Source organism: Prionailurus viverrinus, chromosome D1 (genome assembly GCF_022837055.1).
Source record: "Prionailurus viverrinus isolate Anna chromosome D1, UM_Priviv_1.0, whole genome shotgun sequence".
NCBI lineage: Eukaryota > Metazoa > Chordata > Mammalia > Carnivora > Felidae > Prionailurus > Prionailurus viverrinus.
The window spans coordinates 6,415,570-6,521,870 of NC_062570.1; the positions used below are offsets into that span (position 1 = coordinate 6,415,570).

A 106,301-nucleotide genomic window follows, 5' to 3' on the forward strand; every position below is an offset into this window, starting at 1 on the left:
GTCTAGCTGACACCACTCCTTCCCTCGGGGGTCAGGTAGATCCCCCCTCGACTCATCCACTTTTACATCGTTAATTCAGTTTTCCCCAGGGAAGCGACCAACTGTTGGAAGGCTTCCACCGTTCTGTCTTCCATTATAGCCCCCGGGGTGGAGCGCGGCACGTGGAGAGTGCTGACACGTGTTTGTAGATGTACTCTGCTCGCTGGTGGAGAGGCAGCGAGGTCCATCAGAGAACGCGGTACGGGGGTCACGAGTGCGGGGCATTTCATTCCAGCAGGTCTGGGGGTCTTTCCGCACCTCACCTACATCTCTGTAAAATGGGGCCGTGAGACCAAACTCCTGGTTTTTACGTTGCGTTTCTCGGAGCCTCAGCGTGTCCTAGTGATACCACAGGCGGTCACCAAGCACGGAGGGGAGGGACACTGGCCTGCGCCCGCTTCATCGACAGCACATCCGCCTTTGTCAGTTTTACGTTTGGGGGTTCACCGTAGAAGGCCATTCATATGGCTTCGGTGGCTAAAAGTTTTAAAAATTACCTGACTCAAATGTTTCCAAAGTCCCTTTCGCTGTAGCATGACATGATTTTGCAATGTCACCGACACGTACCTGTGACGAGGGCCTTACCAGCAGGTGGTGGTCCAGCCCAGCCTAAGGACTGGGCCTCCCTCTCCCTCCCTGGCCGCCGCTGCCCCTGCAGCTTCTCATGAGCCTAATCGTGTCCAGACAGCAGGGAAAGGCACCAGGGACAGCCGTCCCTCCACTCCCTCGGATACATCCCCGCCTCTTTCGGCTTCTCCCCTCCACAGGACTCTTACCGGTGCCTCCTTTGCCCGGTCTACGCTTGCCTTTCTTCTCGCACTCTGCCTGTTTCATACCAGAGGGTTCTGGAGAACGCTAAGAATTTCTGCAGGTGAAGTCTCTAGACTAATAGCCTGAGCAGTGGAAAAGGAGGAGCGGTGGGGCAAGGAGGAAGGGGGAAGACAAAGGAGAGAAGGCAACTGAGGAGAGCAGCTGGGGGAGGTGTGCATGGTCCCAGCAAATGGCGACAAACCCACGTCCTCCCCGGCTTCCAAAATACGCCCCAGGCTGCCACTATGCATGGGGCTGCTTCTAACAATCAGTAAAAAAAAAAAAAAAACCCACAACAGAATAAAACTCGCACTCATCATCCCTTCTACCAAACTGCGGTCAACTACATGACTTTGAGAGACAATATCCCCTGTTCGTTCCAACATGCAGGCAGACCGTCTGGAATCTTGCCAGCTTTGTGACCTTGACCTCACCTTGCCTCCAGTTCCTCATTTGAAGGTGAGCATCACAGAAGAACTCACCTTTATGGTTGTTACAATGACGGAACGGCCCGATGCCAGCAAAGAGTTCTGAATGAGGCCTGGCACAAAGTAAGGCCCTATGAACAAGGGACATTCTTCTAGAGAAATATTTTGTTTTAAGACTCTTCCCCCAGACCCGTCCTCTACCTCGTGCTCCTCTGTAAACGAACTGGCCCAGTCTCTCGTGGCCTTACCAGGCCTACCACAGCCTAATAAGTGTTCCTGGTAAATGATGGCAAACATTGCTTCCCTCTCTGGAGTGCCCATTAAATGCCCTCACTGTCGTGCTAGTTAATATAGTTCCACTTAGGCAGAAAAAAAAGGGGGGGGATAACCACCTCCTATTCTATTCACAATAGGCTTGTTTCGAAGGATTTAAATTAGTGAACAGATTTTAAAAGCGTCACCAAAACTTAAAACATACACATCTTATTATTTTATTGTAAGAATATAATAAGATAGGAACCAAAGGAACTGCCGTTTATGCTTTTGCAGAACTTGGCTGATCTTCTAGGCACGTGGTTCTTAATCAGCTGTGTGTATTAGAGTCACCTGAGAGAGTTTTCCAACACGTACAGACCTGGGGCCCACACCCCAAGGATTCTGATTCCCTAGGCCTAGGTGATGTTCTAGCATGTTTATTTGGGAAGTGTTTACCCAAGCGATATTCTGATGCAAAACGCCTGCTCCAAGTATTCCCGGCCCCTTCCCTCCTATTCAACAAAACTCAGTTTCAGCTAGAATGAAAACATTACCCACAGTTTTGATGGCACTCTCCATATAACGAGGCGTACTAGGAATCTCTTAGCCAATTCTCCAATCACAGAAGAAAACGCCTGCAGTTCAAGTCCATCACATAACCGTGGAATTATGTTCCATTAGGACGGAGCAACCACTAACTCTTCTAGTGGGTTCCTCCTCCATTTTTTTTTTTCAACGTTTTTTTTTTTTTTTTAATTTATTTTTGGGACAGAGAGACACAGAGCATGAACGGGGGAGGGGCAGAGAGAGAGGGAGACACAGAATCGGAAACAGGCTCCAGGCTCTGAGCCATCAGCCCAGAGCCCGATGCGGGGCTCGAACTCCCGGACCGCGAGATCGTGACCTGGCTGAAGTCGGACGCCTAACCGACTGCGCCACCCAGGCGCCCCTCCTCCTCCATTTTAATGAGAGCAACAACAGAAAGAAAAAAAAAAAGCCTTTGTGGGTAATTTTGTGCCTTACTTCCTTCACCTGAAGCCGATGTTGAAAACATAACGGCATGGCTGTTGCGATTTTTATTTTTCTCTTGGGTGCCTCTGCCCCTAGTTTCTTAATTTATGATACTTGTTTACATCTACTTATGAGGCACCCCAGTTACTTAGAACTTTGATGTAGAAACAAGAGCACAACAGGGAATAGGAAAAATATAATGAATTCTACTTGATTTAAGTAAAGCATGTGTTTGACTTTCATGAAAGGAGAGATGTTATAAATAAAAAAGACATATTGGTTCACCTACTTGTAGCTCCTCGGCATCAAAAGTTCTCCTTATTACCATTGGCTGCTTCTCTGCCTCCAAAAATTGTTGATAATCTGGCCATCTGTAGCAGCTCCTTCCATACTGGCACTAAGCAAACACTGGCTAAAGTGATCCGGCAAACTAAACAGGGATTTTACAAGAGGACAGTATTTCCCAGCACATCCAAACACAAATTTCTCATCCCCTTTATCCCCAAATCCACAGAAATCAGTTAAATCCGGGGCACGAGAGCCCCCATGTCAATTGGGTTCATACAGAAAGTGCTTGCAGCGGCCCCTGCTACCTTGTGGGAGTGGTGTGGCGATGTCAGCTATTTTTATTATTTTTTTATTATGTTCAGGCATTATCATCATCCCAGGGCTACAACTACTTTCTAGGGCCTAACTACGCAGCATCTCCCTAGAAATGTGTCTCATTTATAGCAGGCCCTCAAGGAACACTCTGTCATCTTAGCCACGGAAGTTAATTGTGAATGGATACATAATATTTTTGAATTCCAGAGCTGCTTCACAGAAGAAACGCCCTTCCTACGATCACAAAAGAGCAGGTACTCTCAGCCCGGCTGTTATGCGGAATTTCAAGGGCTGGAAAGTCAAACTTTGAGATGCACATCACTGCAGGCGGCTCCCTAGTGTGACTAACACACTTAAAAACCACCAGCTGCATACCCACACCGCACGAGTCACAGGGTGCTGTCCCGACATGCCCCTGAGCTCCAAGGAGACATGCTCTGTGATGGAAAAGCTTTGCTGTGTGTATGGAATTCCCGGACATACTAAAGACACACAGACTCAGGCACTCCCTCTGGTGGGCTCCCCTCAGGCACCTGTCCATCTCTCCAGTCCACCTCTTAAATTTATCTGTTTCCGTGACTCTTTTTTGCTACTAGACTGCTACTATTTTTGAGGCTGGTCTCCACATTATTTTTACCTTCACATCCCCACTATCCACCAGAACCTAGCACATAGCCCTCAATAAATCCAGCACGAAGACAGGATGTCATGGTAATCTTTTTTTTTTTCTAGTTTGCATATTAAATTAGTAAGAGAAATATCTCCACGTATATGGTAACACATCTTCCGAACCAAAAATTGAGATTCATCATCTGAAACGGAATCTGACAATGAGACAAAATATTTTTTTAATGTTTGTTTAGTTTTGAGAGAGACACAGAGAGAGACAGAGCAGGAGCAGGAGCGGGGGAGGGGCAGAGTGAGAGGAAGACAGAATCTGTAGCAGGTTCCAGGCTCTGACCTATCAGTGCAGAGCCCAACATAGGGCTTAAACCCACGAACCTGTGGGTTCGTGAGATCATGACCTGAGCCGAAGTTGGACGCTTAACTGACTGAGCCACCCAGGCGCCCGAGAGAAAAATATTTGAAAATCTGGTGAGTCTCAGAAAATTCTGGACAGATAAATGCCTTGTCCATGTCCCATCCTTCCCTCCTCCCTCCATTTATCTGCCCATCCATCCACTTATCTATCCATCCGTCCCTTATTTATTCAAAATACATTACCTACTCATACTTCCAAAATGGGGGGTGGGGAGGGGCTCTGTTCCTTTTGACAGGAAATAAATACATAGTCACAAAAATTACTTTTTTTTGCTTCTCAGTACAGAATTTTTTGCCAATAGGCCACATAATATAGGATTTAAATTAGTGAACAGATTTTAAAGGCATCCCCAATACTTAAAACTTAACTCAAATTCTTCTCTACCACATAAATAACTATTACAGAAAAAGCCACATTTTATTATATTTTTCCCTCTTTCAGCAACAAGCTGGTAGATTCTGAAGAAAAAATAAATTTAAAGCACCAACAACTATAACTTGATCTTCAGGGTTGTCTCACCTGAAGATGAATCAATTACATTGATTTTGAGAAGAATCAGAATTATTCAGTTACAAAATAAAAGTGAAAACTTCTGCTCTACAGACATTAAAAAAAAAAGCCGTTAGGTTTGATGTTGATTGTGACGTAAATAGTATATTCAAGGCTAAGGCAAGTGGTACAGTACACATGTCAGGTAAACATATGGAACTTTTATTGGAAAATAGTTTGGAATAGAAGAACCCCATAAATTTGCAGTCTGTGGTGAAATGAGAGACTTGCAACGACATTATGTTGTGTAATATTTGTTATCATGTCTCCACTGTAGCTTTTCAATAGTTTTGGCATGACCAAGCCATCTGTTCTAAATGCAATATTGCCAGAGATTTTTTTTATCTCTTTTAATTATTATCCTAGACTATGCGTCCAACAGAATTCTTTTAACTAAACTAGGTCCTAATGCAAAAATTTTCACTGCATCCACATAGACTGCTCACAAAAGTCGCCAAAATGCTGTCCACTGGTAGTTTTTTTCTTTTTTAATGTTTATTTATTTTTGAGACAGAGAGAGACAGAGCATGAGCATGGGAGGGGCAGAGAGAGAGGGAGACAGAGTCCGAAGCAGGCTCCAGGCTCTGAGCTGTTAGCACAGAGCCTGATGCGGGGTTCGAACTCACAAGCCGTGAGATCATGACCTGAGCCGAAGTCGGACGCTAAACCGACTGAGCCACCCAGGCGCCCCTGTCCACTGGTAGTTTTACCGTGTAAAGAGCATAACATGACAAAATTATTTTAATGAAAACTATATGTGAAATTAATGATTGAGAAAAGTACAAATTTAAGATTCTCCATATGCCTCCCAACCCTCACTCAGTTTTGTTTTGTGTTTTTTTAATGGAAAACTATTTTTCCTTCTAGTGATGAGAACTGTCCCTTTCTCTAGGAATGGAGACTTCAATCCCCCATGAATTAGAAACCAGGAGCCAGGGGCACCTGGGTGGCTCAGTCAGTTGAGCGTCCGACTCTTGATTTCGGCTTAGGTCATGATCCCAGGGTCGTGGGATTGAGCCTATTGGGCTCTGCCCTGAGCATGGAGTCTGCTTGAGATTCTCTCTCTCTCTCTCTCTCTCTCTCTCTCTCTCTCTCTCTCTCTCCCTCCCTTTGCCCCTCACCTCTCTCTCTCTCTCTCAAATTAAAAAAAAAAGAAGGGTGCCTGGGGGGTTCAGTCAGTTAAGCATCTGACTCTTGGTTTCAGCTCAGGTCATGATCTCAAAGTTCATGAGATTGAGCCCCACATCGGGCTCTGTGCTGGCAGTGCAGAGCCTGCTTGGGATTCTCTTCCCCTCTCTCTGCCCCTCTTCACTCGTGCTCTATCTCTCTCTCTCAAAATAGATAAAGAAAAATAAAAAAAAAAAAGAAAGAAAGAAAAAAACAAACAAGGAGCCATTTCTTTGCCATTCTAGCCACATCCTTTTTTTTTTTTTAATGTAAAATGTATTGTCATGTTAGCTAACATACAGTGTATACAATGTGCTCTTGGCTTTGGGAGTAGATTCCCATGATTCATCACTTACATGTAACACCCAGTGCCCATCCCAACAAGCGCCCTCCTCAATGCCCATCACCCATTTTCCCCACCCCCCTACTACCCCCCCACTCCCTTCCCCCCTCAGTTTCTTCTCTGTATTTAAATTTTTTTAATGTTTATTTTATTTTTTGAGAGAGAGACAGAGACAGACCATGAGCAGAGGAGGGCAGAGAGAGAGGGAAACACAGAATATGCAGCAGGCTCCAGGCTCTGAGCTGTCAGCACAGAGCCCGATGTGGGGCTCAAACTCAAGAACCGCAAGATCATGACCTGAGCCAAAGTCAGACGCTCGACTCAGCCACATAGGGGACCCTCTTCTCTGTATTTAAAAGTCTCTTACGGTGTATATATATACACGCACATATATATATATATATACTTTTTTCCCCTTCCCCTCCCCCATGGTCTTCTGTTAAGTTTCTCAAGTCCCACATATGAGTGAAAACATGATATCCATCTTTCTCTGCCTGAATTATTTCACTTAGCACAGTTCCATCCATGCTGTTGCAAATGGCCAGACTTCATTCTTTCTCATTGCCAAGTAGTATTCCATTGTATATATAAACCACATCTTTATCCATCCATCAGTTGATGGACATTTGAGCTCTTTCCATAATTTGGCTATTGTTTAAAGCGTTGCTATAAACATTGGGGTACATGTGTGCCTATGCATCAGCACTCCTGTATCCTTTGGGTGAAGTCTGGTCACATCCCTCTTGGCTGTGTCCCCCAAGTCAACACCAGAAGCAACAGAGAGTTGGGCACTGCTGTATCTATCCTGAGATCCCTGAACACGAATTCCTTCAAGTCCGATCACCTGAGCCATGAGTTCTGGTTCTCAGCGGTCTTTGAAGATGCCGTAAACAATACAGCTAATTTCACTGTCCCACCTAAAACAATGTGGAGCAGGGTTCCAACCCCAGGATCAGCAACGAGCAATTTAAAATTTAATACACATGAAACTCCTTTACACCACTACTGAGATCCAAGAAGTTGGCTAGGCTTTGACCGGTAAGGGAAATGATGCCATATATAGAGCCGTGTCTAGCCCAGCACCATCCACAAAGCCAAGGACATTCCCACTTACTTTTATGTATTTTAGGTCATGTCATTTTCAATAAATGCCTTTTCTTATTTGTTGTCCATGGGAAAATACGTGTTTTTGCAGGTGTCTTGAATTGTCCTTGAAGTTTATCTTGGCATCCAACCAGGTAACTTATCTTTTCAGAGTTTTACCAAAGGATTTCACTGCAACCTAGGCAGCATCAATTTTCAGGAAGAAATGACACAACTTCTTAATTCGAATCACAGCTTGATTTTCAAAGACTAATAGAAGCCTACATTTTCTCCCATCCACTAAACTTGACTGTCCTCCAAAACAAAAACAAAAACAAAAACAAACAACAAACAACAAAAAAACCCTTCAAAAATGTTAGTTTGCTTCTTAAATATATTCTAGTCTAGAAGCTGCCACATATTAAACATCAATGCCCCAGCTCAAGGCTGCCCACCAGGAAAGGCCATTGTAGGTTGGGCCCACCAAAATTTCCACGTACGAGCATCAGACAGTGTCAGTCACAAAATATTCCAACGTGTGCCCTGTTATCTGACATCAGTTTCTTGCTCTTGGATTCCTGCAGGGTCAGCCACCTTTTGGAGATTAATTGAACTCCCTTGGACTTGGTTGATAAGACTGAGCACCAGGACTCACAGCTATTTGGGGCCTGCATTGTCATGGGGCAGTGACATCTTAAACAAAAACCAGGCCCAAAGGAGTCTGACAGGGTGATTGAAAGGGGAACAGAAGGAGGTTTAGTAGAGATTTAATCCTATGTTAGAGAAAACCTGGAGAAAAAGCCCACATTGTGTGTGTGTGTGTGTGTGTGTGTACACACATGTTTATACCTCTCTTTGGATAGGAGTTCCTCAAGATCATAGATGGTGTGTTATCCATCTTTGTCCCCCCAGTTATCTAACACAATACATTATATACACTAGGTGCTCAATAAATGATCAGTAAACGTGTTGCATTTTGGACCAGTGTTTAGGCCCCCAGAAAGCCCTCGCTATCCCATATTTTGAGAACTACTAACATGGCAGGCAACGTGTCTAAGAGCCTTATTGTACTTGGTTTCGAGAATTCTCTGGCATGATGACTAACACTCACATAATCCCAGGCACAATTTTATCAACATAGATATTAACAGGCATACCAGGTCCAGCTGCCACTTCCGTTTTGTACCCAGAACTCCAACAGGCTTATAAAATCCATGCTGTTGGAAGACAGAACGGCCTTAAATTGATTTCTAAACTTGACACAACAATTAGGCAAAAGGGGACAAGGCCCAATACTTTTGAAGCCCAGAGGTTGCCTTTCTGGTTTCATTATGATGCCAATATACACAACACACACATCTTCTACCAGCAGTTCTTCAAGTCAAAAAACCAAAGACCGGAGCTAGATTAAAAATAAATACATGAGCCCCGACTTCCACCCCACCCACAAAATGATCCAGGCAGGAAACTCCCACTTGCCCATTGCTCAACAGAACCCTTGCCAAAGATAGAAACCTCTGGGTGGGGAGGCTTTTATTCAAATACATTCCTAAGGATGATGTTCAGTGAGAGATCTCCTGAGCAGGGCGGCATACCCACCTGCCTGGAAAGACCCAGACTCTGCGTCACCTGTAATGAGCTGATGTGGAATCCCGTAGATGATGGAGCACAGCATTCCCCTCCTCCTCAGCTCCACTGCTGTAATTAGGGCAGGCTTTGGTGGCACAATTTCCTCCTCTGTAGATCGTCTCCACTCATTATGTCTAAATGCTACATCGGACGATCTCGGTTCCTTCAACTACCACGTCCATTGATCTCACAGTAATCTGTTAAATACGATTTTGATCCAAAAACAATGCAGCTAGACTCATGGCTAACGTCTATTGAGCACAATGGGCTAGCCACAAAGCTAAGCACCTTACAAATCATTCATTTAATCCCGCCAGCAACACTCTGAGGCAGACGTTCTTCTCGTCATCCTCACTTTAGGGAGAAAACTGAAAACAATGAAGCCTACATCCCTGACTTTCCAGGCTGGCGCTTTCACTTTATGTAACGTTGCTGTAGCAAATGTCACCAAACACTTGGCTTCCTTCATTCCAACAATTAATTGCTTCCAAGCCACTTGGGCAAGAACCCTCACCAGTTTGGAAGCCCGGGAGGACTTTCTGGATGAATCCAAAGATGCAGCAGTCTGCAACAGGCTGTTACCTGAAACTCTACACGCCTCTCTGTATGTCACCCTACTACACTGTCTATCCGTTGAGTGTTCCAATGTTGATTAACTGACGAGAAATGCTTTATTTGCCTGTGACAAAGCTGCACGTCAGAGGAGTTTTCCTTGAACGGCACCTAGCTGGTACTCTACTAACAGATAAAAGATGTCTGATGATGGAGATATTTAGAAAAGCTTTTTCAGTTAGCAGGCCATGAGGTCACACATCTTTGTGTACTTACAAACTTGGCAGTTGTAACTGTAGCCATGATGAGGCACAAAAGAAATGCCTGGAGACGGGAAAGAGCGAATGAGTTTTCTTTAAAGAACCCCTAAGAGCATTATACTAGACCGTCATTTTTAGACATCTTAAAAGGGCAATGGTGTCAAATCAGGTCTCCTAACAAACTCTGAGTATGTTTATCAGAAGACAGAAGGTGGTTGAGAGAGATAAGAGAGAGAAAGTTGGTGATAGCCAAAAGGGAGGAACCAAAGATGGAAGAAAATAGTCTATTGGACTGGACTAGCACGTGAGAATAAGGATAATACCTACTCTGCTGAGAAAGAAGAGGAAGAGGAAAGAGGGGATGGAGGACATATTTATAATAATGAGCTGATGACCCTTGATGGTCTCTCTTCGCTGCTGCAGTGGGGAGAGCCAGAGGTTCATTGTTCAAAACGTGGTGGGTGGGTGGGAGTTGGAAAAGAGACCCAATTTTAAAGATAGTTGCTGTGGATTGGAGGAAGCAAGAGTGATACTGTTTGATATATAATAGGTCGTGGCTTTAGTTAAAACACACAAATTTGTAACAAATTATGGCTAAGGCTCTCTCTAGAATGCTCTGTGGACCCTAAGTGCAGAACTCTGTGCATTTGTGGCAGGAGGGAAATCGTGGAGTGGAAAAGGATGAAATGGAGCCAAACCCTAGCCTTAGTAGGAAGAATAGTTAGAAAAGAACTATAGTCTGAGGAGGCAAGAAGAGTTGAGAACCTGGATACATTCATTTATTCATTCCACAATCTTATCTTGAGGATCTATTGTATAATGATCACCAGCTAGTGTGGCCATCTAAGGATGAATGAGATCCTGCCCTACAGGGTGTCACGTGACAAGGGTGTCATCAATGCCATGGAACACATGTATACGCATCCGCTTCAGGAAAGTTGGTTCTTCGTGGCTCCAAGTCTGTCTCACACTCAGATACTAAGAGAATCAGAGAGAAAAGCTTGAGTCATTCAGATCGTGGGTAGATCCAAACAGTCAAATGATGTACGACAGAGAAGAACTATTCACATACACAGAGGCCAAAGGTCGTGAGAGGGTGAGGGACTGGGAGTGGTGTATGATCCTGGGAGAGATGATTGGGATTCCGGAGATATGGGCATTCAAGCTAAATCTAGCCATTGGAGAGGAGATTCCTTGAAGTCAGAGAAAGGCTATAACTTGGTGTGGGGATTAAACTCTCTGGCCTATCCCTCACCATCTTCCATTCATCATATGGGATTGCAGGTACCTACCTAGAATCGTTTGGGATTAGGACAGTTTTAGCTGAGGGAGTCAAAAGAGAGGTGTAAAAATCAGTGGTTCAACAGCAAGTAGGTCAGCAGCCAGGTCCATGTAATCTGGTGGGCCTAGGGCCAGTATTAATATTTTTATTGATACTTCTGGAAGGACGAATCAGGACCGCATACATTAATTTGATGAATAACACAAACACAAAAATAGTCTTGACCTGTTCCTCGGTGATCATTTATTGTTTGGGTGCTTACCACCTACCTTCCCCACAACAGACTATAATTTCCTTTCATACAGGCATCCCTCGCTTTCTGCAATAGTTGTGAAACACGGACCACAGCGGAATGCAGGCCAATTAAACTACTCTTAGAAGAGGATAGAGTGCAGTTCTTCTGTAGGTAATCCTGCCCAAAGCGCGTCCCACCTATACACGGCCTTGGTCTAGCTTTTCCCTAGAGGTTTCTCCAAGGAAGTACAAAGAAACTGGAGAGTTGAACCACGAGGTAATAGTGGCTAATGTTTTGTAACAAAAAGTTGGAAAGATCCAAGTTTCAGGTTATTCAATTCAAGGCAACAGCACAAATGCTCACCATTTAAAGATTAGCACTAACCCCCACCCCCCCCTTTCATGAAAACGGAAGAGTGGAGGCGGGACCCGCAGGGACTCTTGTTCAGTGCACATCTACCTCGTACCAAGTGCTTCGTTTGACCGCATTGCCTCACTTAATCCTCACAACAGTCCGGAGAGATCGGGACCACCACCCTCCAGGTCACAGAGGCGCCCAATGGCTAGGGAGCCAGGGTAGGAAATGACACTGAAAATCAAGGCCGACCTCGAAGCGCATCCTCTTTCCCTGACCTATGCTGCCTCTAACGTGAGCAGCTTTTTGCTTAAGTAGGGAGGAAACGTTCTTCATTGAACACCGAGCACCATCGCAAAGCAAGGCACGGGCTTCGGAGCAGTCCTGGGCCACCGCTATTGCGCAATGAAGCAATGCTCCCCAAAGAGTCCCAGACCACGAGGTGGACCATCCCTCCAGAATAATTAACCCCGGGGTGAGGCTAGTGTTTCCGAAGCCCTGGTTGAAATGCAGATATGTGACCCGGGAGGACGGACTCGATCTCTCCATTACACCTAATGAAAGAGCTGGCCCTGGGAGAACTTGACCCGACCGGTCCAGGAGTTGGGAAAGGCGACGCTGCCCTCCCCGCTCCCCCCCCCCCCCGCCCCCAGGCACAGGAAGGCAGGTGGGGTGGGCGTCTGGACTGCTGGAATCCCTGGGAGAGGCCGTGGGGCCGCAGCTGAACTGACAGCAAACTTTGACTTCTGGACAATTCTCTGGGAAGGGAGCGGGGAGCGCATCTCGCTCCGACAGGTCCCCGGGTCCGCGCGCCTCCCGCGGATGGGCCCCGTGCCACTGACCTGGGCCTGCGCGGCCGCCCTGCTCCCCCGCCCCCCAGCGCCGCCCCCCTCCCTCCGCTCCCCGCCGCGCCCCTACCGCGCCCCCGCCACGCCCCCGCCCCGCGCCCGCGCCCCCGCCCGGGGACTGGGCATGCTCAGTCGCCGTCCGCGTCGCGATCCCCGGGAAACCTCCGCGCGCCCTCCGCGGGCGGCTCTCGGTCGCCTCCCCGCCGCCGGCCGCCCGGGCGCCTCCCGGCGGGCTCCGCTCCCCGCGACCCAGATTCCGGGCCCGCCCCCGCCCCGCCCGCGCCCGCCCGCAGCCAGTGCGGCAGCCGCGGCCTCCCGGTGCAGCCGCGGCGCGGGGGGACGGACGGAGCGCGTGGAGCGCCGCCGCCGAGGGCGGGGATGGAGACCCGGCCGCCGCGCGCTCGGACCTGCTGAGCGTCCCGCAGCCGCCGCCGCCGCCGCCGCCGCCGGGAGCCCGGTGAGTCGCCGCGCCGGGGGCCGACCCCGGAGAGGCAGGGGCGCGAGGGGCGAACGCCCTTGGGGAGGAGGGACGTGGTGACGGGGACGCGGCACCGTGCGGGGCGCAGCGGCGAGGTAGGCTCGTGGCCAGAGAGGGGCTGGGAAGGGAAGCACGCCCGGCCTCGGTGCGGGGGCTTCGGGACCGAGATCCTTCCCCGCAACCTGCCCCCCGCAGAGCCAGCACCCGGGGGGGCGGGGCGCGGGGCCGCGCGGGAGGCCGTTTGCGTTTCGGCCCAGGCGCGGGTCACCTAGCGACCGAGCGAGGGCTCTGGAGGAAGCATCCCCGGCGGAGGCCGGAATGGGGGGGGGGGGGACGCCGAGGGCGGCCTGGGCCCCGCGAGCGGCAGACACGGGGTCCTGGGGCTCCCCCGGGGCCGTGCGGGGGCCGCGGGCAGCGGGTCGGCCTCGCCCCCGTCCCGGAGGGGCCGCCGGAGGGGCCGGCGCGCCGCACCTCCTGCAACTGCCGGGAAAGTCCTTAGGAGAGCATCGCTCCTTCCCAGGCAGGTGGAACCGGGGAGCGTGGCGGCGGCGTGTGCGGTCGTGAGTGCCTTTCTCCCAAGTGCGGGTACGGGTGCGGGCTGCGCCTGCCCCACCTCCGAGCGGAGGTCGGGTAACACGCCTTATGAATATTTCAGGGGCGACCTCGCAGGCTCGCCTGCTTCAGATCAAGTTTAATGAATGTGGTGCTGAGCCTCGCCGCTCTCTGCACGGGCAGGTGGGCGCCCCGTGCCCCTGCGCTTTCCCAACAATCCCATCCCCTTTCTCGCACCAACCAGGAGAATGACGCCACTAACCCCCGGTGAGCTTTGGAATGGGACCACAAATCGCGTGTGTCATCTGGAGACTAGTTTTGGGCAGGCATCCAGGCATTGTTCTGCATGCCTGCAGTGTGTGCGTGTGGTGCCGGTGGCTTGACAACCGTCCTTAACCGGAGCGGCCAATATGGTGGAAAGCAGGTGCTGAGCTTGTGTCGGGATAGACGTCTTAATTCATTACCGTCTTGTGACACCCGGTGGCCACGGCGGACTTGGTCACTCTCTCCCTCCGAGTTGAATCCGAGAACAGTCTAGATGAAATTTTGAGGCTGGCACACTCCGTATCCGTCCGCTTAGGGAGCTGTTCATCCCTAATGCTTTCTTTCATGGGAATAAGGAGTCAGTGTCTTAAGTAACGAGCAATCTCTGTCAAGAACGCTCAAACAGGAACACATTAACGTAGGAAACTTTCAGGACTGGAACAAGCTGTTCGTTTAACTTCCATTGCACCATCACCTTGGGTCAACGGCACACAGGGCAGTCGGTCCTCTAAAATGGTACTCACTCCTTTGCAGAAGAAACCTGCTTTTCCCTTCCTTAGAGAGACAGGTATGTCTTTTAAAACGACCTGCGAGGCATTCTGCTAACCAAGATTTCAAGCCTCCAAGATTTACAGGATGCTGAAAGAGGCGACTCTTTTCGCATTCCAGCCCGTTCACACGGAAGCCCAAGCGCCTGGGTTTACAGATGCTTCCCAATTGGGGAAGGCTTTTCCAGCAAAGACACACACACACACTGCGGTTAGATCACGGGCTCCACCCCCGCCTGCCAGGCTGCTTCTCCCCAGCCTGTTAGTGAGGACAGTCTGTCTTCGGGTGTCTGATTCATGAACAACAGAAACCCCAAGATGACTTAGGTATCTTCAATATTGTCTTTTGCTGGTTTAACTGAAAATATGAAATATTTAAAAACTGTTATTAATACATGTAGCTAGGACTTGACTCAGGCATAGTGATAATACGAATATCAGCTTCGTAAGAGATTTGGAGGAGTACCACCGTATTCTTAATAGATATTAGAAAGGAATCATTCATAGATATTAGAAAGGAATCATTAATAGATATTAGAAAGGAATTCTATAAATTGGCAAAAGAAATGAACACTTTATATAATAAACAGCACTTGCTAAAGTATGTTGCTGAGATGTCCAGAAAGAAACCCAGCTGCATTAACAGACACAGAATCTGCCCAGTTGAGAAGTTTGCAGAGTTGGAACACAAATCTCCAAGCGCTCTAAAGCATTCCTTGAGTCCTCTGAGAATTTTTAAGGAGTCACTGGTAGAGCGGTCAGACTTAGCAAATAAAAATACAGGCTGCCCAGTTAAATTTGAATTTCAGATAAACAATGAATAATTGTTTTTAGTATAACTATGCCCCCTGTGACATACTTATACTTAAGATCCATATTGTTTACTTGAAAATCAGTTTTGACGGAGCAGCTTGCATTTTATCTGGCAACTTTAGTCACTAGAAATTTCTCACTCCTCATTTTTGGGTCATGTATGGGTTGAAAAAATAAAGTGGAGCAGGAATCATATGCTGTTCTGCAGACAATCTGGGACAGGCTCAGTTCTGGTTCAAGCTATTGAAAATAACTCATGCTGAAAAGTTAGTAGTTTCAGTTCAACACATATCTGTCGAGTCCCCCTGCCTGAGCTGCTTGTGAGAGGTGCCAGCTACAGAGTGGGGGAAGTGTGTGTGAGGGGGCGTCCACATAGAGACCTGAGGCTTGCTAGGGCCTGTGTGTGTAGCAGCCTGGGAGCCACACGGAATTCTGCTGGGCAGCTCCAGGCAGGGAGTGAGAAGACTAGCACGTTGGACGGGTCTGGCCTTGAATCAGAGAGTGAGATCTTATCCTTATCCTGGGAGGAAAAACACCCCTGGGCTTACACCTTGTGGAGGGGAGCTGGGCCGGAAGTTGAAGGACTTTACTTGATGGCCTCAGCTGGAGGACGGAGCGGCCTGCTGACAATGAGGAAAGTAAGAGACGAGAAGGGGATTCTAAAAGAAAGACTTTAAATAGTTGGGGAGTTGGGGACTGGAGGGAGCAGTGGGGACAAATGCAGGGATCCGGAAATGGTACCTGGACGAATGCATTTTGCTGCATTTAACAAAGCAGTTGGTCTGCCCTTTGATTAATACCCAAAGTGCTCCTTCACTGTTCCACCACCATCCTGGTTTCTTCGGGTAAAAAGTCATTGTCGAGTAATACTGGAGTATACTATTTATGTAGTGTTTTGTATACAAGTAGATCTTAAAGTGTAATATTTGAGATGTTGATCGATATTCACTTGCTTCTGGCACAAATTCCTGACACAGGATTAGCAGGTGTTTTAGCTTTAACAAATCTATCGCCTCAAGAAGGAAAAGATACTAAAGGGCAATGACTGCGTGATGTGGTCCAGCTATCTTTAAGGAAGCAGATTCTGATGGTGGAAAGAATGTAGGTTTTACAGAAATAGATTCTGATGGTGGAAAGAATGTAGATTTTACAGAAATAGCACTATGTGAAAATGACCAGATGCTTGTAGTACCAGAGAGTTCCCGCTCAGAACATTCCAAATGCAATTAATTCCGAAAAAATAGGACACCACTTAACATTCGCGTCTTCGAAAACCCAGCGGGCACTTTCACTATTGATCATCAGCACAGGAAGTTTCCAGAGAAGTTGAAGATCAGACCAGCACAGGCCACGTAGAGAAGTGTTACTCATATCTTGAAGGTTCCAATGTGCCAGTCTCAAGGAAATGACACCAGAGTGCCATTCGAGATTGCGCTTGTCAACAAATCTGGTTTGTCAACCATCTTCAGAAGAAGCTCCTATGCTTGAGTGTCCTCCATATGGTTACGTTTCCACTTCGTATTTTATAATAAGTTCTTGAAAATCACAAAAATCACTCTATGCTGAAATGTATAATGAAGTAGTTAATTAGGATCTTTCTTATCAAAGGATTATTCTTTAAAATAGAGCCAAAAAAATCCTATTTCAGGTATTTGTACCGTTCCTCTTTGTAATGTCTACCAAACACATCTTGCCTTATCATTCTTTTTATTTTTATTTTTTAATGTTTGTTTATTTTTGAGAAAGAGAGAGACAGAGCGTGAGCAGGGGAGGGACAGAGAGAGGGAGACACAGAATCCGAAGCAGGCACCAGGCTCTGAGCTGTCAGCACAGAGCGCCACGCGGGGCTCGAACTCATAAACCGCGAGATCATGACCTGAGCCAAAGTCAGACACTCAACCGACTGAGCCACCCAGGCGCCCCGTCTTGCCTTATAATTCTGATAGATGAGAAAAAAAAGTGATCTAGCACATACTAAGCTTGCTAAAATTTCCAGGCAGTTAGACCACAGGTTGTTTTTTTCAGCAAGATTTCACATGGATATGGCTTATTAAAGAACGGCTTACTGCAGTGGTCTCTAATGACAAGCTTATGTGCACGATCACCCCAAGAGAGCTTTAACTGAAATTGTGTGCTCAGTTCACAGTCTAAGTCCTCAGTAAATACTCTGAATTTAAAGAATCTGAAGACAGTGTGTTCTTGCATCCCAAGAGCTTTTAACCCTCCAGCGCACTTCTGCTGACCACAAGCAAGTCTTATTTTACCTCATTTCTGTGCCGTGAAATGGAAGATATGCACATTTAGAAAAAGAAAATCGTGCCAGCTCCAATCCTCTATGTCTATAAAATAGATGCTAACTGTGACTACTGTTCTGAGGGATAAATAATTTCATTTTCAGGATAATTAGACAATCTGTGTATTGTCTGTGTACCCTCCGATGTTTTAGACACCATCAAGATAATTCACAATTTGCTGTTTCATTTTTTGCTTTTTTGGTACAAAGCAAGATGATTGTGGTAAATGCTTAAGAAGGACTCATTAAACCCCTTTAAAAAAATCAGTCTCAAACAAGCTAATAACTGCAGAATTCAAAGGTCTTTATATAGCTTTTAAATGTTGTTTCCCTCTTAATTACTGGTATTAGGACTTGGTTAATTAGAAGTCTTGGTATAAGAGCTTACTTCAGCTGCTAGAACTCTCCCCCCTATTTCCCTCGTACAAGTAGATGGCAAAAGGCTGCCATGTGTTTTGAAGGTTTCATTCATGATGAAACGAATAATTTATTTATCCCACAGCTGTTTTTTGGCTTAGCTTATATCAGTGACATCATAAACTCTGTTTCCTATTTTTTTTATATCACCACTTGGCATTATAAATATTTTAAGTGTGAATCCATCTCTGCAATGAATTTGCTGCACAAGTACCTTTCTTCCTTTTTCCGTTAGAAGAAGAGTAAGAATGTTCTCCCCTTCAGAATTTAGAAGACAGGTTTTCTGAAGATTCTACATTCCAGTAGAACACTTAAAAAGTTTATTTATCTTGAAAGAGAGTGAGAGTACGCAGGGAGAGGGGCAGAGAGGGAAGGAGAGAGAATCCCAAGCAGGCTCTGAACTGTCAGCGCGGAGCCTGACGCAGGGCTCCAACTCACAAGCCGCAAGATCGTGACCTGAGCCTAAATCAAGAGTCAGACGCTTAACAGACTGAGCCACCCAGGTGCCCCTCCAGTAGAACATTTCAATTTTAATTAGATTTTCTTTGGCCTTAGAATCCATTTAAGTTAGCAAAAACTTTTAAAAAAATTGTTTTTACTTAAGAAGTTAAATCATACATTCTCTTAAAATGGTAAGCATTTGTCAAAGTTGTTTTAATTAAAATGTGTATTATGCACATCGCTAGTCATAATTTTTAAAGCCTGTATTAAAATGCCTAACATAGAATTTTGACTTTCATATTGACTCATGTGTGATGTGTATGCAGCCCAACAGTAAACCCAGTATATAAAAATCAAGACTTAAAAAAGGATTGGGGTTACAGTTTTTGCTTCACTGAAGAGTTCTTTGTTGTATCAGAAATTTCTCCTACTACTTTAAACTGTGGATAACGTAGTGTGTTTAAAATAGAGCTAGACCATCAGATTTTTATATCTACAACATCCTTCTGGAAAACATCTGTAAATGGGGCTGTGGAGTCATCTTTGAGGGGGAGAGGCAGAAATAAGGTCTAGGATGTGGTCTAATAGCTGGGTTGACCAGCTGTACCCAAAGAATGTTCACAGGCGTGGAAGCCAACATGGTTTCTGTTGGCCTCAGACACCGACATGTCAACGTTTTATCAATGACTCAGGTATACTTGACCATATGCACATTAGGTTTGCTGATGTTGCAAAGCTCAAAGCACTAGTGTGTTTGAATGACAATCTTTTTTTTTTTTTTTTTGAATTTTTGAAAGAGAAAGAGAGAGAGAGCATGAGCAGGGGGAGGGGCAGAGAGAGAGGGAGACACAGAATCCGAAGCAGGCTCCGGGCTCTGAGCCGTCAGAGCCTGATGTGGGGCTCCAACTCACACACCACAAGATCATGACCTGAGCTGAAGTCGGACGCTTAATGGACTGAGCCACCTGGGTGCCCCTGAATGACAATCACTATTAAATCTGATATCCCTGAGCCCAGAGCAAGGGCTGAAACTAAGACTGTACTTAAGAAGAAATGATGTTGTCAGAGACTCTTAAACATGGAGAACAAACAGAGGGTTGCTGGAGGGGTTGTTGGGGGGGGGGGGGGTTATGGGCTAAATGGGTAAGGGGGCATTAGGGAATCTACTCCTGAAATCATTGTTGCACTACATGCTAACGAACTAGGATGTAAAGTATTTTTAAAAAAGAAGAAAAACAGATGTTGGCTTCATTTAGGATGTAAAATCAGTTGCCCAAGGATATGGGAGTGGCAGTCCTAGTTAACAACAGTTTGGGTTGTAAAAAGTAGTTTTAGTTCACTTGAGTATTAACCAACAATACAAAAGAAATCAACGCTATCTTTGGTTAGACTCAGAGATGAATAGAGTCTGTATCAGAAACACACAATATAACACACTATTCTCAAAATGATGCATGGCGAGGGGCGCCTGGGTGGCTCAGTCGGTTAAGTGTCCGACTTCAGCTCAGGTCACGATCTCGCAGTCCGTGGGTTCGAGCCCCGCATCGGGCTCTGGGCTGATGGCTCAGAGCCTGGAGCCTGCTTCCGATTCTGTGTCTCCCTCTCTCTCTGCCCCTCCCCCGTTCATGCTCTGTCTCTCTCTGTCTCAAAAATAAATAAACGTTAAAAAAAAAAATGATGCATGGTGAGCTACCTGTCAGGGATGTAATAAGAGGGACTCTCTCTGTTGGGCTGGACGCTGGCACCCATGACCTCAAAAGCACCTCCTAAATCTGATTATGCACTTTACACTGAGCTCCCAGGCACTTCTACGTGAATCTGCCAATGTCTAATTCAGCCTGGTACTATTTATGTAATATGTAACTATTATACATCCTTTTGTTGATTTATAATATCTATTCTTATTCTTTCTACTTAATGATGATTCCCTAGGTAATTAATCAATCATCACTTAAAGTAAGTGCCTCCATTCTGTGACCACCTCGGGTTCAATTTAAAAGGCTACTTACAGGTATTCTTTCATTACCTAAGATCAGAATTGAAATTCTTAGTTCAAAAAGGTATGTATACTGAAGAGCCATACAATGGGCATGTGTCCAGGCTCTAAAATAAAATCGCACAGCACACCTAATCAACTCAGAGACGGAAGGCGAGCATGTGCCCCCCCTGTTCTCTCTGTGTACTCACTACTCCGCACTGTGTTTTGGCTTTCAAAGGTATTTGTTTATAGTGTAGGGCGGACACTTTTCATTCCTTTTGAACACTGCCTTCTGAACCCCCTTCCTGTGTTGGGGGCTGTCCTACATTATAAGGCAGAGCCCACCCCCCCACCATAGGAGCTAAAATGCTGATACATCATCCTTGCATTCTGGGCCCATGACCCAGACCGTGCCCTGGGGGCGGCTGTTCCAGACAGCAACACCCCTTGGCCAATGCTGGGGGACAGCAGTGTCTGCTCCAGAGTCTCGACACAGTGGCATCAGAAGTATCTTTACTGGACCAGCTCCGTGTCATCATTTCAAGAGTTATTTTTGGCTATCTAACCTCTAAACCTAGTTCTCTACCCCTCCTGGAGATTCGGTGGGTTACCGTCGGAATAAGTTCCTTTTCTGCTTAAACAGACAGAGCTAGTTTCTGTCCCTTGTGATAATAAGCCCTGACTGTCAGAGGGTGCAAGTCCGTGCTTATGCTGGCGTATCAGTCGGTCACTAGGACCTGCTGAACGCGATGCACTCTGAAAAACACTAATGGAAATGTGTGTTCATTTTCCGAGTACTTCTGGAATAAGGCACCTTGCTTGGCACTGGAGAGGAGAGGCACACGAAGCTGGTATTTTCAAATCAGTGCTATGGGGACAAGCAGGAGGAGACAGGGACACCACTGTCAGAGAAGATGGAGGCAGGTATCATTTTGAGGGTTTACTGATTCTAAAGATTGATTTAGCATGGGGCCAAAGGGTTGGGATAAGAAAGGATGCTTGGGGGTGGGCACCTGGGTGGCTCAATCGGTCATGATCTCATGAGTTTGAGCCCTGCATTGGGCTCTGTGCTGACAGCTCAGAGCTTGGAACCTGCTTTGGATTCTGTCTCCCTCCCTCTCTGTCCCTCCACCCACTCACGCTCTGTCTGTCTGTCTGTCTCTCTCTCTCTCTCTCTCTCTCTCTCTCCCTCTCTCTCTCTCACACACACACACAAATAAACACAATTTAAAAAAGAGAGAAAGAAAGGATTCTTGGGAAAATTCCAAAAGGCAATTTTTTTTCACCTTAACATTTATGAAATTAGGAAACACTGCTAGAATGTGTCATATTTTAATTGCCACTTTTTCTCCTAAACCCATCTACCATATTTCACAAATACAAGATGTCATTGGTATACACTGTTTTTAACCACTAACAAACAAGCTCGGTAAATATTTTTAAATGGCAATGCCTAACACCATACAGAGGCTCTACAGTCGAGGGTGTAAAGTCTCTACAAGAACTAAGTCAGTCATGGAAATGGGTTAGATGCCAAATTCCTGTTTATTTTTGTTGTACTCTCCCAAGGCTGTTGAAGAGTCATAGATTTACCTCTAACTTCTGATATGAACAAAGTCAGGTGTTAATCATCACTGCTTGGCTAGAAAAATGCCTAATATGCTTACAGTGATTCTCAGTTTTGTTGATGGTGCCTTTTTTTTTCTTTTTTTGGTAAGTTTCTATTTGGAAAATGTCAAATACATACAGAAGTAGACAGAATAGTATAATGGATCCTAATACTCATGACCAGTACTGTTTGATTTCTAACCTATTGTCTTTCCACCCCATTTTCTTTTGAAGCATATCCTAGACACCTATCATACCATTTGTAAATATTTGTGTATGTATCTGTAAAATACAATGACTCTTCAAAAACACATAATCACAATAACATTATATTCTGGAAAAATATAGCTATAATTTGTGGCATCTTTTCTTAACAGATTTTGTGTTCATTAATTAGGTTTTAAGCTGTTTTTATCTTTGGAGGTTTTTAAAAAGAAAAACAAATTAAGTCCACTTTAGTGTCCACTGATTTCTTTTTAAGAAATTAATATGATGCTGGTAGGTTATACTGCAGCTCTGAATAGTGTTGATCTCGATTTTTCCATTCTGTAGCTTTTATATGAATGTGTTCTCTAGTTGAGAACTAGAACTGCTGTTCTTGCCATTTCCGAAGCAATCTTCAGAAAAGTCCTATCTACGCCTTTTGTGTTTTCGTCCCTAAAAGGAGGATCCAGAATCACTGTCCAAGTGGCTCGGACATGCTGTTAGATGATTGGCACACCCACACTGAACCCTGCCAGCATTTGTTAACACAAACTCCGTGACTTTCCTGTTGAATGTTTTCAGTGCGTCTTCATCCGTGTCACATCCAGCACTCAAGCTGCAACTTATGGCCTAGTCGGATACTGTTCTAGAAAGAGAATGGGCTTTTTGAATCCCCCCACCTATTGCAGGCAGCTCTCTGGTTCCTTAGTTTCTGGTTCCTTAGTTCCTCTGAAGTCTTAGTTTCTTTTTCTTTTCTTCCTTTTCTTTCTCTCTTTCTCTCTTTTTCTCTATCTCCCTCCCATCTTTCTTTCTTTCTGTATGGATTCACAGAGATTAAGGGCACTGGACCTCAGGAGGCTAGGAGTACCATCTAGTGTATGTCATCTTTAAATTTAAGTTTCTGTTTTTAGCAAAGTAATACCTGTCCCTTAAAAACATCACATAAATATCTGTCAAGTAATGTGTCAGTTCATTTTTCATGGAGACAGCCTTTGTTAAGCCCCCATTCACCATCATTGTGAGAATTCTTTTCCCCTTTCTCAAATATAGGATCTGATTGCTGGGTCCAATGTCTTTCTCATTCTCTACCTTCATTTCGGTAGAATGTTTCCTTTAGAAACTCCTTAAAAGGCATACTTGGGAGGTACATGGAAGGCCTGTGTGTCTGAAATTGACTCCATTCTTTTCTCATCCCTAATATTTTGGCTGGATATAGAAATCTGAACTGGAAAGAGTTTTTTTCTCAGAATTTTTATTCTTGCTTCCATGTTCCCACTGACAAACTGGACACTGATTCTTAGCTCTTTGTGTGTGAACTGTTTGTTTTTATTCCCCCACTGGATACATTTATGTTGTAAAAGTGCATATTGATATGCTTTGGTGAGCATCTTTTGTTGTTTAAGGAGCTGGGTATCCTCTGGGCCCTTTTGATTGAAGATTCAGTTCCTCAGTTCTTGGAATTTCTTGTATTATTTCTTCAATAATTTTTTCACATACTTTTTCACTTTTATTTCTCTCTGGAATATCTGTTGTTTGAATACTGAATCTTTTTATCCCATTTTTCATCTTTTTTGTCAATTTCTTCTCAGCAGATTTCCTCAAATCTGGGAGATTTCCTCAACTTCCATCTCTGTTGCTTAAAAAAAAAAATGCTAAGAACATTTTCTTATTCTCTTAATGTGAATTTTTATTGTTTCTTGTGTCTCTTTCCTGAGTGTAATATCTTTCTAATATCTATGAAAATTAATTATGATGTATTGATTATTTTCTTCTCTTTGCATTGTTTGTTTCTTCCAAATTCCCCCTTTTTTCACTTTTCTTTGAGCCTCTATAATTCAATCAAGTTAGAAACGTTCCCTAATTCTTTGATAATCCCTGGCTGTCCATTCATATTTAAGACTGAGGCTCTAAAATGCTGACTGGAAGCTTTCCATGGGGCTTGTTGGCCATATCGTGTCACAGCAGTCCAGTGAGGGGCTGGTGCTTCACTGGGGGAGATCCATCTGTGTGTTGGGTAATTTCCTGAGGGATAAATCCCCAGTAGCCTGGGGAGAAGCATTATAGCTGCCTCTGACCAGGGAGTTGAGCGGAAGAAGAAGCCTGGATAAATCTCACATTTATCATGCAGACTTTTATTTAGCTCCTTCTATTCAGGATGACCGTTCAATCTCATTTTCTTGTGTCCAGAAGTTCAGAGCCTCTCTAGCTCAACCTCTTCAAGAATAAATCTCACCTCTTCTGACAGAATGGAGCGTGGTTATACTTGCTTTCCAAGAATGGGGAAGGAGCTCTACCTACTCCTTATGAAAAATGCCCACCAAGCCTCCTGTGTTGGCTTCATTCTACACTACCGCTTTTAGAGGAACTGGGCATCACTAACTCCTGAATATGACCAAGAGTCCATATTCTCAATGGTACTGCCTTTGGATCAGTTCCCTGACTGCAGGCTTAATCAGTTAGGCTAAGTAAATTACCATTTGTTCATCCTTTCAGCCTCTAGAAATCTGCTGATATCTCAAGTACGCTCCTACTGCCCTTAGCCTTATGGATTTACACCTTTTGGATATCTTTATTCTCATGTCAGTGGGATTTTGTGGGGGGGGGTGCCATGTTTATTTGTTTACTTACTAAATTTTTTTTTGAGAGAGAGAGTGTGTGTGAGTGGGGGACAGGGGGAGGGAGGGGAAGAGAGAGAGAATATGAATCTCAAGCAGGCTCCACAGTCAGCTTTGAGCCCAATGCAGGGCTCATTCCCATAACTCTGGGATCATGACCTGAGCTGAAATCAGGAGTTGGACACACAGCCGACTGAGCCACTCAGGTGCCCCTTTTTCTGCCATGTTTAAATGGAAGTCCATGACAGAAGCTTTAAGTTAAAAGGGATTATAGATGTAAAATACTGTTAACTACAGCAGCAATAATTGCAGTGAGACAATTCCTACTTAGTAAGGACCTCATGCTGCCTGTGTGAACTTCCATAACGACCATTCTTGTTTGTTGCTCCTCTGAGCCTCTAACCCACAGTAAATCTTAATGCTCTCTTAACCTTCTCATACCACTTTCTTAGCAAAGTATTCCACCTCACACACACTACTATAAATAACATGTACTCCCCCCTAAAAAAGAGAATTTCATATCATTGATCAGAATTTTGCGTCACATCCACAAAAAATCCATAACAATGACATACTGGTCAGGAACCCTTGCCTAAGAGGACAGTCCAGTTTAGTCTGACGTGGCTGAAATGTATTTTCATTTGAGACAGCTCAGAGCTTCTTTTTTTTATGTTTATTTATTTTGACACAGAGAGAGAGAGAAAGAGTGGGAAGAGGGGCAGAGAGAGAGGGAGACACAGAATCCCAAGCAGGCTCCATGCTATCAGTTCAGATCCTGATGTGGGGCTCGATCCCATGAGCTATGAGATCGTGACCTGAGCTGGAATCAAGAGTCGAAGGCTCAACCAACAGAGTTGCCCTGGTGCCCCTGAGACAGTTCAGATCTTCTACACTGACTTCAGAAAGGCCCTAGACTCCATGTGTGAAATCTGCTAGATTTCCTACGCCTGGAGGACAAAGGCTGTATCCTGTTCATTTTGTGTCTCTGGTGCCTAGAAAGAACTGAACATGATAAGTGAACACGTTTGTTGACTAGCAGTTAGAGCCGAGGTCTTTTCCTACCAACTGTGGCTGTCTGGCCTTGGACAAGTGACTTGTTGGATTTGACTGAGGTCCCAAAAGACAAGGTCACCTTGTAGAGGTGAAGAGGAAGGAAGGGGTCAAGAATGGAATACTAGGGAACACTTACACTTAAAAGGCAGAAGAATGTGAAACGGGTGGAACCAGGAGAAGGGGTGATCATGGAAGGCAAAAACAGGCCGCAGCATCACATGAAAGCATATCAACTATGGTAAAGTCAAGGAAACGGAGCTTGGACTAGACAGTGCTCTGCCTTCAATGAAGCATTTCCGTACTCACTCCTTCACTCTTGCTGTAGATGAGGTGTGCTCACGTGTGTGAACGGTGTGTGCTGTGTGTATCGTGGAGGGGCTGTGATAGGCGAAGGGAACCAGAGCCCAGAGCCTATGCAGTAACCAGCTGGAAGCATCTCTGGTGGGTTAAGAAGGATGCGAGTTGCTCCTATGTAATCAACCTCTAACAGATCTTGGAATTACTTAGCCTGGTTTAAGCTGAATAAAAACGTTTGAGTTGGGGAATAAGAATCCTCTGGTGTGATTTGCTGCAGGCCATTCCACCAACCGATGGAATCTTCTGCAGAAACATCATGGCCTGGAATTTGGAAATAAGTAGGTGACTTCCGTCTGACTATTATTTCACCTATCCTGAGACTTTTTTCCCCACTAAGCCACTGAAATCGGGCTGCAGCAAATTAGCAGCATTTTATCCTTCCTTAAGGACACATGACATAATGGCGCATCTTATCCTTTATGGCACTGATGAGATACCACCGGGAAGAATAAAATAATATGTACTCAGCAAACGTTTATCGTCATGCATATTAAGTCATAGCTCTAAAATAAGTTTAAAACTACTTTTTTTCTTAATTTGTTTTACAGTACGAATAGTTGCTGCAGCCCAACCTAATAAGTGACTGGGGTCAGTGACTGCCTTAGGGGCGCAATACCTGTTTGCCTCCAGGCCCCTGGAAATGCCCTAATTCGCTTGGATTTTCCTGTCAAGTGTTTCTAACATATGTCCTCATTGTATTATCATTATATGAAAGAGAAAATTTAATAAAGAGTATCAGTCTAGATTGGCAAAATCATATACATTTAATTTTTACGTAGTCATAAGGTTACCATTCTTTTATTGTGGTTTTATAGAAATTTGACTTTTAGGGGCACCTGGGTGGCTCAGTATGTTGGGCATCCAATTCCTGATTTCAGCTCAGGTCATGATCCCACAGTTCATGGGTTTGAGCCCCGTGTCAGGCTCTGTGCTGACAGCGTGGAGCCTGCTTGGGATCTCTCTCTGCCCCTCCCCTGCTTGCATTCTCTCTCTCCCTCTCTCTCCCTCTCTCTCTGCCCCTCCCTGACTCACACTCACTCTTTCAAGATAAATAAAACTTAAAAAAATTTTTTTTTAATTTAACTTTTAAAACTCAAATAAAGAATTGAGAATGTACAAAATCCACACAAGTATTTTTGTGGAAAAATGAATTAATACCTAGAAGGTATGATTTTGAAATGCCCTTATTCTTTTAAAGATGAAAGACAAGTTTTATCAGTTCTGCTTTCCCAGCCCTTTGCTCCCTCCATGAAAACAGTGCAGACACGCTGGCAACCACAGGGAAAGCCAGAAAATCACTGTACCTTTAAAGCAGATCATCAATATATTTGCAGGCAGCCGTGGATCCTGTGGCTGGCAGGGGCCTCCATTGCTATAAATCACGAAAATAAACCCTGGATGAGTGTTTTATTCCTGAAGAAGTGGAAAGAAAACCTTCCTAGTTGTCATTTTCATGAGTGTCAGCAGAGCACTTTTCAAGCTAAGCAATAGAGGAAGAAAGTTCTGGAATGTGGCCTCAGGGAGAATGTTATGCATGAGCGTTATACCTCTAACGTGGCATGCTGGACAGCATGTGTGAAATGTAATCTGAAAGATTTGTCACTTTTCCAGGGTGGTGAATTTTCATATTGCTTGCTCTCTCTCATCTGCATACCTGTAATAAAGTAAAAAACTGCACGTTATACATGTTTCAAATGCTCAAAAATAGCCTTAGAAATTTTTCTTTCCTTTCTCTTCCCTCCCCTGCCAATCCTCGCGCCCCCTCCCCCACCTCCCTTCCCATTCCACATGGTGACTATGTTCTATCCTCTGAAGACTGACTCCCTCATCTGTCTAGGGCTCCCTCGCACTGACACAGTGCTTCTCAGGACTTGACAAGTAGGAAGCGTGATGGAAACTTAGCCACTACCTGAACTTGCTAATTCAGACCTATTTATTCACCTCATTTGGGTGTGATACTTGGCCCACCAGATTTAAGAAGACTGACCTCCACGTCCTTGTGTTTTGTGGGTGGGCTCAGCCAGAGCCCAGCCCCACAAACGGCAGGTGGCTTAGCAGCCACTCCTTATCCCCAGCCCTCACTGCCCTTGCCTGTGATCCCACAGAGACGTGCCTGTTCGGGAGCAATTCTGAAGTGGTTATATCTTAAAACCAGCTGAGCTTCAAACCCTTCTCCTCCGCTTACCTTCCCCACCTAGACATACAGGTCTTCCGCCAAAGCGGAAGAAAGGGTGGAAAAGAGGGGCCCGTATCTCTTTCTGCCAGAGTCCCAAATCTCTCCTTGACTGATGGAGGGATGTCACCACCGTGATTTCATTGGACTTCAGCAGAGCACAAGTAGCACACTCTGAGACCATTCAAGAGGGAAATGGAAATTTCCCCATAGGTTAAGATCATTTACTTGGAGTTTATTATTGTCATCAGGAAAATTTTCTCAACTACTTTTAGAAAATATGTAAAGTGACATAATATAATAAGGACACAGAATAAATGGAATTGAACCAAATTAACCTTAGGCTTTCTTCTGATACCCAAAGTGGCTTTTGATCAATCGTATTTTTAGGGGAGAAAACTATAAAACTTAGTATTTCTGGACCTTACCGTCCAATGTGCCATTGTTTTCTTCTCTCATCTGAAATGAGAAGAAAAGCTCAAAGTGAGGAAATGAAATCAGTGGCAAATGATTTCCATACCGCTGACCTTGAACTTATCATCTGCAGGGTTCAAGTGGGGGATATCCCCCCTCCCTCCAATGCTAAATGGACTTTTTTTTCACTACTGATAAAAAGAAACTTTGTCTTTTAAATCCACTCTGGGTTGGGGGGAAGGGTAGCGGAATGTGTCTTCATCTCCTGATTATAATGACATATTTTGAGATTGACCCGTTTGATTGATTTTTTTTCTCCTTAGTTGTGTTGTAGCGTGAAAAGAAAACAACAAGAAGCAGTTAGGGAACTCTAAAGGGGAATGGAACTTATTTTGTTTTTCAGTGACATCAAGAAAACTCGTTTAAGTTAGTATATACCTCCTGGGTAGATTTGGAATATTTTACCAACCATTACACAGATTTTTATGTGCAGCAAAAAACAAACAGTAAACAAATATTTTCATCTTTAAGGTGGAAACTAAAACATACAGAGGTAGACCGAAAGCAAACCAAGAGAAAATGCTGATTTGAGGACCGTGTCTCACTGATCAATAACTCAAAGAATAATTTGGGGAGAGTGAAATCACCACAGCAATGGCAGTCTGGCCCGAGCTTGCATTTCGTTGGATTTTCCCCAAGGGAGCACTAGGTTGACTTTGAGGGGAAGGGTACTTTTACTGCTAGTTACTTCAGAATTATACTACCAAGGATTCAGATGTCCTTGGAAATGTGGTCTCAGGAAAGACTATAAAACCCACCCTTTGGGGCTCTGTTGTGTAACTTCCCATAAAAGGTTCTCATTGGGAAACTTTCAGATCTGCAGTGTATTTGCCTCAGGAAAGGAAACAGGGTGGTTTTTAGTGCAGGAGTGACCCTTATATTCAAGAGTCCCCTAGCTCACTCCCAGAGGAACACTAAGTTTTCATGTGCAAATGGACATCCAGGCCTTGATTATCCCCAGCTCTGCACTTTAGCTGGAATTGAATGTGCTGTTCATTTCTTTCAATCTTAAGTCAGTCCAGAATTTTCCCTCCGTGGTTTCCAGAGGCAGCGCAGGGGAGTGATTAATAGCGTCTCAGGAGCCACGCTGCGGGGTTGGGAATCCCAGCTCTGCCAGTAAGTAGTAGCTGTGTGACCACGGAAAGCTGCTTCACCTCTGTGTGCCTCCACTTTCCCAACTGTAAAATGGAGACACTATTATTCACTGCATAGAGTGACTGTGAGGTAAGCTGATACAAACAAAGCTCCTCGAATACTGCCTGGTGCACGGTAAGCACTTGGTAAATGTGAGCCAGCCACAAGACTTTACGCTGACATTACATTTTTAAATTAAATTTTATTTCTTAAATGTGTTCCATACAACATTTAAAAAAAACAAACTAGGATGACCCCAAATTAGGGAAATTATTGAGAGTGGAGCACTGTTTACTTTGTGGATTGTCTTTTATTTACACATAAATATGAGTCCATAAGCATTTTGGGTTGTTATAGGGGATTCAGTCAGTTAGAATTTGAAGGCTACATATGTCGTTTTTTTTTGTCTCATGTAGGGATTATGACTTTAAAGAAAGTGTTTCTGTTCCCTCTAGTTGAGTGTCTAATTCAGTCCCTGTGATACTCAATAGAGAGGTCGGTTTCTAAGAGGCAGGGTCACCCCGAGGTACTCTACAAAGAGCCCAGGAGGTTTTTCCGCTCAAAGGGCCCGCAGCAGGTTCTTTGATACCAGAAGAGACGATGAGTTTTCAAAGCTGCAGACCACGCCTGCCGTCCCTTTCTTTCCAGCTGGAAAATAAAAGTACAGAGGAACCTAAGCCCACACACAGCACTGAAGTGTCACCTGATCTCTGGAGGTGTTTGATGCACGGGGCACAGTCATCCGATCCCGATCCCTCCCTGCGGAGCGGGTCAGGGCAGTGTCCTCACACTCGTGGAGACGAATCACTGCACGTAAACGGAAGATTAGGAGACTCAGGATTATGGTCATATTGTTTATTTTGGTTTAAAAAAAAATCTAAGGGGTTTTCTTTTTCTTCCAGTGGGGACATTTTTCGTTTATGAGTGCTGTTATGGAATAGTGCTGTTAAAGACATGCATTTCTCTAGAAGGGTGCAGGGTTCATCCCAACAAATCCATACTGAGCCTCCAGTGTGCCAGGCACTGTATCAGGCCTTGGGGCTTCCCTGGGGCCCGAGAGGGGCATGTAGTCCAGAGGGGAAAGAAACACGGAGCACATCACCTCATTACAGGAGGAGAGATTTAAATACAGCAGGTAATTCTGGTGTCCACCTGGTTACACGCCCCTCTCGAGAGGCAGTTTCAGGGAAGAGACGGCACACAGAGCAGTCCCCACACTGTCCTTGCACTCGGGGAAACAGGTGGCATTGGAGCTCACATGTGACCAAAACAGGGCAAACGTTACATAAGTAATACCTGAATAAATCTGAATTAAACAGAAGAGTGAATATCAGTGTTTTTCAATTAGTGAGACGGATACAAACAAGACAAGCGCCTTCATTAATTGAGTGAAGGTCGACAGGCATGTGTGTAAAATACTTGGGAAGTCTCTCCGAGCTGCTGTTTTGTTAGAACGCTGTGCACATCAGAAGCAGCCTCCAAGTCTCCCTGACCTCTCTGGCCCTGTCCAGCGCTCGAAAAAAATGCTGCTTTGGCTACAAAGGAATCGGTTAACTCAGAACCACTCAGGGAAAAGCAACTCAAAAGACATTTTCTTAAATCGCAGTGGCTCAGAGTATCATACTTTGCACGCCAAACTATCTGTTGCACGCTCCTACCATTCGCACAGATTGTCTAGTTAACCGCACATAGGCCATTGGCAAGTGTGCCTCCTTTAAAACAAAGCTGGATTTAAAAAAATAACCAGTAATTTTTTAGATGAAACATTTAACGAGGTTATTGAATGAATACACAGCAAGCAGTGAGTTAAACAGCATTTACATAAGCTTTCCACTCAAAGCCATTTTTGGTGTTTCCTTTTTGGGGGACACATAATTAGAACTAATCGTTGTCTTTGTTTCCTGTTTGGGGGACAGATAATTGGAACTAATTGTTATTTTTCCATCCCTTCACTTTTCCCATCCAACCAGTAAGTCCAGTTGATTCTACCTTCTGAATATTTCCCACTTCTGTGCACTTCTCTCTGCCGCCACTGTCGGTGGCCCAGTTCAGGTCACAACTTGCCAGGATTTATCTAAACAGTCCCTTCAACGTGAATAGACACTTCTCTAAAGAAGACATCCAGATGGCCAACAGACACATGAAAAGATGCTCAACATCGCTCCTCATCAGGGAAATACAAATCAAAACCACACTGAGATACCACCTCATGCCAGTCAGAGTGGCTAAAATGAACAAATCAGGAGACTATAGATGCTGGAAGGATGTGGAGAAACGGGAACCCTCTTGCACTGTTGGTGGGAATGCAAATTGGTGCAGCCGCTCTGGAAAACAGTGTGGAGGTTCCTCAAAAAATTAAAAATAGACCTACCCTATGACCCAGCAATAGCACTGCTAGGAATTTACCCCAGGGATACAGGAGTGCTGATGCATAGGGGCACTTGTACCCCAATGTTTATAGCCCCACTTTCAACAGTAGCCAAATTATGGAAAGAGCCTAAATGTCAATCAACTGATGAATGGATAAAGAAGATGTGTTTTATATATACAATGGAATACTACTTGGCAGTGAGGAAGAATGAAATCTGGCCATTTGCAGCAACATGGATGGAACTGGAAGGTATTATGCTAAGTGAAATAAGTCAGGCAGAGAAAGACAGATACCATACGTTCTCACTCATACGTGGATCCTGAGAAACTTAACAGAAGACCGTGGGGGAGGGGAAGGGGGAAAAAAGTTAAAGAGAGGGAGGGAGGCAAACCATAAGAGACTCTTAAATACTGAGAACAAACTGAGGGTTGATGGGAGGTGAGGGAGAGGGAAAAGTGGGTGATGGGCATTGAGGAGGACACCTGTTGGGATGAGCAGTGGGTGTTGTATGGAAACCAATTTGATAATTATATTTGATATAAAAAATAAATAAAATTTAAAAAGTCCCTTCAGTGATTCTTCACTTGACAAAATGACCTTTTATTTTAGAAGATAATTTAATAAATATTTAATTTATTAGTATTTAATAGAATTTGATAAATAATAAGTAAAATATTAATAGTAATGAGTACCAACTCGTTGAGTGCATGTTATATACCTGTCACTGTGCTAAGCACCTTACATGCTTTGGTTCATTCAATCCTTAGTACAACCATACAAGGTAGTTATTAATTTCTTGCCCCACTTAAGAGGGTGAAAACTAAACCCTGGAGAGGTTAAACAAATCGTCTAAAGTCACTTAGTTAGTGGTAGATCCCAGAGATGAACTCTGTCTCCAAAACTTGTGCTCTTAACCAGCATGCGCATGCTGCCATATTTGCGAATTTTCCCTTATGTGGTAAATCTCCCTTGTAGCATTAAACTATATTGTATTAACCCAGCATGATGCTAGCACATAAAAATTCAAAAGGGTTTTTTTTTTAAATGGATAAATTCAGGAAGACTTATGTAGAGAACAGGAAGCTGAATTATTACAATATTTCACTTATCCCACATCCTTATGACATTTTTTAGATAAACCAGTTTTCTAGGTAACTGAAATTAAACCATTTAAGGATATATTTTTATTTTCACAAAATCTTTCTGAAGTGTATTTCATTCTTTATTTCTTTAGTAGTATGACCATCCTAATATATTACCTTAATGACAAAGAACTATTATTATAAGATACAGATGTTGTATATAGTATTTATTTACTATTTCCTTTTGGGTTGTGGTTGTAATTACCATCTATATGCTGAGGAAGCCCAAATCTTTGTCTCCAACCAGGATTTCTCTCTTGACTTTCAGATCCACATATATCCACACTACCACTTGACCCTGCAAGTTCAAAATGCCCCAAAGACCCCTAAATACACCCAGACCCTCAGATCTGCATCTCCAGAATTCTTCTCTTAGTGAGTCTACTCTCTACGCATAGAGATAGGCATAATGTTTGATGACTCCTTTTCTTTCACTAATATTCCCTAATCAGTACATTAACAAAAGTCCTCTTGATTTTACCTCCTAAATATCGCTCAAATATCATCACATTTCTGTCTCTGTCCATTGCCTTATCCTACCATTATTATCTTTAATGTTAACAACCCTCTAAATGGTGCCCCTATCTATAATTCTACCACAATCTAATTTATTCTCCATACTATTTTTTTTTTAACTAGAAGTCTGATTGTGTCACATCTCAGTTTGAAAACTTTCAATAGTTCACCACTGCTCATGGGATAAGGTTTGAATGTCTTCAATATTGCTTACAAAGCCTTCGATGATTTGAGACTTTCTTGCCTTTCTGTATCTTGTCATCCCTTTTTACCTGTCCCTCTCACCGAGCACAACCAGGTCATATAGAACATTCCCATCTACACATTGTGTATTCTCTTGCTTCTGGGACTTTGCATGTGTTGTCTGGAGAACCCCTGACCCCTCCATCTAAGGTAGATATCTCTCATACTCACGAACACAGCACCTATTTCTGCTTGTAATATTGTGGTTAAGTGCCTATTTGTTTCTCTATATTGTCTTCTCTTCTGCCTCCCTCAAGGCCATTGGGGCTGGAAGATGGAACCCATGCCCCACATGTTCACCTATATCCCTAGTACCTAACTCTGTGTCTAGAGCGGAGTTGGCACTAATATTGTTTAAGTTTTAGTGTAGTATTAGATTTATAGAAAAGTTACGAGGATAGTACAGAGTTCCCTTATACTGGCACCCAGTATTCCCTATTGTTAACATCTTACATTAGTATGATCCATTTGTCACAACTAATGAACCAGTATTAATACCTAATTATTAACTAAAGCCATGCTATTCAGATTTCCTTAGTTTTTTTTTTTTTAAGTTTATTCATTTTTTTTTTTTTTAAAGGCAAGGGGACAGATTCTCTCCTAGAGCTTCCAGAAGAGAACATAGCCTTCTTAATGCCTTGGGGTTTTTTTAGGTTATTTATTTGTTTTGAAAGAGAGGGAGTGCAAGTGGGGAAGGGGCAGAGAGAGAGAGAGAGAGAGAGAGGGTGAGAGAGAATCCCAAGCAGGCTCACACCACCAGTGCAGAGCCCGACGCAGGGCTCAAACTCACTGACTCACAAACCAATGAGACCACGACCTCAGCCAAAGTCAGAGCGTAACTGACTGGGCCAGCTAGGAGCCCCTATGTTTATTCACTTTTTAGTAATCTCTACACCCAACATGGGGATCAACCTCACAACCCTGAGATGGAGAATAACACGCTTTTCTGTCTGAGCCAGCCAGGTGCCCCCACTTTCTTTAGTTTTTAACCTAATGTCCTTTTTCTGTTTCAAGATTCTGTCCAGGATACCACATTACACTTAGCCATGCCTCCTTCGGCACCCCTTGGCCATGACAGTCTCTCAGACTTTCCTTCTTTTTGGTGATCTTGGGGGTTATGATGAGTATTAGTTGGGTATTTTGTGGAGTATCCCTCAGTAAGAATTTGATGTTTCTAGCATGATTAGACCAGGTTGTAAGTTTGGAGGAGGAAGACCACAGAGGTCTTTTTCGTTGCCATTTTCGTTGCATCATATTCAGGGTACATACTATCAACATGACTTGTCACCATGATGTTAACCTTGCCCACCTAGCTGAGGTAGTGTTTGTCAGGTTTCTCTAGTGCAAAGTTACTGGTTTCCTCCCACCCCTACCCCCCAACTTTCCATTTTGTACTCAAGGAGTCACTGTGGCCTGCCTACATTTAAGGGGTTGACAGGCTCCACCTCCTTGAGGGCAGAGTATCTACACAAACTATTTGGAATCCGTTGGTGCAAGAGATCTATATATTCTCCCCAACTTATTTATTCAGTCATTTATTTATATCAGTGTGCAATCATGGGTATTTATTTTATACTTTGGGCAATAATCCAGTATTTTGTTACTTAAGTGGTTCCAGCTTTGGCCATTGGGAGCTTTTCAGTTGGCTCCTGTGTTTATTTGATATATCCTCTATTTCTTTTGAGCACTCCCTTACTTCCTGGCACAAGACATTTCAGGCTCATCTTGAATATTCCTTACCCCAGCCCTAGAATCAGCCATTTCTCCAAGGAGCCCTGGTTCCCTTTATTGTAAACAATATGCACACCCATGATCTGGGCTCTGGGTAAGTACTAACAATTTTTCAGAAAAACTGGATCCATTTTTAGAAACCACAAAAAGCACAAAGACTAATGTATCTTCCCACCACCCAAAATAAGCAAATGTTTTTCTGCTTTGTTTTACCTCAGATCTATGTTAAGAAATAAAACACTTGAAGTTGAAGGTCATTTTCCCCCAGTGGCCTTTTCCCCAGTCCTAAACCCTGCCCTCCCCTCCCAGAAGCAACCACAATCTTAAGCTGATGTGCAGACACTTTTTTTTCAAGCATTCATGGAACAGCTACAGAAGCATATGTATTAAAGAAAAACCTGGCTCTTCTTCGGTCTGAGCTGCCCACATTCCCAGACTGTCCTGGCCGGTCGTTGTGTCTCTGCCCTCAGCCACCATCTGTACACTCAGCTCCTTGCCTGCCTGGCCGGGGCAGCTGGGGCTCCGCTTGTCTCTTCTCTCTGTGGCTTCCAGCCACTCTCTTATCTGGTCTGTACCTTTCTGTCTCATCCTGACTTGAAACTGTGCTTCCTCCTTGTGGGGGGAAGAAAACCAATACTCTGCAGACTTTGTGAAAGGAAACTGGAAACTTGAAATGGCTAGACAAATAGAAAATCTCACGGTTTCGTTCACAGTGCAAAAAAAAAAAAAAAAGCAAAACAGGGCCGGGGACATAGGATTGATTTATTTGGAGGGCTTGGCTCTTTAACATCTGATTTTTAGCTTAAAGACATTACCAGTTGCTTCTAATTATTTTCAAGTTGTACTTCTGGAAGGCTGACATTGCCAGATTTAAGATTACCAAATATCTGGAAATTAGGATAATTATGGATAATATGATTCTAAAAAAATTAGGATAATTAGGAAAAGATTCTTCATTTCTATTTTTCTTACAAATACTGTTCTTCAGAATATAGGAACAGGGACACCTGGCTGGCTCAGTCAGTAGAGCACCCAACTCAGGGTTGTGAGCTCAAGTCCCACACTGGGCGTGGAGCCTACTTAAAAAAAAGTAAAAATAAGATAAATTTTTAAAATACAGGAACAATACCCAAAATAGAGAAAAATCTTACTATTGAAGAGATTGTTTATGAAACTAATTATTTCCCCATCAAGGGACTTACAATGAAAGGCTAATTATGTCATTACAAAGTAAAAGTCTTTGGCCATGATCTCCATCCACCAAACTGGATTGCTATGTGAGCAGTTCAGTTGATAACGTTCTGGGTGCTTTCTGTCTGCTTACTATGGTAAGCAGAAATCTCAGGTTTGGGATTTCTAGCTCCATTAATAGTAAATATATTAAATTTGTTCCCACAGCTGACACTTACGCTGACAAAGGCAAATTCGGAAGCAGCTCCTTGAGGACAGTGTGGATAACACCTAATCAAAACCGGCACAATGAAGCACTTCCTGCGGTAAGTATTTATGGTTCCCTGGTTGAGCTCTCTAAAATGGAGAAACTTCCTTCCCAATTAGGATAATATTCCTGTTCACCATTTGGGATCCTATATCCAGGTCTCTTAGGATTGCATCAAACAGTATTGTATTTTGGCTAAGAATAATTTGGTCACAGGTTCCTCGGCTACCCCGTCTGCAAACCGATACGACGGAGCACTTAGCAGCAGGACGTGACACAAGACTGTAAGCCAGCACAGGCGTCAAAGCCTGGGGCAGGTGTGCTTTGGACGACCTGGATGCCATGTATCTCTAAAGCATTTAGGATGACTTTTGAGGGATTAATAGCCAAGTAGTCAATATAATTTGTATAGAAATATTTTCCTGAGAAAAAGTAATTTTGAATATCCCTTAATTTAAATTTTGGTTGGCTGGCCATCCATGCGGGCAGTTTCAAATGTTCCTTTTTGGTTATAAAAAAAAATATTCTAAGCTTTTGTTCCTCCTGACTCCTGATGCCTCTGAAATCTACATTAACCATTGGTTCCCTCAAGATTGTGGTGTATAGAGTAACATTTATGCTGGTGCGTTGTGAGGTGATACTGTTTTGTTTTGAAAGCCATTTGGCTGGACCTATGATTATAATTATTTTTACGAGTATTTAACTGCCATTCACAATCTAATGAAATTCCCAGAGAAATTTTACGTCTTATTAAAATATGACAAAATAGTCTCCAAAGTTATTCTGGCCCCCAAAGTTAGAAAGCAGTACACACTTCCCAGAAGATTGAGTTTCTTTTCCCCAAAATGGGCTACCTCTATTACACTTTCTGGGCCCTGGTGGGCTTAATTCTTTGAGAAAATGGTTTCTTCCAGTGGCTGCCATTTACGATTTTCTTTTCCTCACTGATTTTGGTTGCATCACTGTGTCTGGAACACCTACATCACTTTGTGTGCAACTCACTGTTTTGGTGGGGTCTTAGAAGTATGTAAGCTCTCAGGAGGTCACTATTAAACCGTTTACAGGCATTAGGTTTCGACTGACTGTACAGAATAGTCCTCAGCCTGTGTATCTCAGCTGTGCAAAAGGACAGTACTTGAAAAAGCACTAGGACATTGGCCAGCAGAGCACTGACCTGACATGGTTTTGGTTGCCATGGGAATTAACCCACCTGTTTACACATTCACAAAAAATTGGTATTTAGGAATCCCTCCCGAATGTAAACAAGGTGTCTTTTTGTTGTAGAAAGCTTTCGTGTTACACGGAGCTGAGAGGTCAGGAGCTCCTTTTGAAAAGGGGGAGATGATAGTGATGACGCCTGTGGCAAGACTTACAGTACTAGTAGGATTTCCTCTTCAGGCTCTTACTTTAGAAAAACTTGAGCAACCTCAAAACCAGCCATTTCGGGAGAAATGGTAGCACTTGTTTCTGTTAGTTTTAAGCTGAATAGCTGCAACACTGGGTTTAGAAGAGACTGGAGTATTTTACAATTAGTGTTTGAGATTGAGATGTGGCGTGGTAAGAATCTGCTGTAACTTCACACAGGCCCAAGAATAACAGAACTGGCACGTCCCAGTCACTTAGGTGTTCTGATATAAATTCTTCTCTTTTAACAGGACACATATTTTATACATATTACTTGATATCAATTATTTATATGACACTGAAGCTAGGGTAACAGATTACGTATCAAGAAAGAAACTTGAGGATTTCCATTGACCTTTGGTTTTGAAGTCATAAAAGGAAACTCGATCACTGCCGTCCTTAGTTGATCGTTGCTTTTGACCTTCGTTTGTGTTTTTAATGCTTCTTAGTAAGTTATAATGTGTGTGTATTCATTATACGTTGGTGTTTATGGAATCTGGAAGGGCAACAGGGCAAGGAGTAATAACCCTGAATTGCAAACCCTACCGGGTCATTTAGATTGCCTTTTCTCCCCACTGTAGTCCCCTCCCACAGATGTGGTGCAATTTTGACAATCTTTTCACTTGAACCAAAGAGGTTATGTAAGCATAGCCTGAACAAATTAGGCATTTATTCCTGAGCTCAGCAATACATTATGCAGAATAAGGAACTGATTCTGAGAAGAATTCAGCATTATTTAAAAGCCCACAGAGTGGTTAATCTGTCAACCTCTGAGTTGTTCTAGAATGAAACACTTCAGCTATAGCTCCAGAAGAAACGAGGTTAATCTTAAACCGAGCTGTGGAAAAAATGGATTTTAATCCACATATAAGTTACACGGTACCCAACTCCGCTCTTTCTAGCTCACTGCTGCAATCGGATCTATTAATGGTGTACCACTTAGAGCAATACAGAGTGGAGAAAATATTTGATTAAAAAAATACTATATATTAGAAATAAATGCTCCAGGATTAGTATAGCAAGCTGAAGGGTGTATTTTAAATTAAAGTAAGAGTAGATATGGGATAATGGATAAGTAGCCCGTGGTCACTCAGTGACTTTTAGCCATGGTCTGCATTAAAAAAATACGAGGATAAAATGGAAAAGAAAGTGTGTTTATGTGTGATCAGAAAAAGAGGGGGCACTTTTTGAGCCCCAAACAGAACTGAGGCTTAGGGTTTAGTTTACATATTTTATTAACAGGGATGGCTTACTGAAATTATGTTTTTTACAGTAATCAGAACAGTATTAATTTTGAAATTTTCTAATAAAGGGAATCTTTTAAGTTTATTTATTTTGAGGGGAGGAGGGGCAGAGAGAGAGAGGAAGAGAGAGAATCCCAAGCAGGCTCCATGCTGCCAGCACAGAGCCCAATGTGGTGCTCAATCTCAGCAACCGTGGGATCATGACCTAAGCCGAAATCAAGAGTCAGATGCTAAGCCACCCAGGCGCCCCAAGGGAATCTTTTAAGTCACCCATATAAATGATTGCTAACAACTATCCCAGCCTCAGGGTCTCACTTTCTTGGCTGTGGACTTCACTGCGTACCTTCCTTCCTTGGGCAGAAGACAGGGAATGTATTCGTCACGCTCCCACCTTCTTGGGAGAACTTTTTTTTTTTTTAATTTTCTTTTTTTGAGCGTTTATTTATTTTTGGGACAGAGAGAGACAGAGCATGAATGGGGGAGGGGCAGAGAGAGAGGGAGACAGAGAATCGGAAACAGGCTCCAGGCTCTGAGCCATCAGCCCAGAGCCTGACGCGGGGCTCGAACTCACAGACCGTGAGATCGTGACCTGGCTGAAGTCGGACGCTTAACCGACTGCACCACCCAGGCGCCCCAGGAGAACTTTTGAGAAATAAAACAAAGTTACACCCAAGTCCTGACTGTAAAGCAACTGAGGGGAACAAAGAGTATTTTGCTGCCGTCATTAGGTAAATAAAGGCTCCCAATTAGCAAAAAATACTGTAAATTGGTTTAAGTCATTCACATTTGATTAGTATCTCCGTCCACTGATTCATTTAGTGAGCACATACTGCTAATAATTCCAGTACTGTAACACATTTTTAATTCTTACTTTCTCTTTATTACAATTGTAATAAAGTACGAATCGCTATCCCATAGTACAGAGCAGGGCAAGAAGGCTTCGCAAGGTGAAGTACCTCATCCAGGGGCACACAGGTATTTGAACGAGGCCCGCCTGACCTCAAAGCTGTTTCTCATCGTTTCTGCAGAGTCCTCATGTTTGCCTGTGGTGAGGCATTGTGGGGGATATGACAGAAAACACGAGGTGGCCTCTGCTCTAAAGGAACCTACCACTTGCTAGGGAGAATGTGCTAGGCCCATGGACACAGAAGTCACAAGTAAGGAGGACTGTGATCGCCGACACGCATGCATGTTACTGTATACATATGTACATAAATATGCACGCACGCATATGACGTGCACACACAAGCACACACACATGTGCACCTACACATACACATATTTTAAATTATTTTGTTCCCTGTGCTAAAACAAAACAGCAACAACAAACTGTTTCCACACCCTTGTTGAAATATGTTAGCCTGAAAGGTGTTCTAGAAAGTTTCCTGTGGGTGAGATTTTCAAGGCCACCCCTTGGGCCACTTCACTTTCATGAAGCTTGTCATCCAGAGCATGAGGCCAGGGACACTCAGTGTCAGTTTGAATTTCACTTCCTTAACTCTTGTATGTTTGTCTTTTGTTCCGAAGTGGGGGGGGGGTGGGGGGTGGGGGGGCGCCCTCATGTTCCCCGTTGTTTTTGCCTCCTTATTAGGATGATCAGGTCAGCAGGGGTGGGCTTTCCCCATCCAGTCTCAGAGGAAGGTACTTTCTCTCCTTTGCCTCTCTAACTAACACTCTGGGCGATTTCTTGGAGAGGACTGTCACACTGTTCTTGTTTTTATGGTCATTTTCCTTACCAGACTGGAAGTTCTTTGTGGACAGGGATGGCATGTGATTTGCAGTGAAACTAAGCTCTTGACTCACATTCCCTTCTTCCCCCTGCCACGCCCTGTCCTGTCCTTCACAGCCGGTCTTCTCATTTTGTATCTGGAAACTACCTTTCAGTGACCATCTGTCATTTTTCCCCCCACCGATTCATTTCCAATCTCTTTCCTGCAACTACTCTAGGTCTTTAACTCAACAGAAATTAATTTATTCATAATACTGAGAACATCCTCTACCCTGCTCCTGACGGTTACTACACATTTTTAAAAATTCTCTTACGCAGTGAATCCATAACAGTAACAGGCCCACTCCTTCTCCCCTCTAGAACATTTTGAGGCCTATTATGGATGATGACTTTCTTGTATTTATAGATTTACTTTTCATTCTCTTTAAAATATTTTTATCTACAATAAAAGTTTATATTTGAGATTATGTTTAAATAGTCTTTTTAGTTTCTTTTTAAAGATGCTTTTTAAATGTCAAAGTATAATGTGTTTGTTGATTGCCTTATAAATAAGTCAATGTAAGTATTCTCCAAACAGAAAAACAAAAAATCTGAATCTTAAAAATAAGTTTTATAAAAAAAATAAATAAGTTTTATAAAATGTATGTATTTAAGCATCAAATTTTTATAGAGTAGTGAGTCATCAATAAATCAAGATAAGCCCATGCCTCCTTTTCTTTGAAATGAAAAAAGGATAAGCCATTATTTATTGTCTTCTTTTTAAATATTTATTTTTGAGACAGAGACAGAGCATGAGCGGGGGAGGGGCAGAGAGAGAGGGAGACACAGAATCCGAAGCAGGCTCCAGGCTCCCAGCCGGCAGCACAGAGCCCGACACGGGGCTCAAACTCACAAACCGCAAGATCATGACCTGAGCAGAAATCGGCCGCTTAATCGACTGAGCCACCCAGGCGCCCCAGTATTGTTTTAGTTATCCCTCCGTCCGCTCTTGGTCTCTACGCACTCAGATAAAATTTCCCTGGAAAGTAAAAACAGTGCCCTTTGCTGTAGCAATAGAATTTGAAATAGTGCCAATCCATGATAAGTTTATACCCACTACTTTTCAAAGGCAGTGTTATCTCTTCAGATAAATAATGATGGAAAAGACCAGGGGACCCACCTGCCAGACGGAGCACTGGGTCTCACCGCTGTTCAAGGCGGGGAATTATTCTTGTTCTTCTAAGGGCCCACAAATAGTTTCTTTGTGATTTACTATTACCAGTCCACGCATCAAGTCTACTCCAGTTTCTCTTGCTACTAGGAAGCTCATTGTAGAGAGAGGCCCATTTACTAGGCCAAACCTCTATTGACAAGTTAATTCCCAATTGATTGCCAGTAGCCCTAGTTAGGAACCTCAATAGAATATTTTTTTCTAAAATTTTTTTTTTAATGTTTATTTATTTTTGAAACAGAGAGAGACAGAGCATGAACAGGGGAAGGTCAGAGAGAGGGAGACACAGAATCTGAAACAGGCTCCAGGTTCTGAGCTGTCAGCACAGAGCCCGACGCGGGGCTTGAACTCACGGACCGTGAGATCATGACCTGAGCTGAAGTCGGACGCTTAACCGACTGAGCCACCCAGGCGCCCCTTTGCTAAAATTTTTCAAACATCGTTTTAGAAAATGAATGAAATGTTGGAAACATTGAGCGGTTTGTTGTTCTCTACGGCCATTCAGATGAAAAGTGTTTTGTTTAGGCAACTATGGTTTGAATCAAGAACTGTGATTATTTTATGTGTCCTTCCTCACCAGTAGTGTACTTCTTATTTATTACAGGATTTCTTCAAGCAAGAATTAACTTTCACTAGCAAACTCATTGAAACTGTTCAAAATAAGCCACTTTTCTCTTATTATTCCAAAAGAAGACGTCAGTCACAAACTTAAGATGATGGCGTAGTGTTGCACCACAGGTACCCACACCCCCTCAGCCCGCAGGCCGGGGCTACGTAGTTCTAGGCGATTCTCCTGCTTCAACGGTCCCATCCCTGCTGAGTAGATTCCTCTAACAAAGCACCACAAGACAGGAGCTCTCTTTTATCTGGTGTTAGAGATATGATCCATTTTGAATAACTTACTTTGGATGGCTATTCTGGTTCAAGCTAGGGAATGAATGTGAAATAATAAAAGCGACCCTAATTGGCTTGTGGAAAAACACCGCTGTGACCTCAACCATAAACTTCACTCTAGAGCATACCAATAAATGGTTGTAATAGAAAATATTGGAAATGAAACGTGTAAGTAGTTCTTATTATTAAATCAGCTTTTCCCAGTGCTTGTGCAACGCATTGATGTTAGTTAGGAAGCCACAGTAAGTCCTTCTGGAACACTCTCAAAATGCTGTGATTAAAAAAAGAAACAACGGGATCAAACACAAAAACTGCTGTCTATGCATGTGGCTATTAAAACAGGGGCTAGTTTTAATCTGGATTTTCTTCCAGTAGTCTTGAGAATTTTGTGGCTGTTCCTACAAAAGGTAGTGGATCCTTTCAGCAGTAAGTTGAGAATCTTCCATCACAAGTAAGAAAACAAAGTCTAGCGTTATGAAGAAAAAAAGCGAAAGACTCACCTACCTAAAGTTAAGCTTCTCATTTTGATGATTTAGGCCAGGAGGGGAAAAAAACAAGCAGAATTATAAAGCCCCTGAATATAGAGTTCGGATGGTGGAGAGGGTGTGGCTGTAATTCTCATTCAAAGAGTAGGAACAGAACTTCCTTTTTTTTCTCCTAAACCAGCCACTGGTGGACTTAAAAAGCATTGAAAGATCCATTTCTTGACTTCTTCCTTTTCAGGGTAGACATGCCAAATGAACTTACGAACATTCTCCCAAAATATTTAATTATGTTTATTCTCCCTGGACCGTCAGGAGTTTTTGCATAAACTTTACGATTTAGGGACTTCAACAGGTCCAAACGTTCCAAAAGTGAGCCCCTGACAACAGCTGATGGTGAAGAACAGTCATCCTATGGAAGCTTTGCTGATCTGGTCCTTTCTTGCAGAAACAAGTTAGATGTGGTGTCTGTCATCAAAACGAGGCTTCCAAAGTAAAAGGCACCACTGGCCTTTCCATCTCTGAAATCTCTGCCTTAGGTTTATGATCTAATTACAAAATAAATTATATCTGTCAAAATACTGTTTGATCTAATGATCTGGCTTGAAAAAATATACAGTATGTAGATAGCAGAGCAAGAAAATATACAGTGCTAGCACAGCAAGCTGGCCTTTTAATGAAATACTTGTGGGTGTCTGGGCCCATTAGGAAAAGAGCTAAAGTATATTCTTAATAAATAATTATCAGGACTCCTGGCCTAGAAATTACAAACAGGTAAAGAAGCAGTGTATAAATTTCACTCCGTGATGGAAGTGGGCATTTCTCTTTCACAACCTGTGACACTGGTTGTGTGGCTGCGTGAGAGGGATGTGACAGACCCCAGAGAGTGCTGAGCCCTGAGACATGAGGCAGCATCGCCAGCCTGTCGCTGGAGATCTCCGACTACGACGGGTCTCCCTGTCTTTGACAGTGTGAGCCTCAGGGGAGCTGGAAACAGAGAAGATCAGAGCAAACAGAACATGATGTCTTTTCTCTCCTTTTATGTAAGACTGTCTTAATGCAAAACCGTTCCCCAGGCGTTTTCTTCTCATGGGCAAGGAGGCAGCGGGAGAAATCACAGATGGGCTAGATGCCACTGTCCACGTGGACACCTCCTGCCCCTCAGAGGACATGGCTAGGCCTCAAGCCACGTCTCTGCATGGATCTGATGGAGACGTTGTATGAGGGAAACTTTCTAGTTTAATTTGAGCTATAAAATGGTCTGGTGCCTCGTACCCTAAGCAGAGTAAATACAAAGGTACCCCTGACTGATCAGAACCCTTTGTCCCCAAGAACCTGACTGTCACGGAGTCCTGGCTCGCGGACTACGAGGCTTCATCTGAGGAGCCGGCCCACGTGCTGTAAGCAAGCTCCCTGGGCCCCAGAAGGACCGGTCACGGGAAGCTTTTATCCTCGACATCATCACAGGAATAAAGCCGACCAGTAACAGCAATACCAGCTGGCCCATCACCAGCTAACAAAGATATGCTCAATCCTCTCTGCTGGCATAGCTATCTAGTAGTTGGAAAACGGAAATTTTTTTTTTCCGAGAGAAAGCTCAAGTTTCATAAAATTTCTCATGCATCTAATTAAGATGTTCCACTAAATTTATATTTAGGTTACCTTTTTTTTTTTTAATCATAATAGATCTTAGGATGTATGTGACTAAAACAGCTGAATTTCAGACTTTAAAAGGTAGTAAATCCATTTTTTATCTTTCAGCAGAAGCTAACTGACTTCACATAGAAATCTTATATACACTCTTGTAATGGCTTTTGGTGATCATTTATACATTTTAATTGTTATAGCCTTTTTTATTAAACAAAATAAAATGTACTTATACAAAAAATGAAAATATACTTAGTGAAAATTGAAAGTAAAAAGTACTCATAATTCCTTTACCCATTAATACCACTGTTAACATCTGAATGTATCCAGTGTCTTTTTCTCCTTGTTCAGACATCACCATTAGATTTTTTTTAACAGTTTCCATTTTTTTTTGACTTTTTAAAGTTTATTTATTTGAGAGAGAGCAAAAGCAGGAGAGGGGCAGAGAGAAGGAGAGACAGAATCCCAAGCAGGGTTGGGATCAACACAGAGCCCAGTAATACAGGGCTAAACTCCCAAACCATGAGATCATGACCTGAGCCGAGATCAAGAGTCAGACACTTAACTGACCGAGCCACCCAGGTACCCCAGCATTAGAGTTTTCTAAAACATAAAGTCGATCATTTCATGTATGTCTCTTCCTAATTTTTCCTATTTGTAAGCATATCATGACATTTTCTCACGTTATTTGATATCCTAGAACATAATTCCATTACCTACAAAGGATTCCATTGTGTTGTCTTATTGTAGCAGTTTGGTTACTTACTGTTTCCTCCACTCCCTATGCATTTATATGATACACATTCCAAGCCCTTGTACACATTAGCCTAGTAGAATTTTTATTTTTAACACAGGCTGTTCAAGACATTAGAGCCAGAGCAATTAAGCAAAGGAACACAATCAAGGTGACGGTTCATATTCACGGATGGATCACATCACTAAGACTACTAGTTAACAACTCTCATTCACCTGCGTGACCCCGGATCACCTTGGGGTAGGGCTGGAGGGAATCAGTGAACATTTGAGAAAAAGAAACATCTTTTAGAAATGACACTGACAGGAAGTTCTATAAATAATTCTGCCTCCTAGGAATGCGTGGTATGCGGACGTAGATTGAATATAAGTTCCTGGACGAGAAGTCCTCTTTACCTCTGTAGCTTGAGTCATATTGAGACTCTAAACAGTGTCATGAAGTAGGAGACATTCACATATTAAAAATAAAATAAGGGACACCTGGGTGGCTCAGCTGGTTAAACGTCCAGCTTCATCTCAGGTCATGATCTCGTGGTTCGTGAGTTCGAGCCCCACATGAGGCTCTGTGGTGACAGCTCAGAGCCTGAGCCTGCTTCGGATTCTGTCTCCCTCTCTCTCTGCCCCTACACTATTCACACTCTGTCTCACTCTCACTCTCTGTGTCAAAAAATAAACATTTTAAAAAGTTAAAAATTAAAGTCAGCATAAAACACAAGTCCACATGTGCCAGAGATGTAAGGACACGATTGGTGACCAGATACTTCCTGGTTTGTTGAGGAATTACTGGGCTGCTCTAAGGCAAACTTTGTTTAACGGGAGCCAAGAACAAGCTGGTCAAGAGGTGGAGTCAGGGGAAGGTTTAAATCAGAGAAGGTTGACGAACTGAAGGTCACCCTACTTGCTCAATGAACTTGCCTTCTGACAAGCGCGAGAAGCGGCAACAGAGAAGACAGGTGGCACACAACCGAGTCCTCAAGGGGGACAACGGCGCCTAATGGAAAGCAGACAGGCGGGGGAAAGAATGAGAGCGAGGGAAGAGTCAAAGCAGGCACTAAGGAGGGGCCGCACATGGAGCAGGGCCAGCTGAGGGGCTGTCTACAGCGGCAGGAGGCGAGTTCAGCCATGGCTCGTTCTTCCCCGTGGCTACGGGAGAGGCAACTCCAAAACACAGACGTACTGTTTACATGGTACTGATTCATTTTCATGAGGTTTTTAGGCAAAGGTAAGAAAAGAAAGGATTCTTGGCTGTGTGTCCCCCTCGGTGTTTGGAATATCAAATTCAACCAGAATACAGGGCCTTCTCGAGTTGCCTGCAGTCACAGTTAGTGCATCCTCACAGACCGTGGGCTTCCCTCCCAAAAATGGGTTTTGTAGCTGTGCCAAGTAAAATAACACGGGAGCAGGGAAACGAATATGATTGCAAACCCAGAAGTCTAATGGTTGATTTTTTTCTGGGCTTTTCCTGCTGGTGGTGGCCGCTTTCCATTCTCTTCCAGAGTTCTATTGGAAGGGTGCTGTCTTTTGTCTTTGACAGAATGTTGTTCCAGGTGTGCCTGTATTTTTACTGTAAATTTTTGTGGCGCTGCCTAAAATTTGTAATGAGGAAGCTGACTGGAAGATGTGAACTGCAACGGATCTGTTACAGTACCAAGCCTGGGGCTTCTAGAACCATGAAAATCGGTAAGTATGAAACAAAGAAGTGAGCAGAATGTAAGCTTGATGGGATTGTGGGTGCAGCACGTCATATTTGTGTATGGCAATTTCTTCTGATAGAGAGGGAGAGAGAGAGGGAGAGCGCACACACATGCACAGGGGAGGGGCAGAGGGAGAGGGAGAGGGAGAGAATCCCAAGCAGGCTCCGTGCCCAGCACAGAGCTCGTTACGGGGCTCACTCTCATGACCATGAGACGATGACCTGAGCCAAAATCAAGGGTTAGACACTTAAGTGACTGAGCCACCCAGGTACCCCTGTTTTTAGTAATTTTAAGCCCCTTGTAAATGTCATTTTTTCATGGCTTTTTTATTGTCACTTCTACAGAAACATCACTGAGGGATTCAAAAAGTAAGGTAAGTGAAACCGTTTCTGTATTTTTCGACAACTTTTCACTTGGAGGCTTACCTCCATCATCAAAAAGTAAACGTTTTAACAAACAAATATATACCAATGGCAATGCAAACTGAGAAAAAAGATTGGTTTGCTCATTACAAGCCATTATACTCTTGATGACACGAGAGCAGCCACTGAGTGTGAATTTCTAGGCAGATTTATGACGCAGTATTACTTCATTGTTGAATTCGTCCTCTTTTTTAAAAAGTTTATTTTTTGAGAGAGAGGTAGGGTGAGCGTGAGCAGGGGAGAGGCAAAGCAAGAGGGAGAGAGAGAATCCCAAGCAGGCTCCACACCATCAGCACAGAGCCTGATGTGGGGCTTGAACTCATGAAACATGAGATCATGACTGAGCCGAAATCAAGAGTCGGAATGTTAACTGAGCAACCCAGATGCCCCAAATCACTTAATTTTATACTCAAAATTTCCAAAGAAAATCAGAGAAGCCACTATGCTAGCTATCACAGCATACAGTTAAGCATCCACATAAAAGAGAAAAATCTGGGTTTTTTTTAAAGATTCTTAAATATTATTACTTAATTTGATATCCTTAAGACTATGTGCTTCACTCACTCATAGGCATACTGCCCATTAACAATGGAAACCATATACACTGGGTCAGAAAAATAAGCTATAATGTTTCAATATAAAGACCTTGAAAAAAAATTAAATAGGACAAAAAACTTATGTATTTCTGTTTTATGTTAATTATCTTAATCAGGAAAATTGCACTCCCCCTATTGTGAAAATGTCTGATTTTCTAGAATTCAAACACTAAATCAATTTTTGCTTTTAGCTTAGTTCTAGCTTAGTCTTATTTAGAAGTTCTAAGCAAATACTTGAAGCCCCCCATCTAAAGAGACCCCGCTTAAGCCACTGATGCTCGTGACAAGGGAACTGACTGAAATGTGTTTTCCAGCTGCTGCAGACTTCCGTGAGTGTTCACCCTGATGCTATTGAAAAAACTATAGAAGACATCATGGAACTGAAAAAAATTAACCCCGACATAAATCCACAGTAAGAATGTATTTATGATGTAAACACAGAGCGCAGGGCATGCACTGAGTACTTCTGTAGAGCTGAGCTCGCTGGCATGCTCTGCCTCTCTGTGCCGCACCCCCACAATCATCTGCAATGTTTTTGACTTTCAGATGAAAAATAAGGGGGAAAAGGTGCCTTTTTCATATTTGTAAACAGCAGCAACTCTGTACTTTTGTCATGATTCATGCGTAGGCTTCTGAGATGCCATGAATGTGAGAAATCTGATGGATGCCCTACTATCAGAAGATGAAATCGGGGGAGCCCATTTAGCAGCAGTCGCTCCGCGCGATGCCTATTTTCAATGAACAGTAAATGTTCACCTTGTAAATGTGCCTGAGTGGATCTGCTCCATCAAAAATATTCCTCCAGTTTATGACAGGCTGATAATGTTGGCGACGGGTCTTAATGCTTGTCAAGGAGACTGGCGTGTGTGGGAGGGATAGATGGTTTTTATATGAAGCCTTTAGAACTTTGTGATTTAGTCATCTTATCTTGGAAATATTAAAATGCATTTGGCATCATACGTGATGTTTAAAATTAGCTTTATATTTTCCATCGGGTACAGGAGTTTCTCAGTGAAATTTTGGGCTAAGGATGTTGGGTAGAATAAGTTCCGGTGCAGGTATATTTAGAGACAGTTTAGGTAGGTAACAATCAACCTGTCTTTCGGATGGGATAGGCGGGAACTTCGCACGTTATCGCTGAGAAAGGCTTTTAATTGCTAAAGACGGGGAGCTGTGGTTGAAGGGAATGTCAGAGTGCGCTCTGTATAGGTCTGTCTCTTGGAGGGATTCTGGGGACTAATGGGGGCTCATCACAAAATTCCATCTCCACATGGTCTCCAGAGCATCCTTCCGCAGACACTTCAGCTAATTGGGTGTCTGTTCCTTATTCAGTCATGAAGGGTGATTTAATTATACGGCAAATGTCTTTTTGAAACCTCTGACACATATTTTATTTCTTTGGGAAGGTAATAAGAAGGCAATTCATTATTACACGAAGTTGAACCAAAAATTTAAGAGTGCGGTTGGGCATGAGGGATATGAGACTCACAATCATATTTGGAGACTGGGTTAGATTTAACAGCAGATCTTCTCTGTCTCTTCTGTGAAAGTTAGGTTTCATTCAAGAAGCATTTCCTTGCCCTCTATTCTTGTGATTTCCTTTAAGGGGGGAAAAACCCTGATAAGCAGTAGCATGTGTGTTTACATCTCAGTATGGGCTTCACTGCTTTTTTCTACACTGACATGACAAAATGTGATTTTTAGGAATTCAATTTCTGGAAAAAATCAGGAAACAGAAAAGGCTGAGGGAAATATTTTCTAATCTGTCAAGCCATTACTTCTTTAAACCGCACGTCTTTTTTTGGTTTTAATTCCAGGGTAGTTAACATCCAATGTCCTATCAGTTTCAGGTGTACATTTTTTCGGTTGGTCTCATTTTTTCCCTTTGTTTGGTTTCTTAAATTCCATATACGAGTGAAACCATATGGTACTTGTCTTTCTCTGACTTTTTTAAAAGTTTGCTTGTTTATTTTGAGAGAGAGAAAGCAGGGGAGGAGCAGAGAAAGAGGGAGTCCCGAGAAGGCTCCACGCTTTTAGCGCAGAGCCTGACATGGGCTCAATCCCATGAACTCTGGGATCATGACCCAAGCTGAGATCAAGAGTCAGATGCTTAACCGACTGAGCCACCCAGGCACCCCTCTCTGACTGACTTATTTCACTTAGTGTTATACTCTGTAGATGCATCCAGGTTGTTGCAAGTGGCAAGATCTCATCCCTTTTATGGCTGAGTAATACTCCACTGTCCGGATACCACATGTTCTTTATCCCTTCATCTGCAGGTGGACCCTTGGGCTGCTTCTGTAATTTTTTTTTTAATTTTTTTTTTCAACGTTTAATTATTTTTGAGACAGAGAGAGACAGAGCATGAACGGGGGAGGGTCAGAGAGAGAGGGAGACACAGAATCTGAAGCAGGCTCCAGGCTCCGAGCTGTCCGCACAGAGCCCGATGTGGGGCTTGAACTCACAGACCGCGAGATCATGACCTGGGCCAAAGTCGGCCGCTTAACCAACTGAGCCACCCAGGTGCCCTGCTTCTGTAATTTTAACCACATTTGGTTTTAATTACATTTTTTTTTCAAGTTGAAAAATGACCACAGTAAACATGGAATCGGCTCCTCTTGCTCCATCCCGTTTCACTTCCCTCGCCCTCTTCCTCCAAATTAACTCTCCTCCCAGGCCTACGCCGATTCTCAAGGTGACCAGTGCCACTGTGCCCTTTTCCTAAATTTAAATCTGATTCGGTTTTCTTGGTGCTGTGGTAACGAATAATTATAATGGCCATTTCACTGAACATTCAGTTTTATTTAAGTTTCGCATTTGGGTTATCTGACCCTGCACTCTAAGTATGGAATAGGTATGCCACCCTAAGATGTGAAATTCTCTGTGGCTCCCAGTGTTAAACAGTCTTTGAGCCACAAAAGTGAATGACCGTAAAGAAACTTACCAGGAATGCATAAATGTGAAACCCTACCTTTAGATTTAAAAACGCCATCAAACAAGCATGGGAGAATAATTTGCACGACAGTAGTTTATGTGAACAAGGATCTTGGTGACTATTTAGCCACCTGTTGGATAAATTTGTTCTGTGACTACTTAAGGAGACGGTGTTTCACCTGCTGTGTTGTGATCACAGAAAGTAGCTAGTGATCCTCTGTGTATCACACTTGCCGGACTGTTTTCTGTCTGGGTGATATGTTTTAAGAGGGCCGTTATTCAAACAGTATCCATTCAGAGAAGACTGTGCAAGATGGTGAAACATGTGAAAACCGTGTCCAATGAGAGGGAACTGAAGGAATAGGGCACTGAAGATCAGGCTACAAGGGAGAATCGCTGTCTTAAACAGTCGTGGCAGGGGAAAGCTGGAAATTAATTTCCTCAGAGAACAAACTTTGAACCACCTGGTAATAAGGAAGGCACATTTTGTTTCAGCGTGAGAAAAAGGCTTCAGACAAAGAGCGAGTCAGAATGGAGTGGGAAGTTTTGTAGTCAGCTTTTCCTCTTGGCTTTGCCTCATCTGCCAGGGATGCTCCCAAGAAGAAGCGCTTTTGTCGTTTTGTGTTGTTGTTGTGAATTTTCTTACCACTGAGGGCTGACACTCTCTCACACACATGTAAGGTGCTTCTGATTACAGCCGCCTGGTGGGGGGTAGGGCTAATGGGTCCCTACGAACTCATGATCACTTATATTTTCTACATCTTACTTTAAATCACCTGCAAAAAACTCCCTTGTTTTTTAAACCATATTGTTGCAACTTGGCTTAAGAAATGGCCGGAATGAGACGAAACTTTTAGCCAAGTTCTTCAACTGTCCATCCATGTGGAGCTTTGGTAAGAAACTGTGCTTCTACTCAAGTAAGAAGTGGTTATGAGACCAGCACAGGAAATGTTACATTCCTTTATTTTTCTAAATAAACTAAGTATGGCTCTATGTTGAAAGAAAAAAAAGAAAAAGAGAAAGAAAGAAAGGAAAGGAAAAGAAAAAAGAAAAGAAAAGAAAAGAAAAGAAAAGAAAAAGGAAGGAAGGAAGGAAGGAAGGAAGGAAGGAGAGAGAAGGAAAGAAAAAACTGGGCTTCAATTAAATATATCCCGTGTGACTGAGGGTTGATGGAGGGAGGTGGGTGGGGGATGGGCTAGATGGGTGATGGGCACTGAGGAGGACACTTGTTATGATGAGCACCAGGTGTTGAATATAAGGGATGAGTCACTGGATTCTACTCCTGAAACCAATGCTGCACTGTATGCTAACTAAAATTTAAACAAAAATGTGAAGAAAATAACTAAATGAATAAATACATCCCATGTGAAAATTTCCTCCATTTTATATTATGAAAAGTCCTATTATGCACACAACCAGTGAACAAATGCTAAAATATCTGTTTTGTTTTCCCTCACGTGTGTTTCTTCTGTTTTTGAACACCTTAGGCTGGGAATCTCTCTTCAGGCTTGCCTCCTGCAAATTGTTGGCTACAGAAACCTTATTGCAGATGTGGAAAAACTGCGCAGAGAACCGTATGATTCTGATAACCCCCAACATGAAGAAATGCTGTTGAAGGTGAGACCTCGAACATATTTCAGTCCTTCACTTAGGTCAGCTGATGTCCACCAAGCACCTGCCAAGTGCTAGACGCTGCTCAGACGGGGAGGGTACAAAGATGACTAAGACATGGGCACCGTGCCTGGTTGGTAAAGCCTACTTTTCTTGCTGGTTCAGACGTGGGAGGTAAATTCTTCCCGAGAAAACTCATGGGAGAAGTTAAATGTAAAGTCCTTTTTTTTTTTTTTTTTTTTTTGGTAATCTGAGAGCATCACAGGTGATTTCTCTGAGCTCTTGTATCTGGCTCACGTTTAGGCTGTTTAGCTGTACTGAAAGCCAGGAGGAGAAATAGCACTTGTCCAAGAGTGACCTGGGATTTCCATTTATGACTTTTAATAGACATCAAAGAAGATGAAGTTGGTTTCTGCTTTGGCAATAGCCCTCCTGGGAAATTACCTAAGATCTTATTGCTGATTATTTATTCATGTAGCTCGGAGAGTATTAGAAGAGGAGGTTAAGGTTTATACCTGGTTTATTAAAACTGTTAGAAGAACAATATACAGGGGCGCCTGGGTGGCTCAGTCGGTTGAGCGTCCGACTTCGGCTCAGGTCACGATCTCACTGTCCGTGAGTTCGAGCCCCGCGTCAGGCTCTGGGCTGACTGCTCAGAGCCTGGAGCCTGTTTCAGATTCTGTGTCTCCCTCTCTCTGACCCTCCCCTGTTCATGCTCTGTCTCTCTCTGTCTCAAAAATAAATAAATGTTAAAAAAAAAATTAAAAAAAAAAAGAACAATATACAGTTCTGGCTGTCCAAGTAAAAACTTAAAAATCTCATATGATCTGACGGTGCGTGATGAAATACCAATAAAACTTGACCTCAACAGTGAATCTGGAGCTTAAGAAATTAAGACCAACCTTCAGAACTATTCATCTAAAATATTTTCTCAATTCACTTCTGAAAACAGATGCTTTTTAAGATGGAGTGCTTCCTTGTCTTTGCTAGGATACAAAAAGACACTAACAAAATTGGAAGAAAACATTTGGTTAGCTGCCTTAACTTTATTTTATTGAAAAGTGTCACTAGGAGCTGTAATTTTAAGAATGTATCCTGCCGTGTTTTTGTGTATATAAATACGTAAGCAGATGACTCACTGGTCTCTGCTGATTTGTGCTGTATCTGATGTGAATCCCTAAAGCTAAAAGAAGCTTCATTCTTTGCAGTAGTTTTCTTCTTCCATTTCTGCTCTGCTTAAATTTACCTAACCTACTGGGCTAAATAAACTTCATTTCCTTTTATTGCCTTTTTCATTCTATGTTCCGATCGAAGTAGTCAAGTTCAATTAAAATGACTTCAAGGTGAGAAACAAGAGGTGAATGAAAGAGAAACAAGACGGTGGAATTAACAGAGTGGCCACAAGCAGCTGAAGGCTTCCTTAGAGTGCCGTGATGCCTTCAGATTCAGACATTTGGGTGCCTGCGGTGCTCTGTGGTTAGCCGATCCGTTGTGTGTGTGCCTGCTATGCTGTCTTAGCCGATCCGCAGCGTGTGTGTGCTGGCACATAGCAGGTTTTCAACAAATACAGGTGAATGCATGAATCACTGTGGTTCACTGGATACTAAAAGTCAAGAACTTTTATGACGTACCTTTCATCTCTGGTCATGATTTGATTCTGTATGTGTTATTTTTTATTGTCACAGCTGTAAGAGGTAAGCAAGGTGATGGTTTATAACTTTGCAGCTGAGCAGACTACAAGCATATCAGTCCAGACTCTGATCCACACAGCCAGTAAGTTACAAAACCAGGAATGTCCACTATTGTGCCAGGCACTTTGAGGAAAGGCATCTTTTTTATGCTTAAGTGGCTTGCAAGCGAACTTGGGACATACTATGCATCTACAAAAAGTCACTAAACCCTATCCAGACAGATCCCTCAAAATATCTCTTAAATGTTTTCCATGCCCACCAGCTTATTCTAGCATCACCTCCAGCTTGGGTTGTTATAATAGCCTTTTAATTCTGCCACTAAGTGTTAGCTTCCTCCCCTCCGTCTTCTAAAATACTGCTGGAGGGATTGTCTAGTCATGTGATTCCCTAGGTTAAAAACTTCAGCTTCCCTGTGTCTGCCAGAATAAAGCCCATGCTTCTTAACGTGGCATTCTGGGCCCTTTCCAATCTATTTCCCCAAGCTGTATCTCCTGTATCCCCCACACTCAGTCATTCAGCTGACCCAGAACAGGCCATGCCATCCCATACACCCAGGCATTTGCTCATGCGGTTCCCTCTATTACCTATTCTCACCACAAAAGCCAGCTCTTTTTAGAAATCCTTATTCGTTCAATTTTGAAATCTTCTCCAGTCTCCCCAGGAACACCTCGGAGTGGGATCTTTATTCTCTTCTTCGGTTTATTCACATTCCAAGTATGATAATAAAAACAGTAATTATAAAACATTCAGTGAATGTTTAGCACATGTTAACCTTTACAGTAAATGTTTTACAACATCATTTCATTTGATGGTCACAATAACCTCGTGGTGAGATACTGCCATTATCCCCATTTTCAGATGAGGAAAATGAGGCTGGGCAGTTAAGTACTGCGCAAGCTCACGTGGTAAGGAAGGGCTCCACGCTGCCTCTCAACGGAGAACCCATGTCTTCTTCCCATTTGTATTTCCAGAGGCTGGCCCATGGTTTGTGTTTAACTACCTGCCATTGGCGTCTTTATCTTTAAAATGGACAATAATACCCTTGTTACCTACTCCATAAAACTTTTAGGGCAAGAGTCAGCAAACTAAAGCCTGTGGGCCAAATGTGGCTGCCACCCTTCTTTGTAAATAAAGTTTTGTTGGAACATGTCCACTCACTGATGTATGTATGGTCTGTGGCTGCTTCTGTACGACAACGGCAAAGTGAAGTAATTGGAGAGTGACCATATGGCCACCAGAGCCTAAAATATTTAATATCTGGCCCTTTACAGACAAAGTATGCCAACCTCTGATTTAGAAGCTCTGGTAATATATTAGCCATATTGTTTAAGTGCTCTGACTTATAAATGTGGGAGACCATCATCAGTGCTTATACTCAGAGTCTTAAAGTATAAAAAAAATCTGGATTTTAGGATCATTTAAACATTAGCTGAGATGAAAATGAAAAACATCACCTTATGTTCACACAGCACTGTCCATATGAGCTATTCAAATGGACACTTCTATTAAACATTTGCTAAACCACATAAATAATAAAGGGAAAATTTTATGTGGATTCATGTACCTAACAGAAAAAAATATAGCCTAGAATTGAAAGATCCTCTCTTGTTGGGAAGAGATAATCCCATGGTGGCCTTGGTGAGAAGCGGCTTCTCCTCGAATGAATGGGTGGACAGACAAACGGCCTTGTCCTTGCTCTTCTTTTTTTTAAGTGTCTAGAGACAGAGAGAGAGACAGAGAGAGAGAGAGAGAGTCCAAGCTGTCAGTGCAGAGCCCAATGCAGGGCTCAACCTCATGAACCGTGAGATCATGACCTGAGCTGAAATCAAGAGTTGTATGCTTAACAAACTGAGCCACGAGCACCCCTGCCTTGCTGTTCTGCAGCAGACCTAAGTAAGACAAGGAGAAAGTGCTGAAACAAGCTTGTGTCAAAGGCTCAGTGCAAAGAGAACAGAGTTAAGCAGAGCCAGGGCCGTGACAGAGGACGGTGTGACTCAGAGTGCAGCTTCCACACCCTCTCTGTCTCTGGTCTCCGGCCCTGGCAAGTGGCTTTGTAGTAACTCCACTCCCAACAGCACAGTTTAGATGGCTGAGTTCCTCAGAGCACCCCTCATCAGAGGCCCACTGCCTTCATTCAGATTTCTGGTCAGCTCCTGACATGCCAGAAATGACCTCATCCTTCAGGGCCACCCTGCCTCCTACCCTTACTTTTTCAGAGAATAGCCTGTCTATCGGAAGAGAATCCAGTAGCTCAAGTATTCTCACAGGAAATATACCCATGGTAGCACTTTATATAAGTACTTAAGCATAATCGACTTTTCATTTTCTGAGAAAGTGACCCTTATTAAAGCAGATAGGATTAAGAACTAATAATTAAGAACACTTTTTAGCCATTAGTCCAATCTGTCATGATACATAAAATTATTAAAGTAGAATTTCTTTTTTTTTTTTTTAATTTTCTTAACATTTACTTATTTTTGAGACAGAGAGAGACAGAGCATGAACGGGGGAGGGTCAGAGAGAGAGGGAGACACAGAATCTGAAACAGGCTCCAGGCTCTGAGCTGTCAGCACAGAGCCCGATGCGGGGCTCAAACTCATGGACCGTGAGATTGTGACCTGAGCCAAAGTCGGACGCTTAACCGACTGAGCCACTCAGGCACCCCGGAATTTCTTTTTTTTTTTTTTTTTTTTTTTTTTTAATTTTTTTTTTTCAACGTTTTTATTTTATTTTTGGGACAGAGAGAGACAGAGCATGAACGGGGGAGGGGCAGAGAGAGAGGGAGACACAGAATCGGAAACAGGCTCCAGGCTCCGAGCCATCAGCCCAGAGCCCGACGCGGGGCTCGAACTCACGGACCGCGAGATCGTGACCTGGCTGAAGTCGGACGCTTAACCGACTGCGCCACCCAGGCGCCCCCCGGAATTTCTTTTTTAAGCATTTTATTATTCAAACTTCTTACTCCCCTAAACTAAGTATTGCCCCAATGAATGAGGTTTATAACCTACCTATAGAAATGAAATGTTTGCTTTTGCCATTTCACTCTACTCAGTGAAACCAGAGATTTTTAAACTGTGTAGGGCCCTGAGATTACTTCAAATTATTAGTCAAATGAATGTGATGAGCTTTACAAACTGTTTCCCTTTGTTCTTGCGTTTTTTCATTGTGATAGCAATCAAATCAGTTCCTAGAGGAAAAAGAGACCTTTTCTCTCATTTTTTAGTACTCTTTTGTTGAACTCAAACATTTTCTGTCTTGATGAATGCAGAGCACTGGCAAATTCTCATCTGGCTGTTATAAGACGATTTCTTATGCTCATGTTTGCTACTTTGCTTTCAAGGGTGATAGATATACTTTCTTTCCTCTGAAATTTTTCTCTCAACCTTTATTTATTTTTTTATATGTTTATTTATTGGCGGGGAGGGGGGCAGAGAGTGAGAGAAAGAGAGAAAATCCCCAGCAGCCCTCAGGCTCAGCACCAAGCCCAACACGGGGCTGGATCTCACAAACCTTGAGATCATGACCTGAGCCAAAATCAAGAGTCAGACACTTAACCCACTGAGCCGCCCAGGAGCCCCTCTCATAGTTCAGACTGCATCCATCCGTTGTGCTACTAACATAATGTATCCCTTGAATTCTATCTTTTTTGGTTAGTGTTTCCCTTCATTGACTATTACGTTCTATACTGTGTCAGATACGTGACAACTTACTATAAAGGAAGCTGCTTGTGTATTACTGTTCTCTATAGGATTTAAAATCCACATAACACAGAGAAAACAATTTCGAAGTTGAATTATGGAGGTGCCTGGGTGGCTCAGTCAGTTGAGTGTCCGACTTCAGCTCAGACCATGTCAGATCAGCTGTCCGCCTGTCGGTGCAGAGCCCAGTTTGCATCCTCTGTCACCCTCTTTCCATGCCCCTCCCCCGCTCGTGCTCTCTCAAAAAATAAAAAACATTTTTAAAAAGTTATGTCTGAAATACTAATATGAAAATTTTACATTTGTATTTGTCCCTGTCATAATAAAGATAAAATATAAAGTATTATTAATAGTCTAAAAGTAAATTTGCCTATATGCCCATCTCTATGTATTTGAACTAATAGTGTGAGCATTATGTATTTATACGGCTGTAGGTCTCTTTCTCAAGTAATAGTATGTGCTAAATCTATCTTTCTATAGAAAACCTAGAAAAATAGAACCAGTTTAAGAAGAGCATAATGTTTAAAGTTTGTATTTGTCAATTAATATATAACTGGAATCAAAATTCCCTTTGGTAACTCTGAAAAATGGTCATATATTTTGAGGTTTGTTCACGAACATGACTGATCTTCCTTCATCCAGTAGATGACACTTAGATGTCATCTACTTAGTAGATGACTTACTGTCCCCTCTGTTATAGGTGAGAAATGAAACTCAAGTCAGCCCACTTTTCTTTTGGTTAATAATGCTACAAAAAATTTTGCTATAGAGTTAGATAGCAATTTTCTGATAATTTAAATAATACATGGCCTCAAATTTTTCCCTTTTTGCCCTTTACCTTCATTCTCTTAAATATTTTTGAGGACCTTTTGTGGGAGATTATATAGTTCTATTTTTTATTAGAAATTAAGGGGCGCCTGGGTGGCGCAGTTGGTTAAGCGTCCGACTTCAGCCAGGTCACGATCTCGCGGTCCGTGAGTTCGAGCCCCGCGTCAGGCTCTGGGCTGATGGCTCGGAGCCTGGAGCCTGTTTCCGATTCTGTGTCTCCCTCTCTCTCTCTGCCCCTCCCCCGTTCATGCTCTGTCTCTCTCTGTCCGAAAAATAAATAAACGTTGAAAAAAAAAGGAAAAAAAAAAAAGAAATTAAATCAGAGGGGTGTCTGGGTCGCTCAGTCGGTTAAGTGTCTGACTTCAGCTCAGGTCATGATCTCGCAGTTCGTGAGTTTGAGCCCCGCGTCGGGCTCTGTGCCGACAGCTCGGAGCCTGGAGCCTCCTTTGGGTTCTGTGTCTCCCTCTCTCTCTGCCCCTCCCCCACTCATGCTTTCTCTGAAAAATGAATACACTTAAAAAAAAAAAGAAATTAAATCAGAAAGATGGAAAACGCTAAAATATAGACGGACACATTCCATAACTACCAGGGTAATGACATCATCACATGTCAGGTAGCCTCTGGAAAATTCCACTATATACTCATAAGAGAGGGAAAAGGCAAATAACCTCTTAGTTTTATTATGACATGGTCTTTACTTCCCAGACGCCTTCAGAAGGTCTTGGAGTCCCTCCCAGGGGCCTTCAGACCACTTTGAGAACTCCTGCCAAAGATAACTGAAATACGGTGAAACCTTTATACCATATTTGCATACATTCAGCTTTGTAAAGTTCCTTCTTCAGATACCGAGTACAAAATCTGAGCCAATGGGAAAGAGGATTTGTGTTTGTATCAACAGGCTAATTTTCTGTCTTGTCTTCCAGTTATGGAAATTCTTGAAGCCTAATACTCCACTGGAATCTCGGATTTCTAAGCAATGGTGTGAAATTGGCTTCCAAGGTGATGATCCTAAAACAGATTTTCGAGGAATGGGACTTCTGGGCCTATACAATTTGCAGTAAGTAAATGGAGAAGGGTCAAGTATTAAAAAGTGATGTTGGGGCACCTGGGTGGCTCAGTCGGTTGAGCGTCCGACTTCGGCTCAGGTCATGATCTCCCAGTCCGTGAGTTCGAGCCCTGCGTCGGGCTCTGTGCTGACAGCTCAGAGCCTGGAGCCTGTTTCAGATTCTGTGTCTCCCTCTCACTCTCTGCCCCTCCCCCACTCATGCCCTGTCTCTCTCTCTCTCTGTCAAAAATAAACAAACATTAAAAAAAAAAAATTTAAAAAGTGATGTTGTGGTCACGTGCAAGTGATAAAGTTATTAGTTCCAAAAGCCACCACACAGAAAACTCCAAGAAAACACTCACGTCCTCAGATAACTCAGGTTCCTAAACGTCGAAGAGGTGCTTCCATCTTCCTTTTCTTTGGCAGACTCTACTGTGTTTTATAAGTGGATCTCAAATGTTTTTATTTTTAATTTTCTTTTACGAAAAGCTGAAGTATGTGCAAAACCACACGGAAGACTCGAGAACCCCTTGCGCTGCCCACGTGCAGTAAGTATCAGGGTCTGAAATACCCACGATGCTCATTCTTTTGGCAGAAGCATAGTAACGAAAATGCTGTACCATCTGCCACTTCACCCTCATATTTCAACAGGCAGCTCTAAAAAAACCCGTATTCACCTTATATTAACAATGACTCCTTGGTGTCATCTGTACCCAGTCCGTATTTCCCAGCTCTCTCAAAAAAGCCAAAAATGTCTTTTTATGGCTGTTTTCTCCTAATCTGGTTCCATACGAGATCCATACACATCGCACTTACTTATTATGTGTCTCCCCATGTGCCTTTTCCTTTTGCCCCTCCCCGGGGTCACGAACTCGCGCAAGATTCCAGGTCAGCCATCCTCTAAAATGTCCCACGGTCTGGATTTTCTGTTTGCACCGGTACCCATGGCCTGTATTTCCTGAAAACTGGAGGTATCTGGAAAGGCCTGTGCTGAGTTGGATCAGAGGAATCACAACCTGATGTCTCCATTGTAAAAGTCCCCCCCATCAGCCCTTTATCTGAGCATCTCATCTTTCACTGATAGTCACTGGACCAGTTAATTAACTGTGTAAAAAGTGCTTTTCCAGTCCTGTGATTCTTCCCACAGTTGTTGGCTGGAATTCTGTAAAGACTCAGTTTCCTTCATCAACTATGGTTATTTAGTTTCTCTAAAATAGAGGCAAGACAGATGCTCAATTTTGCTATTTAACTGACAATGTTCAGAGTGAGGAAGGAGTTGGTGCCCTAATTCCCTTGTTAGTGATCAAAAAAAAATTTTTTTTTGCTTTGGTTTTTAAGTATCATTTTTAATTCCTGGTTCTTATATGTTTATTATAATTCAAATAATAGTGCTCATCATTTTTTCATGTTTAAATTAAGTCATATGTAGTCATTATTTTTCAAGCCAAAGGGAGTCCTTTTAAGTTGGCTCTCTGTCCTTTGCTACCATCCTATTAGTGAGGAGAGTAATATATTTTTAAAAGAAACTAAGCCTGAGGTGCCTGGGTGGCTCAGTTGGGTAAGTATCTGACTCCAGCTCAGGTCATGATCTCGCAGTTGTGAGTTCGAGCCCCGCGTCAGTCTCTGTGCTGACGGCTCAGAGCCCGGAGCTGCTTCGGATTCTGTGTCTCCCTCTCTCTCTGCCCCTCCCCCACTCACACTCCCGTCTATCCTTCTGTAAGATGAGCCACCATAAGCAAACTGAAAAGACAAGCCAAGGCCAACACTCACACAAGTGACAGAGGATCCCGATCTGTACGGTTACTTAGTTGTCTGAAGACATCTTTACATATGCTGGACCAAAAAACAGGAAACGTAGATGGCCAACAAAAGTATGAAAAAAGGCTCAATTTCATTAATAATGAAACTATGTATCAAAACTGCTGACTGTGGTTTGAACTTTTCTGAGAGAAAATTCAAGAGCTTGTTTTAGGCTTCCGATTTATGTGGGAAATACATACACGTGAAATTAAACGACATATGCTAGCATTTTTTTCTGTTACTGCCATTATGAAGTACTTTCTGTGATGCGTCTTAGAAGGTATGTCACTTTGTGTATTTTTAGGAAATTTCATTGCCCTTTGCCCCCAGGGTGGAATTTTGCTTTTAGCACCAGGAGATATTGTCCATCCATCCAGAATTCAAATACCCCGTGACTATCCTCCAAGAAGAATGCACTTGAAACACATGGTCTCTCACCTCCTGTATTCTCTTCCTCTCTCGGCCCCTTGGCCGTCGCAGCCCCTCCGCGTGTCCCTCCCTTCAGGCCACTTCTGCCTTCCGAGGAGCTTCATTCCGCCCCCCCTTGTCCATGACCCTTCTTACTACAAATATCCTTTGCTCCCTGGAGAAAGGCAATGATCGTAACTCAAATTTCAAACCTACCAGATACATTCCTAAATCTAAGTGGGTTTTACAACTACCCTACTGTACTGTCATTATATTTGGGAAATTCTGTTATGAAAAGCTGTCTCTTCTCTGGAAGAGCTGAAGCAAGTGGTAAACTCGGAGTGCAGCACGTCCCCACACTGGATTAAAACGAGTGCATCAGGCAGGAACAGAGCTGTGGTTTTCTTTCCCTCCAACCGCAGGTATTTTGCGGAAAGGGACGCCGCGGCAGCCCAGCAGGTCCTCTCGGACTCTCTTCATCCAAAATGCAGGTAATTGCTGAAAATCAAAGCTGGACGGGGCTTACGGATTAGGCAGAAGGAACTTCTCTTTCACGGATAGGTCGGTGAGATTCTCAGGAGCGTCACCCCACCGGAAGTGAGGCTTCAAGCTCTTTCAAAATGAGCCCTCTGGACAAATACTGAATAGGAGGGTTAAACCTGCAGGTACTCAATCCCTCCTGGGATTCAGGAGGGAAAGTGGCACCGTGCAGTGAGATAAGTATTTAAAGGACTGATAACAGTGCTGGTGCCCAGAGGATTAAAGAGGTGGGCGTGGAAGAAGGAGAGAGAGGAGTCTGGAAGCAGTATTTCAGAGACCAGGGAGCATGATGGGGGAACAGAGGGGAGAGTGGGAGTCATGAAGTCAGGGGCCCAGTGAGAAAGTCTAGAATGCTGAGGCTTTTTTAGTTTTCTTGGTAAAAATCTAGAGTCTAAATATTTTACATTTTCATTTACCTTCCTAAACTTTTTTTCTTTAACTGATTACATGAAGGGATATCACTAAAGAGGAAACAAGGTATTTTTTGTTTGCTTTTGTGTTTTGTTGCTTTTATTTCATTTTAGAATAAGTATTAGTAAGAATTGTTAAAGCAGTACAAATTCATGAAAAATTTTTCAAAAAAAAAAACATTTCCCAACTTTTTATCTAATATACTTCATTATACGTGGGTTGAAGGAAGACTACGGTAGACAAACCCAACAGAAAATTTCAAACAGCCCTCTATAGCCATGGCTCTATCTGGTTGCAGAAGCATGTCAAACACTCTGCCTCAGGGCTGAACACATCTCCACACGTGCTCCGACCTCATATCCTCCCCAGAGAGGGACATTTTATGTGGGAGTTTTGTTGCATAGAGCAATTCTGCTCTTCGAGTAATCTATTTCTAATTTCGTTATTAAATATTTAAGTCTTATAAACAGTAGTTATTATATACATTTACTGTATGTAAGCAGTTCTGAAATTTTGCAGCCATGTGTTTGTATCACTTCTTTCTCCTCAGCATGCCAAGTTGCTTGTTAGTGTTCATATTTAATAAATAAATGCAAAATTTTATCAGACCGTTCTCAAAAATTCAAAAACAGGTTGACTTTGCCCCCACCACCTTACTATTATACTTATTCTAGCTTCATTTGCCTCAGGTTCATTAAATAACACTATACTTTCTGGTTTATATTTATAATCTTTTTATAAATTACATTTTCTTTTTTTTTACCTTTTACTTACTTTGAGAAAAACAGTAAAATCACTTAGCTCTTTCCTGATATATCACAGGGTTAAAATCAAGCTATTTTAATTTTTTAACTATATTTTCTGAATTGCATATTTCATAATGTATAGACCCTGAACTCCATCTAATTAAAATTGTCTGGGGAGTCTGCATATAGACTCAGGTATTCCCCAAAGACCATCAGCAAAAAACACATGAATCCTCCATGGTCTTTGGGAAGTGACAAGAAGCTTAAAATATTTTTGGATTAATCATTAAAAGGTGATGAATTTTATCTGTGAGACATTCTCAAAGAAAGACTTTATATAGTTTTATCTCTTGTGTCAGCCAGCAGAGAGGATGTATTTGAGAGTTTGTGTGAATACTCTTATTTAAGAAGAGACGTGTGTGTGTGTGTGTGTGTGTGTGTGTGTGTGTGTGTATACATGTACATAAAGCTACCGTGCTTTTGTCCCTTAAGCTATCATAAAATTGAGGAGATGATGTTCAAATATTAATCAATTCAAATTGGTGGTAAATGTCAGTAAACACAAAACAGAATGTTTGGGAAATGCTACTATCCTTCATCAGTGTCAAAAATAGGTATATAATGACGACTTGTGATAGCTATGTAGGTTGTGTGAGGCCCTGAATCTATTAGGCATTCAGCAGCAATATCTATTAAGGAAAGCTCTCTCCCGTCTATCCTTCAGCAAGCATTACACATCGTTATCATTGCCCTTGTAAACCTCCATCTATTGAGTCCCACAGTAGCTTGAGGGATATAAGTAGATTCAAGTTTACAAGGAGAATTTTGACTATTTGATTATTTGTTGTTGTGTGTTTCTTGAAGAAAGGGATTCATTCCGTTTGGGCCAGGGTATCCTCAGTAATCACTTAAGTGGAGGGCATTTGGCCTTTCTTATATTTCCAATGCAGAGAGAGATTCCATTTAACACAGAGACACTGTGCATAAAGCTTCGTTAAGAGAAAACACGTGCTTATAAATTTGTCTATATAAAGTCTCTTAAATGTCACACCTAATTCATGTTAGTTGGATGTGAGTTTTTAAGTAAAAATCTCCTCATGCCTTTTTGGCTGGTTGGTTGATTGGTTAGTACACGGTTACACTTTAAAAAGAGGTGGCATATTTTAACATGAATTAAAGGCAGTTTCTCTGAATTACAGCCAGTCATTTACAGAGTAGAAAGTCCACAGAGTTAAATGTCAACTTTGTATCACGTTTTTGTGGTCTTTCGCTGTGTGTCTTACATGTGTGTCTTTTAGTGTAGTGTTTGCAGTGTATTCTAGAGAACCCTGCTTAGATAGAAGCTAAATGTTCCTAACTCTAGTTTTAAAATGTTATTTAGTTCAAAGGCTAACCACATTTTCTAGTGTGAAATGAGGATTACGTTAGCCACAAAGAAAGTGGGACGTGGGTCCCGCTTACAAAACAGTGGCGGCACGGAGTGGGGGAGAATAGGGAGGACTGCCAAGTCCACAAGCTAAGGGAAGGCAAGGCAGGGTTTTCAGAATGCATCTGACAGGGCCCTCTCTACAGTCTTAGCCAGAAGCCCAGATTATAACACGGATTACGGTGGAACTGCTACAGGTTAGCTGCCTTAGTTTAGCCAGAGGCCTTGCCATATAGCACTTGTCAGAGTTTGTAAAGCCTACATACCCTTCCCTCCCCCCACCGCCTTCCTTCCCTTCACTAGTTCACTACTTCTTTAATCAATAAACATTTATTTGGCATCTACTGTGAGCCAGACATCACAAATAAGACGGGCTAGGATAAATGCCATCAAATAAAACCACAGGAGATGCAGGGGGGAATCGTGAGAGAGCAAGGGAGCATCAGAAGACACACACTCCGGGCAAAGGTTCATGGAGAAAGTATCGTTTGATAATTAGCGATCCCGTAAAAAAGTCCCTTCATGTTTGGCCTTAAGGACTCTCTCCCACTGCTGCACTAAAGGGAATAGGGGATAAGTAGCAGGGCTTTAAATAATCCCATTTCTGAGATCTACATAAATTATATTGTGGATTTTTAATTGAGAACATTTAAATTGATTAGTGTTTGATAACTGAGTTACAGACATCTAGTCAACAGTTTTAGTATAACATTCCAGGGGCGCCTGGGTGGCTCAGTCGGTTAAGCGTCCGACTTCAGCCAGGTCACGATCTCGCAGTCCGTGAGTTCGAGCCCCACATCAGGCTCTGGGCTGATGGCTCAGAGCCTGGAGCCTGTTTCTGATTCTGTGTCTCCCTCTCTCTTTGCCCCTCCCCCGTTCATGCTCTGTCTCTGTCTCAAAGATAAGTAAACGTTAAAAAAAAATTAAAAAAAAAAAGTATAGCATTCCAAGAGAACAAGGACCAAGTAGAGATTAAAGCTTATTTCTTTACTCGTTTATTCAGCAAATTCAGCAAAGCGGAATGGGAGAACAAAAGGATGGATACAGCAATTGGGTGAGTGTGGGATTTCATTCGTATATAGAGGTGGTCAGTTGGAACTAGAACCGGAACAGAAATGTCCTAAGGACCCTGTAAAGGATGACACAGATGACGAGTGTCCTGATGGAAACACATCACCCAGGGGAACTTTTAAAAGGATGTGTTTATATGTGTTTGGATCTATTTGTATGGTTCTATGGTACTATTTTCGCCTTTGGCCAAGTGACAATATTTAAAATGTTAAACTATACGCACATGATTTTCAGAAACCATCATTTAGGATTGGGCTTCGTAGTTTTAAGGATTTTTATCAAGTATCAATTTATTGCATTATATAAATTTACTTTACAAGTCTTTTTTTTAATTCCCCTTTGCATTCAAAAATATTGCTGAATGCAGAACTCCCTTTTTTAATGTGATGGATTTGTGTTACTCTGAGACTTAAATACTCAGTTCCATTTAATTTTTGATAGGCATGTAGAAACGGAACTAGGAAATATACCCTGAGTGCTAAGATACTTATTTAAATTCTCCCCCATCATAAAAGTAATATATAACTCATTGTGGAAAATCTAGAAAATATAGGAAAGTAAACAAAAAAAATATCACCTCAATCTTATTACTCTAAGATACCACAGTAATATCTGGTGGCATTTCATTCTCGCCTGTTTTTTGTGCACATCTGTGTGTATATAATAAAACCTGGCTTGTTTTATACATAATGTTTCCTAGTTAAGTAGTCTTTAGAAATATAGTATTTATTGGCTGTAATATATCATAAGAGATTACCACAACTTATTTCACCAATCACCTTTTTTAGAATATGTGAATAGCTTCCATGTCTTTGCCATTATAAATAATGCTATAATGAGTACCCTTGGGTATAAAGCTCTTAGTTTCAGATTTTTTTCTCTTATATATTTAGAAATAAAATTACCAAATCAAAGCATATGGATTCTCAATTCCCTTGGTTACATTACTGGTATTTTGATAAGTTACGAAATTCAGGATAAAGATAGGATAGAGACGGAAGGCCAACCTTCCAATCTGATATCTTATAAGTCATTTAAAAATTAGGTTATATTTTTCAATGCTTATGTGACACACAGTTGGTTTTGTGGTTTACGCTTTACAGGTACTCATTTGCAATTGTGGGCATCAATATAACTGATCTGGCGTATAATCTACTGGTGAGCGGAGCGCTAAAAACTCACTTCTACAACATTGCCCCAGAAGCTCCAACACTGTCTCATTTCCAGCAAACATTTTGTAAGTGTCCTACTGCTTAAACAGCAATATAGTTTCTATGGAACACTCTACGCAAGGGGCAAAGCAGAGACATCTTTGCAATTTGGCTGCTTTGGGGTCTTTGAAGTTCCCCTTTGGTTTTGATTTTGTTGTCTTCTTCTTAAAATCCAACAGTGATATTTGCAGGCATCGTGGATTTTTCTCTTTCCCAGCTCTTGCTTAATATTCAGGGTATCAGCTTCTGGTCTGGGTGTCTCCCTCCCTCTGATCCAGCATGGCACAGCACTTAAGAGCCTGGGTTCTGAAGACAGCCTGAGTTGACTCCTGGGTCTATGCTTACCAGACTCGCTAAGCCTTAGTTATGGCATCTGTAAGATGAGTCCTTTCCTTATAGAGTTGCCATGAAGATAAAGTGAGATAACGGACACAAACTTTTTATTAGCCAGTTCCACACTTGGTGCTCAGGGAGCACGAGAAAGAGGGAGTGCTGGTTTCGTGGGTGATACTGAGAGTTGGTAGCGTTGCCACTGGTATTACTCTTCCCGCTTTCCCTACCACTGCCACAGAGGGAAGATGTGTAGCCCCCCCGGATTAGATGCTGCAGAGGTAAGTATGAATGAGGGGTATCCTCTGGAGTCGCAGTTACACTGAGGTTTCAGAAGATAAAGAACAAGATGACATGACAGAGCCCTGGAACGTTTTTCTCCATTCTTAGAGACACGATCCTAAAATCTGAATGTCATTCCGATCCTTGAGGGCCAGGCACAGACTGGTTTGGAGGAACATGGAAAGATGTTCTAAATCATCAAGCAACTCAGGCAGTTTAAAGGAGAAATGTCATCTAAACCATTTACACCACACTTGGCTGCACTGAGGGCCTTGTACCCAGGATTTCTTAGCAAAAAAAAAAAAAAAAAAAAAAAAAAATTCTAAGTTTTTCCTCTATTTTATATTTCTTTCAGCTCTTCTTTTCTGCTAATTTGCTAAGCAGTTCTGCCGCTCTAAGTATGGTTAAGACACAGATGCTCATCTCAAATCCACCGCAGGGGCATGCTGGTCCCCATTTCATTTTTACAATGTGACAGAATTAACAGCAATTTATTTTCTCTAAACTCCTAAATTAATAGTGATTCTATTATCTAGCATTTTGTCTTTTTAAATATCTGCTTAATCAGGACTTCTGGTTAATGATGGCATACTTACTGCATTTATTATGCTCCCTTTTAAAACTTCACTGAAGTTGGGGTGCCTCGGTGGCTCAGTCGGTTAAGCATCCGACTTCGGCTCAGGTCATGATCTCACAGTCCGTGATTTTGAGCCCTGCGTTGGGCTCTGTGCTGACAGCTCGGAGCCTGGAGCCTGCTTCAGATTCTGTGTCTCCCTCTCTCTGACCCTCCCCAGTTCATGCTCTATCCTTCTCTGTCTCAAAAATAAATAAACATTAAAAAAAAATTTTTTTTTAACTTCACTGAAGTTAATGTAGAAGGATTTTTTCCAAGAAAGCATGAACCCACAAGGACAGGAAAAATCAAGAAGTAAGCAATAAAAACCTCATTTTAGAAACTGGAAAACAGATTAAGTGATAACTGATTTAGCAGTCCTGAGAAAATAAATCCCAAACAGGTAGTGTGGAAAGGTAAGAAGCAACCTGATTTACTCCACAGGACCTCCCAGGAGGTTCAGGAAGCCTATCACAGGAATGAAGTGAAGAGAATTTTCAAAGACAAAGGTGAAGGAAAAGCTCCAGGTGATATCTGTGCAGCAGGATGAGAATGTTAAATCTAGACTTTAACAGGTCAGAATGCTCTGATAGCAACTCTTTGAAGAATATAAAACTGATGGGAGTGTCTAACCTTGTTTGAACACACTGCAAAGATACTGGCCTGGTTTAGAGTGAAGTTGGTGAAAACTAAGCAAATAAACAGAGAGGGCAGTTGGTAATACCACACAAAGGAAATTGTTAGGAAACACGTGATAATGTGGTTGGAATTGGGTGAAAGAGAGTGAAATCTTCATCTTCTTCTAAGGTAAGTCCAAAAAATTCACGCAATGGAAATCACATTGTATACAGTCATGGAAGTCGATGATCAAAATAATCAGCAAAAAAGATGAAATGTTCCTTTAGGGAAGCAGTCAGTAAGGCAGGAAGTGCTGCTGGGTTTTGTTTAGTTTTTGTAACAAGACTTGTTAAACTGTATGACTCTAAACTATATGCATGTATAACTTAGATAAAAATCAAGAGCAAATTTAAAAATACATATACTTTATGACTGGTTAATAGTGGAAAATGGCAGCCCCTCAAATCTATGATTATAGCTCCTACTCTGACAACTAGGTGATTATATTCAGTCTGACCATTTCTGGAAGATACTGAAGTTTTACTATAGATTGGGTTCTGTGCATCTAAAAAAAATTAATTAAAACATAGTGGGAAGGATTTTGTGATTGGGAAGTAAAGATACTGTTTTTAAGAAGTGAAAAGGCTCAGGGTGCCTGGGTGGCTCAGATGGTTAAGCATCTGATTTAAGCTCAGGTCATGATCTCACAGCTTGTGAGTGTGAGCCCCATGTCAGGCTCTGTGCCTGACAGCTCAGAGCCTGGAACCTACTTCTGATTCTGTGTCTCCCTCTCTCTCTGCCCCTCCCAGGCTCGTGCTCTCTTTCTCTCTCTCAAAACTAAACATTAAAAAAAATTTTTTTTAATTGAAAAGACTTATGGCTGACACAGCTCACTCAGTCTGGGAGTCAAGGAAAACTTGCCAAAACAGAATGACTTTTAGTTTCAGGCATTCTGAGGGTGAGTTTCTGTTGGGAAATCCTCACAGAGCTGAACAGTGGGCACTCCAACGTAAGGCCCTGGAACTCTGAGGAATTACAAGTCCAGATTTGGGATTCATCAGCATTGAGAAGAAAATCAGAGCCACACAGTGGGGGCGCTCTGGCAGGAGAAAATCAAAATGAGAATCATAGGAATTGGCATTTAAGGACAGGCATTTTGTTGTTTGTATGCACTACTGTATCCTCAGCAAAGAGCCTGGGAGAGTAGGTGCTCAGTAGATATTGGTTGGTTGGTTGGTTGGTTGGCTGACTGGCTGGTTGGTTGGATGGATGGTTGGATAGATGGATGGATGGATGGATGGATGGATGGATGGATGGATGGACTGTTGGATGGATGGATGGATGGATGGACGGATGGACAGATGGACGGATGGTTGGATGGATGGTTGGTTGGATGGTTGGTTGGATGGATGGACGGTGGTTGGATGGATGGTTGGATGGATGGACGGATGGTTGGATGGATGGACGGATGGTTGGATGGATGGATGGATGGATGGTTGGATGGATAGATGGATGGATGGATGGATGGATGGTTGGATGGATGGATGGATGGATGGAGAAGAAGCTAAAATAAAGGATAATGTCTTTTATAGAAGAAAGGAAGCTTAGCTCCACACTGAACATGGAGCCTGCTTAAGATTCTCTCTTTCTCTGTCTCTCTTTCTCTTTCCACCCCTTCCCTCTGCCCCCTCTGCAGCTCTCTTTCTCTCACGCATACACTTTCTCTCTCTCTTAAAAAAAAGAAAAGAAAAGAAAAGAAAAAAGAAAAGGAAAGGAAATCTAGTTTCTCATGAAAAATTTAGCTTTTGGCCTTAACTGATAGGTTTTCAAGAGAACCCTAGCCAGGGTAAGTGGCATGCAGTAGGGTTACTCATTTCCCAAGGCCCTCACCAGTTTTTCAGAAAGCACACAATCCCCCTGTGAACTGGAGTATATGCAGAGAGACTCACACCTCTTCAGAGGAAGCACCCTGTGCCCTGAATTCATTGTCCCTCCATCGGACAAGAGCAGTTCTGCACATTTCCTCTGTGATATTCTTGCAATTACTTGTGTCCTTGCTTATATGTATGCTGTCTACTAACTGAACGCAGCGAAGCAAAACCAAGATACATTCAAGCCACAACAAATACACTGCAGGCTTGGGCTGGAAAGCCAAATTAGTATTCTAAACAGGTATTTCATCTAGGTGAAAAATGTAAGAGAATAATAGCTCTATCATTCTGACTTTATAGTAGTATTCAGCGAATACTGCACTACGAGGCAGTATGCTACGAAAACTGCATTCAGTCTAAAGCTTCCCTGAAATGAAGCAAGGTGAGGTGTCATGAGCACAAGGAAAAGTACAGTGACCAGAAAAGGAAAAAGAATGATCTTTCCTTTGACCTTCAGAAGCGACTATTCAGTAAGAGTAAGAACCAGAGGAAGAGGGTACACTGGAAGAGGCAGCAGGTACAGTGGTGGAGAGTCAGCCAACTTCAAGTTCTGGCTTCCAGCTTCCAGCTGTATTGTGGGATTGTACATCATTTAAATACCTTTTCTAAGCCCAATGTTCTCATACGTAAAACGAAGCTATATCTGCACTGCCTACTCCACAAAGCTGTTGTGAGAATTAAGAAACTATAAGCAATAGTCTGGCCTCTGTTTCCTCCCTCTGCTTTCCACACCATTTTGTTAGCTTTCTCAGCTAATAAATCATCACTGGCAATTGTCTACCTGGGTGTCTCTTCCAAGAGGTAGAGAATTGGGGGACACAGGAACTCTACCTTTTTCTTGTATCTGTTGCATATGTGTTACCTGGCAGATGAGCCAACTGGCCAACTGACTGAATGGATATAGGAACACTCTGTTCGTATAAAAAGGAGTTGAGTTCTACAATTATCATGTGTACCCTGGAAGCCAAGCCACCATTTCTGCATTTTGATTCAAATCATGTTATACAGTCACTATTCTCCTGATGGGACAGCTTCACTTTTGTAGCTTCTTTAGAGGAAGGATCCTGAGAGTGGGGTCAGACTGTTAACCACCCACCTCTAGTCTTATCCTTGCCTGTCTTTAAAACCTTTCAAAACGTCTTTCTGTAACTGCATTTAAGGTGGAAAAATGGGGAAACCAAATGGGTCTGCATTCTTCTAACACTCTGAGCCACACAAGATCACCTTAGAGTCAGTTGCCATCATACCAGCACATTGTAGAGAAGAGTGAATATTTTCATGTGTCTGATGAGAAAGTAAATTCTTCATTAAAAGATTATTTTCCCAGTGCCTGCTCATTGTTGTTGATAAGGATAAAGACCGTATAACTCACGAGATACTGATAAGATGCTTTTGGCTGATTATTATACAATAATTATACAATAATTTTAATTCGAAGTATTAGAAGTCTGACTCTACAAAACAACTCAGGCACATTTACTTGAGCTCAGAGGCTAAGTCAGGAAGATTATGTATATTATATAGCACAGGAGGAAGAAATTATAAATTATCGTAAGATTTCACATAGAACCACAAAAAAATATAACATTTAGAAAAAAGCCAAAGGAACTTAAAAAGATGCCATCTTCTAGAACAATGGATCTGAAACTTTAGTGACCTGAGACTCATCTTACTCAACTGCGGTTGAATCTGAGAGGTCTGCATTTTTAAAAAGTACCTCATAACATTCTCAGGATACTTCAGGACTTTGCCCAGTCACTGAAATGGACACATGATTGAATTCTTTTGGTTGAATAAGATATTGAGATTAGAGGAAACAACTTCCTCTTGATGTGCATGAAAACAACCAGAATAATAAGCACACTCCTGATCATGGCCTGTGAGAAATGGTGAGGAGAAATAGGGATGCTTAGCCTAGAAAAGAGAGAAGTTCAGGGCATAAAAGACACTTCAAATATTTGAGTTGGAGAAGGATTGAATTTGTTCCAAGAAATACAGGGTAACAGATTTTGGCCCAGTGTAAGGAAAATCCCTTTAAAAACCAGGTTCTTCATCCATGGGGCAGGCTAATGTCGGCATTGTCACCAGAAGAGCTCAAGGCCGGACGCTGCCTCGGGGAATCCAAGCAGCAGATAGAGTAGGATGGATAGGACCGCTCCTGGGATTGCTGATCTGGGGTTCCCCAGATGTGATCAGGTTTCCTTAACAGTGGCAGTGGGCCCTGGGCTGTGTGACCCAGAGGCCCATGAGTCAGCACTGATGTGTGTCCCCATGGAGAGATGTTAAAAACAGTCACATCAGTTATGTGCGGAGGGCCCGATATAAATTCAATCCTAAAAGAAATGCAATGGTCAATCCCCACAAAAAGCAAACCAAATTTTCTCCCTCCTTACTACCTTTCTTCCTGTAGTTGTAGAGGGACTATATACTTACAGATGTATGTGCATATTTAACAGCATAATGAATGAGAAACCAGGGAAGTTTGTGCAAGTGGACCAATATCTGGAAGTGTGTGTTGGGGGTGGAAGGAAGGTTACTTCTAATTTTGTATTACAGCAAGATAGGGTAAAGATTTTTAAAAATCTGTTTGGGACCAATGTTCAAGGTTTTCTCGTAAGTAGCTAGTTAATAAACAGAAAAACAAGTGGCTTTAATTTTTACTTTTTACTATTAGGACTTAACATGTTTGTTCCAAAATTCTCTTCCCATACCCCCCATCATCTCTCTGCTCACTCCTTCCCCAGTGGAAAGAGCTAGGATTCTAACCAGGTTTCTGGCTCTGGAATCCTTGCTCCTTCTAATGCTAATACCAAGAAAAGCTTCTGTAATGTTTTGTTTTGTTTTGTTTTCTAAGTACGATTATTTTCTTTTTTTTTTTTTTAATTTTTTTTTCAACGTTTATTTATTTTTGGGACAGAGAGAGACAGAGCATGAACGGGGGAGGGGCAGAGAGAGAGGGAGACACAGAATCGGAAACAGGCTCCAGGCTCTGAGCCATCAGCCCAGAGCCCGACGCGGGGCTCGAACTCCCGGACCGCGAGATCGTGACCTGGCTGAAGTCGGACGCTCAACCGACTGCGCCACCCAGGCGCCCCAGTACGATTGTTTTCTTAAGTACTTTTTTCCTAATATATAACAAGACGCTTGAACTTGTTATAGGTTTACTATATACAAGTATCTTTTATTGTCTTTTTAAAAAGTTATTCACATGTCAGTTCTAAATGGGGGCGGGGGGAGGGGAGGGAGGCGGTGCACAGTGGGGAAAATAGCACAATGAATAGATTCAATACTTAGCGCTTATTCCGAAAACGTTCCCAATCCATATTATTCATAGATAACATTTTTGAGACACAGAAGTATTTGAAGAGGACATTATGCTTCAGAGCAAGAAGGTCTTAGTAACAATTTCATGTAGTTTAATGACTGCTCTGTGTTGTTCAGAGTTGATTTACAATTTTTATTGTCTCATAATAGACTGTCAGAACACATTTGTTTGATTTGTCAGAGTAATTTAATGCTTTTCTCAAATCAAGTAACAAGAGAAAAAAGGCTGAGTGGAGTAATTCTGAAAAATCAGGCGTTATGTTAATTTAATCAGGAGGGGCAGGATGAAGTGGTCACTGTCAGCCCCTCAGGTTCTGCTCCAGACGTGGTGCACATTCCAGAGACGGCAGAACTGTCTGTCTCCCTCCTTCAGTACAGGGACAATAATCCCAGGACCAGCCGCAAAAATCTTGCAGACTGGTAGTTTCTACTGCACGAATTTTATTTTATTTTTTTTAATATAATTTATTGTCAAATTGGCTTACCTACAACACCCGGTGCTCATCCTAATAAGCGCCCTCCTCAATGCCGGTCACCCATTTGCCCTCTCCTCACCCACGGGTTTTAAAGAACAATCCATAACAGGAGTATCTGCTGCATTTCGACCTCTTCTTTGAGCCCCAGGGTTGCCGTCAATTGACCAACTGATCGGACATCTCTTTCAGCATTCAGTGACTCTGAATGTGATTAAGGACTTTTTTCTTTCTCCTGCAGTCTTATCACTGTCTTCTCTGTAACAGGCTACTTGATGCACGAGTTTCACAAGTTTTGGATTGAAGAGGACCCCACGGACATCATGGAATTCAATCGTGTGCGGGAGAAATTCCGCAAGAGGATCATAAAACAGCTGCGGAACCCAGACATGGCATTGTGCCCACACTTCGCTGCCTCAGAAGGTTTGATCAACATGTAGTCGCGCATACTGGTTTTAACGGATACCCCCGGAACACTGCCTCATTGTCGTGTTAGTTCCCTGCTTAGGTCCCAGCTCATACACTGAGTGCACACAGTGATTGTATGCATGCCTTTTGGTACGGTACTTTCATCTCTGGGTCACAACTACCAGATCCCCAGATATCACCGCTTCTGGAGTATCTGCCATCCAGTGACTGTTCATGTTGTGGCATTATGCAGTGTTACATTTGCCTTGACACCCAAGTATGGAGAGAGTTTTCTATTTTTTTAGATTGTTTTCCTCCCCCTCATCATTCAGCATCGAAGAACTGTATTTCTCTAGCTGTCTTTTGTATGTGAGAGATCTAGCGGACTCTTGTTCTGTGAAAGCCTTTTAATTTATTGATCCGTCTCATGACTACCGCTGCTAGCTCTTCGGGCCGGGTTCACGCTTGGACCTCATTCCACTAAAGTATATGACTTGCAAATAATACAGACAGACACATGATAAACCAAACCATTCCTGCAAACACAGCTGCGCTTCATGACGATGTAACGAGGCTTACGAGAAGCAGATTTAGGTAGGTGCTGTTTTTGTCCAAAGTACCGCAGAATTATACTGTAACTTATCCCCAGTTGCGATTGTATCCTAGTCATATGGATATCAAATTATTTTATCCCCCTAATTTTACTGGCTTGGATGCCTAAATATGTTTATGATGCTTGGAGCCTCAGAAAAGAAGTATGCACGCTTCAAAAGCCGCAGAAGATTTTTCACTGCCTGCCTCTTGCTGAACTCAGTTACACCCTGGCACTCTTCTGATCCAAGCATCTGTGCTTGGGGAACTGAGTGCTGACTGGTTTATTTTTAATGTCAAGAGGTTATATGAAAAAAAAAAAACAATTTGCAAGAAAATGTGTTGCAAGAGAGGGACCTAAGGTGTGTCCTTCTGTAGTATTTCTTGAAAATAATGACCTTGTCTTGTATCAGTGAAAAAAGTAAATGGCTTGGAGGGGGGGAAAAATCACATCATTCCAAAACTGCTAAAAATCATTTGAAAGACCATGATTTTGTTTGGAATTATGATTGTAGTCTGTTGAATAGTATTTACCATGGCATTTCATACCCATGGTATTTTATACCTTCTATCGATTTTAGTATGATTAGACGTTTGTGTAATCACTTGCTTACTTAAATGAATTTTGAGTACTGCCTAACTGTCAGTTATATGAATAAATTACATGTCATTCTACTGTAATGTGTAGTGGATTTCATTTTAATATTTTTGGGCTCCCACAGCCTCTGAATATGCAAAGATGTGAGTGGGTAGAATGTCAAAGACAGACAACCTAGAGCTGAATATAAATCACGCCATCATTCCGGGTAACCAGGTGTAAATTACAGTGTGTCATATCTGAGAGACTTCTTTTGTTTAACATCGAGGCCTGATGGTGCTTTAATGAAAGAATAGGATCCAGCTTTTTCTTTGTAACCTCCCTATAAAGCCTGGATTGCCTATGGGAAGACAACTGATAAAGGAAACATTAAGCTACCTTTGTTTCCTTGTCCATTCTAGCCCCTCTGGGATTTTGCTATACGTCCGTCCTCTTTCAGCTGGGTACCAGGTGGCATCGTTCGCCCGGCCTCTATTACAGCCCTGTCTGTACCCTTCTACACAGTGCAGAAGGAAAGCACCTGATTAACGCATGACATGTATCTTGAGGAACGACAGAGTGAGAATGTGTGAACCTGGTAAATGGCCTGTCTTGGGAGCCCCGAGTTTCTACCGCCGCTGCAGCTGCTGTGTGTGAAGGCTACGTTGTCTCTTTCTATCCGCTGTGGCCCTGTGTCACTGATGCGGCTTGACAGTATGTGGCATTTACACCACCTCACGTCTCTTCTGCTCAGGTAGAGACAGCTGATGGTAACAAAGCTGGAAGTTTTCTCTCCCAGCTCCTCGCACGATTTCGCTCAGTCATGTCTTAACATGGCTGCGGAATTTTAGGATGGGCGGCCGGCTCCTCCTAGTTCTGAGTACTTTTACTAGTCCTGAGTATTATCAGACTTCTTGCTCACACCTGCTTGTGAAAGATGCGTTCTGCCCAGTAACACGAAGGGAAGCGAGAAAAAAAAGAGAAGGGTTTCGGAAGCTTAAAAAAATGTGTGATGTGCATGTGTTTTCCCCTTGAGCATTCTTAGCTCGTGTATACTTACTCCACTGAACAAGGGTTGACCACTTAGAATGTAAATCATGTAGCAAGCCTCTTCCAAGTTTTCCAAAACATTGCTTGCTATGATAAAAACACATTCTAGTTTTCACTACAGAAAGAAATCCCTTTGAAGCACCGTTTTTGAAAATTATGACTTCAATTTGACTTTCCTTATCACAATTCTTGTTATTGTACTGAAAAAATATGTTTTTGCCTGACAATCCACCATCTTTTCTACTTGAAATCTTAAATATATACCTATCCCAAAATATAGGATGCCCTTACGATATATCTTCTAAGCTCAAGATACTTTTGAGAAAAAAAAGAGGATGCTGTGAGTGATTTCTCCACGACAACAGGGTAAACTGACAGTCTGAGGAAATGGAGATGTTAGGTGGCTGGGAGAGACCAAGAGACAGACTAAAGTAGGGACTGTCCACCCATGACTCAGACAAATGCAACCTGATTTCTTCACATTCTAACCTCTGGGAGAAGTACATCACAGGGACATGGACATTGTGATATCTAGGATACTAGCAACCTCTTAAAGACCCATCAGAGGGGCACCTGGGTGGCTCAGTTGATGAAGTGTCCAACTTCAGCTCAGGTCATGATCTCACAGTCTGTGAGTTCGAGCCCTATGTTGGGCTCTGTGCTGACAGCTCAGAGCCTGGAGCCTGCTTTGGATTCTGTCTCTCTCTCTCTCTCTCTCTCTGCTTCTCCCCTGCTCATGCTCTCTCCCTGTCTCTCAAAAACAAATAAACATTAAAAAAAAAAAAAAAAGACCCATCAGAGGCATGAGGTTTATCTGAGAAGGTCAGGTGAAGAGGCTGGGCTTATGGGAAGTCAACAGTAGGAGAAACAAAAACCCAGTAATCAGACTCCACGGCCACAGATAATCTTGATCTGTAAACAGATGGGGCAGATCCAAACTGAAGAAATATCAGGAGAGGATGAGAGTTGGTGAAGTGTGGCAATCAGGGATGGGAAAGAGAAGAAAAGGGGGACGGGAAAAAAAGAGTCAGCCAGATCCATAACCATATCTGGGAAACTGAGCCACAGTGACGTCCTCTATCAAAGCGATGCGTCTAACCCTTGAGGAGGCTTGGAGTAACTGCTCTATAATCTGCAGACCACGGCAGAAGAGCAGAAGCGAGAGTAACACTGGGTCCTAGAATGAAAGGGGTTCCGGGATGGACTCCATCTCAAGAACTAACGTTCGGTGAGTGCTGATGCCATGTGCCAGGACCATGCTGGCCTTTATCTGCATTATTCCATCCCCTCATGAACATACAAAGTGAGACTGCTTGCTTGCTTGTTTTTCTAGACAAACAGGCTTACAGAATCAAATACATCGCCAGACATCTCAAGAGAGTGAGATATCACCTCACGGAGCAAAGTGTTGGTGAGGATGTGGAGAAAAGGGAACCCGTGTGCACTTGCTGGTGGGAATGCAAACTGGTGCAACCAGAGGACCCCCAAGAAGTTAAAACTAGAACTAGCCTATAACCCAGCAATTCCACTTCTGGGTCTTTGTCCAAAGGACATGAAAGCACTAACTCAAACAGATATCTGCACTCCCAAGCTGACTGTAGCATTTTACTTAAAATAGCCAAGGCATGAAAACGACTTACATGTCCATCAAATGACGAATAAAGAAAACATGGCATATGTATACAATGGAGTATTGTTCATCCATAAAAAAGAAGGAAATTCTGACATCTGTGACATGGATGGGACTTGAGGGCATTATGATGAGTGAGATAAGCCAGACAGAGGAAAGCAAATTTCTCTCACTTATATGTGGAATCTAACAAAACCCTGAACTCATGGATACAGAGACATACTGTGGTTGCCAGAGCAGGTGGGGGAGGCTGGGTGAAATGGGAAAGGCTGGTCAATAGGTACAGAAGAGAAGAAGAACTAAACGGCACAGCTAGATCTCGAACCCAGGGCCGTAAGCCCCGACGTTTCATCAGTATGCGTCTCCCTAGTTGGAATTATTCTCCACTGCCCAGGGTAGATTATAAACACATACATGCCCCCTACCCCTCAAGGGGTAATATATATATAAATAACAGTTCTTGCCGGGCGTCTTTAGGGTGAATTCACATGTGGCAGATTACAAAGATTACAAATCCTGCCACACTGTCCCTCAGGACGTCACCCACTCTTGCTCAGAATTTCTTCCTTGATACACAAAGAACAATTCTGACAGCACTGTAAGCTCTCTCCTGAGAGTCCGGGAAGCCTGCACGACTCCTCCAGACTCCCCTGTGGGAAACTTCAGTGAGGCTCCTCCGTGGGTCTGCAGAGACTGGACTGCAATATGCTCACATAGATGGTTAGGAGAGGGGTCGGGGCAGGGTTACAAAAAGTAAAATGTTGACTCAGTGCCTTTCTATTATTCTATCTATTATGTACCCGGAACTGTGGTCTGCTTTGCAAAAGAGGCCACAGATGAAAGATGAAAAGCCAATGGCAATAGGTGAGTGTCGCAAAGAGAAGAGCAAGCTGAGATTCCGCCTACAAAACAGTCAAACCCCCTCCGTCAGGCAAGATGGGTCAAGGGAGGTCCCTTTGAGACTGCCACCCCCCCATAACAATAGCTCGGACGAAGTCCACAGCATCTCCAGGCATGGGTCTTGGAAGAGGCTTCATCAGGGAAATTTCTAAAGCAAGGGTTAGCAAGAGAAAAGAAGATGTGAGCGCACCCCACGTCCCAAGGCACAGCAGGGCCTGCGTGCTATCTAGACACACTGTAGGTCCGAGTTCCCTGCTGTCCGCCCTTCTCTCAGGACAGGCCTGAAAGCAACCTCAGGGGAGGTGGTGACCTGCCACGGTCACTCTGCAGCCAGGCAGTCTGGACCTGCCTGCCAGCTGCCCTGCCCCTGCAGACCCCAGGGTGTGTGGGATGGTGCCCTGGGGGAGGGAATCTCTGGTCCTTCGGGAAACTAAACATAGATGCACTCCCTTCCTTTGGGAGGGAGAGACAAGAGCCTTCAGGCACAGATAGTTGAGTTTGGTCCAGCAGCCCAGTGAGAGCTTGTGAGTTCTCTGACAAATCTCCAGTCACACCCACAGACTTACATTTCAGACACATTATTAGCTCCTCTATGCCAAGTGTGTGGCACTTAACAAGGAACAGGGACATCAGCAGGCTCCAGCTGTACGATACCAAGAGTTACATAATCTACTTCCGGTCAAGTTTTTACTATTCGTGCAAAGTACAAGAGGAAAAAGCCAGGAGTCAGAACACCCACGTTGCAGGGTACCTTCTGCTAGCCTTCCTTAGGCAAGTGACTTGCCCTTGCTGACTTGGCTTTTATCATCCATAACAGAAAAATAATAGTAATAGCTCCTCTTCAGAGGATTATTGTAAGAGTAAAAATCAAATAAACTAACATCACTTCAAGGGCTTGGGAAACTCCAAAGGGCTGGTTAGACACATGTTTAGTTATGGTTGGTATTTATCCATTTGGTTTTGGGCTATGAGCTGACTCTCAAAGAAAATTAGGCTATAAAATTTGTCCTTGTAGCCGGTGTCCCCCATTAATTCAATTCAGCAAATATTTATTGAGAACTCCGTTTGTGCCAGGCGTCATGCCAAGACGGGATAAAATGGGAAACAAGGCAGCGTCCTTGGTCTCCCAGACCTCACTGTCCAAACCCAGTGCCTCGCTTGCGGAGTGTGGTCTTGGGGCCACCGACACGGGCACTGTGCGACATGAGTCATCGTAGCCCCTCTCCAGACCTGCTGAACAAGGTCATGTAACACTCCCCCCAGCGGGGTCGTGTGCACTTTCAAGTTAGACAAGCGCTGCTCCAGAGGGTATTGATCCAGCCACTCTCTGCTGAAACCTGACAAGGCCTAATCTTCAACTGTTTATGGTTGAGAAATAAATCAAACATTCCCTTTGTTTTCCCACAACTTACTCTGGAAAGCAAAGAAGGACTACGTGTTCTGTTGTCAGCCACTCACAGGTGCAGACAGGAGTCAACGTGGTGGAGGAGGGCGGTGATGGACTAACCCCCAATGTCATGATATCAGGAGGGGGGTGTTGGGATGATTAGGTGGTAAGGGTAGAGGCCTCATAAGGGTGGGCCTCATAAGCGTCATAAGGGTGGATGGGAGTAGTCCCTTTTATGAAGAGACATGAGAATCCCTTCTCTTTTTCTCTTTCTCTCTCTCTCCCTCTGCCCCTCTCTGCCTGAAGATACAATGACAGGATGGCCATGGGCAAACCAAGGTGAGTGCCCTCACCAGACCCTGAACCTGCTGACACCTTGATCATGGACTTCCCAGCCTCCAGAACAATGAGAAATAAATCGTTGTTTAAGCTACTCAGTCCGCAGTATTTTCTGTTAGAGCAGCCCAAAGTGACTAAGACATCAACTTGGACCTAAGAGGATGGCCTGCCCTTCTACCCCAAATGCTTCCTGAGAAGCTTCTTACAGTAGCCAAAGCTGGTGCTGCCCCAGACGCTCCCTCCCACCAAACACCACTCTCAGAGTTTTGTTCTCAAAGAGTCTGTCAGAGCGGCCAGCCTCTTACATGCTGGAGAAAACAGTCTTCACCTATTAGCCAAGGTGTCCCCTTCAATGAACAGAAACGACCTGGTTGCAACCTAGCAACTATCCACAGAAGTCATTTGAAGTCTGAGGTGTGTGCTTCCTAGAGCAAACCCAGAAGCCTGGAAGCACCAAGAGGCTGAAAATCAAAATTACGCGACTCTGAGCCCAAGTGTTCTGACCCCACTCTAAGAGAGACCCAAGGAGGGCACCTGGGAGGAGCGCCAGGTGGTGTGCAGAAGTGTGGAATCGCTACGCTGTGCACCTGAAACTAATGTTGGCCTGTAGGTTAAGTAACTGGAATCTAAATAAAATTTTTAAATTTTTTTTTTTTTAACGTTTATTTATTTTTGAGACAGAGAGAGACAGAGCATGAACGGGGGAGGGGCAGAGAGAGAGGGAGGCACAGAATCAGAAGCAGGCTCCAGGCTCTGAGCCATCAGCCCAGAGCCCGACGCGGGGCTCGAACTCGCGGACCGCGAGATCGTGACCTGAGCTGAAGTCCGACGCTTAACCGACTGAGCCACCCAGGCGCCCCTAAATAAAATTTTTAAAAATAAAAATAAATTTAAGAAAAAAAAAAAAAGAGGGAACCAAAATATTTGCCGAAGAAGGTAGGGCCAGTCTTAAATAAACCAAAGAATCTGACTGGGACTTACAACAATCTGAATCTTTTCTCATGATCTAGAACAAAAATGACACATTTAAACCAATTTAAAATATGCCAGTTCTAAGAAAGCTATTTAAATGTTTTATGAAACTGCTACGTTTGGGGTTACGTTTACCCTTACAATAAGCCACACAGCTAATTTCCCGGCTTTAGATCTCGTCCTTGCTTCTACTTGTGTTCCTGATTCTCTATAAATATGAAATGAATTAACATGTGTGAGTGTGGCTTCTTTTTAAAAAATTACTATTTTCAGGAGATATGTGGATCATCTAAACAGGGTCTTTCTAAGATGCTATTCACTTGCTGTGGGTTTATTTTTTTATGGATTGATGTTTTAATTACATTAATTTTACTTCCTGAAAGCACTTTTAATCAAACTTCTGAAGATTAACTGTATGTCGTACCACAGGCAGCTGTACAGCATGGTAAGGAAAGATCCCATACGCCCTTCATCCATTTCCCCCCAGTGCAGTGTCTCGCGGGACTAGAGCACAACATCACAACCAGGAAATCGACACTGCTCCAGTCTACCTCAGATTTCATCTTACATGTACTAATTGGTGCGTGCGTGTGTGTGTGTGTGTGTGTGTGTGTGTATTGTTCTGAGCAGTTTTATCCTGTGTGTACGTTTGTGTAACTGACACAATTACACAGTGTAAAACATACAATCACATAATTGCAATTACAATTACATTGACGTAGTCAATGTCAGAACATTTCAGTCACCATAAGGATACCTTATGCAGCCCTTCTATAAGCACACCCACCTTCCTCTCCCACCCCGGCCCTAAGCCCTGACACTGATGTGCTTTCCATCTCCATCATCTAGTCTCTTCGAGAATGTTTTATAAATGGAATCAGATAGTATGTAGCCTTTTTAGATTGGCTCCTTCACTCAGCATAATTTCCTTGCGATCATCCAAGTTTTTCCACGGATCAATATTCCTTTCCATGGCTGAGCACTATTCCATGGAATAACCAAACCATCACTTGTTTAACCATTCATCTGCTGAAGGGTATTTGACATGTTTCCAGTTTTGGGCTATTACAAATAAAGTTGCTCTGAATATCAGTGTGCACATTTTTACGGGAAAATAATCCCCATCCCGTTTCCCCCATTCCCACACCCACCTCCCGTCTGGCAACCGGCAGTGTGTGCTCTCTGTAGTTACGAGTCTGTTTCTTGGTTTCTCTCTCTCTGTCTCTCTCTCTCTTTGCTCTCAGTTTTCCTTTGTTCATTTGTTCTGTTTCTCAAGTTCCACATATGAGTGAAATCATATATTTGTCTTTCTCTGACTAACTTAACTCGCTTAGCATTTTACTCTCTAGCTCTAGCCATGTTGTTGCAAATGGTAAGATTTCATTACTTTTTATGACTGAATAATATTCCATTGTATATATTCACCACATCCTCTTTCTCCATTCATCTAGTGATGGACATATGGCAGCAACGCACATTTTAGTTTTATAAGAAATACCCAAATCGCTTTCCAAAGGAGCTGAACCATTCTGCATGAAAGACGAGCAGGAATTTCTAGATACTGCAGCCATTCCCCAATTATCTATCTGACCCCTCTCTCACAGTGATTGAAACCCCTAATTTTGGCTATACCCAAAGTAAAGACATACACTTCCTGTCTTCCCTTGCAGCTAGGTATGATCACTTGACTAATTCTGGCTAATATCATGTAAGTAGGAGTTCTGTGGGAAGCTTCTCAGAATATTCCAGTAAAGAAACGCAGAACGTGCCCTGTGCCCCTTTACTTATTTCTCAGTTCGTCCTGCTGCTATAAACTAGCTGTGATATTTGCCATCCTGGACCCTAAATAAAAGAGCTACATCCTAGGGATGTCAGAGTGGTAAGCTGGAAGTAGCCTAAGTCCCTAAGCAGTCCTACTCCTAGTGGGAGACCTACCAGCCCTAGACTGTCTTCCCTAGACTTTCATGTGAAAGTGAAACACACTAGGTGACTTAGGTTGTTCTTTATGTAAGTCTTTGTTAATTACACCTGGACTAGATCCTGACCAATAGATCAGGTATCAAACCATGAGACATACACGATCCACCCAGGAAACGCCATTAGCTCCGAACAGTGTGAGCAAGAGGACTCCTGGGTACCTAACTAGAAATGAGGCAGGAGGCAAAGCCAAAGGCAAGGGCCCAGTCACGGAGGGTGCGGTATACCAGGTGTGCGCATTTACAGGAACACAGAGCTCTCATCCAAAAGCTTCCCTGGAAGGTCTAGGGATACCCATGCATCCAGATGGGCTTTCCCACAGACCACTGAGAGGGGGCCTTGGCCTTGGCAGTGGGCTGGAGCTCTCCCCAGGGCTCTGAAGGGCAGCTCAGCTCAGCTGAGCTCAGCCTCCCGGCTTCACTGCTGCTTTAGCAGCTGACACTGCAGCTGTGGGTCATGCAGACGTTATGACAAGTAATTCAGAGCCCACCGGGCACCAGGTCTCTGCAGCGGCACTGTTTATAGCTATAGTTGCACCAAAAATGCTGAAGAAGACAGTGCCTTCAGACTCTGGCCCAAACCCCCTCCTCCATCAGGAAGCTTTCCAGACCAGAAAGGAGTTCAGTCAACCTCTCCATACTTCCTCTGGGGCTCAAGCACAAAACCCCTTCCTTCACCCTCAGAATTCCTACGCACACACACACACACACACACATACACACACACACACACTCACACAAACACTCTCCCTGTCTCTCCTACATGAACCACAAACACACACACGCACGCACACACACACACACACACACACACACACACACACACAGAGCTAAACATGGTGGCCCCATAACTATCACAGGACCATCATATGGTCAGATTTACACTGAAGAACTTCTCTTGGGGTACCTGGGTGGCTCAGTTGGTTGAGGGTCTGACTCTTAACCTCGGCTCAGGTCATGATCTCACTCACATTTGTGAGATCAAGCCCCACGTTGGGCTCTGTGCTGAGTGTGGAGCCTGCTTAAGATTCTCTCTCCCTCTGTCCCTCTGCCCCTCTCCTGCTTGCACTTGTGTGCTCTCTAAAAAGAAAAGAACTTCTCTCTGCTTTCTGCATGGAAAATGGTTTGGGAGGCAGCAAGAAAAGAGGCCAGTAAAACTGTGATACCCCAAGCAAGGAATTCTGAGAGCCTGAACCAAAGCAGAGACTGAGGGGTGCATCGGAGGACCTCCTCCCCGCAGAGAGGAAAGGACATGTCTGAGTAGCACAGAACAAGTAAAATCACCAGGATTTGGTGACTGGTTAGACGCAGGGATGAGGAAAGGGAGGAGTGTGTGGAGACGTCAGGGACGGGACAACTTCCCTTATCAACACTAAAGCTACTAGAAATAGCTGCCAATCCCTGGCCACCGATTCCACACTATGCCATGAGTCCCCTGAGTCCAGGGCTTTGCAGTGAGCATCTCTTCTAATTCTCAGACTAACTCTGTGGAGTACTGTCTTAATCCATACTTTACAATGAGGAAACCAGGGCAGGGAACAGGTGAGTGGCTGGCTCAGAGCCTCCCAGCTAGACAGCAATAAGAATATGCTGCAAACCCAGTTCTCTGGCCAGTGCAGGTCTCTACGACACAGCCCGATGCCATATCCCACCAGCTCAGCACTCGTATATTTTTCAGAAAAGTCACTGAAAGAAAATACACCAAAATGGTTACCTTTGGGTGACAGAAGCCATTTTTATTTTATACACATCTACGTTTTCTAGATTCTCTTCCATGAGTTTGCATGGTATCCACAATCTGGAGAAAATAATAAATGTTTCTGTCTAAATAATACATAAAACTATGAGAAAGAAAGAATAGCCTTGGAAATCTAACTGTATGCACATGTTCTTTGGCAGGAAAGAGGAGACGTCTCACAAGAACAGCCCCGTGTTGCCACACAGGTGAGAGCCAAGCCTAACAAATACTCCCAGTAAAAGCCTGGTCAGGGGGCGCCTGGGTGGCTCAGTCGGTTGGGCGTCCGACTTCAGCTCAGGTCACAATCTCACGGTCCGTGAGTTCGAGCCCCGCATCGGGCTCTGGGCTGATGGCTCAGAGCCTGGAGCCTGTTTCCGATTCTGTGTCTCCCTCTCTCTCTGCCCCTCCCCCGTTCATGCTCTGTCTCTCTCCGTCCCAAAAATAAATAAACATTAAAAAAAAAAAATTAAAAAAAAAAAAAAAAAGCCTGGTCAGATAGCAGGCCCCTGGGCTGGTGCTGGCCCAGAGCCTCCTTTCACTTAGCCATCACCCTGTGAGAGTCCCATGATCTCACTGGTTCTGAGACCACTAGTTCATTGGGTTTTCCTCTAAAAAAAATTATCAGTAATAGTTTCAGGCACTGAAGCAAAATTTCCAGACAGCACATCCTCTGCCAACACTTCGTAAGTCTCTGAATAATGGCACCATGAATATTTATGTCTTGTTATTATCGCTGCTGCAAGGAATGACAGTTTCAGCACAAGTGACCATATTCATTTTCATCTCACTGCTCGACCCTGAATATTCTTTGCTTCCTCCCACTCCACAGCACCATACACCCCGCTGTGAACGATCTTCTTACGTAAGTGCAATACCCCTTGAAGAAATGTTCACTTTTCCTTTCCTGTGCAGCTAGAGGGCCAGGGAACCGTGCATTTGTTCATCGATCCATCAGCAAATATTCACTGAGGGCTCTGTGCTAGGCTCAGGACACAAAGCTGACACGCTCCTTGCCTGCCAGTCTAGTCAGGAGACAGACGTCAACAAACCATAACACTAAGTGAGGTGAGTGCGCTGGTCGGCATTAGGTCTTAGGTGCCACGGGAGACACCAATAACGGGGACCACATGAACAAAGGTGCCATAGCAGACGCCACTAATGGCGACCACACGAACAAAGGCACCAACCTGCCTTTGTTGAGCGCGGTCCAGGCGAAGCATGCCAAGAAGCTCAGTGCTGTCAGAGAGCAGGGAGACAGGATAAGAATGGCCTCGAAGGCTTCAATAACGAGCAGGGACTCGACGGTGAACTTGTGGGATCAAAAGTAAGGCGGCAAGACTGATGGCAGACTGGTAGTACGGTCTAGGAAACAGACCATGCAGCCCCAAACTGGAAATGTCAGGGTGGGCATGGGGAAGAGGAAACAGATTCAGAAACTACTGGAGAGCTTAAATCACAAGGCGTTCGTACCTGATTAGAGGAAGAGGATGGTATATATTTGCAAGAGTTGAGAGAGAGGCATCAGGCTGTGGGAGAGAGAAGAAGGAGCTAATACACAGAAAAATGTGTGGATTATTTTATGGAAATTTCATCTATTTAAAACATGGAATCTTCCAAGCCAGGTTCTTGCTGTCTCTTTTCAAATATTCAAATCTTCTTCTGGTCCCTCAATAACATTTCATCGTTTGCTTCACTTAGGCCTCACTTATTTCTGTCTGGGTGAATATGTATGGATTTTTTATTTCCCTGTCGCTACTGTAAACGGGCTCTCTTCTTCATCATATTTTCTCGTTAGTTGCATCAGTTAAGTTTCACTTGGTTACAGATGACAGAAAACCCAAGTCAAATTGACATAAACAAATAATATTAATACATACTGAGTACTTATTATTGCTAGATACTGATCTAAGTACTTTATATGTATTAATCTTTTAACTCAGCTAAATAAAAAGAGAAGATTTAGTAGCTCATGTAAATGAATAAATGAGTCCCGTGTCTGTCTTCAGATACAGATGGATCCAGCAGCTCAGATACCATCACCAGGACTGAGTTTGTCTCCATCTCTTGGCTCCACAGTGGCAGTGACTAAAGCAGCTTCCACCATGTCTGCTTTCAGGTTCAGGCCCTGCCAAGGAGTTAGGGGCAGGAGCCTGCTTCAGATAAAGACCTCACACTGAGTCTCTTACTGGCCCAACTGGAGATGTGTGCCCATCACTGCTACTAGAGGGAAGCGGTGCTTTGGTTCACTAAACACGGTCACATGCCACTCTCCCAAAACTGTAAACACGGAGAGTACAGGAGAAATCACTCAGTCCTAAACAAATCAGGGACCTCTGCAAGAAGGAGGGACTAGGGGGGAGGATAGAGGCAAAAAAACAACCAATGCCCACTCCATTGGTTACTACTCCATTGATTGCTATTACTACCTTGGATTAAAACTACACACACACACACACACACACACACACACACCTAAATATTTATATATGTGTATAATATACACCTATCAAGCAATCAGCCTGGTTAATTTTAAAGTTACTTTAATTGGGTGTTGTACCAGATTGACTGTACTTGCATCGCAAATTTTCACACTTCTCTGAATCTGATCTCTCCGCTCTCCTCACTGACTCTGGGCTCAGCCCCGTGCCTTGTTTTACCAGTGGGACAATCTCACACCTGATAGAGAGGCCCCAAAAACAAACCACAGGTTTCCTCCTCCTCTTTTTGAACTTAGCCACCACCAGGAGGACAAGCATGGTCTAGCCCGCTGGAGAACCAAAAACCATGTGGAGGAAAGTCAAGATATCCTAGCAAAACTAACCTAGACGCCACCAGCCCCAGCTGACCTGCCAGCTGACAGCACACGCAGGAGCAAGCCTGGCCAAGATGAGCCAAGTGCAGCCCAGGTCAGCAGAACCACCCAGCCACGGACTCAAGAGCAATAAAAAAATGTTGTTCTTTGAAGCCATTAAGTTGTGCAGTGGTTTATAAGGCAGCATCTGTATCTGAAACAGACATTCTCCATTTACGCCTAATAACATGATTATCAAAGTTAACAAAGGCAAAAAGCCCACAATACTAATGGGCTGGTTTTGGCGCTTGGGAAGACAGCAGGAAAGAGAAAGACACAGGCACGTGGCTGGAGCCGGAGTAGGTTGCTACAATGGGCACGCTAACAGCCTGAAGGCTTGGAGAGCTGGGCCAAGAGTACTGAAGGCTGGAAGCAGGTGGTTAAAAAAGGTAATTTGCTAATCAAACCAATCAACCTACCAGTTTCAATTCACACAGTTTTTGATAGACTGTTAAATGATGCAGGGGTCGAGGCCTCGAGGCAAAGATAAAGTTGCTGAGGAGAAGAGACGCCGACTCATAAAATGAGCAGAACCTAATGATCCTTGTGATGTGACCAAGGGCACACAGGCAAGATGCAGGAGCAGAGCAACACAGAAACCAGAGGAGGGGGAGGGCCCTGGGGTGCAGGAAACTTGAAGGAGAGAAATTGAGCCAGATTTTCCCATGAAATGGGAAGAATGTACTGCCAAAAATTTGGAAGCTTGGACAGTTTACTAAAGGATCTGATCATGTTGCAAACCATAAGAAAAATGTGGAAAAAATTATTCCGTTGTTTTTGTGCTAGGATAGAAAAAGCAGAGTTGACAGCAGGAGACGTGAGTTTTGTTTCTGCTTGACCTTGGGCAGGACACACATATATATAATAAATAATTATTACTTATTCATAAATTAACAATTTAAATATTAATATTTAATAATTAAATAGATAAATATAAAAAATGTAATTTCTGGAATATTTCACCCACTTTACCTTTGGTCCAAAAATTATCTCTTCTCAGAGAGCTGGATGAGGAAAGAAAAAACCCAGCCAATGGTCCAGGCAAAGCTGAGGATGAGGGAGACTTAGATATTAGCTTTAAATATAGAATGAAAACGAATTATCTTTCGACTATTACCATTTTTCAGAAATGTTTCAAATCTCCCAAAAGTAATGAGGACCCTTGACAGTATGACAATAATCAAATGTCTTTTGCTCCTTGGAACACAGAGCCTCAGTGTTGAAATAAACACCTGTTTGATGATGTAGGGAGTGGTGACACTCAATATCAACTGTCACTGCTCTCTTATACTAGTCTTAGCAGACCAGGTCATTATTTAGCTTCCAGCAAGCACCCTCCCCGCCCCAACCCTAGCTTTCCTGTGGGGGAATAATTCTCCTCCACCGCACAATCTTAGACAGAGGAAAGTCCTTTGGAAACCAATTCTCATAACAGAATGAAGGGCCTGGCTTCTCCTTCTCCTGGCCCTGGGGGTGGGGGCAGGAGTGAGGCAACACTGGCCCCTAAGACACTCCTGAGGACTTAGAATCTAAGCCAGGTGGGTTAGGGTTGGTGAGACGTTGCTCACCAGACTGTTCCCTTCCCACAATGCCTACTGAGGTTTCCACAGGTTTTCATGGGTCCTACGTTTCCAAGCCTTGGTCGTTCAGCCTCCTGTCTATTGTGTGAGCCCTCTGACTTCCTATCAACAAACTGCCTTTAGCTTAAGCTATTCTGATTCAGTTTCTAGTACAGGGAGCTGAGAAGCTGAACTGATACAATAATATTCCACCAGAACCAGTCTTATGCATAAGTTATAATGCTAGGCTATCTCTTCTCTCCTGTCCTTTTTTTACACAGTTCCATATGCATCATGTGCTTTTCCACCTTTAACATTTTTTTTTTTTTTTACTTTTTATGGAGACACTAAAGTGTAGTAGTTAAAATCACAGGTTAAAATTCCAGTTTAGATCCTAAATGTGAGACCTGAAACCATAAAAATCCCAGAAGAGAGCAAAGGCAGTAATTTCCCTAACATCACCCATAGCAACATTTTCCTAGATATGTCTCCTAAGGCAAGGGAGACAAAAGCAAAAACAAACTACTGGGACTACATCAAAACCAAAAGCTTTCGTATGGTGAAGGAAACCTTCAACAACACAAAAAGACAACCTACTGAATGGGAGAAGCCATTTGCAAATAATATATCTAATAAGGCGTTAATATCTAAAATACAGAAAGAACACCAAAAAACAAACCATTTAAAAATAGGTAGGGGATCAGAACAGACATTTTTCCAAAGACATCCAGATGGCCAACAGACAAATAAAAAGATGTCCAACGTCAGTAATCATCAGGAATATGCAAATCAAATCCACAATATCACTTCACACCTGTCAGAATGGCTAAAATCAAAAAGACAAAAATTAACAAGTATTGTCAAGGATGTGGGGATAAAGAACTCTCATGTACTGTTGGTGGGAATATCAGTTGGTACAGCCACTGTAGAAAACAGTTCCTCAAAAAATTAAAAATACCATACGATCCAACAATTCCACTACTGGGTATTTATCCAAAGAAAACAAAACACGAGTTTTATAGGCACCCCATGTTTATAGATATGGAAGCAACCTAAGTATCCAACAACAGATGAATAGAATATAAGTGGTACATATATGTCCAATGAAATATTTCTGAGCCAAAAAAAAAGGATGAGGTTGTGCCACTTGTGACAACATGAAGAGACCTAGATGGTATTATAAGGAACAAGATTTAATTTTTATAAAATGGTGACCTTAGGGCACCTGGGTGGCTCAGTCAGTTAAGCATCTGACTTCGGCTCAGGTCCTGATTTCACGGTCCATGAGTTCGAGCCCTGCACCGGGCTCTGTGCTGACAGCTCAGAGCCTAGAGCCTGCTTCGGATTCTGTGTCTTCCTCTCTCTCTGCCCCTCCCCCACTCACACTCTGTCTCTCAAAAATAAATAAACATCAATAAAACAAACAAAGAAATAAATAATAAAATGGTGACCTTGGAGATACAATGAACGAGTGAAGACTGACATTAATCAATGAATTTCCCTCCGTCTCTTCCTCTGCCTTGTCCCATTCCCACAACCGGGCTCCAACTTGCCTCCAATGTTTTTGTGACAGTTTGAAAAATGAATTTAATCATTTTCCAAGCTTAATGGTGCAAATGTCCAGTACAAGAGTAACCTCTGTTTGCGCCATTTAGCATTTAGTTATTCCATTGTGTAATGACTTGCCATAAACTCTCCAAAACAAGTCATTGTGCTCTGGCCTCTAAGATAATTTACACATTTTTCCTAGATAAGTTTTAATTGAAGTATAATATGGTACTGTATAAAACATTGGTTTTTACATATCTATAACCAGTGTAATCACCACTCATACCAAGAAAGAGAGTTATCATCAGCTCTCTAGAGGGCTCCCCATGTTCCCTCCAATCAACAACCCCATAAAGGGAACCACTAGTGTGCAGACTTGTAGCAACACGGATTATGAGTTGCCTGTTTTTGAACTTAGTATAAATGGAATTACAGGACACGGACTCCAGTGTATTTGGCCTCTTTAATTCAAGATTATGTTTGTGAGATTTACACCTGTTGTTTCATATTCCAATACTTTGCCCTCTTTCAGTCCCAAATAATATTCCATTGTTTTAGTGTTACAATTTACCTATGCTACAATTCATGAACATTTTGACTGTTTTCTATTTTGGTCTATTAGGAAGAGTACTGTAATAAACATTCCTATGCAAGTCCTTCGTTGTACACATATACTCATTGATGTTGGGTATAAATCTAGCAGTGAAACTGCTGCTCCTAGGACTAACATACAGCTTTCTGAATTTTCCAAAGTGATTATATTAACTTCAGAGTGGTTAATTTTAAATCATAACAGCGGTTAGGATTTATGAGAATTGTTGCTTTATATCCTTACGAATACTTGGTATTATTACATTTGTTAATTTTAAACTATTTTGGCAGGTGCATGTATAATTTTTGCTTTAATTTAGGTTTCCCTGATAACTAATGAAACTAACCTTTCTTTAAAGTGTATTTATTTATTTTGAGAGAGAGAGAGAGAGAGAGAGAGAACATGCGCGTGCACAGGAGGGGCTGAGAGAGAGGAGAGAGAAAGAATCGCAAGCAGGCTCCAGGCTGTCAGCGTACAGAGCCTGATGTGGGGCTTGAACCCACGAACCTGTGAGATCATGACCTGAGCCGAAACTAAGAGTCATATGCCCAACTGACGGAGTCACCAAGGCATCTCGAAATTAACCATTTTTATATCTGCTTACTGGCCATCTGAGTACTTATGAAACTCCTATTCCATACTTTTCTTATTTAAAAAAAAACTTGCCCAATTTCTCTTATTTACATAATATTTTTATATGTTCTGTGAATCTTGTATAAATACTGAAAACATTTCCCACCCAGTGGTTTATCTTCTTACTCTCTTAATAGCAACTTTTGAGAAATTATGTTTCACACTATAACAAGGTTCAATTTATCAACCTTTTTTGTTTACCCTTGATACTATCTTTTATTGTAGGTGACAAACAATGCTACGTTAGTTTCAGGTGCGTGACATAGAGATGCAACATCTCTATCCATTATGCTATGCCCCCTGCAAGTGTAGCTACCACCTGTTACCATACATGCTATTACAGTATCATTGACTTATTCCTTGTGCTGTGCTTTTCATGCCTGTGACTCATTCATTCTGCAGCTGCAAGTCTGTATCTCCCACTCCCCTTTACCCATTTTGCCCATCCCCCACCTCCTTCCCTCTGGTACCTATAAGTTTGTTCCTTCTCTGTATTTACAGGAAGTTCTCCCCATCTGAACGGAATTACCCTCCAGATCATTCCTCCCTTCCCACTCCCAGTTCCCATCCTCCACATTCCACCCCCTGTCTAAATCAGGCCTTATGAATTTCTACATGAACTATCTCCATGGGTTCCAAATGGTTCCCTTACTACAACATTCCCCCATCAGTCTATTCTATTCCTTGTGCAACTCACCTTCCAAGAGGTATCTATGATCACATTTTTCTCCGGTTCAAAAACCTTCCTTGATCCCTCACAACGTGTATTTCTTTTATGTAAGAAAATAACTTTTTAAAAATGTTTTATTTATTTATTTAGAGAGACGGCACAAGCAGGGGAGGGGCAGAGAGACAGGGAGAGAGAATCTCATGGAGGCTCCACACTGTCAGCACAGAGCCTGATGTAGGGCTCGAATTCACAAAACTATGAGACCATGACCTGAGCTGAAATCAAGAGCCACATGCCTAACCAACTGAGCTACCTAGGCGCCCCAAGAAAGTAACTTTTATACAGTATTTCATCCTCAAGTCATTTGGAATAACGATAGACAAGGCTCCTCTTAAAATGATGGAAATTTAACATAGACAAGAAATCTAGAGATCATCTAAGTTAATTTATAGGCCCACATATTTAAATTCAAACCCTTAAATCTCTATGGAAGATGAATTGGTGGGTGCACTGAAGAAGTGGTCTTGATCACTAGATGGAGTGGACTACTACTGTGGGTTCTGTTTATTTATTTTTTTAATTTTTTTAATGTTTATTTATTTCTGAGACAGAGAGAGACAGAGCATGAGTGGGGGAGGGGCAAACAGAGAGGGAGACACAGAATCAGAAGCAGGCTCCAGGGTCTGAGCTGTCAGCACAGAGCCCGACGCGGGGCTCGAACTCACAGATGCGAGATCATGACCTGGGCTGAGGTCGGACGCTTAACGGACTGAGCCACACAGGCGCCCCACTGTGGGTTCTGTTTAAACCCATATTGCCTTGGGCTGTTCCATTACCCACCTCGAAGGCACCTTGCCTCTATTCTCTCCTCCCTCCAAACTTTGTATTATACCGCTACCAGAGATATCTTTCTAAAACCCAAATCTACGGCATAACTTTGAGAGTTTCCCATTTGTACAAAATAACATCCATACTTGATATTCCGATGGCGATAATCATTGGTATTTGATCTGACTACCAGACATTGAGTGCAAACACTTCCACAAGTCTTCACCACCTCTGCATCCCCACCCTTTGCAATTTGACTTTGAAGCTCTTCCTATCAAGGGGTGGAGTCGATTCCCCCACCCTTGGAATTTAGGCTGGGACTATCCCTGTGACTATCTCTGGCCAATAGAAAATGGCAGAAATGGCCAAGCACCCATTCCAAGTCCAGGTCTCAAGAGGCCTTGCACACTTGCACTCTCCTTCTGGGAACCCCACCACCGCCAAGTGAACAAACCCAGAGTAGGCCACCACATGATGACAGGGCCGGCCACCTCGATCCACCAGCCAACATCCAGCCAACAACCACATGTGCAGATGAGGCCATCCTAGGCAAGGCAGCCCCTAGCGAACCCATCAGGTCACCACAGACTAATGACCAAGCCCAGCTGAAATCAGAGTCTGGCCAGATCAGCAGAATCCCCCCCCCCCCATATTGACTTGCACGCTCATAAACAATAAATACTGACTGCTTAAACCACTCCATTTATGGTAATTTGTTACACAGAAAGAGCTTATGGTGACTTGTTACACAGCACAGCTAACTGAGACACCAACCTACTTTCCAGCTTCTCCTCCCACTCTCCACCTTGTGCTCTGATATTCCTTCACCCCAAAGCACTTGAAAGTCCCTGACGATCTCACAATCATATCCCACTGCCTTTGTTATGCTGCAACCACTGCCTAGAAGGCTCTTTTCTCCTATACTGTGAAAATCTCACCATTCAAGATCAAGCTCAAACATTTCTTTTTTTTTTTTTTGAGTGAGAGAGAGAGAGGGCAAGGGAGGGGCAGGGAGAGGGGGAGAGAGAGACTCCCAACCAGGTTCTGCACTGTCTGCTCAGAGCCTGATGAGCAGCTCAAACTCACAAACTGTGAGATCGTGACCTAAGCCAAAATCAAGAGTTGGACACTCAACTGACTGAGCTACCCACATGCTATTTATTTATTTAGAGTCTAACATTATTTTGTTCATGAGATGTTTATTGAGGTGAGGCATTGAGGTTTCAAAATTGAACAAAATATAGTCTGAGCACTAAACTAGCTCATAGTTGAGGAAAGGCTAATGTCACTGTCTTATTTCTTTCCCCTCCCTGACTCCTGTCAGTAGACTTAAGCCTATCTTACTATTTCTTCCCCAATACCTTTATTCCCTAGTGTGGTGACACTGCAATGCCAGCCATAATAATAGTACCTAATTTAAAGAAATCTTATGAATAATAGATGAGACTGTGCAGGCAAAACAAAACCCATAGCATGGTGTGTGAAACACAGGAAGTGGAAAATGAACATTAGCTGTTGTTATTTTTAGTTCACACATACTCCCATCTCCCCTACTTGACTGCATGTAAGTTTCTTGAGCGCAGGAACTGAGCCAAATTCATCTTTGTGTCTGAAGTGCCTGAAGTGTATATGCGCCTGGCACGTAATAAACACTCACCAGATGTTGGCTTGGACTGCTATCGCTAGATCTGCAAGACCTGAGCACAGACTCAGGAACTGCAGGGCTGTTCGGCGGCCCCGGGGTTTTAGTGTTATACTGGGGCGCCCTCTGCTGTGTATGGGTCTGTTCACACATCTGGGCATGAAGCAAGCCTCCTGAGGGGACTCGAGTAAACCTAGAAGTTTCCAGAAAGGCTCATTCCAGGCAAAGGATTCGTCTCCTTAACTAGGGGACAGGGCCTCCCTCCCCAGTGCTATACCTGGGCTCATTCATTTTACAGCTGCAGTCACCCATGTCATTTGTTTTTTGAGAAAAACAGAATGTCTGGCTCGGGCTTTGTATCTTGTTTAGATCCTAAATAAGCCCTTCATGAGAAATAATGGAGTAATAAGACAAAGAGAGAGTGGGAGAGACAGGAGGGCAGCTAATAGGACTCACTGCCCTGTCGTGTTTGAAACCCCCGTGAGGAGACAGAGAAAAAGCAACTGTGGACATGGGACACGTCCATCACTTGAGCTGAGGTTTTGGCTGGACACCTGGATGGAGTAGTGCCTTACTTTGGAGAGTGAAAAATCGTGAGGAATGCCCATGTAAAGCACTCTCTTTATAAATCATATCGTATGCCATGATCAATCACATAACTGTAAAGAAAACGCTTCAACCGAAGGGATACAAAATGACAATCTTGGGGCGCCTGGGTGGCTCGGTCGGTTAAGCATCCGACTTCGGCTCAGGTCATGATCTCACGGTCCATGAGTTCGAGCCCCGCGTCGGGCTCTGTGCTGACAGCTCAGAGCCTGAAGCCCGTTTCAGATTCTGTGTCTCCCTCTCTCTCTGCTCCTCCCCTGTTCATGCTCTGTCTCTCTCTGTCTCAAAAATAAATAAACGTTAAAAAAAAATTAAAAAAAAAATGACAATCTTGCAGCAAATTATTTAAAACAATATATTTGCCTGAAAATATACCACGCGTCTCTATTAGCTGATACCGTCGGACAATGACAAGAAAGGAAATGTGAGTGAGGAGAGACGCATTTCCACTTATGTAAATTTTTTTTTACTTAAAAAGCTCGCATATTCAAAGAAAGCTGCTGGGAATAACTCCATGTACCGCACGCCACAGATTCCGACCTATTTTTAGTCACCTCCATTATGAACAGTCAAACTCCAGTGAAATGGCAATGCTGTGTTCTCACCTCACACCCCTAAGACCAAAAGCTTAGGCGCAAGATGAGCCAATCAGAATACTGTGCTTTTTCACAAATGCAAAACTTCTTTAGTCCCCATTTCTGCTACTGCTGGAGAATCATCCCTTTGAAGTAACTGTGACTGAATGACAGCTGGCACGAGGATTGTTCTGTGACTGCAGTAACAAATTCGGGGGAGTTTAAAGGCCTCTTTCTTTTTTAACGTTAATTGAGGCAAGTCAGAGGGCGGCCACTTCTAGGGGAATCATAAGCTTTTTAACGGGATAGGAGAAGAAAATTTAAAAAGATAACGTGAGGCAGGGCAGAAAAGCGAGCCAATCATCAGAAACAAGATTCCCCGAAGAAAATTTACTGTCAAAAAAAGAGGGCACCTGAATCACCTGGAGACTGTAGTCCAAATGGGCAAGCTGAGTAAAAACTACGGCTGGATATATTTGTGAGGATTCAAAATATGGGCAAGGGGTGCCCCAGTGGCTCAGTAGATGAAGTCTCGGACTCTCGACTTCCGCTCAGGTCATGATCTCTCGGTCTGTGGGATCCAGCCCCGAGCCCAGCTCTGCGCTGACAGCACGGAGCCTGCTTGGGATTCTCTCTCCCGCTCTGTCTCGGCCCCTCCCTCCCTCTCTCTCTCTCAAAATAAATAAATACACATTTAAATAAATAAAGAGTAAAAAACAAACATCCATCATGAAAAAAATACAGAAAAGCAAAATAAAGTCTTGAAAACATACATTAAAAAACGGGCGACATAAAAGTGACTGTAACTAGTTCCTTAAAGTGCACATAGACAACAGCACTGGGTTTTGTGGGAAGGCGGCTGGCTTCACAACAGCCTTTCCTTGCACAGGGATTCCCTCTGGCTCGGAACGGAAGGATCGCACGTTCTACAAACACACGTTCTACAGCGCAACGCATTTCCTTTTGGCGCATGGTGTGGGAGAGGGTGGCTGAAACGCGGCCTGGTGGCTGCACGGTGAGGCTTGGGCAGCAGCCCTGCAACAGGGGGACGCGAGGGGGACACCGAGAGGACGCCACAGGGCCCCTCAGAGGCTGCTGGGCTTCGAAAGGCGGGCACCGCGTGTCCGGCTTCGGCGGGGCGCCGACGGCACAGGCCGGGGGACGCCCCTTCGTCCGGCCTCCCACTACCCTCCAGCCTCTTTGCCAGCCTCCGCGCCAGGCGTCCCGCCAGCACCCTCCTTGCCGCCCCCCACCCCCAACCACCGACGCCCGGATTCGGCACGACCAGTCCACCCCGGGTTCAGGCCGCGTGGACCCCGCGCCAGCACGCACCCGCCGGCCCCCCGCCCTACCTCTCTGTGCGCTCCTGTGTCCCCGCCACGATGTGGGTCCGCACGGCACGTCACCGAGGGGAAGCGGGCCGCGCCCTCTCCCGGGGCGTGCGGAAGGCCTCCCGGCACGACGGGGCGGCCCCGTGGTTCCGGAGAAGCACCTGCGGCGGGCCCTGGCCCAGCCACCAGCGCTCGGCGGGGCCCGCGCAGGCCGGCATCTCCGGGAGCTCCTGGAGAACCACTTCCTGGGTGGCGAGGTGACCCCGTCGGGAAGATGGCGGCCCCCACGGCTCGCCTCCGCAGGCCGGCCCGCACGCTGGGCCCCAGCCCGTAGCTCTCAGAGAGGCTCCCTCTCAAACACAACCGGGAGCCTTCGAAGCCCAGCAGCCTCTGAGGGGCCCTGTGGCGTCCTCTCGGTGTCCCCCTCGCGTCCCCCTGTTGCAGGGCTGCAGCCCAAGCCTCTCCGTGCAGCCACCAGGCCGCGTTTCAGCCACCCTCTCCCACACCGTGGACCGAACGGAAACAATACATGATTTTTCAGGGGAGAAAAAGAAGCAGTAGCAGCTGGCAGACCTTCTAAAATAAGACCAAATTACTGATAGAATATTAAAAGCTATAAGGGAACACGAGGGACAGCTTTTTAACCCTGTTTTTTCCTTGAACATTTTAAGCAGGAGTTATTTCCAAGTCCGTGACTGTTCTCTGTGGGTCCTGTGGGTCTTCTTTATTGTTTCTCCTTTTTTATTTACCTTCTTTTGTCTCTTCATATGCCTAGTTATTTTTTTTTTATTGAGTGCGTATCAACAATTATAAAAATAAATGGAGCTCTAGGATTATGAGAGAGTCTCTCCCAAGAGAGTTTCCATGTGCTCTGCCAGACTGCTGTGGCACTAACAGCCTTGTGTCATCTTAATCCAGTTGGGGGATTAGAGGATTCATATCTAGACTTATGAAACTTCGGGTTTTGCCTAAAATGAATAAACCCCACTCTCTTTCTTTAAAATCGTATAACAACTTTTCAAATGATGAGTTTTCTTTCTTGGGGTGTTTTGTTTTGTCTCGTTTTGTTTTTTCTACTCAGATCTCCTACTTTAGACTCTAGGGCAAGCCAAATCTCCCAATTTAGACTCTACAGCAAGCCCAGATCCTGGAACTATAACAGCATGTCAACAGAATAGCTCCAACAGAAACCTGTATTTTCTAGTTAGAGGACTGGGTAGGGGATTGTGAATTTGAAGGAAATCTCCCACTTTTTTCTTTTATTAATCTCCTGACCCTGCCCGGTGGCAAGTCATAAAAGCTGCAGCTCTTGGCAACAAAGCGGCAGTGGTGAGCTTGCAGGCACCTAAAACCCACAGAAAATCCTTCTCTATTACATTAGAACTGGGAAAAGGAGTCCCTGCAGTTTAAACAGTGTTGAAGGAATGAATCTCTATTCATTGTTTTCTCTCTCTTCTCTCTCTACCCTTTGTTCCTGAGCCAGACCCAACAATGGAAAGTATGCAACAGCATAGAAAGAAAAAAAAAAAAAAAAAAAACAATACTGCTTTCTAACTCCAGCTTTCTAAGGACCATGAAAAGGCACTCTCGAGACATAGGGGGAAAATTATAGAAAAGAGACAGTTGGAGAAATGGATCCCCTAAATCTGTGTATGAAGCCACTTCTGAGCATTTCATGGATGACTAGAATTCTTGTAGTATAGCAAAAACAATAATACATTGTCATCAGGTAGGATATATCCCAGGAATGTAAGTAGATTAATACATTACCTGATCAATTGAGAAAAAAAAAACAACAACTATATGATAGTCTCAAAGGAATAGCATTTAATAAAGTTAAAACCATACCCTGATTCTTTTTTTTTTTAATGTTTATTTATTTTTGAGAGAGAGAGCAAGAGCAGGGGAGGGACAGAGAGAAAGGGGACAGAGGATCCGAAGCAGGCTCTGCACTGCCAGGAGTGAGCCCGAGGTGGGGCTTGAACCTACGAACCGTGAGATGGTGAGCTGAACTAAAGTCAGACGTTCAACCAGCTGAGCCACCCAGGTGCCCCCATACGATGACTCTTTTAATTAACAAATTCAAAATAGAAACTTTTTTTACTCCGTAAAAGTTACCAACATCAAATATCATATCTAATGAGGAAACTATGGAAGTATTCTCAATACAGTAAGAAAAAGTTAGAGGATGCCCTCTATTATCACTGTTAATCAACCTATTATTGAAGAACCTAGCCAATGCAACATGAATAAAAAGAATATAAGGGGGCGCCTGGGTGGCTCAGTCGATTGAGCATCTGACTTCAGCTCGGGTCATGATCTCACAGTCCGTGAGTTCGAGCCCCACATCGGGCTCTGTGCTGACAGCTCGGAGCCTGGAGCCTGCTTCAGATTCTGTGTCTCCCTCTCTCTGACCTTCCCCAACTTGTGCTCTGTCTCAAAAATAAATTTAAAAAATTTTTAAAAATTTTTTAAAAAGAATATAAACTATGCAAATCTGAATGAAAGAAATAAAACATCACTTTCTGCATAACATGCGATTGTCCATCTAGAAATTTCAAAGCAATAGCAACTCCTGGAACCGAGAAGAGCTTAGTAATGTGGATATAATGGATATAAACTGAACAATATTCATAGCAAAACTAATTTTTAATAGAAAAATGTTCTGTCCATAATAGCAAAAGAGCTATGAAATACATAGAAATAACTCTAATGAGAAATATATGAAACCCTTTAAATCAAACTGTAAATTTCACTGAAGAATATTTTTTTAAAATAGGCTATGAAGCTTAGAGGAATACACCAAGTACATGGTTGAAAATATTTTACCTTGTGATGGTGTTACTTCTTTTAAAATCAGTTTATAACTCAACATAATGAAAATAAAAATCTCAATGAACTTTTTATAAAATTCAAAAAATGGATTCTAAATTTCATACGGAATAGTTAATATGAAGAAATCGGTAAGGTAATTTTGACTTCTAGCAAGAGAGCCAAGCCTTTACTTGCCAGTATTTTATCTTGTCCTCTCCCCTGTCAGAAGAAAGGAATGACAAGGATGCTTCTGTTCACATTTTTTCGCAAGAATGTATTGGTGTGTTACTTTTGATTTTAACATCTAATATTGGTGGGGTTTTTTTTTTTTAAGTAAATGAGTAAGGAATGAGCAAGGGAAAGATGAAAAGACAATTAGTAAAAAAGATAAAAATTAGGTCTCTTCTCTTATTCTTGCCTTCTCTCATCCAAACTCTCACCCCCAACACAGACATGCACTGATCCATGTGTGGGACTTGGTGGGGCATTAAATTCTCACAAGCTTACCTCACACAGAGATGGTGCTCCATTCTAGTGATCAGACTCAACATACACGGCATGGTTGCAAGTTATAATTTATCTAGAATCCACCATGTTAGGGTACTTTGTATGCACTATTTCTACTTTTTCACTACTCTTTGAGGTGCACAACATTATCCCCATTTTTAGATTAGAAGCTATGGCTCCAGGAAAAGAATATTTATCATAGGTCAGATAGCCCATAAATGGCTGAGTCAGGATTAATACTTAACTCTGACTGTAGCAAAATCCAGAGCTTTTTCCACTATGCCCTATTGCCTCTCTTCTGAGGAAGAAGCCATGGAAAGAATTTCCTCTGGCACATGTCGGGGAATAGGATACCATGTCACTAGGAAGATTTTCTAGCCAAGGTCTTGGTGCCTGCGATGATTCATATTTAGATCATGTTCCTTGAGAGTAGGGAAAGATATCTGAAAGCAGCTGGTTTTAGAATCTGAGTTGTGAAGAAAGTTCTCAGGGAAACCATCCAATGATATTGTAGGAAGTCTCAGAGGTCATAGGAGCTGTTTGTTCCTCCCTGTGGCTAACACTTTAACCCTTGCTGAAAGTTTCCTTCCTCTTCCAGCCATAAATGATGAAGGCTAAAATGTTCATCATTAAATAACCATAAGAAAGACTGTAACAGATTCTGCAGGCTTCTGATGCCAGGACCCCAAGCCCACCCTTTTTGGGTAACTGTACTATTAGAAAGCTTAATTTAAGTGGAGGGGACTGGACATCTAGCCAGGATGAAATGCCACTGTATTTTGTGGCCTATAGCAACACAAACTTCGTCATGGGTAGCCACACAATCACATACTTTCAGTTGTTGTATACATACAGAATGAGATATACTCTGTGGGCCACAGACTAAAGGAACTACATTTTGCCTCCCACCCCCTCCCATGCCCCATCTAAGAGCTATGAAGAGAAATTCCACTAAAGAACTCCAATCATTTGGAGTTAGTTGCCCGTTGAAAAATGGTGGCCGAAACATCAGGGCATCTGGCTTCTCGCTCCAGAATTGCAACTAACAAATCAGGAATTGTTGCTTAACTTTCTTAAGCATGCCCCCCCCCCCCCCCCCCCCGCTGTAAATTTCACTGTTGAACCAAGTATCTTTGAAATTCTCTCTAGCTGAAACATTCCAGAAATTTTACTGGAGGTCTGGTAGTGAAGAGATATTTACTCCCTAGGTTTAAAATTAGCCCCAAATTATTGTGGAAGAATCTCTCCTGACTCTCTGTTGCAGCTTGTGCCTAGATCACATGGGGTAGTTTCAGCACACTGGGTGCTGCCCAATGTGAAGCCTTCATTTGAAAGGCTTCTAATTTCTTTTTTCTTTTCTTTTTTTTTAGAAACTTTATTTTCCATCAACCTTATTTCCATTTTGTTTTCCGTTGTGGAAGAGCGACTGAAGACCACTCACTTTACAAAGAGTTCCAACAGCCTCAGGGGAGCTCCAGTCAAGCAAAATTTGCATAGATTTCTCTCTTCCCAGAAAATAGAAGACATTACAATGAAGGGCTATAATCAGTTGTAAGGAAAATAGCATAGTAACATATAACAATTCATATTTCAGGACTGAGTTCTTTTTGATTAGCCCCCGGATAGAAAAAGACCTCTGATACCTTTCTTCAAGGCCATCGTATCTAATATTTAGAAGAGCATTTGCCGGCTTTGAATTGCAAATAAAAAATAGTACTTAGCAAAATGCATGCCTTGCTATCGGGTAGCCCTGCACTCTTTTCTCCCATAAGAGATACTCCTTCATTCTCGTCTGCATAGATGAGTGGCCACGGGCTTTGTACAGCTAGGACTGAAGATGAGGCTTGCTTTGCCTTTTCACTGTAAATAGAAAATTGGGGGGATTTTTATTTGGGGGATTGACTTGCGGATGAAATACAGCCTCAGCCAACAGTCATCGTAACCATTATGGTATTAGAATAAGCATATTTGGGACACTGAAAATACCAGAAGAAGAGGGAAAAGAAAAGAGAACACTTTCTGGCTCAGCAGCTAATCGTCAATATTAAATGTCAATGATATGATCTCCCCTAAGTGACATTCAAAAGGAACTAGTCCAAAACCGCCATTAAAGTGAGTGACATATGGTATAATGCATAATGTATCTCAGGTTGGCAGTCTCCGCAATTGCACATGACT

The 106,301-nt window shown here is 43.1% G+C and overlaps 2 protein-coding genes and 1 pseudogene across 6 annotated transcripts; 1 reads left to right on the forward strand and 2 right to left on the reverse strand.

Moving 5' to 3' along the window:
* Positions 1-12,759: 12,759 nt before the first annotated feature.
* ELMOD1 (ELMO domain containing 1) lies at positions 12,760-78,057 on the forward strand. Of its 5 annotated transcripts, XM_047823834.1 has the most exons (12): positions 26,366-26,389; positions 37,294-37,391; positions 43,525-43,658; positions 48,193-48,376; positions 48,735-48,763; positions 49,723-49,820; positions 53,830-53,959; positions 61,094-61,227; positions 63,846-63,914; positions 67,550-67,600; positions 68,721-68,854; positions 76,667-78,057. In XM_047823834.1, exons 4-12 carry the CDS (start codon positions 48,232-48,234, stop codon positions 76,837-76,839), a joined length of 963 nt encoding a protein of 320 aa, XP_047679790.1. In that variant the 5' UTR covers positions 26,366-26,389; positions 37,294-37,391; positions 43,525-43,658; positions 48,193-48,231; the 3' UTR covers positions 76,840-78,057. The 5 variants fall into 5 exon arrangements, with proteins under 5 accessions (XP_047679789.1, XP_047679790.1, XP_047679787.1 ...); XM_047823833.1 differs by lacking the exons at positions 26,366-26,389; positions 43,525-43,658 and adding an exon at positions 12,760-12,947 and having other exon boundaries at positions 48,231-48,376; XM_047823831.1 differs by lacking the exons at positions 26,366-26,389; positions 43,525-43,658.
* Positions 16,530-104,176, reverse strand: LOC125176376 (uncharacterized). Its single transcript, XM_047877702.1, has 8 exons — positions 104,124-104,176; positions 102,078-102,147; positions 100,824-101,136; positions 30,596-30,699; positions 28,713-28,743; positions 27,659-27,765; positions 27,416-27,483; positions 16,530-16,707 (listed from the first exon to the last, which is right to left on the reverse strand). Exons 1-7 carry the CDS (start codon positions 104,174-104,176, stop codon positions 27,418-27,420), a joined length of 744 nt encoding a protein of 247 aa, XP_047733658.1. The 3' UTR covers positions 16,530-16,707; positions 27,416-27,417.
* LOC125176375 (rRNA N6-adenosine-methyltransferase METTL5-like) lies at positions 22,310-23,181 on the reverse strand (annotated as a pseudogene).
* Positions 104,177-106,301: the final 2,125 nt, after the last annotated feature.

Coding starts and splice junctions, on each gene's coding strand:
- ELMOD1 (XM_047823830.1), top strand. CDS start 48,058: ATGGGTTTTGTAGCTGTGCCAAGTAAAATAACACGGGAGCAGGGAAAC. Junction 48,764..49,722: donor TGAGGGATTCAAAAAGTAAG/GTAAGTGAAACC, acceptor TGTGTTTTCCAG/CTGCTGCAGACTTCCGTGAG. Junction 67,601..68,720: donor AGGATGGATACAGCAATTGG/GTGAGTGTGGGA, acceptor TACGCTTTACAG/GTACTCATTTGCAATTGTGG.
- LOC125176376 (XM_047877702.1), bottom strand. CDS start 104,176: ATGCCGTGTATGTTGAGTCTGATCACTAGAATGGAGCACCATCTCTGT. Junction 102,148..104,123: donor GAGCACCATCTCTGTGTGAG/GTAAGCTTGTGA, acceptor TGTGGGTTTTAG/GTGCCTGCAAGCTCACCACT. Junction 30,700..100,823: donor ACACAGGAGCGCACAGAGAG/GTAGGGCGGGGG, acceptor GTTTACGTGCAG/TGATTCGTCTCCACGAGTGT.